This window comes from Quercus suber, unplaced genomic scaffold (assembly GCF_002906115.3).
Source record: "Quercus suber isolate HL8 unplaced genomic scaffold, Cork oak 2.0 scaffold_162, whole genome shotgun sequence".
NCBI lineage: Eukaryota > Viridiplantae > Streptophyta > Magnoliopsida > Fagales > Fagaceae > Quercus > Quercus suber.
The window spans coordinates 647,706-790,858 of NW_027069623.1; the positions used below are offsets into that span (position 1 = coordinate 647,706).

General features: G+C 36.5%; 8 protein-coding genes and 2 long non-coding RNA genes across 18 annotated transcripts; 2 read left to right on the forward strand and 8 right to left on the reverse strand.

Moving 5' to 3' along the window:
* Positions 1-14,707: 14,707 nt before the first annotated feature.
* Positions 14,708-16,247, reverse strand: LOC136069326 (uncharacterized). Of its 2 annotated transcripts, none has more exons than XR_010630552.1 (2): positions 15,977-16,247; positions 14,708-15,801 (listed from the first exon to the last, which is right to left on the reverse strand). It is a non-coding gene; the product is annotated as an uncharacterized LOC136069326 (long non-coding RNA). The 2 variants fall into 2 exon arrangements; XR_010630553.1 differs by having other exon boundaries at positions 14,708-15,858.
* A 2,014-nt stretch (positions 16,248-18,261) lies between these two features.
* On the reverse strand, positions 18,262-26,157 carry LOC112013933 (protein PHLOEM UNLOADING MODULATOR). The gene is made up of 4 exons (XM_024046313.2): positions 25,776-26,157; positions 20,060-20,454; positions 18,933-19,126; positions 18,262-18,816 (listed from the first exon to the last, which is right to left on the reverse strand). Exons 1-4 carry the CDS (start codon positions 26,060-26,062, stop codon positions 18,418-18,420), a joined length of 1,275 nt encoding a protein of 424 aa, XP_023902081.2. The 5' UTR covers positions 26,063-26,157; the 3' UTR covers positions 18,262-18,417.
* A 17,486-nt stretch (positions 26,158-43,643) lies between these two features.
* On the reverse strand, positions 43,644-47,288 carry LOC136069321 (uncharacterized). The gene is made up of 4 exons (XR_010630546.1): positions 45,719-47,288; positions 45,070-45,139; positions 44,744-44,957; positions 43,644-44,416 (listed from the first exon to the last, which is right to left on the reverse strand). It is a non-coding gene; the product is annotated as an uncharacterized LOC136069321 (long non-coding RNA).
* A 13,148-nt stretch (positions 47,289-60,436) lies between these two features.
* LOC112008601 (uncharacterized) lies at positions 60,437-60,754 on the reverse strand. The gene has a single exon (XM_024040939.1). It carries the CDS (start codon positions 60,752-60,754, stop codon positions 60,437-60,439), a length of 318 nt encoding a protein of 105 aa, XP_023896707.1.
* A 559-nt stretch (positions 60,755-61,313) lies between these two features.
* Positions 61,314-61,964, reverse strand: LOC112008602 (uncharacterized). The gene has a single exon (XM_024040940.1). The coding sequence runs from the start codon at positions 61,962-61,964 to the stop codon at positions 61,314-61,316; it is 651 nt and encodes a 216-aa protein (XP_023896708.1).
* Positions 61,965-62,040: 76 nt separating this feature from the next.
* On the reverse strand, positions 62,041-62,478 carry LOC112008604 (uncharacterized). The gene has a single exon (XM_024040941.1). The coding sequence runs from the start codon at positions 62,476-62,478 to the stop codon at positions 62,041-62,043; it is 438 nt and encodes a 145-aa protein (XP_023896709.1).
* Positions 62,479-64,684: 2,206 nt separating this feature from the next.
* On the reverse strand, positions 64,685-76,338 carry LOC112013919 (uncharacterized). Of its 2 annotated transcripts, none has more exons than XM_024046300.2 (5): positions 76,075-76,338; positions 71,584-71,672; positions 71,050-71,227; positions 66,406-66,476; positions 64,685-64,933 (listed from the first exon to the last, which is right to left on the reverse strand). In XM_024046300.2, the coding sequence occupies exons 1-4, from the start codon at positions 76,276-76,278 to the stop codon at positions 66,411-66,413; spliced, it is 537 nt and encodes a 178-aa protein (XP_023902068.2). In that variant the 5' UTR covers positions 76,279-76,338; the 3' UTR covers positions 64,685-64,933; positions 66,406-66,410. The 2 variants fall into 2 exon arrangements, with proteins under 2 accessions (XP_023902068.2, XP_023902067.2); XM_024046299.2 differs by lacking the exon at positions 64,685-64,933 and adding an exon at positions 65,657-65,881 and having other exon boundaries at positions 76,075-76,337.
* A 5,293-nt stretch (positions 76,339-81,631) lies between these two features.
* On the forward strand, positions 81,632-84,332 carry LOC112013918 (large ribosomal subunit protein uL3z). 2 transcript variants are annotated; one of them, XM_065777729.1, is made up of 7 exons: positions 81,632-81,743; positions 81,943-82,042; positions 82,174-82,283; position 82,463; positions 82,622-82,926; positions 83,227-83,636; positions 83,863-84,332. In XM_065777729.1, the coding sequence occupies exons 2-7, from the start codon at positions 81,958-81,960 to the stop codon at positions 84,119-84,121; spliced, it is 1,170 nt and encodes a 389-aa protein (XP_065633801.1). In that variant the 5' UTR covers positions 81,632-81,743; positions 81,943-81,957; the 3' UTR covers positions 84,122-84,332. The 2 variants fall into 2 exon arrangements, with proteins under 2 accessions (XP_065633801.1, XP_065633800.1); XM_065777728.1 differs by lacking the exons at positions 81,632-81,743; positions 81,943-82,042; position 82,463 and having other exon boundaries at positions 82,176-82,283.
* A 10,814-nt stretch (positions 84,333-95,146) lies between these two features.
* On the reverse strand, positions 95,147-104,664 carry LOC112013929 (uncharacterized). 6 transcript variants are annotated; one of them, XR_010630554.1, is made up of 11 exons: positions 104,378-104,664; positions 104,189-104,311; positions 104,013-104,093; positions 103,841-103,929; positions 103,647-103,721; positions 102,099-102,160; positions 101,961-102,020; positions 100,518-100,730; positions 98,205-98,296; positions 95,852-95,913; positions 95,171-95,196 (listed from the first exon to the last, which is right to left on the reverse strand). XR_010630554.1 is itself a non-coding variant. In XM_065777731.1 (10 exons), exons 2-9 carry the CDS (start codon positions 104,309-104,311, stop codon positions 98,217-98,219), a joined length of 783 nt encoding a protein of 260 aa, XP_065633803.1. In that variant the 5' UTR covers positions 104,378-104,664; the 3' UTR covers positions 95,147-95,196; positions 98,205-98,216. The 6 variants fall into 6 exon arrangements, 4 of the variants coding, with proteins under 4 accessions (XP_065633803.1, XP_023902076.1, XP_065633802.1 ...); XR_010630555.1 differs by lacking the exon at positions 95,171-95,196 and adding an exon at positions 96,476-96,532 and having other exon boundaries at positions 95,708-95,913; XM_065777731.1 differs by lacking the exon at positions 95,852-95,913 and having other exon boundaries at positions 95,147-95,196.
* A 24,652-nt stretch (positions 104,665-129,316) lies between these two features.
* On the forward strand, positions 129,317-140,374 carry LOC112005048 (polypyrimidine tract-binding protein homolog 3; the record flags this gene model as incomplete). The annotated part of the gene is given in 14 exon segments (XM_065777732.1): positions 129,317-129,464; positions 129,997-130,101; positions 134,921-134,992; positions 135,097-135,173; positions 135,454-135,535; positions 136,258-136,381; positions 136,705-136,769; positions 136,863-136,912; positions 137,109-137,150; positions 137,252-137,303; positions 137,404-137,458; positions 137,557-137,570; positions 140,039-140,146; positions 140,231-140,374. Coding segments are annotated over 13 exon segments (942 nt in total), but the record flags the coding sequence as incomplete, so codon positions are not given.
* Between the last annotated feature and the right edge of the window lie 2,779 nt (positions 140,375-143,153).

The following is a 143,153-nucleotide window of genomic DNA, read 5'->3' on the forward strand; positions in this document are numbered from 1 at the left end:
ACTATGGTTTCGTATATAATATAATACGTTATTGCAATTTTGCAATAACTATGGAGGTTCAAACTAACGTTTTTAGGGCTAAAATTTCTTTAAATAAATGTTAAGTGACATCTATTCCACATAAGTTTATTATATTATTTTTTATCAAATTAGATTTTTCCATCCATTATTTAAAAAAGCAAATTTTTGACATACGAACAAAGGTTAAAGACAAAATTGAAACATTTTTTAGTAGTTAATAATCATTTTGAAACATTAGTACAAAGATTTAGGATATCAAAGTGGTAGTTAACTCTAATAATAATAATAACCAACTTTTTTTTTTCTTTTTTTCTTCATTTTTTTTTTTTTTAAACTAAAAACAATTTTTACAAAGGCAGAACAATCAGCCCGAAAGACGTAGTTGTTTAGGTGATTTTATATCGTGGACATAGATCGCTAAGTCTGAAAATGAACCACTTTAATCCTCTAAGTTCCCTCTGTTCTTTGTTTTTTCTTAACCTTTTTATATGTTTTGATGGGAGCAAATATTCCTATATTGGAGTAATTTATAATTTGCTCTGTTTGTTTCAATAAAAAATTTTGTGTAAAGATGGTTTTATGTGTTTTTCAGTATTTGGTAGTAATTAAAAAAATAAGTTAAAGGAAAACTATTTTTTATCAACAAAAAAAATAAGACTTATTTTTAGAGATTTTTTTTCACTAATTTTTTTGGGAAAATAACTCTATCTCATAGCAATTTAAATAAGAGATTTTTCTTTTTTCTTTTTTTAAAGGAACAAATACACACGCAAGGGAGATGAAAATGTGTTATAAGTTATAATACAAAAGCACACTACAAACTTCACTCAAAAGTAATAATAAAAGATTATTTTTCAACTCATTTAAGGGTTTTACCAAGTATAAGAAAAAAATACTTTAAAAAAAAACTTTTTAAAAAATGACTCATTTTTTAAAAAGTATTATCGCTTAAAAAAAATTGAAAAAAAAATCTTTGTTTTATTAGTATAGGGTGGATTTTTTTTTTGGGTGAAAATATAGGGTGGATGTGTAATTGTCATTATTTCCTATTCCTCATGTGCATTTATGATAATAACCCCTGTACCCCATGCCACATGGTGGATCTTCCCACTCATTACTGGGTCAAATGGGGAGCTCGTTTTATAAGGGAAGAGACCCTTTCCCAGATTGACGCTGAGACTCATGAGTAACAATAAAACTCTCGGCACTAATCAATGTGATTTTTTTTTTTTTTAAAGAAAAATCAATGTGATTTAATTTTAATTTAACCCAAGTATTTTTTTTGGCATTAAGAATGGTGGTTGTCCTAGCTAGTTTATTATACCTTACCAGATACTCATAAGTAAGAAAGCTAAAAATATATTTATCAACTCAAAACACTATTTTATTTATTTTAATATCTCATTTTACAATACACTCAACATCAAAGTTTTTATTTTAACATTCAACACATTAAAATAATATATCTAATACAATAAATAACAATTATAACCATCAACACATTAACTGTGTGATTGGCTCTGGCTTAGTGTCCGTTTGGAATTTGCTTATTTTACTAAAACTAAACATTTTTTGCTAAAAATACTGTAAATAAAAGTAAAAATTAGCTAAAATAATATAATAAGACTCATGAATAATATCAAAAATTTCAATAAAACCCATAAATAATAAAAAATAAGCTGAATAATAAAATAAATTGACAAAAATAAGTAGATTATACGCACAAAATATTATACTAATAAACAATCAATTCATATTTTTCTTTTTCTTTTTTTCTTTCGCATTCAATTCATTGAAAAAAAAAAAAAGTAGGGACGCCTAGCCCGCACAGGAAAAACGGGCACTTGGCTCCATTTATAACTCTTCGATGACCTTTTCTCGCAATAATTGAATATGTAGGGACAATTGAACTTGAACTTGATCAGGCTAGGGATTTCAACGAATAAATTTATTTAATGGGAAAAAGGGCGACCACACATTAAGGCTGAAATTTCTCCTTACTCATGAGCAATAGACAATGGCCGGTGGGAGGGGCCCATTGGAGTTATCGCCTGTGTCGGCAAAAAGGGTATATTCACCCCCAGATAAAAAAAAAAAAGTAGGGACGCCTAGCCCGCACAGGAAAAACGGGCACTTGGCTCCATTTATAACTCTTCGATGACCTTTTCTCGCAATAATTGAATATGTAGGGACAATTGAACTTGAACTTGATCAGGCTAGGGATTTCAACGAATAAATTTATTTAATGGGAAAAAGGGCGACCACACATTAAGGCTGAAATTTCTCCTTACTCATGAGCAATAGACAATGGCCGGTGGGAGGGGCCCATTGGAGTTATCGCCTGTGTCGGCAAAAAGGGTATATTCACCCCCAGATGCTCACTTCTTCTGCTGCTATTTCTCTTTCTCAATCTATTTTCATAAAATCATCAATTATGACTATCACATGTCCACTCCTCCCCCCACATTTCAGGTAATTGCTAGTGGACCAACTCCTTTCTTTTATATATTTAATTATGTAGTTGTCTTGTATCTTTCATATCCTATAATAAAAGTAGTTTTTTTTTTTTTTTTACTTGAATCACAGAATAGTTAAAGAAAATAGAAGATTAATTATGATTATCTCCCAAGTTCCAACTCCTATAAGAAAAGATGGCGTGGTTATTCTTGGACTAGCTTTTAACCATTTAAGTTTTTCATTTTCCTCGTTAAATATTGGAATTGATACATCATATTAAATATACTAGTATAGATGGAAAAGTGAAAGCATAAAATATAGAACACAATAACACACTAGAGTTACGTGATTCAGCCTAATGACCTATATCCATAAATGAAACTCTAAAGGGTTATATCAATAATATATTAGAGTGTAGTACAAATCCTGTATTACAATGAACCATAACATGTGTATATATAGTAGACTAAACCCTAGACTAATAGACTTTTAGTACAAGTAGGGGACGACTTGGCTTGCACATAAAATAGAATTATGTTTGGGCCTATGCTAATGAGCTAATATATCTCTAACACCTTCTCTCAAACTCAAGATGAAAGTTTGATGAAACCTTAAGATTTGATAAAGTTGAGAAAATCCCTTGAATGGAGTTTAGCTCTATGATGGTGGTTTGAGGAAGCCAATGGTTTTGCAATGTTGATGCGACTTCTAACAGTGACATGACTATATCAGAGAGTTTTGACGACAGCAATGGGAAGCCAAAGTAGATGGACACATTGAAGAAACATCAAGGAAGACAAATATTGCTCTTAAATACACCGTAAAGACAGAAAACCAAAGCCATAGGAAGGTGGCTCTGATACCGTGTTAAATATTAGCATTGATACACCATGTTGAATATACTAATATGGATATGGAAGCAAAAACATAAAGTATAGAACACAATAACACGAGGGTTACGTATAAGAGTTACGTGGTTTGGCCTAATGGCCTATATCCACGAAAGAAACTCTTTACATCAATAATATATTAGAGTGTAGTACAAATCTTTTGTTACAATGAACAATAACATGTGTATATATAGTAAACTAAATCCTAGACTAATAGACTTCTAGTACAAGTAAGAAACTTTACTTACACATAAAATAAAATTAGGCTTAGATCTATACTAATAGGCTAATATATCTCTAAAAGCCCTCTCACAATTTGTTAGAATTGAAAAACATACTTTATGTCCAATTCTATTCTACTCTTCATCTTCTTCCATTCAAATTGGTTCTTAGTGTCGACCAACCAAATTCGAGGTTATGGATAATAGTCTCTATTGAAATTTACAATACGCGTTTCTTTTGTATCTTGGACGTGTTTATTCCCCCGTGGTCCCCAAACAAAAAATAATGGCATGTAGAAAATAGAAAAAGTGGTCCCATTAAAATAAAATTAAAAAATCAAAAGCACATAGAAAATATGTAAAGTTAAAGTTTAGTTTCAACTTTCAAACTCCTTTAGTCATCTGCTCTAACTCATCAGGTGATTTATAATACTATTTATCCGTATTTTTAATACAAGTTATATGACTTATTAGAAAAGTTATATAATTAAAAATACATGATTTTTTCAATGTTAATGTAGAAGGTTGGAGGAAGAAAGTTTTAAACCAAGTTTAGAAGTAAATTTTTCATCATTAAGGTAGCAAGCAAAAAGCACCTAGAAATCATATTTTGCATCTTCATTTTGTTTATTTTGATTGTTGTGATAAGATCTATTGTAGCACTTTGGTTTAGGTCTTTACAGGATTGCTGTAGATATGAGATAGCGGGTAAATAGTAAATACTAAAGATCTGTCTAAATACCATTTATTGCTGAAAACTAAAAAATAAAAATACTATAGAAATATAATTTTTAAATGTGTAAATAGTGCCGTAAGACCTAGTTTTTTAAAAAAAGTTGCTAACCCACAAGAAAAAACTCTTCCGTTGGAAAACGCGCTTCCCAAACAGAGGCTAAATACTATTGGCAACTGTCTCTCTCTTTCCTATGACCCAATGATACTTTTTTTTTAATAATATATAATATTATTGCCAATGATCCTCTTAACCTACCAAGAAGAAAATTCTATTATATATTATTTGTTTAAATACATAAAATATGTTTATTATTGATTATCAAATATATATATATATATATATATTTAGGGTAAATTTTAGCTACAAAATTGATTATAGCCTAAACCTACAACTTTACTTAATAAAATAAATATTATTACATATTTTGAAAATCTAACCATTAAATTGCATATTCTTTATGCTCATAATATAAATGTCAAATTTTGTATCAATCAGATATTTTTTACTATATGATCATATAAGTTTATATTTTATGCATAATTTTAAATTACAAAAACTTGCAATTTAAAATATATATATATATATATATTTAGGGTAAATTTTAGCTACAAAATTGATTATAGCCTAAACATACAACTTTACTTAATAAAATAAATATTATTACATATTTTGAAAATCTAACCATTAAATTGCATGTTCTTTATGCTCATAATATACATGTCAAATTTTGTATCAATCAGATATTTTTTACTATATGATCATATAAGTTTATATTTTATGCATAATTTTAAATTACAAAAACTTGCAATTTAAATAATTTATTGCTGACACAGCTATTAATCTTTAATTTTCTAGAAATTTTGCAAGTATGGAGGTGTGGGGCCTGTGGGCCTGGTAACCTCGGCCCACTTTACATCTGGCCCAGGCCCCATGCCGAGAAAGAAGTATTATACAAAGACGATGTATGAAGGCCTAAGCTCTTAGAATCCTCGTCGAGGATATCCCTGTCCTCAGCAGACCGAGACTAACCCCAAGTGGTGGAGGGGACGAGCCCAGGACAGGTTATCACCTCTACAATAAATGCACTCACCTAATCCCCTAGCCACACTAATGGAGATGTGACTCCTGGACTGGATAACCTTGGACACTGTAAATCACTTGAGTACTGATAGTACAGCTGATGGGACAGACAGTCAGAAGGAAAGCGCACGGATGATCAACAAATGGAAGAAAGAGAAGAAAGGAAGAGGGCTATATAAGAAGAACCAATAGAACGCCAAAAGGAGGAGGGGGAGGGGGAAAAAAGGAGGATCCTCGGACGAATGCCGAGGAGGAGCCTTGATGAATAATCTTAATGTGCCAACCTTCAATGGGTGAAGATCCGACTTTCGGGCGTTGTCCGTTTGTTAGGGAGTAGTCCTTGAACCAACACTCTAAAAATTTATTGTTTGGACTTGTTGGGCTAGAAATCCATCTTTTTTCTGAGTCCAATTCAAATTGAGTCCTTACAGGAGGATATAAGAAAAATATGTAATCCAACAGTAGATTTGTCAAAATTGACTCCCAATAAAATAAAAAATAAATAAATAAAATTGAGTAATGTTGTAGTTTTAGGCTACAACCAATTTTGTAGCGAAACTTTGTCCATAATTTATTATTGATTTAAATACATAAATTTCATTTCGATGGTGCACCATCAAATTAGGGTCAATGATTGAAAAATATTAATGTTTCTTTGGGACAAGATAATCCAACAACAAGCGCCCAACTAATATTTCTTGAAAAATCAATGGAAATATTTGGAGTTTAAATCCTCCCTCCCTCGTTATTGCAACTATCTAAACATTTATTTTGTTTTTTTAAAATCCAATGACTGTCAAAAAAAAAAAAAACTGAAGTTGAAGGTATTAAGTGACGGTAAATAAAGAATCAGGGCACAAAGTAACCTTAATTTGGTTGATATAGTAATAATCTGCCATATAGCAAGTAGCAACAAATTAATAGTCTACCGTATTTTTTTTTTAAATTTTTTTTATTTTAATAGTCGGCCGTATTGGCATAAGGTTTTGAGCACCTTCAATTGGATTTTGATTCTTTTATATATCTTTTGACGTAGGGAATGAAGACGAGGAACGATGTTTATGTCTACTTATTGGGCAGAGCTATTAGTATTAGCAGTACTAGTGCTTCATTTTTAGCATCTCGTGTTTATTCTATGACAACTGATTAATTGTTTAGTATGTATGCGTTTGGATTTAATGTTTTCACGTTTGCATTTTGCGTTTTCACGTTTCCTTCTTTCTTTCTTTCTTTTCTTTTTTCTTTTTTACTAGAAGTTGGTTTCACGTGAGACACAAACCTGCCAATGGGTACTGTATACAATTTATAAGACCTATAAATCTCATTTTTTTAACAATTTTTTTTAATAAAAATGTGTTTCACGACATTATTTACATATTTAAAAATTATTCTACTACAATATTTTCAATTTTTAATTTTTAATTTTCAACAAAATAAACAATATTAAAGATACTATAAGATTTGAATCATTGTTATTCTATGGTAATTTCATTTTATCCTCTAGTCAAGATATACCAGTCAAAACATTCTTATCATCTATGAACTTAAACGAGAGGAGTTGAACGAGGTAGGTGGGTCTCGGATTTGGAGCATGTACGAACCTTGATGACTTGGATCTGGGCAAAGACAACCTAGATCTAGGCCGTTGTTCTTCACTTCCTAGTCCACCTATTTGGCCTCATTTGTTTTAACTTTTAACCTAATTCCGCCTGAGAAAGAGAGAGAAACTACACGGACTTGAGAGAGAGAGAGATAGAAGGCATAGCAATTTTTTTTTTTTTTTTATCATTGTTATTCTATGGTAATTTCATTTTATCCTCTAGTCAAGATATACCAGTCAAAACATTCTTATCATCTATGAACTTAAACGAGAGGAGTTGAACGAGGTAGGTGGGTCTCGGATTTGGAGCATGTACGAACCTTGATGACTTGGATCTGGGCAAAGACAACCTAGATCTAGGCCGTTGTTCTTCACTTCCTAGTCCACCTATTTGGCCTCATTTGTTTTAACTTTTAACCTAATTCCGCCTGAGAAAGAGAGAGAAACTACACGGACTTGAGAGAGAGAGAGATAGAAGGCATAGCAATTTTTTTTTTTTTTTTTTAAAAGAAGAAGTATGAGATTTTAATTGTGTATAGAACATTTTGGTTGAATTTGTAAATTGTGAATGAAGTTTGATGTTTTTAGAATTGTTTTTTTTTTTTTAAATAATACAAATCCAAATACTTTTCAAGCTAAATAAAATAAAATAGATTCAATAAAAATTTAGAACGGAAAATCTTTGAAATTTTAGAGCTTTTTTTTTTTTTTTTCCAAAATTTTCATTTCTTTTTAATTTGTTCTTTCCAATTCAAATATATATGTGTGTGTGTGGGAGAACAGAGTTCGGCCCATAAAAAAACCTGGGTTGAGCACTATCAATCATAGGCCCATCCCATGAATGAAAGTCCTAAGCTGATCTGCTTAGGCCATTGTTCTTTGCAGTGCCTAAGCAGACATCCTATATCCCCATGGAAGAGAAGTAGTGCCTTAAGGAAGTCCGCCAACCAAGCACAAGATTTGGCATTAGGTTCAAGTAGCGAGGAAAATTTGGGCTGTAAACGAGCCAAGTTTTGTCGAGTAGTGCATATTTGAGCTTGGCTTGTCAATAAAAATCAAATGCTCAAACTTGGCTTAAGCTTGAGACAAACCTAAAAATAATGTTTGAACTCGATCTTGTGAGAATGCCAAAAAGCTTGAGCTCGGCTTGGCTTGGCTTGATTAATTAGTCAAGCCAAACTCAAGCTCAAGTCAAGCTTTTTAGCTTGGGATCCAAAAAAATTGCATCATCAAATGCTTATATCACCAAAAATCAAGTAAACAAAAAACAATAATATACTCATTTTATCATGCTTCTAATGCCACTCATGATTAGAAATTGTTCAAATTACAATTTTACATAGTTAAATACATCCATTCATCACTCATTGTCTATAGCTTGAGTAATTGTTCAAAATACAATTTTTACATTCACATTTGTCATCCATGCAACTATAATCTTCACAAATCTAAATAAATTAACATTGCAAAGCATATATAAATAAACAAGCTATAAATTAACATTCTAAAACATATGTATAATGTCATAATAATGAGCTTATTTAGTAAACATATATCAAACTATAAATAAGCCTAAGCTCAGCATATTTTTATTGAACCCTATTGTTCACGAGCTTATTCATAAACAATTTTTTTTGTTTGGGCTCAGCTTGTTTATCAAACAAGCCTAAAACTAAGACTCAAGTTTAGCTTATTTATAAACAAATGAACATGAATGAGCTTTTTATCAAGCCAAACCCGAGTTGTTCATGAACAGCTTGGTTTGTTTATAGTCCTAGAGGAAATCATGCTAGCAACTGAACAATGGGCCACACCTTTAACATAGGATTAAACACGTTGAAATAGTAGTCTAGACTCAAAAGACCACCTAATCACCGCGGGTGAAGGGACCCACATGCCAACAAGATATTCTCTCATCATTTCGGTCCACTAACGAAAAGGTATAAAAAGGGAAGAAGGGGCCAGGCTCATGTGTGGAACATTTTTTAGAGGAGAGAAACATGAGAGAAAAGAGAGAAACTATAAACCAATATTTAGGGAAGGTGATCCAACTCGGGACACCTAAGGGTCACCTCAACCGCCTATGAACATCCTTGGGTAGCCATATTTTTAGCTATCAACCATCTCACAACGAGTTTTATTCACCAATCATTCAACAAACTTCTCTTGGGATCTCTCATTGTGGGCTATACCTAAAGTAACACACAAATTAATTAGGGGGTCAAGCCCAATAATCCTTATATTGAGCCGAACCATCACAATATATATATATATGTGTGTGTGTGTGTGTGTGTGTGTGTGTATGTATATGTGTGTGTGTGTGTGTATATGTATATGTGTATGTGTGTATATATATATATATTTTCTTAACTTAAGAAATTCAAAAATACCAAAATTATGTAGTTTTGGGATATTTAATGACAAACCCTTTGACGGAAGTGGACATAAGCATTACATTGAAAACAAATGAAAGTTAAAATATTAAAATGAGTAAATTAGAAATAGGACTAAATTGAATTTTAATCAAAGTTAGTGAGTGCAATTTATAATTTAACTATTATTTTTAGGACAAAATTTAGCTACAAAATTGGTTGTAGTGCTACAACCTTACTCAATATCATTAACATTACTACATATTTCAAAAATCTAATTGTTAGATTGCTTGTTCTTTACGTTCTTAATACACATGTCAAATTTTGTATCAATCAAATATTATTTACTATATGATCTATAAGATTATATTTTATGCATAATTTAGAATATAAGAAAAAAATATAATCCAATGATGGATTTGTCATTCAATTCCAATAAAAAGATATTGAGTATGGTTGTAGCCTTAAGTTACAACTAATTTTGTAGCTCAACTTTGTCCTTGTTTTTATATATTATTAGACAATATTTAAAATACTTATTCATTGCTCTATAATAAAATATTATTTTTATGGATTAATTAAATATATAATAAACAATAGAGTTTAATTAATTTTTTTTTTTAGGTTAAAAGTTATGAGTTCTATGCAAGCAAATGTTCACAATAGAACTTTGAAAGTGTTACAATGGAACATCACATGAGTTTGTACTAATAATAATAATAATAAAAAAGTATACGTAAATTGTACTTAGGGTCTATGTAATCCTTAAAAATCATTTCAAATAAATCTTTAAGTGGAATTTTGACTATGGAATATAATGAATCTTTAAGCGACTGGTTCATATGAGATAAGGGTAATCAAATAGCCCACGACCCACAACCCAACCCATAAACCTAACAGCCCACCGAGCTAATAGGCGGCCCGGCCCATTGTTATTGAGGCCCATGGGTAGCCCAGTGGGTCAGGCCATGGGCTAGTTTTTATGCCCATGGGTACCCGGTAGGCTAACCCAGTAGCCCAATTCGTTGCCCAGCCCGTTGGTCTAACCTATTGGCCCAGCCTAATAACTCATAATTCATAACAAAAATATATAGGAAGTGTATGAAGGATCGATATTGAGATATTATAGAAGAATTTCTTAAGAGAACTTTCTCAACCACTAGGATACCCAAAGTAATTGTATTAAACTTAGTTTACTAAATATATATTTTTCTAGTAGTCTATCAAATTTGAATTAACCATTTGACATTTTTTTTTTATTAAAGATTAAAAAAAAAACTATTTAAAGCCTTAATAAATAAAAAATTAAATAGGTTTCCATCAACAAAACAAAAAATTAAATAGATTTGACTGTAAAAAAATTTGTAATTAAGTATTAAATTCTTTAATTCTTTCCTTTAAAAAAAATAGATTGATTATTCCCTTATAAAAAATTGATTTTTTCCTTATAAAAATAGTAAAATAATATGCTAACACAAACTCATGGGTAACCCATTAGGCCCAACCCGATAGCCAAGATCGTTAAAGACAAAATGAGCATTGCCCATGGACAGGGTTATGGGCTAAGATTTCCTTTTTCAGCCTAACCTGACTCGGCCCATTAACTAGTTAATAGTCCATTATGCCCAGCCCATTGTGCCCATGGGCCAAGTAAAAATGAGCCGGGCAGGCCCAACCCGGCCCATTGACGACCCTTAATATGAGAAACCTTTAACAAATAAATGAAATATAATGAACATATATATATATATATATATATATATTGGTTTTTTGCATTAAACAATATATATATATATATGCGCGTGTGTGTATGTATGTATAAATTTCATCGTTAATTTATCTTTTTAACTCAAATCTTGATTACGTCACTCTTTATGATTCTTGAAAAAATGTCTAGAATAAGTTTAAGTTTACTCAAAAAGTTTGTGGCAATTCCATGAATTTTGAATCTCTACTTGGTACAATTGCATCGGGGATTAGAGCCTTTATGTTCATGGCATGAACCTAGCTGCAATTTTCGGTAATATTTTCGAAGATAAATAAGATTAAAAAGAAAAGAAAAGAAAAAAAGAGAGAGTTTGAGAATCTAAGGCCATCTCAAAAGGCGTTAACTCTAAGGGTTTAGGGAAGGGAATCACATTTACTTCTTTCTCTTTTTACTTTATTTTTGAGGAATTGGAATCACGTTTACTTATTGTGTACTTCTATTGATGGAGAGCTGTTTAAATTAATTGAAACATAGAAGTGACATATTAAAAAAATTATATATATTTGTGTGTATTGTATATAACCATGAATCATACTTACGTAAAAAGTTGGGAGAATAGAAACCCTCATCATTCAAATAATATTACTGTACAAGCAAGGAGAGTTTTGAGAGTAAACAAAAAGAGATTTTGAGATTACCAAAACTTAAAGTAGCGCCAAACAAGTGAACAACTACTTGGACGACAACAATCGACCGCAGCAACAGTAAACAACAACCTAAAAAAACAAAAGAGAAAAAAGTTAAAACCAAAAAAAGTCTAAAGAACCAAACATAACCTTTCCCCACCACCACTCTAATTTTTATATTTTATATTATATAATGTTTCCCTCTAAAATCAAATGTGCTGCCTATTCAATAATAATAACAATAACCTTTCAAAAAATAATAATGCTGCTGCGTAGCGTAGGTCCAATCATGCCCGGCAAATTAATTGAAAAGAAGGTCGAAGTTGATGGGATTTGATTTTGATTTGATGCATTGAACTGACACGTAATATGATTGCATAACAAAGATATAGATATGATTGGTAGAGATAAAAGAATTCAGGTTTAGTTGACAGCATTATTAACGGATTGAATTATAAAAAAATAAAAAAAATAAAAAAACTTGTTAGAGACTGGAGTGGCCACGTTTGGCCACGTTTATGTCTGATCGTGTGGCCACGTTTACTTCAATGGAGAGGAGAGAGACTGAGTGAGTGATGGGGGCTTTTTTATTTTTGGGTGATTAGAGACAGACCGGTACTGGTTAAGCTTCATTGGAGAGTATATGATGTAAGTTGTAACCTGCTGGGCAAACTGTCAAAGTCTTTTTTCTTTTTCTTTTTTTGGTAATCAACTGGTCTTTTTTTCTTTTTCTTTTTCTTTTTCTCTTGTCAGTTGTCTGAATGCAACCTGCTGGTCCGACTCAGACAATGAAGTTTCTCCATTTCAAAAACGTGGACTTTTTTTTTTCTCTTTTAAATTGTAAATTGTTTTTTTGATTCAGTTGGATACTGTACTTTCTGAGAAAAAGGGTGATTTAAAAAATTACAATATAAAATTGAGTTTTTAAAAAAAAGTAGAGCATTTGGTAAAAGTTGATAAAAAAATTTTTTTTTTAAAAAATTGAATGTATTGCTAGCACTTATAAAAGTAGCAGTTTGAATTATAAATTACTAAAAATGACAAAATGTATATATAAGGGAGTTTATTTCATACCTAGTATCAACTTCTTAATAATAATAATAATAATAATAATAATTACTTTATGTTAATAATAAAAAATTCTCTTAATAAAACATTTTGTAAAAAATATTTGACTTTAGCATTTCATAACATTTTGTAAAAAAATGTTACATCTACAATATTTTGTAATATTTTTACAACGATATGGTAAGTTGTTATTAGTTTTAATTTGAACCTATTACTTAAATTGTTTTTTACTTATCAATAACAACTAATAACAATCTATCACTTATATTTATTATGAAATCATTATAAAAATGTTGTGAAATAATTTGAATTTATGCTTCTTATATTTTCTTCCGAATTGCTTTACCCAAACCCAAAACATCTTCTTTTTTTTTTTTTTTTTTTTTTTGTCTTTTGTCTTTTTTGTCTTTCTAAGTTGTCCAGTTCTTTACTTTCCTCCACACATTTCATTTCATCCCAATTTTATCTTCTCTCACCGGCCACCCTCTTCTCTCTAATTTGTTTTTTTTTTTTCTCTATTTTCCTTCACAGACATACCCTTAATCTTCAGAGGCCAAACAGATGGATATTCTTCTCTACCCAGAATTAACAAGCTTATTTGGGGGTGAGGGCATTCAAGAGAGAGAGCGAGGTGTTAGGCTTGGCAAGTCCGGCAAAGAGTTTGGTCAATAGCAAGTAGCAACATTTGATTTTCTAATGGTAATATGTGTTCAATTATTTGGGTTTTCCTTCTCAAAAAAAAAAAAAAAAAATTGGGCTTTTGTGCTTTTTGTCTTTATAGAGGGGTAAAGTTAGGTTTTAAGAAAAAATTATGAAAAATTTAAGAAAAGGGTGTATCCAACGATAATATTTATGTTTGAACTAAAGCGCGTTTTGCAATTGCAGCTCAAAGGCAGCCACACGAAAACACAAAAAAGAAAAAAAAAACCCCACTATTTGGGGGACAAAACGTGCTTTTAAATTTTTTTTTACCAAACACGCTTTTTCACTTTTTGGGTTGATAAACGCGCGTTTTAGGCCCAAATTTTCAAACCAATCAGACACTTAAGCCTTGCCAACAAAAGTAAATTGAAGTGGGTCCTGATTATTTGAAGCCGAATGAAGAACCCAAAAATTTGCAATTTCATGAAAATTAGGCCCCAACACATCATTAAACAAAACGGCCTCACAAAGTCCATTATCTCTTTTCGAATTGCATTCACCACACGAATTTGGTTTCAACGCTCAAAGTTGTTCCCTACACAAATCAAACTTCCACAGGTTGAGTCAAAACGTTTTGGGCTCAACCCACGATAGACCCCACCTAATCAAGTGGAGCAAAAATAGACCTATTACCAACTGTCACTAACCACAGGTTGAGTCGGTTTTGACTAAGGTGGATGACAATTGGATTCCAAAATCTGAGCCTAACATCACTTTCTTAATATAGAGACCTAAATTAATTGAGAATAACATTGAGAGATGCCGGGGCTGGGTTAGAGATCGAGAACAATGGCACCAATGCTTGCTTCTTTTCCTCTATATTTTTCTTGATTTATTCCCTCAATATGAATTGTTATCTAAATAAGAGTTAATTGAAGAATTAGCTTAAACATATTTTTAAAATTAAAAAAAAAAACAAAAAAACAAAAAAGAGCATCAAACACACCAAATTGTAATCAACCCATCATCCTTTTTCTTTTCTTTCTCAACTAAAAGTCATAACAACAACTAAGTTTGCTTCCATAACATCCAATGCATTCTTAATTAATTTTATTTGTCGGTATTGATCAGAAAAGTAAACTTTAGAAATAAGAATCACAGAACAAACCTACTAAATGGTTGATTTGCAATAGGGCAAAAAAAAATTCAAGTTTTTAAGAAGTAGCTCACACAATAACAATTTTATCAATAAAAAAATCACAACTTTACTTAACAAAACAAAAAAGTCACATGAACCTAAATAAACATTCATAAAATTAGGCAATAACAAAAAAGTGTATGTAATTTGTAAAACCTAACAAAATTCACATGACTATTGTTTCTGTAGGGGGACGAAGACCTTGAGATAGTTGATAGAGGGGGTGAGGGCATTTCTGAGGAGGTAGACATCGAGGAATATTGGTGGGATGTCCTTGGAAAGTACTTCCCTAATTCGTATAGAGGTTGAACAACCACAGTTTGCCAAGGCACCGAGGATGCCCACCTAACCTTGGAAAGTAGAGGGGTAGAGTTAAAAGGGACATGACACAACCCGAATGGAGTCCAAATCTTCTGTTTCATCAATTGTGCTCTACTTCATGCTTCACCAATAAAACTTAGACAACTAGCCTCTCTTATTAAATGAGATAACTCTGACTTTAATGAGAGAGGCTAGTTGTCTCATTTAATGAGAAAGGCTAGCTGTTCAAATTTTATTGATAGAGCATGAAGTGGAGCACAATTGATGAGACAGAGGATTTGGACTCACCCGAAAGTAGAAAATGGTAACTTGGCATTGAACAAGAAAGAGAAGAAAAAGGAAGGACAAAACAACCATCCCCTCCGCATTAAATGCACTGCAACTATTTAGCTGGCTGCATTAATGAGGAAATGACCATGAACAGTACCCATACAGCTCACATCTTAGTGTAAGACCTTCTAGCAAGGTCTTGATGGGATAAGCATCAGGGAGATCTAATCCTAACCCTAAAAATGTAGAGTCCAGATGCATTCTGGCTAATTATATAAAGCCAAGAAGCACCTAGATCAAAGGGGGGATTTTTTTTTTTTTGGGGAGAAAAAGAGAGAGAGAACGGAGAGAAATTATAAAAACCATAATCTCATTGTATTTTGTGACATTTTCTTCTTACTAAGGCATATTCAGAAACAATGAAAACTAAAAAAGGGAGAAGGCAATGAAAATTTAGAGTTCATACAAATCTGACCATGGTTGCGAGGGATATCAGAGGCGTAGGAAGATTGCTGACCTTCTAACCTGCAGCTGGAGAAAATGGGGGATTGGAGTGGAGACAGAGAAGAGAGAAGCAGATGAGAGGATCTGCATTTGAGTAAATAACTAAATATCGAAAGTTGGCTTGTTAAAGTTGGCTTGTTAATAAAAAAAAAAAAACCATTAAATTTTGGCTTTAAAAATATTTTTAGGCTTATATACTGACCATTATAATGGTGCATTCTTATGCTTCCTTCTACTTCTCCACTTCCATCAATAGACTCCATTTCATGCAATTCAGCCTCAACATTGCAAGTGAAGGTTGTGGCCCACCCTTAGAAGATATTTCTGCAGGAGTAAGGGAATCAATTAAGATACACAGTTTAGATGCACACAACCGCACACTATTGTCTCTGCATATTTGTAAATGTGATATGTAGACATATTCAACTTCTAGTATATTTATAACTATTCTACCTATTAAACTTTCTCAACGAAACAACAAAATAAAAGCAAGTGATGGTTCAATATTAATGGTCTGAAAGTAAATTTACGTTCTTTTTTTATTTTATTTTATTTTATTTTTTGAGAAAGTTCTTGGTGGGCTAACAATAAAAGTAGATTTACGTTTTTGGTGGGCTAACAATAAAAAATTAGATAAAGGAAACCACATGTCAATGTAAAATGAAGATACCAAATTTTGTGACCGAATTTTAACCCATGTTGATGGCGAAAAAGATTATAATAAGACCTTTTAATTGGGGTGGACAGAGACTTCGAAAAAATTGCCTAGGTTCTGTTCTAGAGGAGAGGACCAGGTAGATTGGATAATTGAGGGGTATAGAATTTTGAGCAATAATTTTCAGTTTTTAAACAATATTACACATATTTTCATACACTTTTTCATCCACACATATTTTCAAAAAATGCAAACAACGTTACTAGAATAACATTATCAAACGGGCCCTGAATTTTGAACAAATTGGGTCAAGCTCTTGGACAAAACTTGAGGAAGTGCAATTTTCAAAAAAAACTAGAATTTGATGGTTCAGATCAAGTCCTTACACAAAACTCAATAAAAATCTTGGATTTTAATCAATTGAATCAACACTTTTGACAAAACTTGATCAAATTCAATTTTTTTATTATTTATTATTATTATTATTTTTTATATAAGATAGAAATTTTACTCTAGTCTAATTTAGGTGTATATATGTGTAAAACTTTCTTCTAAAAACTTGAACCCCGACCCTTACCCTCCACATCCCATAAGCACTTATACTTATGGAGTGACTATCGCACCAAGGGTGTGCGGTGGTCAAATTCAATTTTTTAAAATACAATAATTTTAATGGATTGGACCAAGCCCTTAGACAAAACTTGATCAAATCCGATTTTTTTATAAACTGGAATTTTGTCGGATTAGATCATGTCCTTTGACAAAATTTGATCAAATCTTACTTTTTGAAAATATGGAAGATGGATTGGATCAAGCCCTTGGACAAAACTTTGATCAAATTCGAATTCTTTTAAAATTTGGAATTTTGATGGATTGGATCAAGGACAAAACAAACTTGATCAAATCCTTCTTCTTTTTTTATTTTATTATTTTTTTTTTTTGGGAAAAAGTGGCATTTTGATGGATTAGATCAAGCCCTTGGTCAAGTCCAATTTTTTGAAAATCTAGAATTTCGATGTATTGGATCAAATCTGATGTTTACATTTGAGACATTTTAAATGTGGTTAGTCACTTCATCTTTAAAAGCCATGTGCATGGCACATGGCTTTTAAAGTTAACAGCCCATTAAAGAGCGGGGTGCAATGACCGCAATCTGATATTTGTGTCCAAATTAGGGTGTTAACTGCAACTTTTCATAGTTTGGGGTAGAAAGTGCAAGCATCACCATTACGGTCTAGCATGGATTTGTGCAATCAACCTTATTCTAATACTTGGTGTTAGCTGCAACTTTTCATAGTTTGGGGTAGAAAGTGCAAGCATCACCATTACGGTCTAGCATGGATTTGTGCAATCAACCTTATTCTAATACTTGGATTTGTGCTGTCATGGAGGCTGAGGTAAGAGATGTATCTCTTTTCGTACTTGAATGAAATATTCACATTTATCAAAATAATAATAATAATAAATATAAAATAAAACTTTTGCAGAAGTTGTAATGGTCATGACTCTAAGGTTCACTTGCATTAGGCCAAGACCATATTGTCACTCAATGCTAAACCTTTGTTGAGGCAAATCTAAATTGTGTGCGCCTCAAGCTTAATGATTTGATGCAAGTTCACTTAGTATGTGTTTGGATACACGTCTGCAGCAAACGTTTGCGTTTTTTTTTTTTTTTTTTTTTTTTTGTTGGAAAAGTGCATTTCTATAGCTGTTTTCGGTTTTTAGTGGGTCCCATATACCATTTATTATTCATACATTTAAAAATTATTTTGCTGCAATGTTTTTAGTTTTCAGTAAAATAAACGGTATTCAAATGGACGCTTAAGCAACCATTTTTATGAAAGGAAAGTTCACAAAATCATCTCATTTAGTAAACGGAAAAGCCTCAAGACATATCCTACACAAACAACTTTCACAAAAGAAGAAAAATGTAAAATTACATAGAATTAAAATGACATCGTGGTAGAAAATCTTAAAATAAAAATAAATCATCCATCACTGGTCCATGTGAAGGCCAAAAGAACAATGGTAAGTGCAGAAAAAATGGTTGCACAAGCAAACACCCACATAGCCCTGTTGGGGCCTTTGTTTTGGCTCTCTTGACTGCCTATCTCAACCTCTTCGAGAAGCTCCCTCACTTTATCCATGTCTGAGTCCTTCGCAGCTTGGATTAGTCTACCCTGAATTTTTTCAAGCTTAGTAAGCCTTCTACCACGGGATGCATCCTTGACTGGCCAGATATAACCTGTCATCTTCCAGAGGAGGATGCCTACATAGATGGCAACAACACAGTCAACAGTGTAATGGTGGCGCTCTCGTATCTCTCTCTGGGCGCTGTGCATTACAAAAAGCCATATAAGAGCTGAGCTAAAACCTCCATAAGCTTCCTGAAATCATTTTTGAAAAAGAGGCCAACAATACTCAGTAACTTCCCCTATTAACCTTAGGTGGCAAGGGCTACAAGTGACAAGAAAATATGGTTTCACAATATATTTTGAATTACCGTCCAAGCCATGGCTGTCAATACTGCAACGAGCATGTGGCCACTGTATAGGAGGTCATTGCAGCCACCTCCAGCTTTCTTTAGCAGACTGTACCATGAGGATCCTTCTGAGGCAGTGGGTCGCAGGTAATCTATTAGGAAGCTCATTGAACCCCAGTCTGGCTGATAGTCACCAAGGTATTTCCCAGTATCAGCTGGAATAAAAGAGAGATGTTAACATGCACCACTTATGGTAAAAGGAAACATATTCATGGTACAAATGAAGGAATATAAGGAAACACACGTTCATGGTCACATTTTATGAGATCTGAACACTTACCTCTATAGCTACAAATACAATATTGTTAACCTCTATAGCTAGAAAAACAATAAAGTCAACAATGCCTACTGTCGTTCATAGGCTAAATATAGGGCTATTGTTTGATGGAACCCTAGGACAAGGAGGGTGGAGGAGGCAACATTTTTCTCTCTTAACACTTTCATGTCTAGAATAAGATGCTTAAAACCCTGGAGTTAAGGGTTTTACTGATGATTCCCCCACATGGGCACCAATTAGGCCAAACCGCATGGCCCAATGCCAACAATAAACAAGAACTTCATTACTAAAGATAATCTACACAATCATGAAGAAGGAATCCAAAATGAGTATACACTACACTAACTCGCAAAAAACCTTACTTTTAGAAAAACTTCAAGAAATTTGTATAAATATAAATCTTCAATTGGAATATCAAAGAGAACTGAATTATCAAGGATGGCCAATCAAAAAATCTTGAATGACTTTACGCCTTCCCTCCACCCAACTCCAAAGAATAAAACTTCATTAACTTGTGGATTGCAAAGTAATAGCTAGAACCCATAAAAAATTGGTAAGGAAAATTTTGTGGCAAATATTAAGATGGTATTTTAAATATGTATAATCTATGCAATGCAGTATAGTGATTTACTAAAACTAATGGCACAGAAGATGTCAAATATTCATAAATTTCCTACAAAAATCAGTAGAGAAATCAAATCAGAACATAGCACATTCCAATTCCAAGCCAAAGGATCAGGCAAATATCATTCCAAACACGCATAATGCATTGGGCCAAAAGAAGAATATGAACTTAATACACAGAACATACCATAGGCTATATCCCATTGGATTAATTGGCGAATAGAATTAGCATCTGAAGCATAAGGTACATAATATTTTTGAGCCCAATGATGAGGATATGCAGGGACTCTGAAGCGAGCAGTAGCACACCAAGGCCTGGCTGATGGCAAAATAGTAGATACAAATGATATGGCCCGAAGAAGACGTCCAATTGCCATGGTGAACATGTATCTTGCACCTAGGCCAAGGCCAGGAGCTTCTACAGAGTCAAATAGTACAGAGAATGCCAGCATCATAAACAGCATTAGGAAATGGTGCAGTCCAATAATACGAGCTCTCAGTATCTCAACTATGACATGGGGAAGTTTCTCATTAAGTGCCAGTAGTAACCACTGGCCAGTGTCAGGAAGGGGAGGTGTATCACTGTCAAACATAAAGGAGTGAATAATTCCATTGTTAAAACACTCAAGCCAATTATTAATGCAGAAATAGCATGATAAATTTGAAGGTATTATCATTAGAATTCCTTGATAATACCATAAATGTTCATTGTTTTCATTAAAAAATCAGCACTTTTATCTCTCTTAGGTTGTTGAGATGATTCTTCAAAGATGTACATATAGCCCCACTTACTAAACTGTATAAAACATGATACCCTTATTAATGTCCTCGACACCTTGTTACAAGGTCTATAAGATGTTTGCATCAATCAATGGAACAGATAAATATCATGCAGCATAGACAAATCCATGGGCGTATGCCAGTTTCAAGTCAAGGCCACTTTGGTGCTTCCCACTCCATGCATGCCCAAAACAATTACACTCTTCTTTCTATTATGATTGTGGTAGCTTATGATATGAATTTCCTGAGAAAACACGCAAAACAATAAAAGGCAAAGCAATACAAGACAAGAAATTTAACATGGTTCAACAAACTCTATGCCTTATCCACGGAGAATGCAAATAAATAAATAAAAAATCCACTATTAACAAGAGTTATAGCCACATAAAATCTCTCACAAACCTCACAAACATAAATTATCTCAACTTCCCAATACACCCACAAGTGCTCACACACTAACTCTCTCTCTCTCTCTCACAAGACAAAATTTTATCTTCTAAATCTCTCTCACACACACCAAAGCTCCACACCAAACCCCTTGTAGTGCTACCTATATCTAAGACTTTAAACTTATTCTTAGTGAGCAAGGAATATAACATTACTTCTTTGATATAGAATAAACTTTTCTTATATACCAAGAAAATTCAAATAACTAACCAAGTCAATCTAGTAAACCTCTAAATTATTTCCCTCATAGGCTGAACTAAACAAATCTCCATATCTAACCTATGAGGTGTCTTCACTAGAGTACCTCTTTAGGCATCATTTTCACCCCTTTTGTGGGTAGGGATGCTCCAACATGTCCTCAACAAGAGATGCGATCAATTGAGTTCAAACAATGCTTGAAATTTTAACTCAAACTAGCTTTCACATCTATGTCTGTTACACTAATTGGGCAACTTGTGGGTCATATTCTTAATTAGTCAGGTTTGGAACTCTCGCTAATTGGGCTTTCCCTTCACCAACTATCAGTGCACCCCTTGACCCATAAGCCCAAGGCCCAATTACACAATCTTTGCACCAAAAGAAAAAGGAGATGTTAGTAAAGACAGCTTTGAAGTATTTTAGGAAACGGGTACCTAGTAAAAATTTTACGAAAAGCAGCTTGCCAAGCTCAGACGAACTTAATGCTGTGAAAAGAAACATTTGAATCAACAAGGTTAGAAACTTATTTTTGTACAAAAATATTTAAATCTATCAGGTTCTGATTTGGTTAATGGAAGCTTGATGAAAACTCAAGAGGAAATTGATTTGGTAAGGAGAGAATGTTTTCTAAGTTACACGTGCTTTTAGGTTGAAAGGCTGTTTTTGTGATGAAGGCAAAATGATATGGAAGGGGCGTCAACACACCTTTCCTAGGTGGGTAATAGGTGGGCTACTCTCTTTTAGCTAAAACTAGATGCTGCTTTCTCCCCACTAATGTTAGGGATATTACACAAAGTAATAATGGAAGAATAAGGTTAACACAAAAGACAAACATAAAATAGATAACTTGGAGGCATTATATCGTTTTCCTTAGACAATATTTGCCCCCCGCACTTTTGTTGCTAAAGGGTTATTGCAAATTTGACCCCAAGATACAAGCAAGATGTTGGGGTTCTACAGATAGCAATTCTGGAGAATGACTACAGGATTTCTTGTGTTTCTTGTGTTATTTTTCAAGTAAACATAAGCCTCTATTTATACGCATAGGGTTATGTTTCATGAAAAGGCATGTATGGAGAGTTAGTTATTTTTTTCATAAAACGGTTAACAAAGATTGAAACCTCTTCAACCTTTCTGAACAGTCACCAGAAAATTCTAGAAAATTTCAAAAAATTCAAATTTTCAAATTTTCACTTAGAAAATTTCATAACTTGAATTTTCACTTTATGAGACCAAATTCTCCAAACTCAAACATCATTATTACAACTTATCCTTGTATATACCTATATATACAACAACTAATTACCACATCCAGTAATAAAGCTTCCGCCATCATTAGACATAGTAGCAAACTGCTTCAACTTCCCATACAACCTTTAATCAGTCGTTACTGCACTAGGATGTATTTGACAGAAGTTTGCTAAAAACTAAAAATATTTTTCCCATCAAAGGTGAAACTTTGTGCTTGCCATCTCTTGGAACCCAAATCTGGTACTAATTTTTTATGACCGTAGTCATATACTAATTGTTATGACAAAGACACAAATAATAAAAAGTGATTAGCACAAGATACAAAATTTAATGTCATTCAACGAACTCTATATGTACATCTAAAAGCAATACTAACCAAAAATCCACTATAGGAATTAGAACCGCACACAAACCCACATGTTTATAAACTTAGCAGACTTTTCTTTTTCTTTTTCTTTTTTTTTTTTTTTTATGTATAACAAATTACAAAAAGAACCTTTCATTTTTTTTTTAGAAATATACAAACCCAAATCCCTCATACATCCATAGTTCTCTCACCCTAACAAAATCTCTCAATAGACAAAGCTTCATCTTCTCACACCAAAACCATACCACCAAACCCTATGCAGTGTTGCCAATACATACAGATTTATACATATCCTCGGTGCACAAAGATTATTTTTCTTGGTTGATAACGGCCATAACATTACTTCTTTGACAAGGAAAAAATTTTTCTTCTACACCAAGAAAGCTCAAATAAGTATCCAAATCAACTAGGAAACCTCCAAACTACCTATTCCCTGTCCCCTCATGAGCTGGATGTTAGCACCTTATGAGAACTCAAGCTGAATCAAGAAAAAGGGGAGGAAACTTGAGAGTTGGAGTTTCTCTCCTAAAGTGTCAATTGATGGTAAGGTTAGACGGGTAACCTCTGATTGGAAGTCAGAGCAGAAGAATCAGCACTTACCTTCCCTCAGCAAGTGTCAATCAACAGTATTTTCTTGGATTGATTTGGTTTGGTGTAGCGGCTCCCTCTTATTCCCATGCACATCAATCAAACTTGATTGGACAACTAAAGGCTCAGATGGACATGGAAGCAAGAGTTTGCACATGATTAGAATAGTTAGTTGTTAGTTAGTTGGTAATAGACAAGATAGAGCTTAGTTAGAAGTCTAGCATACTAATCACATTTATCAAATGTGTAATTCTCATAAACACCTGCGATATTAATAAGAGCGCGTGAGGAGATTAGCAAACCAATAATCTTGAGCCATATGGGCCAATTAGATTAGGGCTAGTCATCTATAAATAGATGCTTGTAACTCCCATTACATTCATCAACTAGAATAATAGATTTTTTGTTACCTAGACAATTGTAGTCTTGCTGAGAGATAGAGATTCCCTAGAAATAATCTCATATGGAGAAGGTGATTCTCTTGAAGAAGTTACAACCATTCTCATCACCATCACTCATACAATTCCATTCATTAATCCATCATTCATCCAATTCCTACACAATCTGAAAACCACTTTGCCATCATCCATAGCATTCTCTAACAGCAAGGTTCATCTCTATATCATCAACAACCATTAGAAACCATAATGCATGAATTCCTAAGCCCCTAAACACAAACATACAGCAACCCATCCATCAACAACCAAATTCCTACATCAAGGAACACAAACCCTAAGTGTGTTCCACACACTGGACGTAAAAATTTCAAATAGATAAGTTTTGTGAATTAATAGCTTGGCATACATCATAGATGGAGCTTAAAGATTATACACCATCCCTCGTGCTTCAAGTGGAATGAATGAACATGTGCAGAACAAAGAAGCTTTAACAATTAGAATGTGTGAATACTACCTCAGCCATCTGTCAAATCATTTTATTCTCAATTTGTAAATTATTACATCAAACTCATTAACAATATCAACTGAAAGATTCAAGAGAATATGAATATATTTGAGAAAAAATCATTTTCACCTTAATTACCAACTCATATTTAAATTTACAGTTAAAGGCAATACCATCCATTGAAGGATTTTTTTTTCAGAATTTTTTTTTTTTAAAAATGAACATCCACTACAGATATACTACCTAAATGACAAAAACTTTGATAATTTTTTGGGAGAATGCATAGCCCTATTCTCTAAACATATTTTCCATTCTACTATTATTATTATTATTATATTTCCATTCTATTATTCTTGAAATGTAATAGTATACGTAAGCATACTAACTTTTTCCAAAAATTACATGCCATTATACTTTATTGAAGTCTTCCTTTAAGCACAGATGCATGCAATACAATCGTCTCTTCTTCAGGGGTCAGCAATATACCCCTCAAAATAAGCAGAATACTACCTATTTTATAATATGTCAATTCTGATGTTCTCAAATAAGCTCATGGGTGACTGAAAATGGACATAACATTAATTAAGCAGTTGAAGCAAATATGATCTTTGCACCTTACATTTAAATCCCAGAAGAGATGGATGTGCATTCATAACAGGCAAAAGTAACAATGAAATTGTCATAAATAGGCACATGAATATAGAGTAAGTCCAGCTAAGATTCTAACCTATTTAAATTAAAGTAATCAAAACCATTGAAGAGTTATAAACTAATGCAGCTGAAGCCCATGCATACTGATATGATACTCTGCCATCAAACTTTTGAGGCCATAGACGGACTAAATATAAAAGGAAAGACTCAAAATATCCCAGAGCTGAAGCATTTGTTGTATACCAAATCTGTTACCCTTGGAGACACAATTCCTATAAAGTAACTAGTAACCAACATTTACATCCGGGAACAATTTAGTCAACTCCTTCAATGATGGTTTACTCTAAATTTAGCAGTTTTGAATTGATCCCAACCACTTCCAAAATCTATCAGATCAGATCAGACAAATCCAACAAAAGCTAAAACTATTCCTCATACCTAACAGTGACAAAGTTAAACTAGAAATCAAATCTGAAACTGAAACCCATGTTGATGTTTCATAGAACCTAAGATTCCAAAGAAGTGAAACTAAACGAAAACGATTCAAGCTTGACCCATTTAATATAAAACAAAAAGTAAGGCAAAATGAACTTGACCCACATGAGAAAAACTCAAAAGAAATAAAAGAGTCTCTTACGAGCTCAAAAAACAAAAATTTTCATATTGCATCAAAGCAGAGACACAGAAACAGAGAGAGGAAAGCAATGCAATGAGTTACCGGTGCCAGTCTAGGCCGAGCACGGCGGTGACGAAGCGTACAGAGAGAGCTTCAAAGAGAAGAGCTGAGAGCATGAAGAGCATGGAAGCTACAAATGGTATGGCCGCACGAAACTCAGAGAACCAGTGCTTGTAGAAGGGGACACGAATCACCGCCGCTAGAGCGAGAATAGACCAGAGTGCTGGCTGAAGACGCGCGTGCCACGTCGGCGATATGTGGCGGAGGTAGTCGATAGCCACGTAGGACATGGCGGCGACGCCAAGGCCTGGAGGCGCCCGCCACCTCATGGTGGTCAGAGGAGTGAGGAAGAAGAGAGATTAGAAATGTGAATTATGTGAGTGTGATTTTAAAATAGGAACAGTGTTTGTACATAGAGTTCATTTATTATGAGTAACCCAACTTTTTTTTTTTTTTTTTTTTTTTTTTTTTTTTAAGTTCGTTGGTAAGTAAGAAAGGGTCAAAATACTATTTTATATATATGTATATATATATATATATTTTTAAATACTATTATAGGTAAGGAACAAAGCTCTAATTTCACTACCAATTGTGAAATCTAATATGACTTTTGTTTTCTTTATATCTCCTTTGTTGTTCAAACTTCAAAATTATACATATATTGTTGTGCCTCTCTCTCTCCATGTTTCATGGTTTTTCCTTTGAGGTAGTAAAAAGAGGAAAAGTTTCTAAGGATTTCTAGTTCAAAGTGACTGGGAGATAGGGAAATTGGAGGGTTTGTTTTACATTCATGTTTTAATCCCTTGATCTTTAAATGTGAAATACATTTGCTAGTTTAGTTGTTAGGAATTTTTTTCTCTTTCATTCTTTTTATTATTAATGGTTCCTTTCCTTTTCCTGCCATAAGATTATGATTGGGAGACTACAACATCCAGATTTATTATGTGGATAAATGGTCTCAATTGGCTGACTGGTTTAAAATGTGCATGATATTTATAGTCATGCCATTCAATTGCTTTGTTTTGGTGGGTTAATTTTGAAACTATACTAACTAACTGAAGACTTCGTCAAAATCAATCCTAAACAGAGGAGGCAACATTTTACTCTTTACACATTTATGTCTAGAATAAGATGCTTAAATAAGATCTTGGAGTTGAGGGTTTTTTAATGAGCTGCCCACGTAGGCACTGATTGGGAGTTGGGACCAACTATACGGCCCAGTGCTAATAATAAACAAAAACAACATAGATAATCTACACAATCATGAGCCAGTAGAGATCACAGTATTGGCTGAAGACGCGCGCGCCATGCCACATCGGCGATATGAGGCGGAGGTAGTTGATCGCCACGTAGGACATGGTAACGACGTCAAGGCTCTGCAGTGCTTGCCACCTCATGTTAGTCAAAGGAGTGAGTGAGTAAGGAAGAAGAAAATCTAAGAATGTAAGTGCAATTTTTTTTTTTTTAAGGAATCATGTGAGTGCAATTTATAGAAGGAAAACATAGTATGTTCATTTATGATGGATATTTCTTTCTTTCCTGTGTCATTCAATAGTACCCCAATTTATTGGTATGAAATTAAAAAATTAAATAAATAAATTTTCTTTTTATTTTTTAAAGGTCAAAATATTGTTAAATGTAAGGAACAAAACTCTAATTTTACCACCAATTGTTGAATGGGATACGATTTTGTTTTCTTTCACTTTCTCTTTGTTGTTCAAATCAACCAATTTGAAAAATTATAATGATATGGATAAATCCCAATGCAAACGGATCCAATCAACAAAGTTAGTCAAAAGCGACGATGTTGCCAAAAGAGATGATCTAGATAGCCTAATAGTCAAAGAACTGGTAGAGGGAATCGTGTCTTGGACAAAAGGGCAGAGAGACGGACGGACTCTTTGAAGTGGACGGACTCAAGTAAGATGGACGGATTCTTTGTAGTGGATGAACTCCAATGAGACGGACGGACGCAAGGGAGATGGGTGGCAAAGCCACATGGCACCTACATGGCCTAAGTGGTCTCCAAGAAACCTAATATGGAAATGTCTTGCATTCTACGCTCAACCATAATCAAAGGAATCCTTACAAGGAAAAAAATCCCACAATATATAAGCACTGAAGAGGATCTTCTTTACAAGGAAATACCTTCTCCATCAAGAAATAGAGGTCAGCTTTATGCTACTATAAAAACCTCAAATCCCTCACAAACCAAGGTACGCGCAATTTTTCTCAGTTTTGGCACTCTAGAGCTGTAGAAATTCTCTCTAACTTAACTTTCGGAAGGTATTTGGCTGGCACTACACTAGTGTTCTCTGTAGGGTATTCTTTGTTTCTGTTTCGCAAGTTTTTTCTAGAACACGTGAGGACTACGCAACTCACTAACAATTTTTGGCATCATCAGTTGGCGCCGTCTGTGGGAAAGAGTAAATAATAGCAACCATACGACCATTTCCCATACAAAGAGTTGTATGGTACTCACTCGCTCGATGGCAACCAACAACAACCAAGGAGATGAACCATACACTACTGCCTTCGAAAGACAGGCATAGACTCTCGCTACAGCCGTAGAACGTCTTACTAAGCAAAACCACGACCTGGAAGAACAATTGCGCCAAAGGAACACGAGACCCAACAATCACGGAGATGAGTAAGAGGGTACCAGTGCTGAAAGGAAGGACCAAGAAGGACCAAAGGGCAGCAACGCCCCCAGCAGACAAAAGCGACAAGACACTAACCATCCATTCGTCACAGATATGGCACCACCGTACATGGTTGCAAAGATGCAGATAATGAAGGAGATGATGGACTTCATGATGAATGCTCTCAGGGGACGGGTGACCTCGACAAACTGGTCCGCCGGACGAACTCGCCCTTTACTACACCCATCACTTCATTCCCCCATCCACCAAAGTTTCGTATGCCGCAGATAGAAGCCTATGATGGGTCTAAGGATCCCTTGGATCACCTTAAGTCATTCAAAACCCTCATGCACTGACAAGGTGTTGCGGATGAGATAATGTGCCGAACTTTTCCAACTACGCTGAAGGGTCCCGCAAGGGTATGGTTCAGCAGGTTGATGCCCAACTCCATTAGTACCTTCAAAGAGCTAAGTGCGCAGTTTGCATCGCACTTTATCAGGGGGCATAGGTGTAAGAAGTCCACAGCATGCCTGATAAGTATCAAGCAACAAGAGAACGAGACACGAAGGTCTTACATAACATGCCTCAACAAAGAAGCCCTGTCAATAGACGAAGCTGATGACAAGATACTTGTTGTTGAGTTCACCAATGGATTACAGAAGGAGAAGTTTTTGTTCTCTTTATACAAAAACGACCCAAAGACCATGTCAAATGTGCTTTATTAAGCCATTAAGTACATGAACGCAGAGGACGTGCTACTGGCCTGAGAGGAAAAACCCCAAGAAGAGGAAAAGGCAAGAAGATGCACAGCAAGACAAAGGACGGAAGATGACTAGAACCGGAGACCGACGGGAGGTAGGCGCTCCAAACCCCCAACTTGAAGGTTCGCAATCTTCACCTTGATGACTATCCCGATTGATCAAGTCCTGATGCAGATCAAGGACAAAACGGCCTTGACGTGGCCTGGCAAGTTAAAGGGAGATCCCAGTAAGAGATCCAGAGACAAGTATTGCCACCTTTCATCGGGATCACGGTCACGACACATCTGAATGCTATGACTTGAAACTACAAATTGAGGCCCTTATTAGACAGGGGAAACTACAACGATTCGTCAATAAAGAAATGATGGACGCACCGTAGGAATAGGTGGCTAGAAGGGAGGGCGAGCACCCCAAGCCACCTTTAAGGGACATAAGGATGATTATAGGGGGCACCACAGCATCTAGTTTGTCCAGGAAGGCACGTAATACTTACCTTAGGATGGTTCAGAATGTCCAGTTGACGGGTTTCATTCCAAAGATGGCACTAGTTGACAACCCCATAATTGGGTTCTCAGAGGAAGATGCTCAACTTCTCCACCACCCCCACGACGATGCATTCGTTGTTGGCATACAGGTAGGAGACTACAACGCTTACCAAGTCCTAGTTGATAATGGAAGTTCTGCTGATATCCTCTATTACCTAGCATTCCAACAGATGAGAATCGAGAGAAAACGGCTCGTATCGACCAATGCACCACTCGTTGGGTTTGGAGGAACGAAAGTATACCCTGTCGGTGAAGTTACATTACTCGCAACAGTCGGTGATCACCCTCAACAAAGTACTAAAGATGTTACATTTGTTGCCGTCGATTGTTCATCTGCTTACAATGCCATACTGGGTCGGCCTACCCTTAACTTATGGAAGGCCATGGAGACCAAGTGGCAGCACGCGAGTGCTACATAGTGAAGTTAGAGATGGACGACCACTTACAAACCATGAGCATAGAAGAGTAAAGGACGGTTGTAGAGCCCGTTGAAAGGTTGGAGGAGATACTTCTTGATAACTCCAAACTTAAGCGAACAACCAGGATCGACACCCTCGCCAGTCCACCAGTTCGTTAAGCACTCACAACGTTCCTAAGAGAGAACCAGGATGTCTTTGCCTGGAGCCATGAAGACATGCCTGGGATCGACCCCTCAGTTATGGTTCACAGGTTGAACGTATCACCCTTATTCCCCCCTATCTGACAAAAGAAGAGAGTATTTGCCCAAAAGCGACATAAGGCTATAGCGGAAGAAATTCGCAATTTGCAGGAGGCAGAATTTATAAGAGAACTATACTATCCCGACTGGCTGGCCAATGTAGTGATGGTTAAAAAAGCCAACAAAAAAAGGAGGATGTGTGTAGACTTCACGGACTTAAATAAGGCGTGCCCTAAAGATAGCTACCCACTCCTGCGGATCGACGTCTTGATAGACTCAACAACAAGACATCAGTTGCTGAGTTTCATTGATGCTTCTTCAAGTTACAACCAAATCAAGTTGGATGAGGTTGATCAGGAGAAAACTTTGTTCGTCACCAGCCAAGGCCTTTTCTGCTACAAAGTGATGTCGTTCGATCTCAAGAACATGGGTGTAACGTATCAAGGGCTCATAAACAAAATGTTTGCACATCAGATTGAGAGGAATGTTCAATTCTACGTGGACGACATGCTAGTAAAAAATCAACAGGAAGACAGCCATTTGGATGACCTCAAAGAGACCTTCAATACCCTCCACTCTTATAACATGAAGCTCAATCCAAGCAAATGTGCATTTAGGGCAATGGTTGGAAAATTCCTGGGGTTTATGGTGTATTAGAGAGGCATTAAAGTCAACCTAGACAAGATCTGGACAATAATGGAGATGGCACCATCTAGGAACATAAAAGAAGTGCAAAGCCTCAACGGTAAGGTAGCGACACTGAACAAGTTTGTGTCAAGGGCAACGGATAAATGCTTGTCTTTCTTTCGCACGTTGAAGAAGTCCTCCGAGGGGACGGCCGAGTGTCAACAAGCATTCGAGGACCTAAAAGCATACCTCTCTTCCCCACCGTTGCTAAGTCCTTCCAAACTTGGGGAGGAGCTATTTCTTTACCTGGTCGTTTCCCCAGCTACTGTCAGTGCAGCCTTAATTAGAGAAGAAGACAGGGTGCAAAAACTTGTATACTACACTAGCCGGGCACTCCGAGGCGCAGAGGAGAAGTATCCTCCAATGGAGAAGCTAGTTCGCCTTTGTGACAGCAACTCGCAAGCTCAAACCATATTTCCAAGCCCACACTGTGGTTGTTCTGACAGACAAACCTCTATAAAGAGTAATATGTAATCTTGAAGCCGCTGGATGGATGGTGTTATAGGTAATTGAGATGAGCGAATTTGACGTTCAATACCGCCCACGCACTGCCATGAAGGAACAGGTGGTCGCTAACTTCATTGCAGAATCACAAAAATGGAAGTCCAGGGAGCAGAAGAGCATCCTCAGTGGATTATCCACACGGACGGATCATCCAACAGGCAAGCTGGTAGTACCCCACTCTCCAGAGGGGATGAGATCAAATGCATGGTTCGTCTCGACTTCCCTACGACTAACAATGAGGCAAAGTACGAAGCTTTAGTGGCAAGACTGGATCTTGCCAAAGTAACAGGGGCCACAAGTATGGTTGTTTATTGTGACTCTCTGGTGGTCACAAGTCAGGTGAATGGTGACTACAAATGCAAAGGTGAACGGATGAAGAAATACCTGGAGCAAGTAAGAAAACGGGTGGGCGACCTTCAGGCCAAGTTTGTTCAAATCCCAAGGGAAAAGAACGAGCAAGCCGACCGTCTTGCCAAAGCCGCATCAGTAGAACACATACTCATCCCCAGTAAGGTACTTTCTTTTGTTCAGCTTTCACCTTTAATAGATGGCGTCGGCGTGTAGGAAATAAGCTCGAATAGCAACTGGACCACATCGATAGTTTCATACTTGAAAGACGACACACTACCTGACGGTAAGGAGGCCGCAAGGAGGTTGAAGGTTCAGGCGACACGATTCGTCCTAATAAAGGATGCCTTGTACAAAAGAGGCTTCTCTAAACCGTACCTTAAATGCTTAAGCCTCGAGGAAGCAGATTATGTCATAAGGGAAGTTCACGAAGGGATCTACGGGAACTATTTGGGGTCACAGTCACTAGTGCATAAGCTGATTCGGGTATGGTACTATTGGCTTACCATGCAGAAGGATGTCCAAGCCTAAGTTAAAGCTTGTGACAAGTGTTAGAGGTTCAGTAGCATCATCAGATAGCCAACAGAAGAGCTCACTTCGATAACAGCTCCATGGCCTTTTGCTTAATGGGGGTTAGACATCTTGGGCCCATTCTCGACGACGGCAAGATAGCTGAAGTTCCTAGTGGTCAGTATAGATTACTTTACCAAATGGGTAGAAGCTAAAGCACTAGCCACCATCATAGAGAAAAACGTACGAAGCTTTGTCTGGAGAAACATCATTTGAAAGTACGAGATTCCTAGAGTCTTGGTCTCTGACAACGGAAAGCAATTCGACAACAAGTCTTTTAGGGATTTTTGCTCACAATTGGGGATCAAGAATCACTACTCCTCACCCACCCACCCTTAGGCCAATGGGCAAGTTAAAGTCACAAACCGATCCTTGCTCAAAATCATCAAGACGGCTCGAGGGAGCAAAGGGTATATGGCCAAACGAGCTGCCAAATGTACTATAGGCATACAGAACGATAGCCAGAACATTTACAGGAGAGCACTATTTCGACTAGCATATGGGAGCGAAGCCGTTATCCCAACTAAGGTCGGACTCACAAGCTACAAGGTGGAGAATCATGATGAGAGTAGGAACAACGATGCCATGCACCTACAGTTTGACCTAGTGGACGAGGTCAGAGTAACAACTGAACAAAGGTTAGCACGATACCAGAACCTCATGGCCAAGCACTACAACTCCAGAATCAAACACAGGGATTTTTAAGTTGGAGACCTTGTCCTAAGGAAGGTGACGGACGCCATAAAAAATCCTTTTGGGAAGGACCCTATAGAATCACTTCGTGGCAGAGGAAGGACACCTATCACCTAGAGACACTTGACAGACAGAAGTTGCATCATCCGTGGAACACCGAGCACCTAAAGAAATACTACCAGTAGACGATGGCATACAGACCACCACTCCTCATTTCCAGCTTATTTCTTTCTAGTTTTTTATTATCTACAATACTTTTTAAGCCCAAAGGGCAGCTTTTCATTTTTTCAAGAACAGTTTTTGACTTATGCACGTATTTATCATAATAAGAGGAGTTATTCAGATATACCGTACGCGTATATACATTTCTACAAAACCGCATCTACAACTAAGTCCTTAAGTGGATGGATGCATCCCAAGGGGTGCCTTGCAATTTATTTAAGTCCTTAAGTAGACGGATGTATCCCAAGGGGTGCCTTGACATTTAGTTAAGTCCTTAAGTGGACAAACACATCCCAAGGGGTGCCTTGCAATTTATTTAAGTCCTTAAGTGGACGGACACATCTCAAGGGATATTTTGAAATTTGTTTAAGTCCTTAAGTGGACAGACGCATCCCAAGGGATACCTTGAAATTTATTAAAGTCCTTAAGTGGACGGACGCATCCCAAGGGATGCCTTAAAATTTGTTAGTCCTTAAGTGGACGAATACATCCCAAGGGATGCCTTGAAACTTTTTAGCCCATATAACGAACAGGTACAACTGGTATCCAAAAATTTACTAAGTCCATAGGGTGAATAGACCTCGACTCATGTGATAAGTCCCCCCAATGGACGGATATGAACCAACATCCAAAAGTTGCTAGGTTTATAGACGAATAGAAGATACAAAGGGTCTGAACCCAACATCCCTAAGTCTATAGAATGGACGAGTAAAAATTGTGCTACGCATGTCAAATCCCAAAAGGGAATAGACAGGTGTGTTTGATCCCACCTGACGTTAACATGGACGGAAAAGTGCATTGAAATATAATGGCAAATGCATGTTCAAACAAGTAAGTAAAAATGTAAGCGACGGATATTAAAAAAAAAAAAGATAATAGATAAAAGCCCATTGAAGGCAAAATGTTTACATCCAAGAACAGTGGGCAACATTAAAAAATTTCACAAATATTGTTCTCACAAGGATTTCTACAAATAGAAGTAACAAAAAAGAAGGAAAAAGAAAAAAAACATGTTTTAAAAGCTAAGGCTGGTCAACGGGGGCCTCCTCGTCCATACCTTCTCATTATCAGCTGTCTTGGCCTCCTTAAGAGGACAGTTCTCATCATCGATGGATTTAACCTATTCATCCTATAGAGCAACTTCTCCGTCACCCTCAAATAGCTTGTCGGTACCTTCAAGCTTGAAGGATTTAACCTATTCATCTTGTCAAGAGTGGGGTCAGCCTCAAATAGCTTGTCGATACCTTTAGGCTCGACAGATCTGGCTGGTGTCTGGGCCACGGCGTTCAAGGAGATCTGAGACACGTCCAGGTTGGGGAAGAGAGCCTTGACCTGACGGAGGCACTCATTAAAACCATCAACATAGTAGTCACCGAGCTTATAAAGGAAGCAGTCGGAGTTACGAAACTCCGTTTTCCCATCTTCCTTAGCCCGAAAGACTTGCTTCCTTAACGAAGAGATCTCTCCTTCCTTGTCTTGAAGCACCTTTTTTAGCGCCTTGTCATGACCCTCCAACTCCTCTAAGGCCTTCTTCGTCATGTTGAGCTTCTTAATCTGCACCTCCCTCCAAGCCTAAAGCTCATGCAGCACCATCTCTGCAGCCTTAGCCTTTTCCTTCAAACGATCAACTAACTTCTCTCGAGCCATGCAATGGTCCATCAAGCCCTTCATCATTAGCACCTTCTGCAAGAATCAAACCAAGGTTAGAGATAAGAGTAATTGAGAGACGGAAGATAAAGAGGACAGTTACACACCTAAGCCAAGCTGAAAAGGCCCGTCTCCCCCATGGCCTCAGTTGCATGGTTGCCCAAGTCTTCATAATCATCGTCCTTGATGATGGACGAAAGTTGCCCGAAGGCATATCGCGAGTCCTCGCGGAGGAAGGGGGAGTTACTCAACGATGGGACCTTTGGCTATCATTATACCTTTCCCAGTCCTATAACGAGGCGGAGAAGGTAGCTTGGTAGTCGGAGGTGTCTCCCTAACGGTTGGACCAATCACTACCTTTGGCTTCTTTGCAGGACGATCAACCTTGTCAGTTGTCTTCCTTCTAATGAATCGCTTAAGTGGACCCATCCCTCCAGTAGGGGGCACACCCTCCTCCTGTCGTTTTTTCACATGCGCGGTGGCTTGTAGACGAATGAAAGCCTTCCTCTTACCGTCTTCCATTTCTGTGCTAAAGGGGACGGGACGGGAAGAAAGAGTTAGGCATAAATCACTGAGGAACCAAAAAATTAAGGAATAAACGACGGACTAACGTTGGTGCACTTGTGCATCGTAACGACAGGTAGCGTCTGTAGGCTCCAGACCCTCATAGTACCAATGTAGGGTGTCCAAGGTGACGAGCTTCTTCCACATCCTCTATTGTAGTGAAATTTTGAAGATCTTCTCTAAAAAGCTCCACTATTCAAGGTCAACCTCTGGATAGTCTTGAGCTGCAACAAGAGACAGTTAGACAAACAAGCATAATGGACAAAATGAATAAACGAGCAAATTTAAGCAAACGGACGCCTACCAAATGGGGGCATTATACCCCAAGTTCTATCAACAAAGGGCATGTCCTCTCATTCGTCAGGGTGGCACATCCAATTGTCTCCTTGGATGAAGAAATACCTGTTCTTCCAGTTCTGGTTAGAGTCAAGGGTCTCGTACACTAGCCTGAGTGACGATTTCCTTAGCAAGAAGCTATAAATGCCCCTAGACTTGACAATCTCAGAAGGGCGGTAACAATGGAAGAACTCTTCCACGGTTAGTTGATGTCTCCCTTTACTTAGAACCTCGTATAACACCTCCGCACCAAGGAAGATTCTCCAAGCATTCGAAGCAATCTGGGTGACGACTAGTCCTAGGTATTGGAGTAAGCGACGGTGGAGAGCACTTAAAGGCAGTCTAAATCCTGCCTTGAACATTTGCTCATACACCTCAACATCATCAGCACCACCGTAGTAGCGCTTTTCAAACTTAAAAGGCAGACGGATGGGGATGTTGATAGGAATCTGATATCTCTCTCGTAAGGTGTCAAAGTGTTTTCTTTTAATGGTCGAGTTAAAATCGTTGACTGTCCACATAAGGGGAAAAACGAAATTCCTAAGGCCATCAGGGCCAATAACGGTTCTAATAGAAGATTTAAAGTTCTCCTCACCATCTGAGTCTCCATCTGTATCACTCTCTGACCCGTCCACACCTGAATCCTCATCCTTCTCCTCGGAAGGTGAATTGGCAGACAGAACCCTTTTAGGATAAGAGGCGCTGAGGTCATCTTGACCTGACGGGTACACCTCATCGTAGCCCGCTCCTTTGTGGACACACGATTGTTCACTTAATGCTTCACTAGACATCTATTACACCTATAAGTGACAGATAAACTCCTAAGACTCTACAGGTCTGTATATGCAACGGACATACAATACTTAAAGGATATAAGAAAATGAAAAATATATGTACAGGACGGAGAGCACTTACAGGTGTACAATGTAGACAAGGGATGGAAACGGTGTGGTGAACGAACGCATTGAGGTGACGGAGTGACAGATTCTTGCAAATGATGGTGGCGCTCTGACACTGGAAAATGGTTGCAAAAACTAGAAATGGAGGGGAGAAGCAACATATATATAGAGGAAATAGCGCAGAAGACGAAGAGATGCTTCGATCAGAGTAGCCAACCACTTAAATTGTGACACATGTCCCCTCAGCATTTATGGCTCTCAACTACCTTGTCAATCAAAACACGACTCCCTAGAACTAGGTAAAACCATCACTCCACGTGTCTATTTGGGATACCAGGCGACAAACCCATAGAGTGAGGGGGTAATAGGGATAAATCCCGCAAACAGATCCAATTAACAGAGTTAGTTAGAAGCGACGGTGTTGCCAAAAGAGACGGTCTAGATAGCCTAACAGTCAAAGAATTGGTAAAGGGAATTGTGTCTTGGACAGAAGGGCAGAGAGATAGACGGACCCTTTGAAGTGGATGGACTCAAGTAAGATGGACGGATTCTTTGTAGTGGACGGACTCCAATGAGACAGACGGATGCAAGGGAGACGGGTGGCAAAGTCATGTGGCACCTACGTGGCCTAAGTGGTCTCCAAGAAACCTAATATAGAAATGTCTTGCATTCTATGCTCAACCGTAATTAGAGGAATCCCTACAAGGACAGAATCCCACAATACATAAGCACTAAAGAGGATCTTCTCTACAAGGAAATACCTTCTCCATCAAGAAACAAAGGTCAGCTCTGTGCTACTATAAAAACCTCAAATCCTTCACAAACCAAGGTAGGCATAATTTTTCCCAACTCTGGCATTCTAGAGTTGTAGAAATTCTCTCTAACTTAACATTCGAAGGATATTTGGCCGGCACCACACCGATGTTCTCTGTAGGGTCTTCTTTGTTTATGTTTCGCAGGTTTTGTCTAGAGCACATAAAGATTGCACAACTCACTGACGATTTTTGGCATCATCATATGTATTAACTTTTTAAGGATTTCCGGTGCAGGGCTTTTTGAGATATCTTGTATTACATTCCTGTTTTAAGCAATTGATCTTTGCTTGTTAAATTCATTTGCTAGTTTAGTTGTCAAAGTTTTTCTCCATTTTTTTTTTAATATCATTGGTTCCTTTCCTTTCCTTTCCTTTCCTTGCTATAAAATTACGATATGTTTATTTCCTGCCTAAATGATGGGAGACTGGAACATCTAATTTATGTGGATAAATGATTTCTGTTGGTTGACTGATTTAAAGTGTGCATGATATTTGTATCCATGCCATTCAAAACAAACTTTGATGGTTGTCTTTGAAGAATCTGAAGAAGCTAGAATTGGGGTGATAATTTGAAACTCAAGAGGTGAAGTCATGGCTTCTCTCTAAGAAAAAATTCCCTATCCCTCTTCGATAGAAGTTCTAGAGTTACTAGCAGCTAGAAGAGATGTTTTGTTTGTGTAGGAAGTTCTTCTGTTTGTGTAGGAAGTAGGTCTTGGTAATTCTATTTTCTAAGGGTATTCTTAAGTTGTCATCAATTCTCTTCAAAAAGATGATATGTTTAATTCTGCTTAGGGTTATTTAGTTTAAGACATTTTTTCTTTTGTAAACTCTCTTCAAAGTTGGTCCTTCTCTCACACTTGAAGGCAAGGTAATATTGTAACATATATCTCAGCTAGGAGAACAAGGTTTTCTTTTCTACTTTAGTCTAGGTGGAGTTTGTTTCTCTTGACATTAATAATCTTGTAACAGTTGATTTACTAGCTTTTGAATAATATTTCGATCAGTTGATGTAGTTACCATCCTATTTGATGTTATTACTTATCTCAACATGATGTTGGTCTAGGATATTTAAAAAAAAAAAAAAAGATAATAGATAAAAGCCCATGGAAGGCAAAATGTTTACATCCAAGAACAGTGGGCAACATTAAAAAATTTCACAAATATTGTTCTCACAAGGATTTCTACAAATAGAAGTAACAAAAAAGAAGGGAAAAGAAAAAACATGTTTTAAAAGCTAAGGCTGGTCAACGGGGGCCTCATCGTCCATACCTTCTCATTATCAGCTGTCTTGGCCTCCTTAAGAGGACAGTTCTCATCATCGATGAATTTAACCTATTCATCCTATAGAGCAACTTCTCCGTCACCCTCAAATAGCTTGTCGGTACCTTCAAGCTTGAAGGATTTAACCTATTCATCCTGTCAAGAGTGGGGTCAGCCTCAAATAGCTTGTCGGTACCTTCAGGCTTGACGGATCTAGCTGGTGTCTGGGCCACGGCGTTTAAGGAGATCTGAGACACGTCCAGGTTGGGGAAGAGAGCCTTGACCTGACGAAGGCACTCATTAAAACCATCAACATAGTAGTCACCGAGCTTATAAAGGAAGCAGTCGGAGTTACGAAACTCCGTTTTCCCATCTTCCTTAGCCCGAAAGACTTGCTTCCTTAAAGAAGAGATCTCTCCTTCCTTGTCTTGAAGCACCTTTTTCAGCGCCTTGTCATGACCCTCCAACTCCTCTAAGGCCTTCTTCGTCATGTTGACCTTCTTAATCTGCACCTCCCTCCAAGCCTAAAGCTCATGCAACACCATCTCCGCAGCCTTAGCCTTTTCCTTCAAACGATCAACTAACTTCTCTCGAGCCATGCAACTGTGCATCAAGCCCTTCATTATTAGCACCTTCTGCAAGAATCAAACCAAGGTTAGAGATAAGAGTAACTGAGAGACGGAAGATAAAGAGGATGGTTACACACCTAAGCCAAGCTGAAAAGGCCCGTCTCCCCCATGGCCTCAGTTGCATGGTTGCCCAAGTCTTCATAATCATCGTCCTTGATGATGGACGAAAGTTGCCCGAAGGCATATCGCGAGTCCTCGCGGAGGAGGGGGGAGTTACTCAACGATGGGACCTTTGGCTATCATTATACCTTTCCCAGTCCTATAACGAGGCGGAGGAGGTAGCTTGGTAGTCGGAGGTGTCTCCCTAACGGTTGGACCAATCACTACCTTTGGCTTCTTCGCAGGACGATCAACCTTGTCAGTCGTCTTCCTTCTAATGAACCGCTTAAGTGGACCCATCCCTCCAGTAGGGGGCACTTAAGTGGACCCATCCCTCCAGTAGGGGGCACACCCTCCTCCTGCCGTTTTTTTACATGCGCAGTGGCTTGTAGACAAATGAAAGCCTTCCTCTTACCGTCTTCCATTTCTGTGCTAAAGGGGACGGGAGGGGAAGAAAGAGTTAGGCATAAATCACTGAGGAACCAAAAAATTAAGGAATAAACGACGGACTAACGTTGGTGCACTTGTGCATCGTAACGACAGGTAGCGTCTGTAGGCTCCAAACCCTCATAGTACCAATGTAGGGTGTCCAAGGTGACGAGCTTCTTCCACGTCCTCTATTGTAGTGAAATTTTAAAGATCTTCTCTAAAAAGCTCCACTATTCAAGGTCAACCTCTGGATAGTCTTGAGCTGCAACGAGAGACAGTTAGACAAACAAGCATAATGGACAAAATGAATAAACGAGCAAATTTAAGCAAACAGACGCCTACCAAATAGGGGCATTATACCCCAAGTTCTATCAACAAAGGACATGTCCTCTCATTTGTCAGGGTGGCACATCCAGTTGTCTCCTTGGATGAAGAAATACCTGTTCTTCCAGTTCTGGTTAGAGTTAAGGGTCTCGTATACTAGCCTGAGCGACGATTTCCTTGGCAAGAAGCTATAAATGCCCCTAGACTTGACAATCTCAGAAGGGCGGTAACAATGGAAGAACTCTTCCACGGTTAGTTGATGTCTCCCTTTACTTAAAACCTCGTATAACACCTCCGCACCAAGGAAGATTCTCCAAGCATTCGAAGCAATCTGGGTGACAACTAGTCCTAGGTATTGGAGTAAGTGACGGTGGAGAGCACTTAAAGGCAATCTAAATCCTGCCTTGAACATTTGCTCATACACCTCAACATCATCAGCACCACAGTAGTAGCGCTTTTCAAACTTAAAAGGCAGACGGATGGGGATGTTGACAGGAATTTGATATCTCTCTCGTAAGGTGTCAAAGTGTTTTCTTTTAATGGTCGAGTTAAAATCGTTCACTGTCCACATAAGGGGAAAAACGAAATTCCTAAGGCCATCAGGGCCAATAACGGTTCTAATAGAAGATTTAGAGTTCTCCTCACCATCTGAGTCTCCATCTGTATCACTCTCTGACCCGTCCACACCTGAATCCTCATCCTTCTCCTCAGAAGGTGAATTGGCAGACAGAACCCTTTTAGGATAAGAGGCGCTGAGGTCATCTTGACCTGACGGGTACACCTCATCGTAGCCCGCTCCTTCGTGGACACACGATTGTTCACTTAATGCTTCACTAGACATCTATTACACTTATAAGTGACAGATAAACTCCTAAGACTCTACAGGTCTGTATATGCAACGGACATACAATACTTAAAGGATATAAGAAAATAAAAAATATACGTACAAGACGGAGAGCACTTACAGGTGTACAATGCAGAAAAGGGATGGAAACGGTGTGGTGAACGAATGCATTGAGGTGACGGAGTGACAGATTCTTGCAAATGATGGTGGTGCTCTGACACTGGAAAATGGTTGCAAAAACTAGAAATGGAGGGGAGAAACAACATATATATAGAGGAAATAGCGCAGAAGACGAAGAGATGCTTCGATCCGAGTAGCAAACCACTTAAATTGTGACACATGTCCCCTCAGCATTTATGGCTCTCAACTACCTTGTCAATCAAAACACGACTCCCTAGAACTAGGTAAAACCATCACTCCACGTGTCTGTTTGGGATACCAGGCGACAGACCCATAGAGTGAGGGGGTAATAGGGATAAATCCCGCAGACAGATCCAATTAACAAAGTTAGTTAGAAGCGACGGTGTTGCCAAAAGAGACGGTCTAGATAGCCTAACAGTCAAAGAATTGGTAAAGGGAATTGTGTCTTGGACAGAAGGGCAGAGAGACAGACGGACCCTTTGAAGTGGATGGACTCAAGTAAGATGGACGGATTCTTTGTAGTGGACGGACTCCAATGAGACAGACGGATGCAAAGGAGACGGATGGCAAAGTCATGTGGCACCTACGTGGCCTAAGTGGTCTCCAAGAAACCTAATATAGAAATGTCTTGCATTCTATGCTCAACCGTAATTAGAGGAATCCCTACAAGGACAGAATCCCACGATATATAAGCACTAAAGAGGATCTTCTCTACAAGGAAATACCTTCTCCATTAAGAAACAAAGGTCAACTCTGTGCTACTATAAAAACCTCAAATCCTTCACAAACCAAGGTAGGCATAATTTTTCCCAACTCTGGCATTCTAGAGTTGTAGAAATTCTCTCTAACTTAACATTCGAAGGGTATTTGGCCGGCATCACACTGATGTTCTCTGTAGGGTCTTCTTTGTTTATGTTTCGTAGGTTTTGTCTAGAGCACATGAAGATTGCACAACTCACTGACGATTTTTGGCATCATCATATGTATTAACTTTTTAAGGATTTCCGGTGCAGGGCTTTTTGAGATATCTTGTATTACATTCCTGTTTTAAGCAATTGATCTTTGCTTGTTAAATTCATTTGCTAGTTTAGTTGTCAGAGTTTTTCTCCATTTTTTTTAATATCATTGGTTCCTTTCCTTTCCTTTCCTGGCTATAAAATTACGATATGTTTATTTCCTGCCTAAATGATGGGAGACTAGAACATCTAATTTATGTGGATAAATGATTTCTGTTGGTTGACTGATTTAAAGTGTGCATGATATTTGTATCCATGCCATTCAAAACAAACTTTGATTGGTTGTCTTTAAAGAATCTGAAGAAGCTAGAATTGGGGTGATAATTTGAAACTCAAGAGGTGAAGTCATGGCTTCTCTCTAAGAAAAAATTCCCTATCCCTCTTCGATAGAAGTTCTAGAGTTACTAGCAGCTAGAAGAGATGTTTTGTTTGTGTAGGAAGTTCTTCTGTTTGTGTAGGAAGTAGTTCTTGGTAATTCTATTTTCTAAGGGTATTCTTAAGTTGTCATCAATTCTCTTCAAAAAGATGATATGTTTAATTCTGCTTAGGGTTATTTAGTTTAAGACATTTTTTCCTTTGTAAACTCTCTTCAAAGTTGGTCCTTCTCTCACACTTGAAGGCAAGGTAATATTGTAACATATATCTCAGCTAGGAGAAAAAGGTTTTCTTTTCTACTTTAGTCTAGGTGGAGTTTGTTTCTCTTGACATTAATAATCTTGTAACAGTTGATTTACTAGCTTTTGAATAATATTTCGATCAGTTGATGTAGTTACCATCCTATTTGATGTTATTACTTATCTCAACATGATGTTGGTCTGATATGAAAACCAAGTTAAAAACTTTGAAAGAAACTTCAAACCATCCCTTGAAGAATTCTTTAGAGAAGAGTTTTAAGGCTCAAAAAAAAATTTCCCAAAGTGGGTGGCTAGAAATTTTTCTCAAGACTCATTAAAACTTATTTTCTCTAAATGCCATCTTTATAAAATTTATGTGAACAACACAAATCAAAAAAATTAAGGACAAAAACACCGATGTGCTACTAACTGAAAGACTTTCTTAAAGCGCAAACAATTTTCTTTTTCTTTTTTTTTGATAGATAAGATAAATTTTCAAGTCTCTGGAACCTACTACGAATAAATTCTTTAGAGAAACTCTAATTGTAGGTTTTTTATGCATCCAAAGTTCAAAAAAAATAAAAGGAAGAAATGGCCTGGCTGGCCACTAGGTTTTTGTCAGAACAATATGAAAGTCTTCCTTTCTAAATCTAAAGGCCCGCATTTTTATTTTTGGTATTGTGATAAAGTATGGTAATAAAGGAAAAAATAGGGCTTCATGCTTTAATTTAATGGTCCAAATAATTCCTAGATGCTTTGGATGGTTGAGATCAATTTACAAAGAATTCAAAAAGCTTCAGGTAGGAGCCAAATTCATGAGAGTTCTTTTTTGCCTGTAATTTGACTTGGGCATCAGTTAATTAAGTTCCCCGCCAACAATCCCTGGCGTAGCTTCTGGTGTTCTTTTTGCAAGTGTTTGTGGGTCCAAGTCCGTCCACGCAATCAACTGCATCAGCAGGCATATTTATATACGCGTACAATCACATTGCTACGTTTGCACTTTGCAGACTGTAGAAACTCTTACGAAATCTTCCATGGCAATGCATACACCTTTCAACGAAAGACTTAGATAAAAGGGCAAACAAAGATCAAACAAAACTAGCTCAAGTTAATCAGTAACTTCCTGGACAAAGTATAAAACTCCTTTTAATTCATAACTCAATCTGTTTCAGGCGAATCATTTATCAAACACTCTTCACAGTATAGAATATTTTGAACCTGACTCGTCAAATGGGAATGTCGACCGTAACATATGCTTGCTAAATAAATACCCTCCATACTGTAAGCAATGGACACCAAGCTGGAAGATATGCATTCTTCCTTGGAGGGTGTAACCATGTCCTTCAGCAGTGCTGCAAAGATGAGGTTGAACATCCCTTAAGCTGGAAAATTTTTGAAGTTCCAAGCCAGCTAAAGTCAATGGGATCTTTAAATGCTCTGAAATAATAGCAACCATGATTAAGAAAACTCCAAACCTTTTGTGTAATGATAGTGACACAATCAAGGAACTCACTAGATATATCCTCAAAATCTGCATTTTGAGCTTCCCTATGAAATAGAATGGCTTTTAATTTATCCATTAGTGAGCATTTAGGGCATATGCATTTCAAGAGAGGAGGGTTCGCTAAGGCAGATCCCATTTTGCAAACTCACTCCATACAGAACTTTAAAAAAGAGTTAATAAGGAGTCCCCAGTACTTATCCAGAAATTTGCAACTTTTGCAATTATAGAAGATTCAAAGCAAAACAAATGGTGAGTAGCACCTGCAAGCAATAATGAGTATGCTGCACTGGTCCTGCTCAAGTCCAGAGCTTCCAACAGATGCTCATCCATTTCAGAATATAGACCCAACAAGTCACTTGCGCGGATTTTATATGCTGAAGCCAGTGTAGTATAGGCATTTAGACAGAGGTAGTGCAGGGGATGCAACTTGATGGTTGGTTGTGATTTTACTTCCCTGCCTTGAGTGTCTTCTAACTGTTTATAAAGGAGACCTTGTGTCAGCAAGTTCTCAAGCTTCTCACAACACAATTTGGGATCACCAAATGAAAGATACTGAGTTATAGCATCATCAATGTAATCAGTCAACCTTCTTATTGCATAGTGACAATTTGATCAGAACTCAAACTGGAAGCATCAAGACTTGCTGAAGAAATTTCCTGGAGAGGAAAATAGCACAAAGTTACATTAGTTGAAGATACCCTTTCATTGAGAGTTCAAGCATCTCCATTCCTTTAAACCAGAAAAGCATGAATCTTTTTTTTGGGATCAGAAACAGCATGAACTAAAGTTAGAAAATTAGTTAGGAAGCAATCAGAGTATTTCGGTAAAGAATTTGAAAACATTACATATATTTTCCTAGAACTAAACTTCATGAAGTCCAGTTAAATGAGACAATTTATACATGCAAATGAATTTAAATTATTGTCCATATTTTTCCTGTTTGGGGTTAAAATCTTAATTAAGTCATGTTAAGAAGAATGTTTCAAGTTTGATATAATAATGTTAAAAGGTGTGTTTGCCCTTTCTCCAAACTCTCCTCTCGCCCAAACAAATTAATAGATCGAGCCAGAGGTTTGGAAAATATAAATATAAACTCGAAACAAAGTCCATCAAAAAGCAAAGTAAGAAAAAAGAAAAAAAAGAAAAATCATTGAATTACAACTATATGGTATCCAAAGACATGAAAAAATTCGGACAAACAGATGTTATGCCTTTATTTTCCCCCCAACTCTTACCTGCAGAGTATGATCCACATTGGTTGTTGGGGGGCGAAGCACTACATCGCTTACAACAGCACGGCAGAAAAACCGATACCTTTCCTTTGACCATAACTCTGATTACCTCATTTGCTGGGGAAAAGAGTTGCATGTAAAAATATGAGTACTGATAAGGATAATATTTTCACCCCCTTAAGCAAACTTCCTGCCACTCTACAATAAACTTGTCCAACATGTCTACCAAGCCGGCCTTCCATCACCACCACCTGAAGTAAGTCGTCCAACCGCATGGATGATCATGGTACCTTCTACTTGAAAAGGGAAACTCTCTCAAATGACCTTATCTAACAAATGTTAGCTCTTCCAGATGAGACTCTTCCAGAGTGGACTCTTCATTTGCTCATCCATATAGGGAATGACCTATCGACGATCATACTTGATGAATCCTTGGAAATCAGTAGGCTGAAAATCTAGGGCGTTGATGATCTTGAAGGCTGAGTCCTGAAAAAGCAAATACAAAATCAGAGAGGACCAGTGGAGGCCAGTCAAGAATCCTCCAGTGGTAAAGTCAGTGGGTTTGTAATTCCAAATAAAAAGAAGTGTTTCTTTTTAGGGAAAAAATGTCTCTCTCTTACCTTCTCGTGGATTTATGCTTATATAGCATATGTTTTGGGGACAGTTACTCGTTTAGTAACTGTCCCTATCATTGAGAAACTCGGAAGATTTGGAGGTAACTTCCATAACTGCCTTGGAAGTTACCTTATTTGGTATATTCTCTATAACTGTCATGGGAAACTGCTTATAGTAACAAATTTGCTAGTTGTGAGAGACAAAAGAGGAGTCCGTCCTAAGCGAAGACAAGGAGAAGTGTCAAGAATGCAGGGAGGTCGTCCTTCTCATGGACGACCTCATAAAGGGACAAGCATATCATTGCAATCTATGCTGTTTGTCCTTCTTCCCTTTGGACGACCTCAACGGACGAATTTGGAGTCGGGATTTTATAATGCACCATCAATACTTATTCGTCCAAAGAGCGATGACTCAACACTAGAGATAAATGCCTCACTCGTCTAGGGAGACCATTCGTCTTAGGAGACCGTCCGTCCAGACATATTCGTCTTTTGGTTCAATCAGAATAGGAAAATATTGTCTATTTCGCCCATAAGACCATAATCAACCATCCATGGCATTATGGTTGTCCATACATGGAACTCGTCCACGTAGACAGCTATCCTAAGGAATAAAATAACAGTCTTGTAAGGTGTCATCCAACACATTTACGTCCGTCCATACAAAGGACCACCTAATTACACAGGTGGATTATAAACAATCGTCTATACCTTGAAGCAAAAATAGGTTGGCAGTAACCCAACCCTTTTTTTTTGCCAGTCCTCCCAACCAGACCCATGACTTAAACCATTTTTTAAAACTTTTTTTTGGGTAAAAAAATAATAAAATTAAGACAATATTAGTTTAATTGTTTGTTGTGAGCTTAAGGAAATAATTAAGACTTTACATAACTGCATGCAAATGAATTAAAAGATAAAGCTTTTTCAATATTCTTTGATTAGTGAAGCTTCATAGGGTCTTTCTGATTCACCGAGTCTCTCTCCAACATAGTGCCCAGATCATTACGCCTTTCGTGCGGGGCGGAACTTACCGGACAAAGAATTTTGCTACCTTAGGACCATTATAGTTGAGGCATTTTGTAATGAGTAAAGATTTTTAGATATCAAATAACAAAGTACGTGCCAAGATAATCTTGTTACAATAGAGTTAAAAACATATATTTAAAATTATAGACATGTATGAAAAACATTCATAAGTGTGAAAAGAGTGAAGCCAAAGTATCAATGAAATTAGCATAAATTATGAGTGCTTAGGCTTATTTTTTAACAATTCATATTCAAAATTAATGATTTTTCAAAATAAATTATGATATTTCCTAAAGTGTGTGTTACTTAACAATGACATGATATTCATAAAAGAGATCATGTATAAATAAATAAACAATCAAACTTTAATATAGATTCTCAAATTGAAAGAGAGTGCCAACCACAATTGATAATTAATTATAAAATTAGTTTTCAAGATTATAAATTTCTTATATGTTTTTATTCTATGTCAAATTAGTTATCCAAAAGGCATTTGTAATTTTGTTTTATGTTTTGGGATGTTGATATTGTGTAAAAATGAAATTTGTGTATTTTTCTTACTTATTTTTTGTGCAATTTTGTTTTGGTTAGTAAAGTTTGGATTTGTATAATTTTAAAATTATTGAACAAGTATTGATTTATTTATTTGAGCCCATTTTTTATATGAGTGGGGAATTTAAAGTGGTGCATTTACATTAAGTAATTTGCTGCATGACTTTCCAAATGGCAAATACATATTATTTCTTAAAAAAAAAAAAAAAATCATGTAAAAAAATAGGTCAACCCGATGCAACCCCCAACACAACCCGTTTTTTAACCTGCTTAAAATGACCCATTTTGACCCACAACCTGTTTGACCCGACCTGACCTGACCCACTCGTTTGCCACGTCTATGAGATAGTAGTGTCCCAAATTTTAGCCAAACTATTCTGATAGTAGTGTCCCTGTTTGACCCACAATCTCTATGTTTGATTAAAAAACTATACCATTGCAAGATTTGCTCTTGTATGATTTTAATTTATGTTACAATTTGATGAAGAAGCCATTGTTTGAACGTGCAATGACTTACAAAAAATTTGTAAAATAACATAGAGATTTTAATATATTGCATGGATTTACATTAATTACTCAGGAATACCGTATAAAAATGCACATTTAAACATTAAGAGAAAACAATATCCTATATTTTATTCACATAAAGTAAATTCGTATTCAGGAATGCTATTCTAATTTATAAATTTTTAATATTTATATAACATTAACTTTTATCTTTAACTAAAGGTGACACGACTTTGAGGTGTTGAACACTTGCACTAGCTCTCTCCTCTCTTCGTAGGAGCATTCTCTCTCGTTCCAAACGAGGTTCTCCCTCCCTTGGCTAGGCCTAAGGGCTTTTGACTCTTACCATTTCTTTACTGTTTTCTTTGACCATTCTCACAATAATATAGCTGTTGGGAGGTAATGGTGGAGGAAGTGATTAACTGTTTGGAGAATATGAAGCTGACTGCTGATGAAGAAGAGACGATAACCATTTCAGATGAAGGCCGTAGAATTGAGATTGAGAGTTGCACCATGAGCTTGATTGGCAAGCTTCTCACGTGCAAACCATTTAATAAGAAAGCGGCGAAAAACACTCTACGGAGAGCCTGGGGTTTGGAAGACAAGGTGCAGATAGTTGAAGTGGGTGCTAATCTATTTCAGTTTAAGTTTGATACAGAGTTTGACATTGAGCGTATACTGAAGGGTGGGCCATGGTCTTTTGATAACCAACTGTTGCTGCTCACACGGTGGAAAAAAGGGATGAAAGCAGAAAATGTCCAACTCCAACATGCTGTCCTTTGGGTCCAGATATGGGGAGCTCCCTTCGATATGGTCTCAACCCGAGTAGCCAAGGAAGTGGGAGGCAGACTAGGAGAGGTTGTGGAGGTTGAAAATAGGAGAAAGCAGGATGACCCGAACTATTTTATGAGAGTAAAGGTGGCATTGCCGATCTCCAAGCCACTCCGTAGAGGTGGTTTCATAGCAGGGTCCGACGGAGAACGCTCATGGGTCAATTTTAAGTACGAGCGACTTCCTATATTTTGCCATTACTGTGGACTAATGGGGCACGATTTGCGGCACTGTGCTAACCACTTTACTGCAACAAAGAGTGGTTCAGAATTGAGCTATCAATACGGTGACTGGCTTAAAGCGATAGGGGGACGAAGTACATCACCGACGAAGCGATATGCAGAAAAGAAATCCGGTAATGGAGAGGGCCAGGGAGTCAGGCAGCCAGGCCATTCCAGTGGCTCGGCGGTGGAGACAAGCCCTACCAAGAAGCCCGAGGTGTCAGGGAAACGCATTGATGAGAATACCGGGATTTCTGGAAGCGTTATTGAGAGTGCGTTACGTATCTCAGAAATAAATGCTGGTGTGGAAGCTGATAAGGAAATCATTGGAGGAGTTAATAGGGAATTGATGACTGATAGGAAGTTAACAACGGGAATCTTGAAGGAGTGCGAAACGGATGGAGTGAATGGGAGTAATGGGTGCGCAATAATATCGGAGGGACAAGCTGATATGGAGCACGTGGAGACCATCATGCATGATGGGCCTGAAGTGACCAAGCCCAAATCAACTTGGGTAAGGTTACAACGTAAGGTTCATGGGCCAAGTGAGAATGTAAGTAAAAAACCTCTGTTGGTGGTAGGGAAAAGAAAGGCTACGGAACCAGAAAACAGAGACAGCCACACGGGTTATGAAACACAGATTGGGAAGAAAGGTAAGACGGCAGCAGATGACAAAGAAGATGACCAGATATCGGCGAGGGTGGCGGGTCACCCTTGCCGGAAGCAATGAAACTATTAAGTTGGAACTGCCAAGGGCTTGGGAACCCTTGGACAGTTCGAAGCCTTCGCAAAATAGTGAAGGATCAAGCTCCCACGGTGTGTTTTTTGATGGAAACAAGATTGGATAAGGAGGGTTTTGATGAACTTTGTGGTGATTTACCATTCCCTAACCGGCTTATTGTGAAGTATCCTAACACAGGGGGTGGACTTGCATTAATATGGAAGAAGGAAATTCAGCTGGATGTTGTGAATTACACGGCTAACCATATTCTGGCCAAGGTGGTTGAGGAGGATGGATTTGTGTGGTTCCTTTCGGGTTTTTACGGTTGGCCAGAAGTAGGAGAGAAAGTTAAGTCTTGGGCACTCCTAAGGCAGCTTAAGCAGATTGTTGGAGGGCCGTGGGTGTGTATAGGCGATTTTAATGCAATTCTTAATTCCACAGAGAAGCTAAGCAAGAGACCACCGAACCACCACCAATTGGATGCGTTTCGAGAGGCATTGGATAACTGTCAATTAGAAGACTTGGGGTTTCGAGGTTACCAATATACATGGAATAATAAAAGGCCTGGAGATGCTAACACTAGAGAGAGATTGGATCGGGCCACGGCAACTACAGATTGGAGAATAAAGTTTCCAAGAAGCACTGTGACCCATCTATCTTCTCACGCATCAGACCACCTTCCCATTATTTTGCAGGTTCTTGGTTCAAAGAAGGTACGGCATAAAGGAAGTAGAAGGTTTCAATTTGAAGAAGCTTGGCTCTTGCATGAAGATTGTGAAGATGTGATAAAGCAGGCATGGGAAAGTGGTGGGGCCGGTTCATCACTATTGGAGTTGGTGAAGCAAAAAGTGGCTAGTTGTGCAACAGAACTCCATGCATGGGGATCTTCTAAAACTAATCCACAATCTGAGGAAATAAAGAGGCTTCAAAGGCAGATTGAAAAGCTAAATGAGGCAGAGCTAACGGAGGAGAGTAAAGCAGAATTCTTGGTGGCTAGTAAAAAGCTTGATGATTTATTGCTTAAGCAAGAGATTTATTGGGCACAGAGGTCCAGAATTTCTTGGCTAAAACATGGAGACAAGAATACGAAGTTTTTCCATTCAAAAGCATCACAAAGAAGATGGAGAAATCATATTCAAAGCATTAAAAATGTAGAGGATGTGTGGGTTGAAGAGGAAGATGGTATAGCGGAGGTGGCGGTGGAGTATTTTAAGAATTTGTTCAAGGCAGGCTCATGTGAGAGAGTGGAGGAGTGTTTGAACACTGTCTCCCCAAAAATCACTCCAGACATGCAGTATATTTTATCTAGCACATTCAGTGAAGACGAGGTCAAAACAGCATTGTTCCAGATGGGACCAACAAAAGCTCCAGGACCCGATGGTATGAATGCTCTATTTTATCAGAAATTTTGGCATGTTGTTGGTGATATGGTGGTTAACGCAGTGTTAGATTTTTTAAACTCTGGTCACATGGTGTCTGAGATAAATTCTACTTATATTGTTCTTATACCCAAAGTGAAATCCCCAGAAAAAATGTCTGATTTTCGACCCATTAGCCTTTGTAATGTCATTTATAAAATAATATCCAAAGTCCTTGCCAATAGATTGAAACAAATTCTACCCCAGATTATATCTCCAACACAAAGTGCCTTTGTCCCTGGTCGTCTGATAACTGATAATGTGTTGGTTGCATATGAGACATTACATACTATGCATGGTAGGAAAACAGGAAAAAAAGGGTCTCTTGCTCTTAAACTGGATGTTAGTAAGGCTTATGATCGGGTTGAGTGGAGCTTTCTAAAAGGTATTATGGTTAAACTGGGATTTCCTGATGTTTGGGTGGATAGAGTCATGTGTTGTGTTACTACACCATCTTATTCTGTCATAATAAATGGGAAAACATATGGCCATATTACTCCTTCTAGGGGTCTTCGACAAGGAGACCCTCTTTCACCATATCTATTTCTCTTATGTACAGAAGGATTCACATCCTTGCTTCATAAAGCAGAAATGTAGGGACGAATCCGAGGTGTGTCCATTTGTAGGAGTGCCCCAAGAATTACTAATCTTTTGTTTGCAGATGACTCATTGATATTCTGTCAAGCTACTCAAAATGAAGTCCAGGCGATTTCACAGATACTGCAAGTATATGCTGATGCATCGGGCCAATGTATTAATTTGGAGAAATCTTTTGTCTACTTTAGTGGTAACACACCATTAGAGCAGAAGAGTTGGATCAAAGACTCTTTGAGAGTAAAGGAGGTTGACCGGTTTGAGACGTATTTGGGCTTGCCCACATTGGTGGGGCGAGCAAAATACCAATCATTTGCTTACCTGAAAGATAGAGTATGGAAGAAGCTCCAAGGGTGGAAGGGGAAAATGCTATCTAGGGGCGGTAAAGAGGTACTAATAAAGGCTGTGGCTCAATCTATCCCCACGTATTCCATGGGGGTATTCCAATTACCCAAGAAACTATGTGATGAACTCGACGCCATGTGCGCCAAGTTTTGGTGGGGGCAAGAAGGAGAGGAGAGGAAAATTCACTGGAAGAGCTGGAACAAATTGACCGAAGCTAAGAAGGTGGGAGGTTTGGGATTTAGAGACCTAACTTCCTTTAATCTTGCCATGTTAGCAAAACAAGGCTGGAGACTAATGCAGCAGCACGAATCTCTGATGGTCAAGTGCTTCAAAGCTAGGTATTTCCCACGGACTCATTTTTTGGATGCTTCTGCTTCTCCTAATTGCTCTTATGTGTGGAAGAGTATAATGGCAGCTAGTCCAATCCTAAAATCTGGATGTTGCTGGAGGGTGGGAGATGGTTCTAATATTAGAGTGTTCACAGATAAGTGGATCCCGAATCATCCAACGAATGGAGTCTTGCATCCACCAAGCATGGAGGAGAGTGGGTGGTTTGTTGCGGAACTTATTAACCAGGAGCAGAAAGTATGGTGCAATGAAATGATACGGGCAAATTTCCATGAGGAACATGCTGATGCTATTCTCAGAATTCCCCTGAGCCACAGACGAACCTCAGATGTAGTTATGTGGTTACATACAAAAAAAGGAGTTTATTCGGTCAAATCGGGCTACTATGTGGCAAGACAACTTCAGAAAATGGAATTGTGGGCAGAAACATCAACTGGTCCGATTGGTGTTCAGGTGTGGACAAAACTATGGAACCTTAATGTGCCTAAGAAAGTTAAGGTGTTTGGATGGCGTGCTTGTCAGAATATCCTGCCAACCCGCGCTAATCTCAGGCGTCGGAGGGTAATTGATGATGATACGTGTACCCTCTGTTTAAGAGAGGCAGAAACAGGGGTTCATGCACTGTGGGATTGCGCCGTTGCAAGGGATGTTTGGTCGGGTAGCTTGACTCAGTTGCAGAAATGGAGCTCGGGGCAACACGATGTCCTTCAGTTATTTCATGAACTGTTGATCCGATTAACCACTGATGAGTTCGAGCTTTTCCTGGTTCAGGCTTGGTTGATCTGGAACCAACGAAATACTGTAGTTCATGGGGGAAAGATGAGGGATCCGAGATGGCTGAACAAGAGGGCGCGGGAGTTCCTTAGTGAGTTCCAACAATCACAAGACCAGTTGAATATTCAGCTGCCAAGATTGAATGCAAACATCTGGGTTGCACCTACGGATCCAGTCTACAAGCTGAACTTTGACGCTGCAAGTTTTAAGGAGTTGAACTGCTCGGGTATCGGAGCAATAATACGGAATGGGAAAGGCGAGGTCATGGCAGCTATGTCTGCAAAAGGGCCACTGGTGGAGGACAGTGAGGAGGCGGAAACGTTGGCTTGTAGAAAGGCAGTAGAATTTGCAATTGATGCAGGATTTTCTGAGCTGGTTATTGAGGGAGACAACGCAGCAGTTATGGCCTCACTCTCACATGGTGGGCCTGACTTGTCTCGGCTTGGTCACGTTGTGCAGGATGTCCAGTGGCTAGCAACAGGTCTTAGATGGGTTTCTTTTAGTCACGTGAAGCGAAGTGCTAATACAGTGGCACACGGACTTGCAAGGCATGCGAAAAATGTAATGGAAGATATGATTTGGTTGGAGGAAACCCCTCCACCAGTTGTTGATGCACTGTCTAATGATTTGTTGTATTTATCTGAATGAATGAAGAGACCGTTTTCAAAAAAAAAAAACTTTTATCTTAATGTTTGCATGGATTTTGTTATTTTCAATGATGAAATTTTAGATATTAAAAATTCTGAAAGATCAAAAAATATTTAAAAATCATATGATTCATGGCTTAGAAATCATTGAAACAAAACAATATATATATATATATATATATGACTAAACAATAGAGAAATATAAAAGAAAAATGGGTTACATTCAAAAAAATAATCCATGGCTATAACTATTGAAAGAAATCAAAAGCTTTAGAACCTACAAATTAGATTGTGTGTGTGTGTGTAATTACACAACTAAGAAATTCAATAGAAAGATGTATTACCATAAATATATATATAAAAGAAAAAATAGATGTTAAAACTTTTGAAAGGCCAAAAAATATTAAAGAATCATAAGATTTACTTCCTATAAATTTTTGAAACAAAACAAAATGTATTTCCCGCGAACGTGAACGTTCCCTTCGCCGACGAGATTCCTGTGAATGGGATCGTTCGCGGCGACGACCGGATCTAGATTGATTGGGCCCTATCCCTTGATGATTATCCCGAAATCAGACCTTCTCTCCGGTTATCCCGGTCCCTTCTACAGTGCATATTCTCTACTTCCAGTTCCAAATCTCTCACCAACCTACGCAACCGTTCAAGCTCTTCGTCTCTGTCATCGTGCTGTCTGTGCCCTGACGCTACTAATGCAGTTCGCTGCGTTTGGAAAGATCCCTCACCGAGACCGGACCTCTCTTCATCCCGTTCGTGATTCCTATCTTCGAGCCGCTTTTGCCTCCGTTCTCGCCAAGAAGAACCCCGAGAAGATCTCGTCGAACCACTTTCTGCACCACTTACGGAATGTCTCTCGGCCATCCTCTTACGCGAGTCTCGTCGGAACCACGGCTTTGTAGGAGTTTCCCACAGACGGCGCCAATTGTGCGCACCGAAAGCGAGACCATTAGGCTGGGTTGGGACTCACTTTGGCTGACAACTTATTTGTGTGGTGGGCTTGGGCTTCCTACACTAGGTTGTTCTCAACACTGAGACCCAATGAGGTCACTTTTCTCTCTTATCCTGCCTGAAATGCTCCCCCTTTTTACTGTCTGTTTCTCACCCTCTTTCTCTCTACTTGGCTTCTTTTCTCAACCTTCAACAACCTCTCCTCTTCCTTGCGTTCCTCCTATTTATAGCTCAAACTTTGTGGAGTGGCTGTGATTATTTTCAGGTTTAGTGCCCCAAGTGGTCTAATGCTATCACTCATAAGTGGGTGGTTAGGTGGTAGTGGGAGGCGGTGCAAGTGGCCTGAGAACTTGTTTTTCCCATTCTGCGGGTATCCTCGGCGGAGGTACTGTTTGAGGAGCCGCCGAACATGCAACGGACGGAGCACCTGTTGGTTGTTCATATATACTCGAGGAACGGGACAGACAATTCGTTGAGAAACTCTGAAGTGGTCCATTATAGGTCTGCGGGCCATTCACCCATACTGGGTCCTCAGGCCCAGATGGGCTCTGGCGTAGAGTGCCGTACAATATACAATCACAGATGTAGAGTTTGGTGGTTCATGTACGAAAATCATTATTTACAAAAAAATACATAAAAAACCATAAAATAAAATTTTTTTCTATCAAAATAAAGGAGAAAAAAAATATAAGAGTGACAAAGAAGGGGATAACAAATTATTCATTCATAAAAAAATAATAATAAATTAAAGATTTGCTAGAAAGTAGACAAATCTCAATATATGAAAAATCTAATCAAATAATCAATTACCATAAAAAAATGATCAATTGTTTTGCCTAGCCCAAAAAATCATGTTGTGTTTCTATTTATGTATATATATATATATATTATATGTTGTATAATAGTTTAATAATAGTTATATATATAAAATGTTATGTAGTATAATATATATTATTTTAATAAGAATTAAAGAAGAAAGAGGAGTCATACCGAGCCACCACTTCAATTAATGAAAACATCAAATTTGAACCACACACATGGTGCACGTTCTATTGGAAATTGGGGCAATGCAGACCAGTTGTCTGCTTCATAAACATCTAATGAGTAAAGAAGGAAAAAGAATAGTAAATCAAACTTAACTTTAACATAGTGATTAGTGAATTTGAAGTTGGAACGCAGAGAGAGGAAGAAACTGAGAATAGAGTCATAGATGGGCAGAGTTAATTACAGATGCGTGATATTGTAATTTTTTGAGGATAAAAAGAAAAATTACGTTACTTTGAAGATTGCTGCACATAGTCCCCTTCTTCAGTTCGGTCCAAAGTAAGTCATAGAAGTTTTGTAAGGATGAAGGAGGAAAAATTAGAGAAAAGAGAGGAAGGGGAGAAATATACATACATATATAAATATATATATATTTGTGATTTTGCGTTGATTTTTAGAGTTGGGTTAAAAAAAAATATTAGGATTTTCCGTGGGTCTGAGAAAGGAGATCCCTGTTTTGAGGAAGGAGATCTCTGTTGATTTATGGGTATGGTGGGTTTTGATTGAGGAATCTATGGGTATGGTGGGTATGGTGTCTTTAGATGCTTTGCCATGGGTCTGAGGAATCTTTATTAGTTTACCGTGGGTCCAAGCGTTGGGGGAGTTGGTAGAGAAGGAGCGTTAGGTTGGGAGAGCTAGTAGAAGGAGAGAAGTCAGAGCATGCATTTTGGAGAAAAAGAAGGCAGAATGTTAGCATGACCTTTGGGTTTTAGAAAAGTTTTATTTATTATTATTATTATTATTGTCGTACTAATGTGAAAAATTGTAAAATTGTATGAGTTTCAGAAGATTCAGTTTTATATATATATATATATATATATTAGTGATTGCAACTGAGTTTAAATCGTTACTTTTTTAACTTAATAGCTTAAAATTTTAATTCTTCTATCTATTTGTCTTATTAATTTATTGAGTTGAGTAATTCACTCCTTTCTTTTCTTTTCTTCTTACTAAATAAAATTCCTCACATGGTTTTTTTTTTTTTTTTTTCCTTGTTAAAGTAATTAGTCTTTTATCTAAGAAGCTAATTGGAAATCATGTATCCATCATCCTTGGACGCTGCTCCAATTCGGGACCACATACACCACCTGTAATGTATTAAGGTACAAATTGTTGCAATGTGATGTAGTTGGTCCAATAAAAACTCATCACCTCAATTAAAAATCCCACTCATCGCCGTCTCATTTAATTGCTAACAAAACCTACCAACCTAAGATAAGAATCAGAGTCTTCCTCCCACTCCATTAACCCTCCCTCTCTCTCTCTCTGTTCCGTAAACCACTGTTGAAGTTCTCACATCTTTTGGTGTCTCCTCTCCTGTCAAAGAAAAGGGCCCAGTATTAACATTGCTACTTTCCTGTATCACACAAACGTCCATCTCCTATTCCCCTGATCCGATAAATANCTTGTTACTATATTCTTCCATACGAATTTCTTCACATCAACGTCCCGTATATTGGCTAAAGCTTCTGCCTCCGCCCATTTGGTGAAATAGTCGACGGCCACAAGCACGAATCTTCGATTTCCCGTCGCACAGGGGAATGGGCCGATGATATCCAGGCCCCACTGCGCAAAAGGCCAAGGACTGCTGATCAGGTTCAAATGACCGGCAGGTTTATGGATCAAAGGGGCATGCTTCTGACACTGTTCGCATCTAAGTACATACTCGGCGGCGTCCTTCTGCATTTGAGGCCACCAAAACCCTTGAGTCATTGCCCGGTGTGCCAATGAACGTCCCCCCACGTGGCCGCCGCACACCCCATCATGTAGTTCTGCCAAAAGCTTGCCCACCTTCTCTGGGTGTAAGCACAACAGGTACGGTCCTCCGTACGATCTTCGTGTACAAAGTCCGGTCTTCAGACAGCCAATACCGGGGAGCCATTCTACGTAACTTGCTGCCCTCCTTTTCATCACCTGGGAGTCGGTCTTTTGCCAGAAAGTCAATGATGGGGTCCATCCAGCTCGGCCCAAGGGTTCTGACACTGCAACTTCAATCCCCACATTTTCCGAACCATTCGACACCTTGACGCTTGGCTCCGAAACCAACTCGACTTTAATTAGCCGGGGTGTCTATTCGGCTACCGACGATGCCAGCGTGGCCAGGGAGTCGACGTGTCTGTTTTGGGTCCGAGCTACTTGGAATATCTTGATCATGCTGAAGCTAGACATAGCCTGTTTCACTCGTCCTAGGTATGCTTTCATCCGGGGATCTCGGGCTTCGAAACTGCCTTGCACCTGATTAACCACTAGACACAAATTTGAGTATACCTCCACCTCTCGAGCACCCAAGCTAGAAACCGTCCTTAGTCCAACCAAAAAAAACTTCGTATTCTGCCTCATTGTTGGACGCCTTGAAACACAACCTAAATGAGTGTTCCAACCGTATTCCTTCTGGGGTGATTATGACGACCCCCGCACCGGCCCCCGTGCAACTTGACGCCCTGTCCACGAACACCTTCCACGGGCGAACCTCTAGTCGGCAAACTATCTCCACATTCCCTTTTGGCGAAAACTCGGTGATGAAATCTGCAAGGACCTGCCCTTTCACCGAGCTTCGTGGTCTGTACCGTATGTCAAACGAACCAAGTCTAGTTCCCCATTTTGATATTCGGCCCGTGAAGTTTGACCTTTTCAGTAATGACTGTAAGGGATACTCGGTCAAGACGTATACTGTACGAGCCTGAAAGTAGTGCGACAGCTTCCTAGTGACGTGTATTAGGGCCAATACAAGTTTTTCCAGGGGTAAGTATCTTGTCTCGGCATCAACCAGAGTCTTGCTGATGTAGTAGACGGGTTGCTGGATTCCTTTGTCCCTTAGCAGCACAGCGCTCACGACATGTTCGGATACTGCCAGATACATGAACAAATCCTTACCCGGTTCTGGCGCCGTAAGCATAGGTGCCCACGCCAAATAATCCTTAAGATCCATAAAGGCTTTGTCGCACTCTTCACTCCATCGAAATCTAGTCCACTTCTTCAACAGCTGGTAAAACGGTCGGCAGCGATCCGCGAATTTGGAGATGAATCGGTTAAGGGTGGCTAGCATCCCGGTCAACACTTGTACTTCCTTTGGGCTGCTCGGTGGCTTCAATCTCCTTACAGCTTCAATCCGGTCCGGGTCGACCTCAATTCCCCGGCTAGTGATTAGATAACCCAGGAATTTTTCCACCCCTATACCGAATGCACACTTCTCGGCATTGAGACGCAACTTGTGCCGCCGAAGGACCCTAAATACTTCCTGAAGATCCTCCATATGCCGGGCTACCTGCTTGCTCTTCACCACTATGTCGTCAACGTATACTTCAACCGTACACTCTATCATGTCTCGGAACATCCTTGTCATCATTTGTTGGTATGTAGGCCCGGCGTTCTTTAGTCCGAAGGGCATCCTCGTATAATGGTAATTGGCCTTCGGGGAGATGAATGCCATTTTCTCTTTGATCCTCGGACGCTAAGGCGATCTGGTGATACCCTTGAAAAGCGTCTAGGAAGCTCATCCTCGGGTGCCCATACGTGGCGTCCACCAGCTGATTAATTTTTGGCACGGGGAAGGGATCTTTTGGGCACGCCTGGTTCAGGTCGGTGAAGTCCACGCAAACCCTCCATTTGCCGTTCTTCTTTTTCACTACTACGGTGTTAGCCAGCCAATCCGGGAAGAATATTTCCCTTATTACCCCAACATCCTTCAGTCTCCGGACTTCCTCATTCACAGCTTATACGTGCTCTCAAGACAATCTCCTCGGCCTCTGCTTCTTAGGAGTGGACAGGGGGTCGACCCCAAGTTTATGGACTATGAACTCGGGATCTACCCCCGGCACTTCATACGGGCACCAAGCAAACACATCCACATTCTGTATTAGGACCAGTAACATTTCTACCCTTTCCTGATCATCTATGCTTTCTCCAATATGGAAGTACTTGTCTGCGTCTGGCAATACCTTCACCTTGACCATCTTCTCGGCACATGCGTCACCCTTCTCGTGAATTCTGTAATTGCTATAAGGGGATTCCCGACGAAGGGCAACTACGCTCGGCCTGCTCCTTCTGGTCGGTCTGCTTTTTCTTGCAATTGACTACGGCGACCAAGCATTGCCTAGCTGCCCACTGGCTCCTTCACACCACAGTGATACCATGGTCGGTAGGAAATTTCATCTTCATGTGCAGAGTGGACGGGACAACCCCCATCGCGTGGATCCACGACCTTCCTAGTATAGCCGTGTATAGAGAGAACAAGGCAACCACTATAAACTTCACCACCATCTCCTTGCCTTTCATATTGACGAGTAGAAATATCTGCCCCTCAAGAACCACCACTTTACCGTCGAACCCAACCAACGACGTGCTATACTTTGAAAGATCCTCATTCTTTAACCCGAGCCCCCTGAATAGGTCCGGGTACATAACCTCAGCGCCACTTCCTTGGTTTATCATTATTCTCTTCACAACGAAACCTCCTACGCGGGCCGTGACTACCAATGCGTCGTCGTGTGGTTGAATCGTCCCTTCCAAATCGCTGTCGTCAAAAGCGATCGGCTCTTAGGTCGGTTTTATCTTCTTCATGGGGTGCGGCATGATTGAGCTTCCTCCTGTTGAGGCCACGGTCAACATCTCCTTTACTCCAGCTACAGTAAGGCCCCTAGGGGCAACGTGGATGACCTCGATTATCCCAAGAGGAGGTGGAAGGAGGTTCCTTCTCTATGGGGCGCCCTGCCCTATCCCTCGGTCTCCTGCGTCTGTCACAAATTCCTTTAAGTGTCTGGCCTTAACCAGCTGCCAGAGATGGTCCCTCAACACTCGACATTGCTCGGTTGTGTGACCCCTATCCTTATGGTAAGTGTAATACAAATTCTGGTTCCTTCTGGACGGGTCTCCTCCCATCTTGTTTGGCCACCTGAAGTACGGTTCGTGCTTAATCTTGTCAATGATCCTATGCACTGGCTCTTTAAACATTAAATTCACCTCCCCACATGTGCTTCTGGTTCCTGTATCCTCAAGTTTCCCCGAACTCTGGGAGATAGATGTTCTGACGAGGGCAATTTACCGCGGGCGCCTTTCCCTTGCTTTGGAGCTGGTCATCCTCCAGCTGTTTGTATTCTTCGATGCACCTCATCAGTTGTCTCATGTCTTCGGGGGGTTTCTTGGTCAACGATTCCCGAAGTCTGGAGTCCTCGGGCAGGCCCATCCTGAAAGTGCTTGCAGCAATCTTTTCGTTCCCCCCGCCGATCTCGTTGTAGAGCTCCCAATATCGGGCAACGTAGCTACGAAGTGTCTCCCCCACCCTCATCTTCATAGACAATAACGCATCCACTGGTTGTGGAACTCGACTACAGGTCACAAACCGTATTCTGAACTCCTGTATCAACTCGGTGAAGTTATGAATAGATCCTTTCCGTAACCCGTTAAACCATCTCAGTGCGGTGGGGCCGAGACTTGAGGGAAAAACCTTACACATCAGCGCGTCATTGTGCGTATGCAAGGACATCATCTGGATATAGTGGCTGACGTGCTCTACGGGGTCAGTTTTACCGTCATAAGAGTTGAACGGGGGTCGCACGAACCTGTCCGGCATTGGTGCCCACTCGATGCCAGCCGAAAACGGTGACCTCGCAGCTTTCCGTAGTGCACGGCTTATCATATCCATGGCTGCATTACGGGGCCGTCGCTCTTCTAGAGAATCTGAGCCTCAGTCTGCATAACCCCCGTGACCGCGAACGATCTCAGCGGGCTTGGGATTCCCGCGAACGTGAACGTTCCCTTCGCCGACGAGATTCCTGTGAATGGGATCGTTCGCGGCGACGACCGGATCTAGATTGATTGGGCCCTATCCCTTGATGATTATCCCCGAAATCAGACCTTCTCTCCCGGTTATCCCGGTCCCTTCTACAGTGCATATTCTCTACTTCCAGTTCCAAATCTCTCACCAACCTACGCAACCGTTCAAGCTCTTCGTCTCTGTCATCGTGCTGTCTGTGCCCTGACGCTACTAATGCAGTTCGCTGCGTTTGGAAAGATCCCTCACCGAGACCGGACCTCTCTTCATCCCGTTCGTGATTCCTATCTTCGAGCCGCTTTTGCCTCCGTTCTCGCCAAGAAGAACCCCGAGAAGATCTCGTCGAACCACTTTCTGCACCACTTACGGAATGTCTCTCGGCCATCCTCTTACGCGAGTCTCGTCGGAACCACGGCTTTGTAGGAGTTTCCCACAGACGGCGCCAATTGTGCGCACCGAAAGCGAGACCATTAGGCTGGGTTGGGACTCACTTTGGCTGACAACTTATTTGTGTGGTGGGCTTGGGCTTCCTACACTAGGTTGTTCTCAACACTGAGACCCAATGAGGTCACTTTTCTCTCTTATCCTGCCTGAAATGCTCCCCCCTTTTTACTGTCTGTTTCTCACCCTCTTTCTCTCTACTTGGCTTCTTTTTCTCAACCTTCAACAACCTCTCCTCTTCCTTGCGTTCCTCCTATTTATAGCTCAAACTTTGTGGAGTGGCTGTGATTATTTTCAGGTTTAGTGCCCCAAGTGGTCTAATGCTATCACTCATAAGTGGGTGGTTAGGTGGTAGTGGGAGGCGGTGCAAGTGGCCTGAGAACTTGTTTTTCCCATTCTGCGGGTATCCTCGGCGGAGGTACTGTTTGAGGAGCCGCCGAACATGCAACGGACGGAGCACCTGTTGGTTGTTCATATATACTCGAGGAACGGGACAGACAATTCGTTGAGAAACTCTGAAGTGGTCCATTATAGGTCTGCGGGCCATTCACCCATACTGGGTCCTCAGGCCCAGATGGGCTCTGGCGTAGAGTGCCGTACAATATACAATCACAGATGTAGAGTTTGGTGGTTCATGTACGAAAATCATTATTTACAAAAAAATACATAAAAAACCATAAAATAAAATTTTTTTTCTATCAAAATAAAGGAGAAAAAAAATATAAGAGTGACAAAGAAGGGGATAACAAATTATTCATTCATAAAAAAATAATAATAAATTAAAGATTTGCTAGAAAGTAGACAAATCTCAATATATGAAAAATCTAATCAAATAATCAATTACCATAAAAAAATGATCAATTGTTTTGCCTAGCCCAAAAAATCATGTTGTGTTTCTATTTATGTATATATATATATATATTATATGTTGTATAATAGTTTAATAATAGTTATATATATAAAATGTTATGTAGTATAATATATATTATTTTAATAAGAATTAAAGAAGAAAGAGGAGTCATACCGAGCCACCACTTCAATTAATGAAAACATCAAATTTGAACCACACACATGGTGCACGTTCTATTGGAAATTGGGGCAATGTAGACCAGTTCTCTGCTTCATAAACATCTAATGAGTAAAGAAAAAAGGAAAAAGAATAGTAAATCAAACTTAACTTTAACATAGTGATTAGTGAATTTGAAGTTGGAACGCAGAGAGAGGAAGAAACTGAGAATAGAGTCATAGATGGGCAGAGTTAATTACAGATGCGTGATATTGTAATTTTTTGAGGATAAAAAGAAAAATTACGTTACTTTGAAGATTGCTGCACATAGTCCCCTTCTTCAGTTCGGTCCAAAGTAAGTCATAGAAGTTTTGTAAGGATGAAGGAGGAAAAATTAGAGAAAAGAGAGGAAGGGGAGAAATATACATACATATATAAATATATATATATTTGTGATTTTGCGTTGATTTTTAGAGTTGGGTTAAAAAAAAATATTAGGATTTTCCGTGGGTCTGAGAAAGGAGATCCCTGTTTTGAGGAAGGAGATCTCTGTTGATTTATGGGTATGGTGGGTTTTGATTGAGGAATCTATGGGTATGGTGGGTATGGTGTCTTTAGATGCTTTGCCATGGGTCTGAGGAATCTTTATTAGTTTACCGTGGGTCCAAGCGTTGGGGGAGTTGGTAGAGAAGGAGCGTTAGGTTGGGAGAGCTAGTAGAAGGAGAGAAGTCAGAGCATGCATTTTGGAGAAAAAGAAGGCAGAATGTTAGCATGACCTTTGGGTTTTAGAAAAGTTTTATTTATTATTATTATTATTATTGTCGTACTAATGTGAAAAATTGTAAAATTGTATGAGTTTCAGAAGATTCAGTTTTATATATATATATATATATATATTAGTGATTGCAACTGAGTTTAAATCGTTACTTTTTTAACTTAATAGCTTAAAATTTTAATTCTTCTATCTATTTGTCTTATTAATTTATTGAGTTGAGTAATTCACTCCTTTCTTTTCTTTTCTTCTTACTAAATAAAATTCCTCACATGGTTTTTTTTTTTTTTTTTTCCTTGTTAAAGTAATTAGTCTTTTATCTAAGAAGCTAATTGGAAATCATGTATCCATCATCCTTGGACGCTGCTCCAATTCGGGACCACATACACCACCTGTAATGTATTAAGGTACAAATTGTTGCAATGTGATGTAGTTGGTCCAATAAAAACTCATCACCTCAATTAAAAATCCCACTCATCGCCGTCTCATTTAATTGCTAACAAAACCTACCAACCTAAGATAAGAATCAGAGTCTTCCTCCCACTCCATTAACCCTCCCTCTCTCTCTCTCTGTTCCGTAAACCACTGTTGAAGTTCTCACATCTTTTGGTGTCTCCTCTCCTGTCAAAGAAAAGGGCCCAGTATTAACATTGCTACTTTCCTGTATCACACAAACGTCCATCTCCTATTCCCCTGATCCGATAAATAGTTTTCCCAAAACAAAATACAAAAAATAGAACTACACATTGCCAGGAGTTTTGCCAAAGTATCAACATCAATATTGATTGCCCAAAACCCAATATAAAATTTAAATTTTAAAAAAAAAAAAAAAAAAAAACGTTTACAAACCAAATTTGATTAAAGAAAGAAAAAAAAAAATATATATATATATATATAGGTGGGATAAAAAATAATTTTAATTCTAAAGACACCAATACGGCGTCATTAATTGACTTAACGGAGCACCCCTAATGGAAATGGATGGGAAAACTGATTGATTTAAGTGGATTAGCCAAGTTAGTAGTCTAAAATGACAAATTCAAACTCAAAGACTAAAATAAGAATTAGACAAAGTTAACTGATGTAAATTGCATTTTTGCCTAGGTAATTAGATCTTGCACCAATGCTAAAAGAAGCTTTCAGACAGCCCAACTAGTAAACTATGTTTGGGGGAGTACTCATTAAATAACAAGCGCCAAAACTACAACTAGCCGAAATTATCAAAGCCACCCGTGATCATTGATCACACTAGGTTAATATGTAAATTTCCCGTGTCATCCAAAATAGAATATTAGATTTTTCTCATCAAAGTTCTACTTAAGTTTCAAATTCTGGTCAGATCCCTTAAGTTCCAAAATAATAATAATAATAATTTGTCATCAAAGTGTGTTTGACTTGGCTTAATTAATATGATCCAGAGTATCATGGTCGAAACTCATCATATTTTTCATTACATACCACTTAACAAAAAAATTGGGAAGGAAGTGCTAAAAGAAGGCTAGAGCAATCTTGCGTGCATTTCTTCATCAAATCCAGTACTCCAATCTAAGAGCTTCAATTTGTTGCTGACTGAACAAAAATGGAATAAAAAAGAAGAGAGTGGGAATGAAAAAGAAGAAAGAGCACAAAGTAGAAAAGCCCAAAGACAAAAACAACATAAGTGAAGTGAAGCTGTTACTGGTCCCTAAAGTTTCAAAAATAAGTGCTATTAATCTTTGAAATTTCAAAAATGGGTACTAATACTATTGCTTCGTTAGACACATAAACGAAGAAACTAATGGAAGTTGATGGAGAGACCAATAGCGCTCATTTTTAAACTTTAGAAACCAATAGCACTTAGCAGGTACATTGTAGGGACTAACAATGTATTTAAGTCCAAAAAAAAAGTGTCACTAAGTGTCCGTTTGGCACAAGCTGAAAATTTCAACTTATTTTTGCTACTATTCATGGGTCTCACTATACTATTCAGCTAACTTTTACCTTTATCTACAGTATTTTCAGCAAAAAGTTTTCAGTTTCAGCTAAATAAGTTGTTTCCTAATGGACACTAAGCTTTAGAAGCTTGATAAAAGAGGAAAAATAAAAGGTTTTACCTTAACTATTGCTTAACTTTTAGAGAGTTCTCAATCCGTTGGATGAGTTGATCTGCACTTAAAGCACCCTCCTGAAAATAATTAAACCAATACTTTTTAGAAGTTCAAAATCAACAATATAGATTTCACTAGTAGGCCATGAGAGAGAGAGATCAGTATCAAAGTTATATGGGGCTAATTATTTTATCAGTGGCTTAAATTGAACATAGGACTAGTAACCCAATATTCTCGGTAACTTTACATCCTACATAAAGGAAAGAAATCAATCCTAAGCGACAGACCTTCATTTGTCCAGACCATACTATTAAAAGAAATTACACAGTATGTCTTTCTTTTCCATAATTTTTTTTTTAAATGAAAGCTGAGATTACCAAATAAAAGAAAAAAATATTAAACTCTCTCCCAAAAAAGAAAAAAGGTTTAGTGTACATTTCACAGCTTTAAGAATGAAAGGAATTAGAACAATCACATTGACGTAACCAAGAAGTCATACAATTTCAGCAATGTCTAATATGTGGGACTGTACAACTATAAGGGCATGCATTGTGTTAGGCAGGTCTACGAAGAGCTTTAAGGCAAATAGGGCTCTCTGTGTGGTTTTTTAGGCCATTTGACAAAAAAATTTAAGACCTTTAAGGCTGGCTTTGAAAAAGCTCAAGTTTTAAAGCTTTTGTCATTTCTCACATAAAAAACTTTGGCAAAAATTCAATTTAGTCTCTTCACTTTTACTCCAGCCGTCAAATTAGTCCCTGAGGTTAAATTTTTGTCAATTTAATCCCTCACTTTGTCAAAAAGCATCAATTCCTTTCGTTAAAATCCAAAGGCTCTGTTTTAAGCTAATTTTTCACATTAAAAAAAATCACAAAATAAACATTTTCCCCTAAAACAAAAACCTGGCTTTCTCCTAGATTTTGGAACCAAAAACTAATCAGAAACCCATGGCCAAAAACACAAGTACTGACATTTGCCATCCTCCTCCCTCAACATTGCCATCGCCCATGTCTGCTTCCACTTTCCCCGGCTGCTGTTTACTCCTTGGCCAGTGTCACAGTTGCAGGTCTCAACCATGGATTATGACAATATTTGAGAGCATCTTGGGAATTATTACAGTACTTCATAAAAGCTAGCACTCTTGAACCGCAATGGTCTAGACATTTAAAGGATGAACACCCCCCCCCCCCACTCACAGAGAGATGGGAGAAAGGAGCAACTATACAAGATTCAATAATATTGATAGAAAACAAGGTGTAAGAAGATCTAATTTAACTAGTATTTTTCAAGGACAAGTCGAGTTTGTTTTGATATTATAGAATTAAATCCACCATTGTCACTTTTATAGAGTTGACGCCATGGATTAGTTTCTATAACTTTGACAGAGAAAATGAAGAAAACAAAATCCTGGAATAACATCTAAGAACAGAGCAGCAGAAAATGGAAAATTATAAATATTTAAGAAAACAGACCAGTTGCTGGAAGAATCAACCATACGGAACCTGAAAAATCTAACCATACCCAACCCAAGTCGAAAGGTCAACCACACCCAACTTCAATACCAAACTCCCATCAAACATCAAAGCAGATTTCAGGAAGAAAAAAAACGTAGAAGAATTATTTTTTGATAAGTAATGAAAATATTACTTAACTATCAAAAAAAAGTGTCACCCAACTATACAAGAAGTATACACTAGGGACAAGAACAATCAAACACACAAATTACAAGCATCCATCAAAGAATGAACAGAAAAAAAAATTGAATGACTGCCTACTACAGAAAACCAATCCAATAAAGTTTTGAAGAAGAAAGGTTTTAGGTCAAACATTGTCCTTTCAGAATCCTCAAAGCTCTGGTTATTTCTTTCCCGCCAAATGCACCACATCAAACAATGAGGAACAGCCTTCCAAATAACTCCATTACGATGTTGCCCAAACTTCCCTTCCAAACTGGCTAAAATTTCAACCACTGTCTTCAACATTACCCAATGAACACCATAAACCACAATTCCGTAGTAATAGGACAATGGATATGGAGGTGATTTACCGCTTCCCCATTGCTTTTACACATTAAACATCAATCTAAAATCCAAATTCTCCACTTCTATAAATTATCAATTGTCAAAATCTTCCCCAAACCTGCAGTCCAAACAAAAAAGCAACTCTAGACAGATCCTTAGGCTTCCAGATAGACTTCCAAGGGAAGGATTGATCACTTCTTTCGGTCAAACCCCGGTAATACAAACCAACTTCAAAACTTATTTTCTTAGCAGGCATCCAGCAAATTTATCCTTCCCAACTCCCCTCAATGAGACTCCATAAATACTTTCCATGAAATTGGATAAAGAATCCAATTCCCAATCTTGAATAGCTCTAATGAAACCCAAATCCCAATGTAGAACTCCATTGGAGAACTTCATAAGATCAGCCACATAAGCCTCCTCATTTCTATTTATAGAAAATAATTCTAAAAACACATTTTCAAAAGGGTGTCCCCACACCAAACATACTTTCAAAATTTTACCATAGACCCAACCCCCACCTCAAACTGAATTTATTGAGAGAATGTAGGCCAGCCACGACTAATGGACTTCCACAAACTCACTCCATAAGGAGCGGTGACAGGAATAGAACACTAATCTCGCCCGCCATGACCATATTTAATCCTTATCACTCTCCTCCACAATGCCTCTCACTCATTACTAAATCTCCATAGAAATTTTCCCAACAAAGCTTCATTAAAACGTCTTAAATTTCTAATAGCCAAATTCCCAGACTGAAGAGGAGCACAAACTGTAGTCCATTTCACCAAGTGATTTTGATTCATCCCCAAACCACTTCAAAGAAGATTCTGTTGAAGTTGTTCAATGTGGTTTGCAACATCCACTAGAATAGGAAAAAGAGAGACAAATAGGTTGGTGGATTAGATAACATACTCTTTACTAAAGTAACTTCTCCCCTAGAGAGAGATACAACCATTTCCATCTTCTAATCTCCTTTCCACCATCTCAATAATTGGATTCCAAATTGACTCCTCTTTGGATTTAGCACCCAAAGGAAGGCCTAAATATTTCATCAGGAGTGAACCTTGCTTGCACCCTAACACATCAACCAACTCCACTATATTTGGAACCACACCCACGGGGACTAATTATGACTTAACCACACTAACTCCAACATGAGACTCACTGCCTTATCCAACATTTTACTAAAAGCATCCATGACAATGACAAAAAACAATGGAGATAAAGGATCACCTCGTCTTATGCCCCTAGAGCTCTCAAAGAACCCACAAGGAGCTCCATTGATTAGGATAGAGAATTTGACTATCAAGATGAAAAACATAACCCATCTTTTCCATTTATTTGGAAACCACAATGCTCTAACGTATAAATAAGAAAGCCCCAGTTCACATGATTATATGCTTTCTCCACATCCAACTTACAAAAAAACCCTAGGAACTCCTAATTTTAGTCTACTATCCAAGAATTCGTTAGCAATAAGAACAGAGTTTAAAATCTACTTTTCCTAAAAAAAGGCATTTTGAGATTCAAAAATAATGTCCCCAACACCATTTCAACCTGTACACCCCCAATCAATCTAATAGGCTAAAAATCTCTCAATTCCACTGCATCTGATTTTTTAGGAATCAAAGAAATAAAAGTGGTATTCAAACTTTTATCAAACTAAGCATTATCGAAAAAGTACTGAAAGACTTCTAGAAGATATGCTTTAGTAATGTTCCAGCAAATTTGAAAGAAGGCCATGAAAAAACCATCGGGTCCAAGAGCTTTGTCGCCATTAAAATCCTTTAACATCCCAAAAATCTCTCCTTCGTCAAACAACTGTTCCAACCAGCCAGCCTTATCCCTAGCAATCTTGGAAAAATTCAGCAATTCAGCACGCCCAGATGGGGGAGATGGGTCTTATCTTCGGTGTATAAATTTTTATAAAACCGAAGAATCCCATCTTCAATAACTTCCTGATTTGATGTCAACACCCCATCAATTTTTAGATGGCCAATAGTGTTGTTTCTTCTATTTGAGATAGCCATACAGTGAATGTAGACACTGGTACTAACATGTTTTTCAGTTGTGGGTTTCTGATTATTTTTGGGTCCCGATTTGGGAGAAAGCCAGGTTTCTTGTTTTAGGAAAAAAAATGTTTGTTTTGCAACTTCAAGTGAAAAATCAGTTTAAAAAGGCACCATTCATGGTACCAATCAACCGGATTTTAACGGAAGGACGACATTGACTTCCTTGACAAAATGAGAGACTGAATTGACAAAAACTAAATCTATTGAACTAATTTGACAATTGAAGTACTTATTAAAAAAAAAAAAAATTTGACAATTGAAGTAAAAGTGAAGCAACTAAATAGAATTTTAGCTAAAAAATGTTTTATCAGTTTGGTTACCAACTGGGTGTGACAGATTTGAATCACTTTATGATTGTAGTTAGCCAAATGCTAACAGTTTTTCAATTGAAGCTCTTAATTGCTAAAGTTCTATAACTAAAATTCTACTTCCTATAGTAATCCCAATTGGTCACTAAGACGAGACTTCTATGCATTTTCACAAGCTAAAGCACTGATAACCTCAAGATATACAAAGTACTTCCACATGAGAGCAAGAGAGATGCAAATTCAACTCACAAAGCGATCATACGGTTCTCCGTCCTTAAATATGATGAATGTAGGCAATGCTTCTATTTTGTATTTATTAGCAATGCTAGGGTACTTCTCAGTGTCAATCTTCACCACCTGGATCGTATCTTTCAGCTGAGTACTGACTTCATTGAGGATGGGAGCCATGAATTGACAAGGACCACACCTGCAAACCAGAGAGTCATTAATTTTTCAGTTTTAAATTTATATTGTCCTGCTCAATATTTTCAAACCTAGAGGTCACTCAGAACAAGCAATTCCTGAACTACCTCACCATAATGAATAGCATATAGGGTGAAATTTTACCATCTCCATTACAAATAAAGTTCTACTCACAGACAAACGCAGTTTTACAAACTTTAGAATGCAAAAGCTTATACAGCTTTCCAAAGAAGTGATTTGCACATTATCATTTCATGTGATAGAATAGATTCAGACCTCAACTCAGCCTCTGATCCTTCTTAGGCAAAATATGAAAAAAAATAAGAAAATAAAAGTACAGATAAGTTGGGAAGAACATACCAGGTCGCATAGAAGTCAACCAATACAGGTTTGTCAGAATTGGTCAGCAAATCATCAAAGGTGGAAAATGTTTGCTTCTTGGCTTTGACCTACAAGAAAAATTTGTGGGACAAAAACTATTTACTTTATGGCAAACAAGTATTAAAAAAAAAAAATTTATTAATAAAAGTTTTTCGTTATCTATCAAAAAAAATTGAACATACAAAAAGAGACTTTTATAAGACTGCACACTTTCCAGCAGTGGCCTTCAAGGCCACCACCGCTTCCAAGGCCATGGCCACCTCTACCAAGAAGCTGATGCCGTGGGTCATGGCTTCAAAAATTTCAGGCCAAAGGGTTCATTTATGCTGGACCCAACTGGGTTTATGGCCTACGCGGCCTAGCTTGTGGTAAGGGTAGTGGAGAGAATTGAGGAGGCAGTCAGCTCTACCATGACCAGGAAATGGAGACTTAAGGGAGATAATGTGTAATTCGTGTTTGTGATTATCAAAAAAAATAAAAACCTACTTTGTATGTGGTAACAGAGAGTTATTAAGAAAGAGAAGGTCAGTAATTTCAAGATAAGTGACAATTTTGGAAATTAAGCAAATGACAACATGGTCACTAGCCTATTTTTAACCGTTAGATTTAGTTGAAATCAATTGTCTAAAATAGGGGTAACTCTTGTGAAGTTACACCAAGTGTAACTTGAAATCATCTCATATATATATATATATATATTCTTTGAAAGAGAAAACAAAAAGACTGAATTCTTACAACTTTCAAAAATAGGAAAATTTATAAAGATAAAAAAGAAGAAGAAGAATGGATAGACCAGAAGGGCAGCATCCTCAAAAGAACCTTCACTTATAGCATATTTGAGGGCATGCCAAATCGATGAACACAGGATGCTTACAAGAAGTTAGCCTAAAAAACTACATTACTCAATAATTACATCAAAAAGAAAGATAATCAATGAAATCTACACTATATCATGCATCCATGATGCCATGGGTCTGCAACCACTCAAACAATGACCTCAAAAACAACGAATTAACAAATGGTCAACGTTTTCACAATTACTTTTACATATACAACACAAATCCACTAAGATTATATCTCATTTAATAATATTCTCAATGGTAAATAATTTTTTTGCCTAAAGCTATTTTAATTTATTTTTTTGATAAGTAAGTATAAGTATTATTAAAAATGGACCACTTTTTACAAAAAAACATAAAGCAGCCAAAAGATACAAAAGAAGCAGAAATTATATACAAGAAATAAGCGAGTCTACAAACAACAAGAGAGAATCACTAGATGTGAGTCCCCAAACCCGAAACCAATTAAATAAGGTGCCAACAAAGCAGGCTAGCAACTAATTAACTGAAATCTCCACATCCTCAAAAGTGCGATTGTTAAGCTCTCTCCAAATACACCACATCAAACAAAACAAAATCAAATTCCAAATTCCGGATGAGTGTTTCCCCCACAAATTCTGCCAACCAAAAAGAAGATCAATTACCTTTTCTAGGGAAAACCCAAGCGATCCCAAAGGTTTTAGGACAAAACACCACATCTGATATGCCTTCTCACAATGACAATAAATGATCCACAAATTCTTTGCTACCCCTACACATACAACACCAATCTACAATAGTGAAACCTCTCCTCCTCAAATTATCACTAGTGAGAATCCTCCCCCAAGCTGCAGTCCAAACAAAGAAAGAAACCTGTCCAACTACCTTGGCCTCCCAGCTACCCTTCCAAGGAAAAATGACTGAAGATGAACCTCTTAGTGCATTTTAAAACGAGCAAATATCAAATACCCCTTTCTTCTTTGGCACCCACCACATAAGATCCCCATCCTCACTAACAGGAGAATTAGACTCCAAAATAAGAAGAAAGTCCACCTCTCCAAAAGAATCTAACATCCCATATCCTCCTCTCCCCCACCCCTTGCCTAATTAAATAAGATTCAACCAAAGCCTTCTTATCAATAACAATATCATATAAAAACAGGTAGGCCTCTTTCAAAGGTTGATCACCGCAACAATAATCATGCCAAAACTTCACCTAATTCCCCACCCCAACCTTGAACCAGGTAAAGTGACTAAAAACTTCCCAACCCTTCTAAATACTCCTCCCCAATTTTGAATGTCATCCCCCCCACTCCTTCCCATATTTTCTTGCTACCAAGTGCCTCCAAAGCCATGACTCCTCATTCCCAAACTCCACAACCATTTCCCTAATAAGGCTTTGTTAAAGGTGGTAATCTTCCTTATCCCTAAGCCACCAATAGGCATGGGGTACAAGCCTGAAGCTATTTCCCACAAAGAAAGCAACTTTCTTGGGCACCTTACATTTCCAAAAACTCTTCCAGGGGAAATTTTTAACCATTATATCCTCTTAGCGCTTCATAAAAAGAACTAACTAGTAATCCTCCACCTCAAACAATCCTTCACCCCAATTGACTGTACAAACCTGATGTTCTATGAACGATTGCCCCCTTCATCCATTGTGATACAAGGAAATAAATTCCCATGCAATTTCTAGAGAAAGAGAGAGAGAAAGAGAGGAAAAATCACCTCAATCTTTAACTCAAAAAGTAATCTGAATTTTATCATCAACAAGAATGGCATGCTGGAATTTTTTAAAGCATGACTTTTAACAAGTTCCTAAAATCTAGCACATGATGTGCCATGTAACCAACTTTCCCTCCAAAATTTGAAATGTTGCAATTAACACTACATCACAAAACATAGGGGCCAATTGGACTCCAAGTGACACTTGGCCATGCCATGTCACTCCATATTCTCACATGGCACATGCTGCCTGTCACCCCCATGCCACGTCATCATTCACTATACATGCATTAGACTACATTACATTTTCCCCACCTAAGAATGTACAAAAGCATCCTTTTCCAAAGCAATATAATGCAAAAGCATCTAAGACTAAAACTAACAAGACCCATTAGGTTGTTTTGTTTAGCCCGTTGCTATAGTACTTTATTTCTCTATGTTATGTTTTATCTATTATCATGTTTTTAGCATTTTAAAAGATTGTATGCCTAGCTTGTAACTTCTGATGAATTTAATCAATTATCCCAAAAACCTAAGTTGTTAGGAAAAGAATGAATTTAATCACTTAACCATTATTCTAACACTACCCCTCATGTGTGGGTCCAAACTCCCCCTTAATAAGTGGGGCCAAACACATGAGATTTATAACTTTTTAAATGGGAGGTAGACCAGAGACAAGGTTCAAACTCAAGCACTACTCTGATACGATGATAAATTATCAATTATCGTAAAAGTTTAACCTGTTAAGAAATAGTGAATTTAAACCACTTAATCATTATTCTAAAAGGATAGTCAGGGTTTAATTGTTCTATGTAAGATCAAGGGCTAGGATTCTAAGGTTTCAATACGCCATTATAAATAGCCTCTCTTGAGTTATCATAAGTTGCCTTTTATTATCTATTATATAAAATTCCATATCTAAATATTTCTTGGGCTTTTTCAACCTTTGTTCCAATTTCAGTTCTATTACTTTTTCTTTGCAATTATCTTGTTTGTTATTAGAATTTCTTCTTAAATCATTTGAAAACAACAATTTGCTTCAAATGTGGCATCTTTTGGTTGGTTAATATTAGATCTACACTACATCTAAATTTACCGCATCACAATAGAAACAACTTTCAATCACAAACCCTTGGATAAATGTGAATTATTGGGCCGTTCAATTGATGGTTCCAAAAAGCAATCCATGGCTCTATTTTGTGCAACTGAAATAGAAGGAAGAAATTAGTAGAGTTTGGCAGTACCACGTATAGTTATTTCAGCTCTTAAAGGAATCAGGGCATCCTTTAATTTTTTTTTTTTTTTTTTTTTTTTTTAAATTGAAAAGGTGGAATAAGCGGGAATTTGGGGTGTGTGGGAAATTTTGAAAAAGGGGAAAGGCTAGCTGTAGGAAGAAATTTCTTAAGGACAAAAATTGATTATCTTTATGGCTAAAGAAAGAGGGGCAGATAATAACACCAAGGAACAGGAACAGCATGGCTTGGCTAATCACATCAGATGTGTGGATGTGGATAGGACAATTTATAATGACTCTTCAAGGTGCCATAAACCCAAAAATCCTAGGTTTGATCCATCCCCACTAAGACTAATACACGGTTATGGCAGAGAGGTCTATACTCTATACTATTACCAAGAGTGGGTTGTCCTTATAATATTATCTATTTAGACAACTTTCTCTCAAGCCCATAACGTTCAATCTTGGTAATTTGAGCTTACACTATGATCAAAAACCGTAGCCTGTGTGAATTATAACTGGAGCTGCCTATAATTAAAATAAATAATAATAAAAAAAATGGGAAAGCATTTGGGAAAAAGAACATTCAAGATTATTATTGGTAAAAGAAGCACTGACATATGTTGAAATCTAAGAAAAGAAATCATAGAAATGAAATAAATAAGATTAAAGAAGCATGAGAAGAAGGGTTACCAGAGGAAGGAGTCGAGGGCGTGAGGGAGAGGGAGAGGGAGAGGGAGAGCAGACCCAAGTGATTGGAAGTCGCTGTAAAGGAAATTTCAGAGAAGACGAATTCGAAAAAGAAGAAGAAGATGAAGCTGCTGCTGCTGCAAACAAATTATTATATTTTGAAGAAGGAATCGTAGATGATGATGATGCCCAAACGGAGACCGCCATTGCCTTCTCTCTACTATCCTCTGTTTGGGCTTTGGACAGGAAATAAAAAATATGTATCTATCTTTTTATTTTATTTTTTTTTATTTTTTTTTAGTGTGCGGCTGAAGTAGTACGTGTTACTAACCAACGGTCCAACACTATCCATCTTGATTTTGCCCACTTGCCACTGGAAAAAATTGCAAATTAACTCCAACTCCCAAACAATTTTGTTAGTTGACGTCGTTTTCAAAATATTTAGAAAACTAATATCTCGAGAGTGTAAGACTCAATTCTGGTGTGCTAAATCGAGTATAATGAACTCGATTTCAAGTTTTCAATGACCTTAAAATCGAGCCTATAGAGCTCGAGTTCAGTATTGCAAAAAGAAGAATCTGACTAAGTGAAGAAAAAGAAGAAGAAGTGAAGAAAAAGAAGAGGAAGAATCTAACGGGATGGAGGATTTGACCGAAGAAGAGGAACCCCACGATCAAAAAAATTAAATTAAAAAAAAATACCTAGAAGAATTTGACTAAGTGAAGAAGAAGAAGAATCTGACGAACCGAAGAAGAACAAAGAACCCCACGATAAAAAATAAATAAATAAAACCCAAATCCAAACCAAACCCACAGTAGCTTGATTTCTGGGTTGGGTTTGATTTTGTTTCTGGGTTTGTCTCCAATTTCTCTCTACTTGATTTTTGGGTTGGGGCTTGATTTCTAAGCTTTAGAGAATTCGAGTCTTTAAGACTCGATTTCCACTAGAAATTGAGTCCTTTATACTGATTTAGCACACCAAAATCGATTCTTACACACTCGAGCTATTAGTTTCTTAAGTAGTTTGGAAACAATGCTAACTAACGAAATTGTTAAGGGATTGGTGTTAGTTTGCAATTTTTTCCCTTCCACTTAACTACTTTCCTTGTCTCTGTCTAATCTAATGTTGAGGGTTTTTTTTCCCCCCTAAAGCCATGTGGTATAATTTGGTGAATAAGGTCTTTTACCCAAAAAAAAAAAATGTGAATAAGTTAGGTCATATCTATAATAGTGTTCGCATCAATCCATCTAAAATTTTCTGTCTATTTTAGTATAAGAACTTACTTTTTCTTTTTTTTCTTTTTTTTTTTTTTTTTTGATAGAAGAATTTACTTTTTCTATCCTACATCATCGCTTTTTAAAAACACGCATATCAATTTATCTATTATACACTCCAATTTATTTAAATAATAATTTTTATTCTTTTCTCTCTACTTGATTTTTGGGTTAGGGCTTGATTTCTAAGCTTTAGAGAATTCGAGTCCTTTATACTGATTTAGCACACCAAAATCGATTCTTACACACTTGAGCTATTAGTTTCTTAAATAGTTTGGAAACAGTGCTAACTAACGAAATTGTTAAGGGATTGGTGTTAGTTTGCAATTTTTTCCCTTCCACTTAACTACTTTCCTTGTCTCTATCTAATCTAATGTTGAGGGTTTTTTTTCCCCCTAAAGCCATGTGGTATAATTTGGTGAATAAGGTCTTTTACCAAAAAAAAAAAAAAGTGAATAAGTTAGGTCATATCTATAATAGTGTTCACATCAATCCATCTAAAATTTTCCGTCTATTTTAGTATAATAACTTACTTTTTTTTTTTTTATAGAAGAATTTACTTTTTCTATCCTACATGATCGCTTTTTAAAAACACGCATATCAGTTTATCTATTATACACTCCAATTTATTTAAATAATAATTTTTATTCTTTTATTAATATCTCTCTCACTTTTATTAATATATCATGGGGATTCTAGCATTTTGCCCTTATTTTTTAAAAAATTTAGCAATATGTCCCTGTTTTGAAACTATTTAGGTTCATGCCCCTGTTTTGATACTCGATTTTCTCAAAATCGAGTTTCAATGTAAAACTCGATCTTTAGAAAATCAAGCATGGGGCGATCAAACTTTAAAAATATTAAAAAAAAAAAAAAATTGCATGGAACTCGAGTTCCATTTAAAACACCACTATAGGACTAACTAAACGTAGCTATAGGTATGGGGCAATCAAACTTAAAAAAAAATAAAAAATAAAAAAATTAAATTAAATTAAAATTAAATAAAAAATAAAAACTTGCATGGAACTCGAGTTTATGGAGCTCGAGTTCCAGTTAAAACGTCATGAACTCGAGTTCCATTTAAAACGTCACTATAGGACTCCCTGAACACATCTATAGGTATGGAACTCAAGCTCTATGAACTCGAGTTCTACAAATTTTTTTTTTTTTTATAAGTTTCATTTAGCATAACTCGATTTTAAACCAATTGAGTTTTTTTTTATTGAAACTCGATTTTATCATCTTATCTCAATATGTCATCTTATCTCAATATATCATCTTATCTCACGGTCTTTCTCTCAACTCCAACTCTGTCTCTCCCCCCTCAACTCTCTGCTTCTCTCATTCCCAAACCCAAACACTCACACACGAAGGCAATAGCAGCAAATCAAGTTGTAGCGGTGATAGATCCGGAGATTTTTCCTTTGGGTTTTCGTATGGATTTTTCGTTGAGTTTGGTTTGGTTTTGATTTGATTTTGGTTTAAGATGGATTTTTCGGTGGTGATTGGGTGGTACTCTCCTTCTTCTTATTCTTCTTCTTCTTTTGGTGGGCTGCTTTGAAAGTAGTTGGGTGGTTTCCTTCTTCTTCTTTTGGTTGGTTGCTGTGAAATGGGTTATGGTGGAGTTGGGGTTGCGGTGATGGTAGCGATGGTGGTTGGGTGGTGTTGGGTTGGTGTTTTTCTTTTTCTTCTAGGTTGTTGTAGAGGTTAGGAAGAGGGAGTCTCTATCAAGAACAATGGCGACAGAAAATAAAATAAAACCTAATGTTATAAACAACTACAATGACTATGTAAATATACACAGTTATTGTAGCAAATATGTATATTTACATATTTATACACCCATTGATGTGGATAGTTTTAGGGCAAAATTGTGTAAATTTCACTACTTTTTCTATTTTGGAAGCACTAATGTGAATGCTCTAATTGCTTGTGTAAATCTTGTTACACAGCCAAAAAAGGGTATTTGTAATAAGGTGTGTATAATAAATACCACCCTCATTGCTATGTGGAGTAGTTTATCAGTTGTGCTCAAATAATAGTCATCCCCTCTTGTTAAGGTTAGCTTTGTCTTCCTTATAGTTTTTGCTCCTCCCCTTCAGTAGGATTGATCTTTTCGGCTTCACTTTACACACCTACCTCACTTCTTACAATTAAAAGATATCATCAATTATCAATCTTCACCCTTGTCCTATCCTTAACACTCTTAGTTGATTTCTTTTTACCTCATTTGTCATTCTCATCTTTTTTCTCCCTACCTTTTTGGCACTTAATTACTCCCCAATTTAGGTGATGGGGAAACACCTTAGGGATTGCTTTCATGCAAAAACATACTTGGCTTATTTTGTGAGAAAATATATTTGTGCAAGAGGTTGGAGTTTTGGTGAAACAATGGGCATGGTGCAAGTTTAGGTGCCAAAAATACATTCGAGATAGCTATCATGCAAAACAAGTCAGACTTATTTCATGCAAAAATACCTCCAAGTCAATCTTTTCACACGAAATAAGAGGTTGGACAAGCTTGCTGCAAGTTTAGGTACCAAAAGCACCTTAGCCCTTGGGAATAGCTTTCGAGCTTAAGCAAGTATGGCTTATTTGATGTGAAATACCAACGAGTCAAGATTTTCACACTAAATATGAAATCAAAGTTTTTGTGAGAAAGGAACCTGGTGCATGTTTAGGTGTTGAAAACACCCTAGGGATAGCCTTCGTGGGAAAAAAATTGGGTTTATTTTGTATGAAAATATCTTCCAGTCAAGCTTTATGTACAAAAGAAGCGGTCAAAGTTTTGGTGTGAAATAATGCATAGTCAACACTCATATTTACTCATCATCAATAAAATAATAAGAATCAAATCAAACCAACACAGTTTTAGTTTTTTTTTTTTAAATGAGCAAATTGAAATTACCGGAATGAGCAAGAATCACTAATCGGAATGGGCTGAAATTACTTCAAATTTAGCCCCGTGGACGCTCCAAAAAATTAAATAAATCCCTCTATTTCTTCCCAAGTTTCCACATTGGGTGCTTTGGCAACGTGTTCATGTGTGCATGTGTTTTTGGGGTGAGTGAGTCTCTTTTCATAATTTTTCTAAAGAGTCGCCACCAATCACTAGTTTTGTATTATGTGTGATTCGTCTCCTATTTGTCTAATTTGTTTTAGTTACCTAGTTAACTAAAATCCAATTTGAGGGTCATTAGTTAATTAAGGTAAACCAGTGTCTCGAACCAAAGATTCTTGGATACAGAAACTCGGTCATGGGTGGGTAAGGTGTTAGGCACCCCACACCACATACCCAAAGGATAGTACCTCATTTTAAACTAATCTCAACATTTATGTTTTAGAAAACAAATTAAACACTTGACATTTTGATTTTGAAAATGTTTTGTACAAACAATATACGTACATATCATGTGAGTATTTTATTTATGTATAATGTGAATGTTTATTGCAAGGAGTATATACAAACAAAACATGTAAATAATATATATGTATATCATGTGAAAACTATATTACAAAATTGAAAGAATTTCAATGTATATATAATTAACATGTGAATATTATTATACTTTCTACATATTTACCATGTGAGGAAAGATTTCACCTTATGCATTTAAGCCCATTTTATTCTCCAATTTTTTATTCTCATGCATAAACACAATGAACCAAAAGTTATTACTGAAAAGGGGAGGGGGGATATGTTAGCTTGATGGGAGTCTAATGATTCAATGGAAGTGTATCATAGATACATAACAAACCTCTTTAAGAAAATGTCATTTGGAAGGAAAGATTCAAAAGCAATTCTATGTAAAAAAAAATTATTCACATTTGAAAAGATAAATGTTTTCTTTGGAAAACCTTATGACATTTTTTTGGGGAAAAGGTTTGTTTTAAAATAAGGGTTATACTTTGGGAAAAGAGTTTTCTGAAAAGAGGCTTCTCTTGAATTTTTTTTTTAATTTTTATATATAAAAAAAGGGGATTTGATGAGAATGTTCAAAGAGACAACAATTTTAAAAGAAAAGGGTTTTGATTAAATGGAAGTGTAAATTTAGACAATAGCAAGTTTGCAAATTTACAAATTTACACATTTTTAACTTGACTGATATAAGTGATTTTAGAGTAAAATTGATACTTTTAAAATATATATATATATATATATATATATATATTGCATTGTAAGATACAAAGGGTTTAAGCTGTTCCCCTAAAAAAAAAACTAAAGAAAAAGAAAAAAAAGAAGAGAGGAGGTAATTAGTGGGTAGCTAAATAGAATATGAAAAAAGCAGAGGGATTTCGTGTAATTAGAGAAAAGGCATATACTACTATAAAGACGAGAGGTAGGGTTTAAGTGCAAAGTCTGGAGCCCGGTGCAGTCGCCGCAAGCGGGAAGCTCAGGTAATCTCTCTCTCTTTCTCTCGCTCTTTTCCATTTCCTAAGCGACCAAACGTAACAACATATATGATATAATGTTTGAGTTTATAGCTTATTATTATTTTGCTTTTCAACTAATAAATAACATAACATGGTACTATTTTCAAAGCAAGCTGGCTAAAAAAGATGAAATGGGTTTTTGCTGTTTGTGGGTGTGTGCTAGGAGGAGGAGGAGAGAATGTCTCACAGGAAGTTTGAGCACCCAAGACATGGGTCCCTTGGATTTCTTCCAAGGAAGCGAGCTGCTCGTCACAGGGGAAAGGGTATTCAATCTAATTCTTCATATTCCTTTTCTTCTTCTTCTTCATTTTTTTTTTCGGTGATTTAGTAGCAGTATTGCTTTCTTTTTCTACTATTTATTTATTTATTTATGCTTTTTCTATTTGTTGGTCAGTGAAGGCTTTTCCTAAAGATGACCCAAGCAAGCCTTGCAGGCTTACTGCCTTTTTGGGCTACAAGGCTGGGATGACTCACATTGTCAGGGAGGTCGAAAACCCGGATCAAGTGAGCTATTTCTTATTCTTTAACCTGTCACTTTTATATTATATGATAATGTAATGAAGCTTTCTCAGTTTGTTTTTTTAGTAGATTGATTTTTTAATAGTGGGGTCGTATATATTCATTAAAAAAAATGGTGGAAGATCTACCTAACTATCACTGATGGTTACTCTAAAATGTTGCAGAGTGTTTGGATAGATACTGTGATGAATTTTCATTTGTCTATATTTTGTTCTGTTTGTGTTTTTATTTATAACATTTATATTTGAATTTCCCATATGGTTATTTTTCCATCATGCAGTTTTTATTATTTTATCTGATCCTTGTGCGTTAATTATTTTTAGAACTTCACAAGAAGGAGACTTGTGAAGCTGTTACTGTTGTTGAGACTCCTCCAATGGTGGTTGTTGGAGTTGTGGGCTATGTGAAGACTCCGCGTGGCCTTCGCTCACTGAACACTGTGTGGGCTCAGCATCTGAGCGAGGAGCTGAAGCGGAGGTTCTACAAGAATTGGTGCAAGTCTAAGAAGAAGGCTTTCACAAAATACTCAAAGCAATATGAATCTGAAGAAGGGAAGAAGAGTATTCAAGCACAGCTGGAGAAAATGAAAAAATACGCAACTGTTATTCGCGTTTTGGCGCACACTCAGGTACCAACTTCTCGCTTATCAAATTGGTACATATATATTAGTGAAACCATGTCAAGAAATGCTATACAATATCATTAGAAAACATATTGGGTTTCCATCGGATGCTACAAAAAATCCAAATATGAAGTTCAGGAACCTTGGCAAAGAACATATATATATGGAAACCCAATCTGCTGTATGATAATATTTTATTACATTTCTTCATTTGACGTTGTTTCATTAATTGCTTGTTTTGTTGTTTCATTGACCTTCATATGGTCCTAGACTAACAAATGAGTGCTTATGGATGATCTGTCACAGATTAGGAAAATGAAGGGATTGAAGCAGAAGAAAGCACACCTGATGGAAATCCAGGTCAATGGTGGAACTATTGCTCAAAAAGTGGACTATGCATACGGCTTCTTTGAAAAGCAAATCCCTGTGGATGCTGTTTTCCAGAAGGATGAAATGATTGACATCATTGGGGTGACAAAGGGTAAAGGTTATGAAGGTGTTGTCACACGTTGGGGTGTCACCCGCCTTCCACGCAAGACACACAGGGGTCTGAGGAAGGTGGCATGTATTGGTGCCTGGCATCCAGCTAGAGTCTCATTCACAGTTGCCAGGGCTGGTCAGAATGGGTACCACCACCGTACTGAAATGAACAAGAAGATCTACAAGCTCGGCAAGACTGGGGTGGAGTCACACACTGCTTTAACTGAATTTGACAGGTTAGTTACTTGTTTCCGTGAACGAATTTTTAATATCAGAAAACAACAAATTGGTGCCACTGTTTTTTTGTCAAAAACTTCTTGGCCTTAATTTCCAATGGTGATATTTGATCTTCTATTTGGAGGTATTTAAGTTGTAGGAATTCAATTTGAATTATGTCTTACTGGCTGCTGTTTGTAACACTTGATAACGTTGACTCATTTATTGGGTTGGGTAATGAATCAGGACTGACAAAGACATTACTCCTATGGGTGGCTTCCCTCATTATGGTATAGTGAAGGATGATTATATTATGATCAAGGGATGCTGTGTTGGACCTAAGAAGAGGGTTGTTACACTTCGCCAGTCTCTGCTCAAGCAAACATCTCGTCTTGCACTTGAGGAGATCAAACTCAAGTTCATTGACACTTCCTCAAAGTTTGGCCATGGCCGTTTCCAGACAACTCAAGAGAAACAGAAATTCTATGGACGGGTCAAGGCTTAATGATACAAACTTGTCAGGGATTTTTGATCATCAGGTTAATTTTGGCTATCTGTTTATGTGTATGCAATTATTCTTCAGAACAAATGTCTGGTATTGTTATTTTTTCCTTTTGTTTGACATGAGGATTTGGAAGTCTTTTGTCAAGTTTTGTTTTATTGAGATACCTTAGATTTCAAATAATTAATGCTGCTTCAGAATTTTGGTTTTAGTATTACCTGGGTTTTTATTCATCACGTTCTTTTCAAGTTGGTGCATACTAATAGGTGCACACTTTGTATCTGCTGTGGTTGGATATTGACATTTAGTTTTTGAGACCCTATTTTCTTCATTTAGCACTTCATTTTGCCTAATCAGAAACACACAGTTTTTCAGCAAGTAACACCCGAAAATGTCTGGTTGACTTGGAAGTATGGTTTGATTATTCGGTGTTTGCTTTAAAATTGTATCTGGACTTATCAGAACCTCATTTTCAAACTGTACCCCAAAGTTTTGCATGAGTTGGAAACTTGCATTGAGTTGTTTCTTTTATTGTCACTCGTTCTTTCAAATAAAAATTTGGAAAAATTATACTTTTCACCATAAATTATTCCCTAGTTTATACTTTGCCCTCTGAATTGTAGAAATGCATGATTGACCAAAATTTATGACTTTGTTACACTTTTTTATGCTGTTTGTTTTGGGGGTAAAGTCTAACGAAATTTAAAATCAAAATGCTAATTGGCCCCTCCCTCCAAAACAAATGATAGAGGCGCCTTCATTACACCCCTTGGCCGCTTTGTCTATCATTGTCCATTTGGAAGAGTGAAAGAGGAAAAAATGTCCAAAACAAAGCAATGCAGGTAAAGAAGTAAACGAGATATTGGCTATTTCTTCCTAGAAACTTAATTGATCAAATAGAAGAGGCAACGACAATACAATCCTTAGAGCGCTCACATTAGTCCATGTAAAATAAAAATGTCAAACAGGTGAATTTAGAATGGACATAATTAGGTTGGGTATATAAAACTCACTTATCCATTAAAACTCATTTAACTAATTGCTTCTAACCCAAACCCAATCCAACCCAACTCAATTATTGTGAATAAACTCCAACCCACCCAATTATCAAAATGACCAAAATGCCCCTAAAGTAAAAAACTCAAATCTCACGACTCCACCCACCCTTATCCTTCTCTGGTTCAAAAAGTGAGGTTGGAAAATTGCAACAAATCTCAAAAAAAAAAAAAAAAAAAAAAAAAAAAAAAAAAAAAGTGAGGTTGGAAAATTGCAACAAATCTCAAAAAAAAAAAAAAAAAAAAAAATCACAGTAATCCCAAACTCTAATTTTCGTAGCAACCAAACACTCTCCAAGAAATAGAAGTGGAAGTGAAAGTAAACTCCCAGACTCAGCCTCCCACCAAAAGCTCTCTACACTCCTCTCCCCATTCTACACCAAAACCCTTCTCATAGTAATCCACGCGCCGGTGCATGTCAGAGATCTCAATGATTCGCTCCTCGTCCCTGGGGATTAGCTCGTGCACATTGATCCACCCACCAGTGTGCTGTCGAATTGACTTAATGATGCTCTCGGACTTCCCGATCACCCCTCCGACCTTCATGTCGTGGCACAGAATCCGGTACGACATCGTCATGGTCAGTGACGGGTCCAACTGGGGCTTCGCAGCTCGACCCGACCTGCCTCTGTGGCGGTGGTGAGGCAGGCCTGGCAGAGCCGTAGCCGCCACGTAGTGGTGGTTGTACTGGTTTTTTTGCTTTGCTTTGTCCCTTTGTTCTCTGTTTGTTTCTTAGGAAAATGGGATTTTCTTTCAAACTTGGAAACCCTAGAAAATGGAAGAAGAGAAGAGAGGCTGAAAGGGGGGTAGGGCTGAGTTTTTTATTTTTATTTTGGATACGAAGGATTGGGTTGAATTTGGGTTAATTGTTTTTGGGTTAAACGAGCCTCAATGGGTTTTTAGTTAAAATCCAATAATTATTGGGTCTAATTAGATTGATGTCTATTTAACCTAAATAATAATTTGGTAAATTTGGGTTCAATTAGAGTAGGTGAATTTGATCTTATTTTGTCACCCCTAATGTAAAATAATATAAGAGGTTAATTTTGCATATCTAAACCAAAAATCACCTACATCACTTAAGTTGTGTAAATATACAAAGTTAGAGTATTCACATCATTTTAGCATAAGAACATATTTTTCTATTTTACACAACTATTTTTAAAAACACGCATATTAAATTATTTATTTTACACTTATATCATTAAAATATTATCTTTTAATCAATTTTTTTATTTCTCTCTCAAATCACCCATCTCTTTATGTATATGAGTAAAACAAGTATTAAAAATAGATTTGCATGTGAACAGTAACCGTGTATATTATACATAGTTTGTAACAACAATCTAAATGTACATAAGTTCACATGGATTGATAGTGATGATTTTTGGAGCTAGATGTGCAAAATTTACGCTATTATACATAAACTAATGTGAGTGCTCAGTTATTAAGAACAAAGTTTTGTTACAAAATTAGTTATAGCTTAAAACTACAACCGTACTCAATATCTTTTTATTGGAGGTGAATTTTGACAAATCCACAATGGGATTACATTTTCTTCTTATATATTCTTTACTTACAAAATTTATAGAAAATTTAAGATTCAATAGTTATGTCATCAATAAATTATTTAAATTATAAGTTTTTATAGTTTATAAGTATGCATAGAATATAATCTTATAGATCATATAGTAAATAAAATTTGATTAGTACAAAGTTTGACATGTGTATTAAGAGTGTAAAGAACATACAATCTAAAGGTTAAATTTTCGAAATATATAATAATGTTAATGATATTAAGTAGTGCTGGCTCTAATGTGAAGCAACTAATGTGGCCACCTAAGGCCCAAAGTAGAAAAAAGGCCCCCAAATTTTCACCAATAAAGTTTAATTTTTTTAATATTATAATAGTATTAATTAAGTCCATATATTAGCCAATAAATAAAATAATAATTATAATTTTTTATCAAATGAAAAACAAGAAAAAAATGTTACGTTTACAACATTTTTCACAACACTTCCGAAATAAATTTTAAGTGGTAGGTTGTTACAGGGTATTATTGATAATAAAAAATTAATTTCAGTGATGAGTTCAAATTAAAACCAGTAACAAATTAACACCTAAGATTTGTTGTGAAAATATTGTGAACACTAAGGTGTCTGTTTCTAGTGAACCAAAGAAGCTAGTTTTCCATAGTCACCTTGTGAACCAGTTGGTACCGTTGTCCTGTTAGGTTTGTGAAAAGCAATTCTTTCTATTGAAAACCACTACGGCTAGTTTATCTTCTACAGAGATTAATATATCTAAATTCCCTTTTGATCACTCCCTTCGTAGATCTACAACAAATAGACTAGACTACTAATATGAAATCTCCCATGTACCTGAAGACAGTAAAATCTCTATTACTGACTTCCCTATTGTAAATCCTTACACTATATTTAATAAACCCCAACCTTCCCTCAAAAAAATCATATATATATATATATATATTGGCCATTCTCAACCTCTACTGTAAAAGAATATGTCCAAGCCTCTAAGTTTGACCAGTTCAATATTCCCGCAAATAATGGTGAAAACTTCACTACCCTTTCTCTCCTTAGAGAATTTGTCAACCTATGGCAAAAACAAGGATACACTCATCTCCACTTTGGTGCTGTAAGGTTGGCATTAACTTTCCAGGGAAGAAAGGGACTCCCTGTAGTCTCTAAAATGGCACTCCTTAACTCCAGATTTTTGGAGTATCAACATGTAGTTATAGGAACTGTCCAGACAACTTTGAATGCTGGAATTGTTTTTGTCACTCTCTTCCCAAATTTCAATATACCTTTAAAGGATCCCTATCTCTATGATGCTCTCAAAGTTCAAGTTTAAATTACTGGAGCTTCTCTAGTACAAGATACTTATGCAGCCACACTCCATTACCAGCTTGCTTATAGGCTCCAAAATCATGCATTTGATATGGCAGTGCTAGAAATGGCCCAAACCGATGATGCATTGCTTATCCAAGTTGACTCAGGATTAACTCCGATGTGTAAATTTGTCCCTAGACAACTTACAAGGGACCAGATGATTTCCCTTTTCCCAGAATCATGGATTACAAAGTACGAGGCACTTTAACAAGCAGTCTAGCCAATCGAGTCTAACAATCCTTTCTTTATCAAGAAAGAAAATGGGGAAGTGGAAACAAGATTCTTGAAGGCCTCACCAGAAAAGAAAGATGTAACAGTCTTTCCAACCCAGATGGCAATGCTGCAGCCCGTATCATATGTTGGTGAAAAAGGCCTAGTTATTAAAGCATTCTGTAAAGATGAAAAACCTTGTTTTGAAAGAAAATTACCCTCTGGTCATATATGGTGGGATATTTGTGATTGTGATGAATGCAAAGAAGAATCAATTGATGATGATGATCAACCAAGAGAAGAAAAAAGAAAAAATTACCCCAGCAAAGCTTGAAAGAGAGATATGAGAGAAATGAAGATTCCTAAAAAAAAAAGCAGTTCAGAGGAAAGACTTCCAAGGTCTACTTTGTATGCAAGAAACCAGGACATTTTGCAAAAAATTGCCTGAAGAGAGAAAAAGCAGCAAAGCTCCTTGAGTAAGCACGGATTCATGCAAAAAACACTCCCTTCTCTAATATAGAATCACTTTATTCATTAGATGATGAATAGTCTCCCCAAGCACTAGTAGTCATGGGATATTCTACAATAGAAGAAGACTCAAATTCTAAATCAGTGGCCTCAAACCTAGAACTTCAAGCATTTATACCTCTCAGCCTACTTTAGGGTGTGTTTGTTTAGAGGTGAAATAGGGTGGATGGAAAACTTTGGAGAGAAAATAGGAAGGAAAACTTTTTTGGAGTGTATTTGGTTGGGTGGGGAGGAAGGAAAATAAATGGTAGAGCCCAGGTTTTTTCTCTCTGAGCCCACCAAAATTTTTTTTCTCCAAAATGGAGAAAAAACTAAGAGAGGAAAGCTCATGAAATGAGTTTCCGAAAATACCCTTAGAATTCATCTCCAAGTCTCCAATGTGTTGGCTTTTTTTTTTTTTCCTTCTTCTTTTGATTTTTTCTTCTATTACTAACATGAGTTGGCTTCCTCTTTTCTTTTCTTTTTTTCTTTTTTTTTTTCTTCCTTTGATTTTTTCTTTCTGTTACTAACGTGTGTTGGCTTCCTCTTCTTTTTTTCTTTTTCCTTTTTTTTTCTTTCTCTGGTACTAATGTGTTTTTTTTTTTTTTTTGAAATGTTCCTCTTCCATCATTTTCTTTAAAAAGGCTACTACCCAGTATTCATCACTTGCATCTGTCTGTAGTATTCGTTTGCCTGATCTTAGAATTTGCAATGGAGGAAGCTTTTCTACTAATTTTTTCAATTGCTGGACTGCTTTCGTGTGAGTGAATTCCATTCTAGAGGGTTCTTTTTCAAAGTTGAGTAAACAGTTTCTGTACTTGGAAATCTTTGGTATAAAATCAGACATATAATAAACAATTCCAAGGAACTATTGAATCTGTTTGGCACCAGAAAGCTTGTCTGGAAACTCTTTGAGAGAGAAAGCAATATGTGGCTGTAAAGTATACTTCCATCTGAGATAGTCATTCCCCAAAATTTATTGATGTTTGCCCATGACCATTTTTTTTTTTCTCTGAAGCATAATCCTAGAGATTTCACTAAATTGTAAAATTCAATGAGCAATTTTTCATGGGAATCTGCATCTTTTGAGAGTAGGAGGATATCATCTACATAGATCAATGCATTTGCCAAGAGAAGTTGAAACAAGGTTACCATTGTCTTTTGGAACTGGGATGGAACATTTTTTAGTCCAAAGGGCATAACCGTCCACTGGTAATGATGATCTGGGATATAAAATGCTGTTTTGTATCTGTCTTCTGGATGAATTCTTAGTTGTCAAAATCCTGCTTTAAGATCAAACTTTGAGAACACTTTTTGCACTTGAAAGATTCTAGAAGAGAGCACTTTTGTTTGGCAAAGGAAACCTGTCATCTGCTAGAAAATGATTGAGATCTTGGTAATTGATTACCAATCTAAGTTTTCCTCGGATTTTCTCAGCATGCTTGTTAACATAAAAAGCTTCACAAGCCCATGGGGAAGAAGTGGGTTCAATAAGATCTTTAGTGAGGAGTGTGGAAATNAATGTTCTGGATTCATTCCTCTTGTGGCTAGCTTTTGTAGGATTGATATCTATATTTTTTTTTTTTAAAGGAAGGTGTATGAAAAGTCTGGGTTCATCCATAAGGGATTTGGATTTTCATGAGGAAATTAGAATGGCTATTTGCACAACAATTATTGATGATCTAGAATCTTAGGGAGTCATAGGGGTCAACAACAAACAAGTGAGGGACTTGGGTTCAGGTAAGGAGGTGTTGTTTGTGTGAAAGTCCTTTTGATGACCATCTAAGGCTGGTATCTGGTGAAGGATATCAAAACCTATAAGAAGGTCTCTACCAATGAGAGGGGATCCAAGGACTTGATGTTTTATAGTGAGGGTTGGGAAAATTTTGATAAGTATGGATTTTTTTTTTTTTTTTTTTTTGTTATTGAGAATGTTTCTCCATTTGCTGCACAGAACATCTAGTAATGAGGTAACCAGAATTCTTCAGGTAATATTTTGGGATGGATGATTGTTGTTGCTGCTTCCATGTCAAAAAGAGCAATGACAAGGTAGGTCTAGAATAGGAGTCAAGGAGAATGTGGACTTGGGCAATAGGAATGGGGCTTGCCAAAGAGACTAAGGTCCATTTGGTTAGGAGAATGGAAAAGTGGGAGGATAGAAAAGATTTTAGGTTCCCTCATTTGTGTTTGGTTGGGAGGGTTAAAAAGTGGAGGATGAAAAACTTTTTTGTTTGGTTGAAAATAAAGTTTGTATAAATTCACCATCATGTTCCTATTAAATAAAACAAAAAGTAACACATTATATTTTAAAAAAAATTGTGTATAGATGGACACTTTAAAAAAAAAAAACAAAGCATAAGAAATTAACCCAAATTGTTTTTTTTTTTTTTTTAAAGAACAAAAACAAAAACCAACCAAAATTAATGAGAAAATAAACATATGAGCACCCAAAAAAAAAGAAAAAAAAAAGAAGAAAGCTACACGTCTTGAAAAAAAAATCAAAGAAAAAAGGAAGAAGAAAAGAATCCAACAAGTCCAAAAAAAGCAAGGTGGATATAAAAGTGGCGCATTCAAGACCTCAGAACTTCATTACCATTCCACATTCAAAGAAATACTTGCGGTAAAGCATGCAATTGAAAAGTTCCAATTTCATCTCCTTGGGCATAATTTTCTAGTAGAAATGGACATGTCCTCCTTTCCAAAAATGCTTCAGTTCAAAAGGAATATGCGGCCTCATCCCCAATTGCTCAGATCATCAAATTGGTTTTCACAGTGATCCTTCTAAGTCGAGCATATCAAAGGAAGAGATAATTTGATCACCAACTATCTTTCTAGAAAATCTCCCACTATTAATACCACAGTCATTTCTTCACCCTTTTGTGTATACCCTATCACAGACCCATCCTCATCCTCACATTCATATTCCATAACTGATATGATAGAAAGACTCCCCTCAGATATAAAAGACCACATAAAAAACTTGACCCTTGAAGCCAGATCCAAAAGAATTATCAGAGTCCTCCATGATTACCTTAAATAACATTACAACCATTTTCTTGCCATTTACCCTAACCCTGACCAGCCATGGAAAACACCTTTTGCCTTTTGGATATCTAATTGGACTGTGTTCCATTACCTTTACATGTGGTATCTGCTCAATGAGTATTATCTATGCCTTCGTTTTGAACCAGGATTTTACAAGCTCCTTTTCCCTCACAATAATAAATATTTTGAAAAATTCTGGTTTGAAATCCTAAAAAATGATGCTTATAATGGAGATTGGAAACAATATACCACCGCAGTTCATCCAAGATTTGGACACAAAATTATTGTAGGATCTATGATTATCAAGCTTAATTCAAAAAATGATGTTCAAGCAGAAAAAATCTTCCACCCGCCAGAAGCCCATTGGCTCACTAGTCTAAATAACTTTCTCTGTGTGCATATGGACCTCTCCTAGTCATGTTGCTAGAAAGCACTCAAGTTGACAGAAACTCTCAACACAGGAATTGAAAATCTGAATGAACCAGGTCCAAGAACTCCGAAAGTCTATCATTAACAATTGCTACATGTTGACTCTTGGGAGCTACCCAATCCTCTTCAAGCAGGCCACTATTTTGCAATCAATAACCTTTATTATGACAACTATGACCCAGACATGGATCTTGATGATGATTGGTACCAAGAAAGAGATGGATGGGACTAATAGTGTTCAACACCCGAGAGCGAAGGCAGTGAAGTGGAATGTTTAGCTAGCCTAACAACACTATCTTGTTAAAGTAGCTTTTTTTGGAAGTGGTCTCCAACACCTTTTCCACAAATGCATGGAGGATCTCAAACATATATGGGCCTGTTTGGTAATTGAATCCAACTTTTAGGGGAACCAACCAGTTGGTTTGGGTCTAGTTTATGCTACAACTTTGGGTGCTAGAAGGGGAAAATTGCCGCCGACTGCCAATTTGGTCAAAAGTGACTGCTAGATGCCATAAAACGTCTTCGCACGAGTCTGTCAAAGTTGTTTTTTGGTGGAACGTACTTGCTCACGGCAAAGGGAGGAGGGTAACAATGGACTCAACTGTCGGATCAAGTTTCTTGGGTCTCAAATAGCAAAATCTGCCACTCGACCTGCCTCCCTTAGGTGTTGAAGACGTAAGCTCGCCATCAATTGCCTCAAGGCTTAAATTGAATTCGTTCAGGTTTGGGTGGCTCTGAGTTGGATGGATTCTTTGAATGCCAGTTCAAATTGGACGCCCCTACCAACTTTTAGTCTTCAATTTTCAATATTTTAAGGTGATTACAAGATTGTTCTCAAAATGTGTTTTCTCAAACCCCAAACACATTTGATCTATTTGGTATGAGCTTTTCACTTAAAATTTGTTTTGAATTTTTCTCCAATGAAAAATTATCACAAACCTAAAAAACCCACCGTGAAAGAGAAGAGACAAACCTAAATCTAATGCTCAGGGTGGTGCTTCGCCACTTAGATCCATCACAGAGGGTGTTTTCTATATCTGACATCGTTGTGGTGCTCCGTCGTCCAGATGCAATGCATGGGGTAATCTTTATTTAGATTCAATGCCCCCTTGGTGCTCTGCTGCCCAGATCGAACACTCAGGGTGGGGCTTCGCCACCTAGATCGAATGCTTAAGGTGGTGCTTAGCCACCACCGTCGTTGAGAGAGAGAGAGAGAGAGAGAATATATTAATGACTAGTAATCTTGAGTTATGTTTTTTAAAACTGAAAATACCCCCCCGAAGGTGTTCTCTAAATACATGATTTAAATACTACTAGCCTCTGTGCATGCACGTGAGCGCATGCTCAGAGGTTCTTCTATTTTTTGAGTAAGGGTTAATTTAGAGTATTTATTATAATTTGGGATTACTACATTTTTCAAAAAAATTTTTTTCTTCTTCTCTTTTCTTTTTTGTTTTTTTTGTTTTTTCTAATCTCTTCCATATTTTGGAAAAAAAAAAAAAAAAGACTTCTACAATAAACCACTACTACAACTTCTCCATCCATATCCTTATATTTAGGCACTAACACATCTAATTTTGAAAGAAAATAAAAGGCTAAATTTTAGGGAAATTTAAAAGGTTAAAGTGGGAATTTGTGTGACCTTATCCTTATTTAAAAGTTTATCTAAAAAAAGAAAAACTACATGTTTAAAAAAAATCTCATGTTCTATCCTTGTACTATTTTAAAAAAAAAAAAAAAATCTCACTTTCTATCCACATTTAAAAACTACCCAACCACCTTTTTTTTTTAAACCCAAATTCATGTTTTCCTCCTTTTTTTTTTTCTTTTTTTTTTAATCTCTTCCATATTTTGGAAAGAAAAAAAAAGACTCCTACTATAAAACCAATACTATAATTTCACCATCTATGTCCTTATATTTAGGCACTAACATATCTGATTTTGAAAGAAAATAACAGGCTAAATTTTAGGGAAATTTAAAATATTAAGATGGGGAATTGGTGTGACCCTATCCTTATTTAAAAGTTTTTCAAAAAAGGAAAAACTACATGTTTAAAAAAAATCTCATATTCTATCCATGTACTATTTTTAAAAAATCTCATTTTCTATCCCACATTTAAAAATTACCCAACCACCTGATACATGCTTGCATTTTTGGATTGGGATTTTGATGCTTCTACTAATTTTGACAATAGCTAGTATCCAATGAATTTAAAATTGACAAACTATGATTATCAATACTTATATTGCATTTTTATAATTTACATAAGTAAATTAATAAGCTTTTTGTTAAAGGAAATGCTCCTAGAAAGATCCTAAAATTTAGTAACTACACATCCAAGTTTGTTTGTTGTTTTTTCTTTTTTCTTTTTTTTTTTTTTTTTGTTTTGTTTTTTTTTTTTTTTTTCAACTTTTTATGTATAGAGTTATCATTTTTTGTGTAATCCTAATATGTAGTTTTTTATTCCTAAAATTTAGCCATTTACTACACATCCATAACATAAGTAAATAAAAGCTTAAATTTCAAATTTTATGGTAGGAGATACAGTTTCTTTTGGTGGTGTTGTTCTTTTTAAAAAATTTAGTAACATTTATCAATTTTTGTTTAATCCAAAAATTTAGTTTTTTTAGTCTTAAAAGTTAGCCACTTACTACACATCCATAACAAAAGTTAAAAATAGTTTAAATTTCAAATATATCAACAACCTTTAAAACTGAGAAAAGGTACGTAACATTTTTATTAAGTAATAAATATAGTTTCTATTACAAAGAAATTTGTTTACAACAATTTCTTAGATAACACACACTTTATGTGAGGTTTAATACATATAATAATTCTTGTAAAGTCTCTTACCTCAAACTTATCTAATATTATTCCAATGACTCCTCAATGCAATCCAAAAAATTTGTGCGTACGTTAACCTGAGAGAGATAAAAGAATTAGGGTTAAACCAAGTATTTAAAAAAAAAAAAAAAAAAAAAAAACTTTAATAAACAAACCAAAGTTAGCGTGCGTGTTATTGAAGATAATAGCATAAGTTTGTTAGAGTTTGTGTTTGATTTAAATTTTGATGAGATCATTTTTCCTAAAAATCCTATTAAAGTTGTTCAAAATAAAGATAAAGATTTTTTAGAATTTAACTCTATCATGGACTCTTTAAAATCTTATCACCACATTATTAACTATTTAAATAAATAACTAATGGAGATCTAACCATGTGATTGGTGGCTCTACTTCTCAGATCCGTAATGAATTGTCAATGAAAATCAGAATTAAGAGGTTGGCGTTTGTGAGGTTGTTACATACCTAAAAAAAAAACTAAAAAAATTTAACGCCAAAAACATATACAATGATGGTAAAAAAAAAAAAAACTTTCTTAAAAAGAAAAAAAATAATACGAATAAGGAAAAAAAAAATTAAGAAGTAAGGAAGGAGAAGGAAATAGTAATTGATCATTTATATTTGGATCATTAATCAGGAAGTATTGTGGTAACTATTTTTATTTCAATTCAAAATTTTTAAATAAAATGTAATCAAAGGCTACTAAAGGAGGTAAGGGAAGCCATATTGTTTAACTATTCATGATTTTGAATGCTTCTTTTGTAGCATAAGGCAGCCTTGTCTTTGGATCACAATACCTACAACATGAAATGACAATTCATTAAGAAGTACAGTGGTAGAGTATATGAAGGAACCATTCATTTCAAAATTACATTTTAAAAAAGAAAAAAAAAAAAGAGTAGAACTCAAAAAAAGTCAATCATAAACAAAAGAAAACAAAACAAATAGGAACTTGCAAAAAATAGAACCTGAAAATTTGTTGGAGCCTTTAACAGTAAATGTCTTTAATTTGAAGAAAAAGAAAGGAGGATATAGAGCTAAACTAAATGTCTTCAATTTGAAGAAGAATGAGAGATAGAAACTGCAAAGCGTACGTGAGTTTGTGGGTTTTAAAGTGTAGAAGTTTTAATTTACATATTTATCCCTGTTAGTTGAAAACTTATAAGTGAGTATGATGAGGGTATTTTAGGCATAAAAAAATGAGAAATCCAAACAGGAAAAGCTCTTTTAATAGTAGTATAGATGAATTGAAAATTGTATTCTAAAAATTGTATTTAGGGTTCTCTTGCTAAAAATAGATTTTAAAGTGGGGTCCACATGTTTGACGATTTAAATCACACAAAACTGTTGTCAAATTACCTTAGCAAGCCATTACCAATCAAATGTCTTGTCTATCCTTTTGTTTGGTTCGCAGTTCTGCAAATTGAGCAGCCCATGAGTTGGCTTGTGCAATTCTTCCTTCTTCTTCTTCTTTTTATTTAAATCTCAGTTGTGTTCTGCTAAGATCTGTAACTTTGGTTCTGGGGGCTACTTCTTTCCCATTGGTATAATAATAATAATTTTTCCTTCAAGCAAAAAAGAGAAACCCCTTGATTCATGCATGAATTGAGATCTAGAGAAATACCTATAAAGGGACGAAAGTGATTATTTATTTTTTTTTATTTTTTTTTTGGGGTGAAAGTGAAAAGTAAACATTCATTCTCATTTCTTGGATCTGGTGTGTTTAAAGTTAATTTTGAAGAATTTTCCACCCATGGCACCAGATCTGTATCCGTACATTAGCATGCCACGGGTTTATGGCAGTAACTACTAGATGTGACCAAAGCTATTTTTTATTGCATTGTAAGGGGGTCCAACATAGAGGTGAAGTAGCAGTGGTATCTTCTTCCTTTCCATTTAGAAAGACAAGCTTCGCAGGGATTTTTTGGGTGTTCCAGTGCCAATCATTTCTGGCACTTGCCCAGATTGGTTTATCTACTAGCTTATGTTATGAAGTTGAGATCAATAAAATAGGTGAATGAGTTCCAATCTCACATGGCTAAGCCTAAGAATAGCTCACTAGGGTGAAAATTGTGCTTCCTAACCCTTCCGGGTGCATGAAATTTACCCAAGTATACAACTTTAGATTATATAGAAAGGCTGTTGTGCTCTGTTCACCAGAAATTTTTTAGTGCCACGCCACTGTATTTTTGCAAGGCCGCAATGATGTATTTGCATTACCTTCTCTTATGTTTTAAAACTTAATTTTTCCCATTATTTTCTCCCATAAATAACAAGTTATCTTACATTAACAGAAAATCAAATTCTTTGAAAAAGTGCAGTACCATGCAGGCATGCACTTCACTTGATGATACCTAGCTTTACATTTCTAAAAGGGAACGTTTTGACTGGGCATGGCTATTATTGGTAATGGTCTGTGAATACATTTCGCCTGAACCATTTATATCCCCCTGTTTAGATTCAGCCTATGTTTCCAAACTTGGTTTATGTAAGTGTTGAACATACCAGCAGCAGCTCAGGAGTACATCAATTCATTTGGCTAAAGTGCAACACAATCCTTGCAAAGAGGATATCTGTTATGTTCAAAGAAATGTTGAATGCGCTTTTTTTTTTCTTTTTCTTTTAACTTTAAACCTTACGTCTGGTCTACTTACAGATGCACCAAACTCAAGCCTACAACCTATAGGACTGTGCTATGCTGTCATACTCATAAAATCTAAAGTAGGCATACAGTTTTCTATCTCATAAAACCAAGATCCAAAGAAGAGCTCATGACACAAAACACCAAACCCTAACAATATAGTAAAAACTTCTGCTCCTTTGCGAAAGAAATGAAAGAATGTGCTGCCCTATTATTACCTAAAAGAGAAAGGTGTAAAACTTTGAAGTGTTGTCAGCAATCAAATAAGAATCAGCCTACCTTCAAACTACAAAAACAAGGCCACCACACAATGTGCAGTAGCTCACTATAATTAATATGCCTAGAAATTCATTAGTGAAATCCAATACTTCTTCCTTTTTCTTTCTTTTCCCTAGAATAAGAGAGCAGGCATTCAGAACTTTCAGCAACCCAAACAAGATTTTATACCTTGTCTAGCACTCAGGCAGGAGCCTGCACAGGACCATCTGATCTGAAACCCCGACCACGTCCACGGCCCCTTCCCCTGCCTCTTCCACGCCCTGCAAGAGTCAAAAATGGTTTGATTTAGACAAAAAAAAAGTACCTAAAAAGAGTATAACATAATTTGACATACAAACAGCAAGAAAAAATAATGACAAAACCATAGTGCACATACACAGAAAATTTTGGCAAATTCAATCAACACATACATTGATAAGTAACACATTATTATATTGTTATTAGGTCCACTGGAGGCCAAACGATTCTATGAGCTATATAACAGAAAGTAGGCTTCTCCCGAGTCGTTAAAAGCGCAGCACTGAAATGCACTTAAAGCTCAGAGGCCCAAGTGCTTTGCTTGGTCAAAGCGAAGCTCATTTACTGAATCATTAAAATTTATTACTATTCAGACTTCAAGGAAATAATATGGATTGATTTATTATAAATACACTATTCGTAGGTGTTGTATTACACACACAAAAAAAAAAAAAAAAAAAAATATTATTCTTGTGATTTTCTGGTCACTTCAAGGAAATAATATGGATTGATTTATTATAAATACACTATTCGTAGGTGTTGTATTACACACAAAAAAAAAAAAAAAAAAAAAATTATTATTCTTGTGATTTTCTGGTCTTATTGATTATATTTTGATCCAACAGATACTTCATTTAATCATAAATATCATAGTTATGTATCTTTATAGGCATTTTTTTTCAGAGTAGTGCTAAAGCAATAAACTTTTTTACAAACTATTAATGTGGCAAATTCTTACTGATTCTCATCTAGTCCCACCACTGACATCACTTTTCCACTTATCAATAACCACTCACTACATTAGCAGTTTGTAAAAAATTTTGTAAAAAAGTTTGCAACTTCAACATTTTCCTTTTTTCCATCAGTAAATAGTGGGGGAGATGGGATTCAAACAATAGACATTGGGGCCACAACAACCATCATCACCACTAGGCTATCACTTGAACCCCATAGGCACAAGAGGATCACATAAAATGTCATGTTTAAATTTTATATTACTATATTATTATCATATTATCCATTGGTAATTATTTTCAGATTTACTATATAAATTTTAAGAAATTGAAATAACTCAAATAATATTTGAACCAACACATTTTTTGAAATATTGCACAATATATTTTAACTAATAGACAATATTTTACTATTTTGGTTTATCAACTTCTTTTATTTTTTTATCACAAGCTATAAATCTTTTAATAAAGATTATTATATAATATATTTGAAAAATGTGTGCTTTAATTCAATCAGACATGTGCTTACGCTTTGTGCCTAGGCTTCAAAAGGTCTATGCACATAAAGCTTTTACCAACACTAGGCTTCTCCCTTCCCTTAAACCTTTGCACATTCATTGCCACATCTTTTTGTGAAAATACAAATGGGAAGATAGACGCATAAATCCCTATTTCTCTATACTTCGAAATTTTATAATTTGTAAACCATGCATCTAATGTGAGATTTACAAGGGCCAAGAGCCTTGTAGCTCAATTATCGTCTAACGGAAATGTCTAGGGTTTAAATCCCTCCTCCCCCATAGTAAACAATGCATTTATCATAAAAATGTATACAAGGTTTACAATGAATATTGTAATTTTACTTGGCAAAAAAAAAAAAAAAAAAAGGTCAAAATAACATCATTATCATTTTGCAAAAAATGTATACAAGGTTTACAATGAATATTGTAATTTTACTTGGCAAAAAAAAAAAAAAAAAAAGGTCAAAATAACATCATTATCATTTTGCTAATATTATAAAAGTTAATTTTTTGATAAGTATTTTGCTAATATTATAAAAGTTAACTATGCCAAACCTAGACAACTTGTGGCTACAACTCACAAATATTATACATTAATACCATCCGTATCAAGCTTAAAGCCAAAAAAATGAAAAGAATGAAATGAGTACTGAATACGCTTTTCCATGCGCGGGTGTTCACTTGTGAGATGATTAAGCTTTAAAACCTTGCTATTTCTTCCCTATTTAATGGGATTTTATATATTAAATTAAAAATTTTAAAAATCACAAATATTATGCACCAATACCATCTGTATCAAGCTTAAAACCAAAAACAAGGAAAAGAATCAAATAAGTGCTGATTAGGCTTTTTCACGCATGGGTGGTCACTTGTGACTTGTGAGATGATTAAGATTTAAAACTTTGTTATTTCTTCCCTGTTTAATGGGATTATATATTAAATTAACAATTAAAAAAAAAATCTATTACGTAACATTAGATGAAGCTTACCACGGCCTTGTGCAGGGGCTGGCCCACCTCCATAGTTATTCCCATAGTTATTATAACCACCAAAATCCTGTTGAATAATCCCACCGCCATAGCCCCTCCCACGCCCACGATAGCCACGACTTCTTCCATAGCCTCGACCTCTACCTCCATACCCTCGCCCACCATCAAAGCCACCATCTCCATTATACTCCACAACTCCATTGTTAAAATTCCCTGTACATAAAATAAATCACAGTCGATATCATTTCATCAGAAAATTGAGTTAATAGCTAATTCATAAGTCAACTATTTATTTTTGTGTGTGCATGTATGCGCACGTGAGATATACTGATGTGTTATTGATAACTAAAAACTGTTCCAGGCTGCCAAAGAGTAAATGGCAGTTCTCTAGGAAGAAAGTTTTCTTGACAAAATATAAACATGAATGAGAACTTTATTACTCCATTGTAGACGAAAAATAAACCACCGAATCTCAATGTAAAACCATTGATTGCTTCATAGACTATCAGCCTCAGCCATTTCAATTTTCGAGACTTCAAAGGCAAAAGGAAGAAATGAACACAGAGAAGTTCCTCAAGAAAATTTTTCACTTTTAACATATTAGGACAGGAAAAAAAACCTATTATATTTTAGGCAATTATAGGCAGACAATGATTGACAAGATTTGCAGACATCTGCCATAGACCCAACAGAACAAACTGGTTTTGCATGCAGAAAACATCAGAATAATACATTGACAATCTATTTCTAAAAGGATGCACACCATATTCATTTTACAAGCCCTCAACGTACGAGGCCAAAAACGAAAACCAATTAACAGTAATGAAACACTCATATTATCTGCTCAACATTTGGCCATTTATTTTTTGATGATGAGGAACCCAGAGATCATGTAGAGCTTCCCGTCGTTTTACCCAGTTAAACCCCAGACCCATGTAACATGCCCACATCACATGGATTAGGTAAGTCATTCAAACCTTAGACTTGGAGGGAGCATACCACCAAACCTTAGTACATATTTCATTAAAACATGGAGAGGTGCAACCCATGTACACAGTATGTATACAAGAGGTGGTAAAGTGGTAAATAACTTAATTATCAATATGGCACTAGTGGGACTAAGTCAAGCAGAATGGTGAAAAGTAGTTACAACCTCAGTTAAAATAATTCGACAAAACTAGCCAGAAAAAAATTGTTTGAAACCATGCACACCCTATTAAAATAACATATACCCAAACATTTGCAATCAGCAACAAGTCAAAATCCATTCACTTCTGTGCTAGGTCTAATATAACATGCTTCAAAGGATTCATAACTCAAACCAGAAATTCCACAACTAGTTAAAATTTAAGTCCAAAAAATTAGAGAATCAAACAAAGAAAAAAAAAGCAGGAAAAAGTAGAATATCATTATCAAGCATCATTGCAGAGTAATATATCTTACCTCTTCCTCTGCCCCTTCCTCGACCACCACGTCCTCTACCACGCATGCTAGGAGAGCCCTCTAATTCCTCAAGAACAAGTAACATTAATTAATATGCTTTAAAAGGATTAAAATCATATAAAAATGTTAATGCTTTACCTCCTTCATACTCATATTCAGTCCAGGGCCTAACTTGATCAGCCGGAATAGGTGGTTGGTACCTGGAGCATTATACATAAGTAATCCAATGATAACCAAGAGGGCACAGAGATTAAAAAAATAAAAAATAAATAATACATTGACAATAGTTACTTTCCTAAAGAACACAATGTCAAGTATGACAATCAATCGTTCAGATGTATATAGCGGGAACAGGGTTTCACCAGGAACTATAGTAGCTCACAATACACTACTTTCACATCATCAATATTCTTTTAAAGTCCCATACGCTCTTCAAAGCCCAAGAAAGTCAAAGCAATGGTCACCTGACTTATCTGAAATGTGTCCATAATTTTCTATTATTGCTAAGTTATCTTGTGTCATTGACTCTATAGATCCATTTACAATTCTAAAGTTTCAAACACTTGTATTGAACTTAAAATATATATATATATATATATACCAAGTCCTACAATCAGCATATAATCAAAAACAGAACAAGAAGAACAGTATTTTTTTTTTTTTAAATAAGGTCAAGTCAATATCCACCATAACAAATATAATGTAATTACTCTACAATTCAAAACTATAACAAGCCTGAAAGTGAGTTTACACTTCACTCCAGAAGCTGAAAATATTAATCATTAAAGTTTTTAAGGATCTAGGGAATTTGGCTAGATCTTAGGGTGGTGATGGGTGAAGGGTTAGATATGAGATCTGGATGAGAAAAGATGCTAGGGTTTCAAGGGAATGAGATCAGGATTTGGTTAGCATGAGAATGGTGGGATGATTGTATGAATATGGTGAGTGATGGAATGGGTTGTGACTTCTTCAGGAGAGTCGCATTCTTCAAAGTGACACTACTTGGAGAGAGTCTCAAATCTCCAAGCAAGACCTGCAATAGTCTTAGAAATAAGTTTATTAGTCCACGTATCTCAAATGAGTGATTAAATGGATCTATTTAAACAACTCATGCTCCAATTATGATGGCCACACATGGCTCACTCCTTTTAGTTGGCCTTTCTAACACATGCTAAAGATGAATAATTGCATAGGCTCCTAACTGATCCTAACAAACATGCATGTGCTTAATCAATTCATGCGTGGGCTAGAATTAATCAACTCTAACTAACTTTTAAAATTGAACTCAATTAATCACAATCACTTGTATTAAACCTAATATGAGCTCTAAAACTCAAGCCAACCAGTTGGAACAAGTCTCTAGTCCCAAGGAAACTGTTGTATTTGGAAGCCTTCTGAGCTTCAAGGGCCGCTCAGCACTTAAAGTGAGTCCTCAAGTGTCAATTTGAGTGTTCTGAATGCCAGACAGAACTTGCAGTCTTCTTTTTTGAGTCGGCTTGAGTTCTAACAGGGTCCTAGCATATGCAAAAGGTAATTTTGTGCGTGTGTGTGTGTGTGTGAGAGAGAGAGAGAGAGAGAGGAGACATAATTTATGGCATGAATGAGGTTTGCTCATTACAAGTAAAAGATTAAAATAAGAAAAGTAATTAACCAAAAAGCTTTAGATACAATTTAATACTAACATACCCTGTGGAGGATGTATCTAGCTCCTTCTTGGACAAAGTAATTGTTATAATTGATACATGGCGAGTAGTTTCCAGGCTGCATTGTTCAGGTTCAACAGCCATCAAAATAATTAATAATTTTATTATCAAGCAGAAGAGGAATTAAAAAAAAAAAAACTAATGATGGATAGGAGGAGAGCCTAATATGATTCTTACGGAAGAAGTCCCTCTTCTAGCGGCTCCCACACATCAGTTATATCAGTAGAACCAACTGCAGTATCCTGATGAAGACCAGCGATTCTTCGCTGGAAAAAGAAAAAGTAAAATAAAATAAAAACACACACATTTGCAAGCAGGCACTTCATACTAGAGGGAAAAGGAAGCCTACCTTAATCAATTCAGCAATCATCACAGTTTTGTTGATAGCTCTGCCCATGGCTTTCAGAGAAATTTCATTAGATCCTTTTTCCTGTTTAAAGAAAGAGACATCAAATGAAAAATAGTAAGATAAAAACATTGAATTATTTATTATTATTTCTCCAGCAATGGCTAACATTTCTAGACCTGGAGCAGAGTGGTGGCATAGGTAATGTAGTTCCTCATCCTGCCCTGAGTGGTGATGCGAATCTCGTTCTCGTTCATCGGCGTCTCCGCTTTCGGCTTCTCCACTCTCTGATACCGATCCATCTACACAGATCGCATGAAACGTAAAACCTCAAGAAAGGTTTAGGGTTAGGGTTTGAGATTAATTACCGTGAAAGAAGAAAGAGTCTCTGAGAGAATGAATGATATTCCTTTCTTTTTTCTTTTTTTTTCTTTATACGAGTAACTGAACTAACTAGAGAGAGAGAATGATTTTAAAGGAGAGAGATTGATAGGTAGGGCTTACGAGGGCGGTCGTTTCGGCAATGAGACCGCCTTATTAAACTCACTCGCAGGGGCAGTGCAGATGATTTTCCCTTTCTTTCACTGCAACGGGGACATACCTGTATTTTCCTACTTTTTCTTTTTCTTTTTTCACACGCAATTTTTTGAATCCCTTCCCTTCCCTGCCCCTCTTTTTTTTATTTTTTTTAAATAGTAGTTAGGAAATTGATTTTTTTTTTTTTTTTTTTTTGAGAATCCGGACCGGAAGACCAAGCAAATTTCATTAAACTCAAACAGATTACAATACGTCCGAGTTACTAGAGAAGCTATATCATCAGGAGAGGATTCAATTCAGTTTGGGAAATAGATTAGATTGAATCATTTGATTTGACCATGTTCTCGGATGAAGTTATCATTTATTGGGGAATGTTTACTAGCACAACAATATATCATTACATTTTAATCATCTTTGTTTTGTGGTTTCAATTGAGGTCACTCTTTGCCCATCAATCAATTAAGATATACTATTTCAACTCACTAATCACCTATTTTTATTTTATTTTGACTTTTGATGAGCTAACATATCATATTGAATGAGAGATATGGGATTCTGCACCAAAAATCAATTGGTGTCTTGGTCTGATGATAAAGAACTATCATTAAGAGTGAATGTCATAAATTGAAACTATATATATATATAAATAGTAAGATTTTGTTGTGGCCTAAAATACTCTACCTAATATGCTTTTGATGAAACTCTACCTAATATTCTTACTCTCTGCAAATGTTGAATAACATATATAACCTTAGTCCCCTAGCAAGCAACGTTGTTTAGCTTCTTCATCACATGTTCCTTTGTTTTTGGTCTTTCTCATCTTATTAGTTGCAGAGTCACAATTTTAATTTATGGGGGCAAAGATTAAAAGTAAAATTTATCTAAAAAAAATATTGATCAATATTATAAATAAACAATTATATACTAATATAATTTCAAATAGAATATAATATAAATGTAAACTTTAATTTATTTTTATGAGGCCTAGTTTAATTTAGGGTAAATTGCAAATTACACCCCTAAAGTTTGAGGGTATTTAGATTTTACACCCAGAAATTTCGGAATTTGGATTTTACCTCTGAAATTTGGAGTGTTTAAATTTTACACCATGGCATTTCAGAATTTGAATTTTACCCCATAAAGTTTGGAAGTGTTTAGATTTTACACCCCTAAATTCTGAAACTTTAGAGTGTAAAATCCAAATACTCTCAAACTTTAGAGAGTAAAACTAAACACCACTAAATTTTAAGGGGTAAAATCTAAATTCTAAAATGTCAGGATGTAAAATCCAAATTCTAAAACTGTAGATGTAAAATTCAAACACCCCTAAACTTTAGGGGTGTAATTTGCAATTTACCCTGTGCTTTTTTAGTACATAAAATGGGATTTAGAGCTTCTCTTGTTTTTAGGGTTATTTTTTTAAATCTTATTTTTAATATTTATTATGTGCTTTGAAATTGCACATGGTTACACTGAATAATACCAATTTTGATTTGTTTTCAATTTTCAGGTAATGTTTGCTTATTATTTTTTCGTGGTTAATAATACCCTTTATGCTTCATTTGATACGAAGACATGAATTGCTCCTTTTAAAGGAAATCAATAGGTTTTTTGTTTCATGAATTAGATTCTTTGTTCTCAGAGTCTTTCCTACTCTTTAAGGCTTTTCTATTGAGTTAGTTATGTTTTTAGGACAATTGAGACTTAATTATAGCTTAACTAGTGTGTAAACTTGTGCATATGCATAGGTACATTTAAAAACAATCACAATTATATATATATATATAACTTAGAATCTAATTGGATCTAGATTATTCGGTTTTTGCACCCAATAATTCACTTGCCACAAAAATTTAAAAATTAGATGGGACACATGGCGCAAAATTGAACTCCAATTAAAATTCAATTTAGAATCTGATTAAATTTAGACTCTTTGATTTTTATACCTAATAATTCACTTGACACACAAATTTAAAAATTAGATAAGACACATGGCGCAAAATTAAAATTTAATTTAGAATTTAATTGAATTTTCTCTTAGTTTTGGCTATTAATTATAACTTAATGTCTCTCTAAAATGCTTCTCCTATTTTATAGTCTCGTTTCAAGTTTTGATAAAAGCAAATATGGTGAAGGCAGGTTGCAAAGGTGTCATCAATATACAAAGTTTATGGGGGTAATTACGTAGGTAATATGTTCATATTTTCATTTCCATTTAGATGAAAATTAATTGAGGAAGTCTACACACGAGCAAGTGCTTCTGATTGTTATCGTAAATAGGGCAAACAGATATTGGTACTTACAGTGAACTGCAAATGGTACTCTTATCATAAAACTGCACACCGCACCATATAGTGCATGTGGTTACTCCATTTTGCGGGTAGTTTTGATCGGTTTGGGTGCGGCCATGCGGTTTGAACAATTTAGTGAATACCCCTAATTAATATTGTAAGTAGTTATACTCAGGGACGGACGCAGGATTTCAAGCTAGAGGGGGCCGGAGATAAGTGAAAAAAAAAAAAAATTCAAACGCACATCCATATAGTCACTGGCAAAGCCAGGAAATTTTCTTAGGAGGAGCAAGTTAGTTATGCCTACATTGTGTTAATAGGTTAAGCCTACATTGGCTCAAAATGCAAAAAACTCAAGTTAATTTGGCCCAAATTATGGCCAAAATTAAATTACTTTATTTCACAAACTAACTTTAAGTAAACTTGTGCCTACATTTTTTTCACTGTACTAAATTATTTGTGCCTAAGTTAATAGGTTTGAACTTACCTTTTTACATTTTAGAGCTTTTCTAAGAAGTTACATCTAATGTTTCAGCATTTAGGATAAAAAATTGATTAATAGGTATGAAATTTTGAAGATTTATACAATAATTTTTGTTAAAAAAAAGTGTGAACAATGAGGTGCAAATTACTATTTAAGTGCAATTAGATCAAATCAAACAATTAAAAAATTATTTGTCCTCCTACTATTATCAGATATAAATAGATAATCTAATATTCTAATATAAACCACATTATTATATATTATATTATTATTATTATAAATAGATTTATACAATATTTTTTTTTTTTAAGGTTTTCATGGGCTTTTGAAAACTCTTGGGCTGGCTGGCTGGCTGGGGGCCTGAGTTAAAAACCAAGGGGGGCCCAAGCTAAAAACCAAGGGCCCAAACCTTTTATTTTTTTAATTTTACATACTAAAATTTTTTTTTTGGACCCAGGGGGGCCCGGGCCCCCTTTGCCTTGCACCTGGGTCCGTCCCTGGTTATACTAGGATTTGGTATATTATTGTACTGTAATAACTTCTATTCTATATAGTGAATTCTTCAAATTGGTGGTAAGTTTCAAATTACTTGTAAGGTTTTTTCCCGCAAGGATTTCACATTGTGACCATATTGCTGTATCAAAATTTACTTTCTACTGCATTTTAGTTTTGGTGACAAGGTTGTACCCACAATGATTTGAATAAGACCACTGTATAATTTGACTAATTACTCAACTTGGGTAGTTGGTTAATTTCATTGGGCTCTACATTTCCCTTTCAAGCGTAAATTTGGGGACAAAATTGGCTTTTGCCCCTTTTTATCAAAATATCCAACATTTTGCCCATCTTTTGAAACTAATTAAGGAAATGACCATCTTTTGAAACTCGATTTTCTTAAAATCAAGTTAAGCCCTATAGTGGCGTTTTAAGGAGCCTATAGTGACATTTTAAAGATCTATAATGGTGTTTTGTAACTCAAGCTCCATGAACTCAAGTTATAGGTAAAAAAAAAAAAAAAAATTTACCTATAACTCGAGTTTATGGAGCTCGAGTTACAAAACGCTACTATAGGTGCGTTTTAAGGAGGCTATAGTGACATTTTAAGGATCTATAATGGCGTTTTGTAACTCGAGCTCCATGAACTCAAGTTATAAGTAAAAAAAAAATTACCTATAACTCAAGTTTATGGAGCTCAAGTTACAAAACGCTACTATAGGTCCTTAAAACATCACTATAGGCACCCTAAAATGTCACTATAGGGCTCTAGAAATTTTTTTTTTTAAATTCAATTTTGAGAAAATCGAGTTTAAAAAAAAGAACATTCCCTAATTAGTTTCAAAAGAGAGGCAAAATGTTGGATATTTTGATAGAAAGGGGCAAAGGCCAATTTTGTTTGTAAATTTGGTATGGCTTCCCTTGAGCCGTTACATGAGCTTTATATACTCTAATATGAATCTATTTATTAATATTTTAAAACCAATATTTTTTCCAATACCTTAAAACAGGTAGTTTGATATAATAGATTGTTACTATTGAATCATATCTGTCACGACCCAAATCCATGAAACATGAATTTAGATGCATGACTAACGTGCTAATCTTGCACAACTAAAAGTAAAATTAATCCAAAATAATTTAAAACTCCAAAGAAACAATGCTCTTAAAAATAACCTCTTACAAAAATCTAAACTCCACAAATTGGCAATAATCTCCAAAATATAAATCATGAATTACAAAATAAGGATAACTAAAATTCTATAAGTCTTCAAGTAATATAGAATTTGCCTACAACTTCCACACTCAACCTTGCACCTTACAAAGTGATCAGAAGGTCCTATATTCCCAACTACACTTCAATCTGAAAAAATAATAATTGATGGGGTGAGCCACATCTAGTAAGTAATTATACAGAATACACAACAGAACAGAGTCAAGCAACGCACGAGTATTTTGATTTTTCACAAACTCATTTAATGATATCAAAAATAATTATTCCAAAACATATAATGAATCACTTAATACATATGTAATCACATCTTAAAATCATTAGAAATCACATACATAAAATTGATCAGAGCACAGTGTCACATATACACATCACATATTCTCACATACAATCCTGTGAGCGGATACCAACATCTAATCCCTGCTGGTGAGCGATCAACACATATTCTCACATACAATCCTGTGAGCGGATTTACACATAAATCTGATATATCTGATCAATTCTAAAAACTTTCATTCTGAGTCACATATCACAAAACGAAATATATACAAGATAGAATAATTTTCTTAATATTAACAATTATTCCAAATATACAAGCATAGGGAATATCACAATATCGAATTGAACATAAATCAAAGGATGCTTGACTCTCATGGGGAACTAATAGAAACTGAGAAGTTTATATAAATATATTACAATTCTTGAGTAAATCTGAAAATTTGATTTGCTAAAAGAAACTTTTTAAATACCATTTGAAGAATAGGAACATGACTTTGAAATCACTTGGTTTTAACAAATTTAGAGAACAATAACCTTTTTAGAAAACTTACTTTGAAACTCAATTATTTTCGATAAACAATTTAGTATATAAATAATCATTTAAATGAGATTTGGACATTCAAAACGTTATTTAAAATTCGAAGTTTCTCTTTAAAACATTGTCTAAAAGTCGGAGTTTTTCTTTCAATGATGTAAAAATAATGCTTTCGATAAACTTTCGAAATATAAGTTTGAAATACAAAACTTTTGAAAACTTTTAACTTCTAAGAACCTAATAGACAAAACCTGTGCATATAATACATAATTACTTACAGCACTTGAATCACTTTGAAAGTTCAGCTGTAACACCCTCCAAAAAGCCTCAAAACCACTCTTAAATAGAACCTATAATCAATCATAGAATTTACTTAATATCCTCCACAAAATATACAACTTATTGAATTATACAAACTGACTCACTATGAAAAGTACTTTGCTGAATTGATAACACCTTAACACTAAATTAAAGTTTCTCAAACCAATGATACTCCCAAGCATTAATTGAAACTCAGATTGCTACGAGGAAGGCAGTAGCCAAAATATCATTAACCTAGGATTTAATATAAAACCCCAAAGAAAACGTTAATTCATCCTAACATATATAATCAAAGAAACGTGGCAAAACTAAAAGGACCTAATATTAGACAAATCTGAAAGAAGACCTCACGGCAACATTCACTTGTTCTAGGGACCCACAGAGGACAACGTGAGAGCCATACTCATAGAAGCCAATTCCAAGATAAAATATATCACCTCAATGGGTTTAATAGCATAACCTCAATGAAACTCTGGCAAAAAATCATTGACTTACTATATATTATATATGTACATATCCGAAGAAAGACGTAAGCCATAATCATGGATTCTTGAAATTCCGTGGCTCAAATCTAGGATTATATATATATATATATATATACCAATGAAACGTAACAGGCACACGAGTTAAGATTTGATATTCCATGACTTAGTTCACGGATACACACAGTGGGCAAATCTAATCGTAGAAGTATAAGTAGAATTTTAGGACCGTATCTAATTTGTTGAACAATCTAACATCACAAACTGATTCCAAATAAAATTATAACCTTTTTAATTCTTTGTTTCTAATGGTGGGAAATCATACCTTGAACAATCTGATTGTCTCTTCAATTGTATGTGCTCCAAACTCCAACGAAAAACACCTCTTAGCCTCTTTGATAAAACCCTTTCTATGAAAACCCTAGCCTCCTTAGTGATGAAACCCTTCTTAACCCAAACCCTAATTATCTTTTCCTCCAACTTATGTTTTAACACATCAGAAATGTGGGCTTGGTGGGGTAGTGGGCTGGAGTTTAAATCCACTTAGGCTTATCTCTTTAGTCTCCAAGAGCCCATAGAACATCTTTCTCTTTTTTTTTTTTTTTTTTTTTTAATTGCCTCACTAAATTGTATGCACTAAAACTTTAATTTTCTCACCTATTTGTAGCACCACAAAATTGTCTACTCCCATCTTACTATGCACACACATACAATACCTCAACTCTATATTAAAATTGACAAGGTACAGTGATAATCATAAAATCAAAATTGGGGTATTACAATATCTTCTCACATGTTCACTTGCAACTAATTATTATTAGTATACTTGACTTTTGTGACAAATCACCGCTAACATAGAGGTCATTATGAAATCTTGTGACCCTATCCAAAAGACATTACTTAAACTTGAAGTCACCTAAAATGTTCACAATTCCAAAAAGTATAATTCTTAAGCAACAGTTCTTTAAACAAGAATATTTTTAAAATTAGTTTAATTTATAGATTAATTTGTCCTTATTTCAAAGGTGTCAAACCATTCCATTGTATATAAGTTGTTATGTGTTAATCATTAATTATTATTTAAGTTTAAAAAAAAAAAAATCTAAAGTGAGCGAACATAGATAGCTATGAATTTTATGAGAAAACTTACTGTTGCAACGATGGAGTTGATTATCTTTGTTCTCATTGAATTCCATGACGATCACATTGTCTATGCCTCTTTCCATTCTCATTTAGTTTCAATTCTACTTCCACATCCCTCAAAAGAGTCAAAACTTAGATGAAGTTCAAATACCACTTTTTAATTGTCTCACAGGAAAAATTGGAAGGTGTGCAACATTTCGACAAAAAGGGGAATTTCCAAAGCATTTGATTTGTGTTTATGAGGCTTTCGAGGATTGCGGAAAGCCAAGTGCCTTTGATGACAAATCAACTCTAAAACTCCTTAAGTGCATATTGTCATGTGATAAATTTTTAAAAATTGATTTCCCATCTTATGCAGATTGTTTGTTTCAATTTTACTTAAAGCATGTAAAGATGCACTGAAATATCATTTCTAGTTTCTACACCAAATCCAAGGGCTGCATCAAATTTTAGATTTGGTAGATAATTCTCTCTCTATAGAATTGCATGAAGAACTTATTTTTGACCAAATACTATGGCATAATTTAGGGGTGAGCATAATTAGGTTGGGTATATAAAACACATTTACCCATTAAAACTCATATAACTAATTACTTTTAACCCAAATCCAACTCAACCCAATTATTATGAATAAACCCCAACCCACCAAATTACCAAAATACCTCTAAAGTAAAAATTACCAAAGCACTCTAAAAATATTAAACAAATTTCTTGTACTTTCCCACACTTTCTCACCTACCAAACAAGAAGTTCACAAATTGACAATAGCAAATATCGGATCCACACAACCTAGATACATTACACAATTACCATAACAATTCAAACGATTTGGTTTCCCGGTAACTCATAGTTCTTTTTTTTTTCTTCAATTTTTCTAATAAAAGTTAAAAGCAAATAAATCGACCAAAAAAAAAATTTTTATTACGTTAGAACCAAAACAAGCACAACTTTGTTACACTTTCTCAGGATCCAAACAAAGCCAAAAGAATAATTTTTCAAAAAAAAAAAGTGAAGAAAAATGACCAGATCGCTGCCAATGAGGCGAGAAATTCGATCGGAAATCTCGAAGGCGTGGCGAGAGCCAACCCAAATGATCTTCATCTCATCCACATCAAACTGAGCTTTGCTCCACTCGCTCGCTAGCTGATCAACACTCGCCATTTCCTACAAACACTCAACAAAAGCCTTAACCGAAGCGACTGCCTCAGGTGAACTCTGAACATTCGAATCATCGTGAACATTCGCCTTTGCCTTTGTCCCTCATCGCTACTGCTAAGTCCTCCACCATCGCGGCCGTTGATGTTGATGACGACGACGATGGTTGTGATGGCTCTGATGATTGGACGGGTGCAGAGGATGACGATGAGACCGCCTTAGGTGAACTCTAAAGCTTTGAAGCTATTGGGTTTCGATTAAAATGTGATTGGAGGCTAAGAAAATGAAGGAAAATGAAACGTCTGAGGGATGGGTTTATATTTTTTATTTTATTTTTTTTTTTATGGAAAGGGTTGGGTTGAATTTGGGAATATTGTTTTTGGGTTAAATGGGGCTCAATGGGTTTTTAGTTAAAACCCAATAATGATTGGGTTTAATTGGGTTGATGCTCATTTAACCCAATTAATAATTGGGTGGGTTTGGGTTTAATTAAAATGGGTGAGTTTGGGTGGGCAAATGGGTTTGGACATATTTTGCCACCCCTAGGCATATATGACCATCTGGCTAGCACATATGTGCTAAAACCAACTATTTGCCTTTATTCACGATAGCATAGTGTCGTGGGCCTTTTTGTACTTCTGGACTGGACTACTTTCTGTTGCATTGTAGCCTAATAGTTTTGGGGTAGGAGAGTCAGGATTGGCTTTATTGAAACTCATCTCAAGCTAGCTTGTGCACAAGCTAGAGCCCTTTTGCTAAGATCTTGGTCACGTGCCTATGGCAAAAGACATTGTCACAAAAATGTTATAGCAAGAGAGCATAATATAATAAGATAAGAAGAATATATTTGCTACCAACCAAAGACAATAATTAAACCACTTTCTTAGTAAGGAAAACACAACGATATGAGTATGGCAGAAATAGGTTAGTGACAATAATAAAGAAAAGAAGGAATACTGCCAATGCTTGATCAATTAGTAAAAAGAAAAAGGGGGATAGGGGGATTAGTCTGCTGTGCTTGGTTCCTTAGCAAGTTTAAGTCCAAGAAGGGAATCACTCTCCAATGTGGGCAATCTCATAGGGAAATCCTACCATGGAAATTGCCTACTTTGAAAGAATGGGTCTAAATAGCTTATCCTCAAACCCTTTAATCTTGCTAGAGAGTTGGCTATTAAGAGAGAGAGAAAGGAGTAGCCTATTGGTGCATGCCCTATCACACTCTTGTTTCCTCACTTCCCTTTTTATCCACTCTATTTTCCTCTACTCTCCATTTCCTTTCTTATTCCTATATTCCCTCTATTCTTCTTTATTTTTCTTTCTTGCTATTTTCCTTACTTGTTTTTCCTTACTCTTTATTTGCCTCTCGTTGTTCTTGTTTTTTTTCACTGTACACAGCTAAGGCTTTTTTATACTGCTTGCCGTGAAGAGTTTTACTGTTTTATCCCTTAACTACTTTTGGTTTGGTGTGGGTGTCCTTCTCAAACCACCTACTAATCTTTCGGCTGCTCAGCCATCATCACTACCTTATGCTAACCGTGCCATGTTCCATTTCCAGACAAAAAAGTTTTGTTTTGTTTTCTTACTTTCTATAGCATCCTCATCCGAATAAGGGTTGGATATTCTCTCTTACTAACTTCTATGGCGTGCATCTAGTGATTCTAGCTCATCTTTCTCTCTTTTGGGTGGTATGTCATCCCAACAGGACATTTTCCCTAAAAGAGCTTGAGCGGGAATCTCAAAATAGATTTCTCACTTCTCCCCACCACCAAATCATACCCTCTCTTACCTCTGGTCCATGGCTCATCACGCCTGTATTGATTGGGTATTAGTGGGTAGTGACTGAGCCTTGTGCGTGCTCCACTCCTATGTGAGTCCACGGTTTGTCTACCGTTTATGCATTTGCCATTGCTTGTGAGCTTGTCTAGTCTCACTGCACGTTTTTGCTACTTATTTTTAACCTTTTGTGGCATGGGTGAGTTTGGGTCTTTATTCTTTGCATTTTGTTTCCTTCCTAGGCTTGATCTTGCTTGGACAAAGGCCCTTTCTTCTTCAATTCAGCCCATGTTTCTCTTTATTGCTGGATTGTGGGCCGACTAGTATTCCTGCCACACTACTCCATTGCTTCTACCATGTTACCACTTGACTTGTACTTGTTGGGCCTCATTTGGGCCTGCCATGTACTTTTCCTTTATTCAATTCACGTTGCCCAGTATTTCTGCTGGGTTAATTCTCATGCCATCTCGGGCTCCTTTGGCCCATATCATTCTTTTGGGCATCCTCAGCCCGCTTCATTCCTTTGGGTATCCTTGACCCATTCCATTCTTACATTCTCATGGGCCTTTGCTACATCTTTTGGGTTTCCCCGGCCCAATTACCATATCCTTTGCTTTCAGGGGTTTGTTGGCCTTTGCACCAATCCCATTTACTAATTCCTTTCTTTAGGCTCCTTTGACCCATTTTGCTTGCTTTTCATTTCTTATAATTTCCATGGGTTTACTACTTCCTTCTCTAGGCTCCTTTGCTTTCTTTGGGGTCTTTTTTTATTATTTTATAGGCCTGTGGACCATTATTCCTACCACTCGGGCTTAATGGTTTTTTTTTCTCACTTTGCTAATTCTTCTTTCTTCACTCTTTGTTAGGGATGGCAATTTTGCCTTACCCCGCTTAACCTGCCCCTCCCCGCTTCACCCAGCACAGATTTTCTCTGCCCTGCAAAGGTGGTGGGGCGAGGATGGGGCAAGATTTTAGCCTCACACCATGGGGCGGGGCAGGGATGAGTTTAGACTTTTTAACCCACCCCGGCCTGCCTTTCCCTAGCCCCGCCTCACCTCGTATTGCTAAGGATTATAATTGTAAATTTTTCATACCCTAAAACCCTACTATTTAAACAAACATATTAACATTAGCTTATTTTATTCTACGCAATATGGTTCTCTACTTTTATTTTGTTATGTGTTATACTATGAGATTTTTTTTTTCTTTTTGGTGATTATCTTGTTGAACACTTGGATATATTATTCAATTTTTTCTAAAAATTGATTTGACTTGATGAGATAAATTTAGTTGTAATTTCAAGTATATTTTTATTAATGAAATATTTTTCATTAAAAAAATTGTACTAGTTGTAGGAAAAATTAACAGAAAGTAGAGTTTTATGGGGTGGGGGGGCTTCGCGAAACCCCAAGGGGCAGGTATGGGGTAAGAAAGTTTTTCCCGTTATGCGAGGCGGGATGGGGATGGGGTAAGACAAAATCATGTGAGGTGAGGATGAAAACCCCATCCTTCGACCCTGCCCCGCCCTATTGTCATCCCTACTCTTTGTTATATTGTTAGGTTTTTTTCTTGCCATTGGCCCTTTTCTTCTTTCTTTGCTAAAATGGGCATCAACACATAGTTACACTCACTTTTAACAACCATACTTCACATGTTCAATTTTTTTTTTTAATGGAAAATTTTTTTATAGCTTTGAAAATTTATTCTCCAGTTAATTTTATAATCATGGCTTGTATCAAATTCTTGTAATGAAGCTTGCCCAAAATTTTTAGTTAAAACATGTTTTGGTCAACATTAGGAGTAGAGAACTTTATGAATAGACTTGAAAAATATAGGTAATTATGGGGTGTGGGGGGCAAGGGACAGGGTTTAAGTTTTCAGGAAGGAGCTTCACACACATATACACTTTAGATTAGACTAAAGTAGAATTTCTATCTTGTAAAAAAAAAAAAAAAATTGTTCTTATCAACTTCTTTGGATAATATAACAATTAGTGCCTTAACAAAAAATGCAGCCTACTTTTTGTTTATATTAACTTCTTTGTCTAAATAATTTAGATTTTAGATTTTACATCTTTCTAAAAAAGGCTTTAGTTTATATGTTCATCTAACACAAACTAATAAGAGTACAAAATTTTCACTTTGCAAATTATATCCAAAATCCTAAGTCTCAAGTCACTTAATAATTTTTTTTTATATACAAATTAGTCCCAATTAGTCCCAAAAGCCCTATAAATTTGCATAATCAAAAAGCCAATTTAAAAGCAGTGCATTAATTCACATATTAAAAAAAAAATGTTTTTCACTAGCTGCAAGAATCATTTAAAAAAAAAATTTAACTATCAAATTTGTCTACGTAAATAATTTTAGACACAATTTAAAGAATCATTTAAAATTAAAAAAGAAGAAGCAATTAACCACATATTTAAGATAGAACAACAAAAGTCAAATATTTGGTCATGTAAGCTTGATTGCAAATTTTAATCATTAAAAATACAAAAACCAAAAAAGAAGCGAAAAAATTAAAAAAAAAAAGTTTATGTAATTTGTGCATTTTGTTTATTTATTTATTAAATATTTAAATGTGACGATGTTATAAGATAAATTTTTAAAGATTATGAAGATTAAAGTAAATTTGGGATTTTCAATTTAACTAAAATACTACCATTCTAAAGATTCATCCTAGGTTGGACTCTTACCTCTATTTTAGTGATATAAAAAGAGAGTTTCAAAGTTAGTTTTTGTGGCAGCACACCAATTGGGAGCAATACAAGTTCACATGATTCAACAAGTGTGGTTGATCAATCCTAATGATGATGTGGGAGAATACGACGAGGGAGAGGAATGTTTGAACAATAGTATCAAAGGTCTTAGAGCATTCACAATAAAAGGTGCTAAAATAATTCAAAAGTTATTTTAGCACCTCAGTCGATAAAAATCAAGCCACATCAAAGTTATTATATTTAAAATTTTTTAAGTTTCAACTACAGTAAGCTGCCATCTATGGTAGCTTACTCGTTACATTTTTTTCTTTTAGATATAACCTTTTTATCAACTGCAAACTCATCTTCCTCTCAAAAAAAAAAAAAATTACAAACTCGTCTACTTAATTGCTTTCATTTATTTCATAATAATTTTTTTTCCAAATACAAATTCACCTACAAGGTTGCAAAGATGTGATATTATCAGTACCAAGAGAAAAAAGAAAAACTATTTACCTTGTAATTCTTAGAAAGATTTTATTAGCAGTAAATGGATGAAAATAATGAATATAGTCTTATGTTTATTTCATATCCGTAAAATGACAAAAAGAGTCACTTACGAAAAAAAGTAGTTACTAAAAAGAGTCACGCTCAACACAAATTTCCTCATATTCTTCTAAAAAGAAAACAAATTTCCTCATATTTTTTTCCTCTATTTATTTATTAGCTTATTTTACTTTACCATTTTATGTGTCAAACCTTCTCTACTCTTTCTCAAGGAAAATTGATTCCGGAATAAATATTAGAACCAAAAAAATAAAAAAGGGAATTTTAGACCATTTAAAAAAACAAGACACATTGCCTACAAAAACTACTTAAATTGAATAGCTAAAGAAAATAATTTTTATACAGGATACTTTTTATATAAGAGACTATAAAGCAATACATTTCTCAAATTTTTTTTTTTAATTTATAAAAAGCAATATAATATACTTGATACATTGTTTAATACTTTTTTTTTTTTGTTTTGTTTTGCATATCTAACAATGTATTAATGAAGCTGCACTTAACACTAATCACATAAATAATACAACAAGAAGTAAGAATCAAACACAATTTCTTGACCAAAAAACACATGTACTCCTTTAAATTATATTTTTACTATTTAGCTTATTTGATCTAATCAATTATTTTCTTTAATTGTCCTAATTACCTTTTGTTTATATATATATATATATATAAATGAGAGAGAGAGAGAGAGAGAAGTAAATCATAAATTCAATTTATAAATTTGCTTATGGACACAAACATATGAATAAAAGTACTAAGGCTTTGGATCTTAAAGGGATTTAATTTTGATGGAAATATGCATGTACGCAGCGAAAAATGAACGGATTTACTTCATTCACAATTGATAACATGTGCTATGTAAGTTTCAGAATATAAGAACAAGAGAGTGTATCTTGATACAGTGAAATTCAAAACCAAAGATTATAAACACTTGGGAACACTTTTAATTTTCACTCCAATTCTACTTGATGCTCAAGAAATGTGGTCTCTTAATCAGTTATATGTGTATGTTCAAGAGAGAATGAAAGAGTGTCTAACACTCACATACATACTGTGGGGCCTGTAGGCCTGGTAGCCTGGGCCCATCTTGCATTTGGCTCAAGGCCCATGCCGAGGAAGGATGATCGTTCGAGGCTAGTGTATGAAGACCTATGCTTTTTTGGACCCCGCCGAGGACATCCCTGTCCTCGGCGTATCGAGGCTAATTTCAGGTGGGGGACAAGCCCAGAACAGGTTGTCACCTCCACACTAAATGTGCTCATCTAACCCCCCTGACCGCATTAATGGGGATGTAACCCCTTGACAGGGTAACATTGATCATGGTGAACCACTCGAGTACTGATAAGGCCTCTGATGGGACGGACGGTCAGAGAGAAGGCAAATGGATGATCAACAGAAGGAAGAATTGGATAGGAGGAGGAGAACTATATAAGAGGGGCGAGCAAAGCAGTTAGGGGGGGAGGAACCTCCTTGGATAAGTGCCGAGGAGCTACCCTCAGTTGTAAATTGGGTTCACTCCCCTGCAATGGTGAAAAGTGGCTTGTGTTCCGTTGCTAGTCTGTTAGGGTCTAACCCTTCGTCCCACTCTCTAGAAATGTATTGTTAGGGAACCTTTCTAAACTGAGTCCCTACAATTGGCACCGTCTGTGGGAAGGATTAGTGCACTGGCAGGCGCAACGTGCGATCGTTCCTAAGTAGTTATTTTACGGAAGGTTGGTAGCGACGCATCAAAAAAAAAAAAATTTATTGTAGAAAAGTAGAAGATTTAACAGAAAAGAAAACTAACGTCTTATTATTTTATTAAGCGGAAAGTACAAGATACAAACAGAGGCTCAGGTAGGCTTGTTTTAAAGCTAATTTTACAAGCTAATTCTACAAACAGAGGCCCAGGTGGACTTGTTCTAAAACTAGCTAGAGGGAATGTGGCTGAGGCTAGCATGCTTTAAGGCTACTAACAACTCTTTGTCCGGTGAGGCGGAGCTGGAACAAAGAGAGGAGCCGACACAGGGGCACCGGGAAGCCCTCCCCTATGATGTTCCCTTGATTCTCTCCAATCTTCACGAGCGTTGGCCGTTGGAGACAGCAACACTCGGGCACCAGCCATGACGTGATTTTGCGTGTCTACTCTGGCAGGGGTGCGCCACGGGGAGGAGCGTTAGGTACTTCAGGGACATCCCTCTTGGCCACCATGCATGGCACTATCAGGGTTACGCCTAGGCTCTGCCGCGCTGGAAATTTGGTGGGGGTTGCGGTCACAACGGCTCTTGGCCGGGGCGGTAGGGCCTTTGGCCTGTATGTCCTCACACCCACCCAGGGCCGCCCCATATCTCCCAACTCTGGTCACAATCCTGGCAGGGTTATTGAAGGGGCTCGGGGAGCTGAAAGGGCGTGTTGCTAGTTGTGTTGGAAAGTTCATGGAGTGTGGAGAAACATTTCCCCCAGAAAGCCTTATATAGAGGATGAAGACTGGTGAGAATTAATCCACACAAAGTTCAAAAAGAAACTTATCAGCGGTACTAATCCAAACCAAATCCCAAGGAGACCGTAGACTGCTGGATTTGTATCAATTCATGAGGATATTAATGAAGGCGTGTCTCGCGCAAAGAAACATCAAGCGCAGAGCGCGAACGGCCAATGGACGCCTCGTAAGTGAAGAAGATGGGAATTTGAATTGAAGGCGAGGTCAATGCCACATGTAAGATCAGAGTTTGAACCACCTCTGCCCAAAGCACCACAGAGTTAATAGTCCGACCCGAGGAGGAACTGATTCCAGTAAAGCGGTCCGAGGACAAACCCCTTTATACAGAAGAATGGAAGTGTTAAACAGAACCAAGTCATTGCATGGTCCTCGCACTCAAGTCTATGGGGAAACTAACTACTCGGCTATACCTGGGTACTAGACAGAACCAAGGTATTGCATGGTCCAAAGACTCAAACCTATGGGGAAACTAGATACTTACAGAAGAATGGAAGTGTCAGACAGCACAAAGGTATTGCATGGTCCTCGGACTCAAGCCTATGGGGAAACTAACTACTCGACTATACTTGGGTACTAGACAGAACCAAGGTATTGCATGGTCCAAGGACTCAAACCTATGGGGAAATTAGATACTTATAAAAGAATGGAAGTGTTAGATAGAATAAAGGTATTGCATGGTCCTCGAACTCAAGCCTATGGGGAAACTAACTACTCGGCTATACCTGAGTACTAGACAGAACCAAGGTATTGCATGGTCCAAAGACTCAAACCTATGGGGAAACTAGATACTTACAGAAGAATGGAAGTGTTAGATAGAACCAAGGCATTGCATGGTCCTCGGACTCAAGCCTATGGGGAAACTAACTACTCGGCTATACCTGGGTACTAGACAGAACCAAGGTATTGCATGGTCCAAAGACTCAAACCTATGGGGAAACTAGATACTTACAGAAGAATGGAAGTGTTAGACAGAACCAAGGCATTGCATGGTCCTCGGACTCAAGCCTATGGGGAAACTAACCACTCAGCTATACCTGGGTACTAGACAGAACCAAGGTATTGCATGGTCCTCGGACTCAAACCTATGGGGAAACTAGATACTTACAGAAAAATGGAAGTGTTAGACAGAACCAAGGCATTGCATGGTCCTCGGACTCAAGCCTATGGGGAAACTAACCACTCAGCTATACCTGGGTACTAGACAGAACCAAGGTATTGCATGGTCCTCGGACTCAAACCTATGGGGAAACTAGATACTTACAGAAGAATGGAAGTGTTAGACAGAACCAAGGCATTGCATGGTCCTCGGACTCAAGCCTATGGGGAAACTAACCACTCAGCTATACCTGGGTACTAGACAGAACCAAGGTATTGCATGGTCCTCGGACTCAAACCTATGGGGAAACTAGATACTTACAGAAAAATGGAAGTGTTAGACAGAACCAAGGCATTGCATGGTCCTCGGACTCAAGCCTATGGGGAAACTAACCACTCAGCTATACCTGGGTACTAGACAGAACCAAGGTATTGCATGGTCCTCGGACTCAAACCTATGGGGAAACTAGATACTTACAGAAAAATGGAAGTGTTAGACAGAACCAAGGCATTGCATGGTCCTCGGACTCAAGCCTATGGGGAAACTAACCACTCAGCTATACCTGGGTACTAGACAGAACCAAGGTATTGCATGGTCCTCGGACTCAAACCTATGGGGAAACTAGATACTTACAGAAAAATGGAAGTGTTAGACAGAACCAAGGCATTGCATGGTCCTCGGACTCAAGCCTATGGGGAAACTAACCACTCAGCTATACCTGGGTACTAGACAGAACCAAGGTATTGCATGGTCCTCGGACTCAAACCTATGGGGAAACTAGATACTTACAGAAAAATGGAAGTGTTAGACAGAACCAAGGCATTGCATGGTCCTCGGACTCAAGCCTATGGGGAAACTAACCACTCAGCTATACCTGGGTACTAGACAGAACCAAGGTATTGCATGGTCCTCGGACTCAAACCTATGGGGAAACTAGATACTTACAGAAAAATGGAAGTGTTAGACAGAACCAAGGCATTGCATGGTCCTCGGACTCAAGCCTATGGGGAAACTAACCACTCAGCTATACCTGGGTACTAGACAGAACCAAGGTATTGCATGGTCCTCGGACTCAAACCTATGGGGAAACTAGATACTTACAGAAAAATGGAAGTGTTAGACAGAACCAAGGCATTGCATGGTCCTCGGACTCAAGCCTATGGGGAAACTAACCACTCAGCTATACCTGGGTACTAGACAGAACCAAGGTATTGCATGGTCCTCGGACTCAAACCTATGGGGAAACTAGATACTTACAGAAGAATGGAAGTGTTAGACAGAACCAAGGCATTGCATGGTCCTCGGACTCAAGCCTATGGGGAAACTAACCACTCAGCTATACCTGGGTACTAGACAGAACCAAGGTATTGCATGGTCCTCGGACTCAAACCTATGGGGAAACTAGATACTTACAGAAAAATGGAAGTGTTAGACAGAACCAAGGCATTGCATGGTCCTCGGACTCAAGCCTATGGGGAAACTAACCACTCAGCTATACCTGGGTACTAGACAGAACCAAGGTATTGCATGGTCCTCGGACTCAAACCTATGGGGAAACTAGATACTTACAGAAAAATGGAAGTGTTAGACAGAACCAAGGCATTGCATGGTCCTCGGACTCAAGCCTATGGGGAAACTAACTACTCGGCTATACCTGGGTACTAGACAGAACCAAGGTATTGCATGGTCCAAGGACTCAAACTTATGGGAAAATTAGATATTTACAGAAGAATGGAAGTGTTAGACAAAACCAAGGCATTGCATGGTTCTCGGACTCAAGCCTATGGGGAAACTAACTACTCGGCTATACCTGGGTACTAGACAGAACCAAGGTATTGTATGGTCCAAGGACTCAAATCTATGGGGAAACTAGATACTTACAGAAAAATGGTAGTGTTAGACAGAACCAAGGCATTGCATGGTCCTCAGACTCAAGCCTATGGGGAAACTAACTACTCGGCTATACCTGGGTACTAGACAGAACCAAGGTATTACATGGTCCAAGGACTCAAACTCATGGGGAAACTAGCTACTTACAGAAGAACCGAAGGGTTAAACTAACTATTTACAGAGGAACCAAAGCGTTAGCTAGAACCGAATTGTGATGCGATCCTCGGATCCATGCCTAAAGGATAGTTGATGGTCTCATGAGACCAAATCCAGAACGGAACCAAGGTATTGAGCAAAATATTAAAGTACAGCAAGAAAAAGGAAGCATCAATAATTAGAAGCAAAATAGTGAATATTCATTTCAAATAGAAAGTATATAGTTTCGTTACAATGCCCTTGAGGCAAGAAGCAAAATGGAATGAAAAAGAAAGCAAATAACAGTGTCCTATGCCATATGCCATTTCCCTCCAACGCTCTATGGGGCTCGGCCCCCTCAAAAGTTCTGTCAGCTGCAGATGTGTCCTTTGCGGCTCCGTTATGACTTTCACTTGCCGCTGGTAATGCAGACCCCTCCTCGGAAGCAACAGGAACAACCTCGCAAATTGCGGAAGGGTAAAATATTCTCTTCGCCCTCCTAAGGTCAGACGAGACATCAACCCCCGCTTGGTTGAGGGTTTCATGCCAGGTCTCATAACAGAAGCGCCCGCACATTACAGGAATTTGAGCTTTGAGGGTGGCTTCAGTCTTGGCCACCCCCTCGGCAAAAGCCTCATCTTCCGCCTGTCCTGCGGAGCGCCCAACATCTATTCTCGCAAACACCGCCTCGTCTTTAGCCCTCACAGCCTCGTCCCTGGCATACTCGGCAATACCCCTTGCGCTGATTGCCTCGGCCAACTTTTTCTTCAGGTCGGCGATGTCCTCTTTGGCAGTTCATAGGTGGCCCTCGACATCCTGCCATCACTTGGTCTGATCCTCGGCCTGCTTCGTAGCCGTGGTTAGGTCAGGGGCCATATTATCTTTGGCCTTTGTCATCTCCTCCATATTTTTGATCGCCTCTTTTTTAGATCTGCCTCAGATATCTTAAGGGTTCTCGTAGCTTTCAAGAACTTGTCACGCTCCTGCGCTAAAGCATTACCTCGGCAAAAGTCTCCTTGTCCAGCCTAAAAAGGGCCTAGACGGCCTGCCAACAAAAACAGGTGCGCCGTAAAGAGAAGGGAGGTGCTAAGCAACAAAGTTCAAGTAAGATAAACAGGTATCAGGGGACCCACCATGCCTAGATATCTCTTAAGGTTAAGGGCAACCTCTGGCCCATTCTTGCTCCCAAGTTCAGCCATGTCGGCGGGAAGGAGAAGAGACTTCTCCAAGGCGTCGGCCACGAGGACCCGTAGGTATCAAAACCCTCCTCCTTGTCCGAGGGAACGAGCAGTAGGATTTTGAGGGGCTATTGTGGGGCTCGTAGGCCTAGTAGCCTGGGCCCATTTTGCATTTGGCCCAAGGCCCATGCCGAGGAAGGATGATCGTCCGAGGTTGGTGTATGAAGACCTATGCTTTTTTGGACCCCGCCGAGGACATCCTTGTCCTCGGCGTACCGAGACTAATTTCAGGTGGGGGACAGGCCCAGAACAGGTTGTTACCTCCACACTAAATGCGCTCATCTAACCCCCCTGGCCGCATTAATGGGGATGTAACCCCTTGACAGGGTAACATTGATCATGGTGAACCACTCGAGTACTGATAAGGCATCTGATGGGAAGAACGGTTAGAGGGAAGACAAATGGATGATCAACAGAATGAAAAATTGGATAGGAGGAGGAGAACTATATAAGAGGGGCGAGCAAAGCAGTTAGGGGGAGGAGGAACCTCCTCGGACAAATGCTGAGGAGTTACCCTCAATTGTAAATTGGGTTCACTCCCCTGCAATGGTGAAAAGTGGTTTGTGTTCCGTTGCTAGTTTGTTAGGGCCTAACCCTTCGTCTCACTCTCTAGAAATGTATTGTTAGGGAACCTTTCTAAACTGAGTCCCTACACATACCATTTCATGTTCTTACATAATTCTGTATGTTTCTCTCCTGATAACTGATTATTTAATTGGGTTAACATTTTGGCCATTTTCAATTGGGCTTTAGTATGTGGCTTAGAGTGTGACCAAAAAGTGAACAAATAAGATTTTAGCTCCAATAGACCTTGGGCTTTTCCGTTAACTCTTGACAAGTCCAAAGTTACTATTAATTATATTTAATATCACTCTATAAATATAATTGTACTCTAGGCTTTATTAATAAATTATATCTCAAGACTTTATTGTACATATAACCCCTTCATAAAATATTCGTAGTAATACAAAGTCATGAATGAAGACTGTCACTTTGTAAATTACATCTTAATTCTTGAGTACCCAGTTTAATCATTTTAAGTTATTCATCATATATTTTATGAAATCCAATTTCATAAATATATACTTTAATAATTTTTTACTAAAGTGGTTAGGCCTAACTCTCTGAATAACTGAATCCATTAAACTTATCTCAAAAGAATATTTTATATCTTCGTTAAGAGACTATGAATTCCATCTTGAGAATATATTTTTCATCAACATTAAATATGGCTGCCCAACATACCAAGGTTTTAACCGTTACTTTAGATCTCACTCTTGATATATCAAAGTAACCTACATTTCATGATCAAGTCCATTATTCTCTCAGAATTAAGAGTTCATGTAAATAAAAGTCATGAGATTTATTATCCATTTGACAGTCATTAGAAGAGTAAGAAATCTCACAGCATTCCAGTTCAATATGTTTTAACTCTTAAAACATATAAACACATCAATTAGAAGCCTCCACTTTCTTAATCAAGACAAATCATCTTAGTTGATATGTTATAGTTTTCGCAGATGAAATGTCTAATTTCATCACTGACTATGAACTAAAATTCTGAGTTTATAAAGAACTTGTGACTTATATCTTCTGTGACTAAATCACATAAATCACATACTATGCATCTCATGGACTATATAATAATGTTCGAATATTCATATTACTATTATTTCAGATAATAATAAAACAAATTTATTAATTACAACAATAAGTCATACATAATGTCATGCATAGCATCATATAATAGGATTTAATGACACTAATCCTAACAAATTTATAAATGGGAAGCTAACAACTATTTATTATCAGATGATAACACTTTGTGTCTGTTTGGGAATAACTTATCTAATTTTTGGGGGTAATTACAGTAAACCCACTTGTAGTTTGGCCCAAATTCACGTTGCCTATCTGTAATTTGAAAAGTGTCACTTTACCCACTTGAGGTTTGTACTGTTAGGTTTTCATAACTCACCTCTATTACAAATGAGGATAAAAATGTATTTTTACTCACTTTTTATGTCTCTCTCCTCTCCAAATAAAAAAACCTAAAAAGACAAGAGCAACTAAGATCAAAGTGAGGGTTTTGTTAAATTTAAACGTAACACTACTCACCCACCACCATAACTCCATTTTAAAAGAGAAAAACAAATTAAATGTTTGTTTGAATACCGCTTATTGTTGAAAACTGAAAACACGATAACAAAATAATTTTTAAATATATGAATAGTGTCGTAGGACCCAGTTTTAAAGATTTTTTTTTAAAAAAAGTACTTGTGGGTCCCATGAATAGTGCACAGAACCCACTATTTAAACGCCAGACACACCAAACGCTAGATGCTAGACGCAATCCAAACAATCACGTAGTGTAATTAAAAGAAGAACAAAAGCAAAAACAGAATAACCAAACCAACAAATAATTTAATATATAAAAACTTTTATATTTTGTGTTATACTACTGGTTATTATTGGAGCTTGTACTTGACCAGCCGCTCGTGATCTGTGAGTTTGTTCATAGAGGCAATTTCTCAATTCTTTTATTGGGTATTTGTTCATTTGGAGTGAATGGTGACAAGCTGATAGTGATGGCATGGCAGTGCTTGTTTGTGTCTTTTTTTCTTTTCTATTTTTAGAAAAAATGTTTGTGACTAGTTAAACGCATGCATGGGGGTTTGGTTTGTTGGCTTAAGGGTGCTGTGGGAGTGGTGGTGTTGGATTTGGTGCTGTTGGGTCTCGGGAAAAGACATGACCCCCCTACCGCTTTGAAGAATCCAGTGAAGTTGCGACTATGGTTGAGATTGGTCTTTATTCTAATGAAATTGTTAACCTCTAGTGGAAATTTTTAGCTCAAATTGGTAGATGTAACCATTAGGTGAGGCCTTTTTTTTTTATTGTTGGGTATTGTGTTTCATTAGAACTACAATGAAATACCACAAGTTACATCATATTCCATTTCAGCTAGGACATTATCCAACCAAACCAGATGTCAACATTCTTGGCTTTCTTAGTCATGAGCAACATAGTTTCAATTCTGGTTGAAACAAAAATGGCTAAAGCTTTGCAATCTTAATTTAATGGTATTATCGAAGTGAGAAGTGCAAAAATCCTCCCCTTGCACCAAATTGATGATGACTAGAGCATCTCCCTCAAAAATAAATTTTTGAAAGTTGAAAGTTGAAACTTTTCTACTTATGTATAATTTTGTTTTATAGGAAGAAGGCAAAGTGCTTATTTGTAATGGTTTGAAATTTCATTTTCAATGTTCGTCCATTTTTGAAAAATTTTCAAACCCTATCCTTTTTGATTGAAAGTTATATTTATTTTTGTCTAAAAATGTGTTTTTAATGACAAATTGAGAGGTGGGTTATAGAAGGTTAACGGTGCAAACCTTAGGTGAGCAAAGTGACATTTTTCAAATCACAAGTAGGCAACGTGAATTTAGGCCAAACCACAGGTTAGCTTACTGTAATTACCCTTTTTTTTTTGGTTGAAAGTGTGTTAAAATATACATATATCTTGAAAACCCCATGTCTACAAAATTCAATTTTTATATGGAAATACACACATAACAGATTACCAACGCATTCCTTTATTGCTCACCACCAACATGGTATTGGTTCTGAGTGTCTTCGATGTCTAAATCTTGAAAGTACTTTACATGTCATTTAAGACTACCCTTGGGCAAAGGAATTTTGGATTGCTTTCCCGAGGCAACGAGAAATATCTTCTTTTTCATAAATTGTTGGTAGAGTGGTTACACAAAAATTTAACTAATACATCTCTCAACTCTTTTCAAATGACGCCTTGGAATATTTTATTTGCTTATGGAATTTGGCAACTTTGCCATCTAGGTATAGGATATTCAATCCTCCTTTTGAAACACTAAACTACCTTATGTACAAAACTTCACATTTAGCTATAGAATTTTATCATCTTGCATATAATAGAAAAACAAAAGGAACACAAGTCACTAAAATAATATATTAGCATCCTCCACAACCCCCTTTTGTTACTTTAAATACAAATCGTAATTCTAAAAATAACCTTAGTAAAGCAGGAGGTGGAGGTGTATTAAAAGACAGTCAAGAGATATAGATAAAAAGTTCTTAATTCACACTGGCACTACCACAAATAAATATGGTTTAAAAAAGATTTGGGAATTAGAATATAAACATATAAATCTAGAAATTGACTCTCAAATTCTCCTCAATTGACTAACAACCTATGGTGCACTGGCACCAAAACTTTTTATTTTAATTTTGGATTGCAAGATGCTATTTGGTCAAGAATGAATCGTCCTTCTATGTTACGTCTTTCATATGAGTGCCCAAGGACAATATTAGCAAAAATCTCCTTAAATAATAAATAAATCCTATGTTTTATGAAAAAAAAAAAAATAGTATTAGTTTATTATAAAAGGCCGTGTATATAAATTTATTAAAAAAAGAAAAGAAAAGAAAAGAAAAGGCCGCGTCTATATAAAGAGAGAGCAGTAATTAGTGCGAGTGAGATTGAGATTTGAGAAACAGAGAACAGACAATAAACACAATACGCGTTGCAGTAGCGCAGTTCCCCTCTCAATCCCTCACTCGTCAATCATCATCACTTTCTCTGTCTCAGGCAAGCCAAGCCAAGCTGATTTTCTTTTTCTTTTCTTTTCTTTTCTTTTTTCATATTTTATTTTACTTCGAATGTACGGTCCGTTTGGTTGGTGAGAAAGAAAAAGAAAGAAAGTTGTGAACTTCGAATTTGGAATCTATCCACCTGTTTGTTTGTAGATTCTTTTCGATTCAGAACTTTCTCCTTTTCTGATTTCTTTTATGACCTAGGGTTTTGACCTGCACTGCACACACCCTCTTTTGTTATTGTTGTATAAAAATAATTAAATGTTCTTTTAATCTTCTTGAAATTATGATTTCCTTTATATTGTTTTGATTTAGGGATTTCGATACTATATTTGTGTTCATTTCAAGCAAGCAGTTGAGTGTTTAATTTAGTAGTGCTGTCTGTAATTCAGCTTCGCAAAAGAAAGTCCGTTTGTTTGCATTTTGAATTTAAAGAAATAAACTTTGTTGTGTGTGATATATATTAATTTGATTGCTTCTAAATTCAAAGCAATGCTAAACTGATTTTACGGTTGGGTTTGTTACAGCCAGGGTCAGGGTCAGGGTCAGGGTGAGCGTGGTTCAGCTTCAGCACAATGACAGAACCTTCTAAGGTCATTCACGTTCGCAATGTGGGCCCCGAAATATCTGAAGTATATTCTCACTCTATTTTCTTTTAAATTCTACTATCCAAATTTAATAAGACTGCCTATCACTTTCGCAAGAACTGATCACTTTTTCTCCACTACTCACAATTCAAGTGTCCCACAGAAGGAAAACCATTTTTATACATACATATTTCAAAGGTGTTTATGGATGGTAATAATCTCTTGTGAGACTCTATACTATAGTTAGTAAGTTTCTTAAACTAAATAGTTTTGAAATCCATGTTTTTTTTAGTAAGTTCACCAATACACTCTGTGAGGTTGGAAGATGCTTGTGTTGGAACAAACGCATAGATTATTTTTGGAACCTAGAAGATTCCTGGTAGTGTTTTTTGGTTAGAAGGTAGCTGTGTTTTTTGGTGAGTTGAGATTTGAGAGCTTATTGATTTTCTTAATATAAGAGCACTGTTGGGTACATTAGGGTTTTGGGCTTGTGAGGGTGTTGAGTTTGTGAGTGGTATTGAGAGTTAGATATTTAGGTAAGTTTGTGTTTGTGAGGCTTGATTAAGTTTAGTTGTAATCTATATTGTTGATGGTAGATTTTGGTTGGTGTCGTTTTCTTGATGTTCTTGCCTCTTTCGTACATTTCCTATGTACAGGGCTGTGTTTTTTCAATAAACTTTTAAGTTACTTATCAAAAAAAAAAAAAAAGATTTTGGTTGGTGTTGGCCATGGAGGTAAGCACGAATTGGTTGAACCACGTTAAATTTTATGATTTGTGTGGATGTTTTTAAGTTCTTTTGGTGTGAATGTGCTTCCGTAGTCCCAAATTCCAAATTTCCAACATACCCATTTATATTGAAGAAATAGAAAGAAGTTGGGGCCTTACTTGGATGGCTACCATTGTTTAACTCATAGGAACACAATCGGGTAGGATATATCGTAAAAAAAGAAGTAAAAATTGCAACAACTATGTTTAAAATTACTAAAGAAATTACGTAGCAGTAGATAAAAGATTAAGATAATTGCTGAAAGAAAAATTTCACCATAATTTTTACTTATCAGCTACTCTTCTTTATTCAGCATATGTTCAATGTGTATTTGCACACAGAAAATAGGAAGATTGAAAGAGTTGATCATTGAAGTGGAGGATATGAAACTGAAAAGAGAAATCAAATTTACAATAATCTCTTCTTGTACTATGAACTTTGATTTACTTTCCTTTTAAGCTTCTTGCAGTCTAAATATATCGTTTGTATTACATATATGCATGCTCTTGCAACATGGATTGGGAGTAAAAAGTATAAAGTGCTAAGATGAGTTGATTCAAACATCTCATATTGAAAGTTAATGTTGTATATAAATTTGATTATTTTATAACTGATATGGGTCATAAGGTTTTCATTTCATTAGGGGTCATTGATGTGTTTCCTAATATTGGTAACATCACTTTGTAGTTTTAATCATAACTAGAGCCGTAAATTCAGTGGGAACCACTAATTATAGGGGGCATTAATTTAATTTTTAATGCTCAATCAAGTGCCAAGCACAACTAACCAACAAAATAATTGTCATATATTTTGGTAAGAATTAAGAATTTTGGAAGTCACCTTTTGTGATGCCCCATATTTGATTGGATATTGATTAAGTGTGTGATGTGTGGGTGTGTGACATCGAGCATGTACTAGGTGATCTAGGTTTTATTAACAAGGTGGAATCGATGAATTTAAGAGATTAGCTCCTCCAGTTTTTGAGGGAGCCACTGAACCTATGGAAGCGGAAATGGATAATTGAAATGAAGAAGGTGTTTAGAGTGCTAAAATTCTTAGGGTAAAAATGTGGGTTATGCCACCTACATGTTGTGAGGAGATGCTTATAATTGGTGGAAATTGGAGAGGACAAGTGTGGCCACGAGTCAGAATCATGTACTTGGAAGGTGTTTAAGGCTGCATTTTATGAGAAATACTTTCCCAAGAGTGATCGCTTCCAATGTTATCGATTTCGTGCCATTCCGGCCCGAACAGCTGGAATATTTCGTACTGGTATGCAAACCGGTATGAGAATACCTCACGTTCCACCTTGGATCAGATTTCGGCCTATTTATTCCGTCTATTTCGGCCAATTTCGGCCAATACAAGATTTTGACTGAAAAAAAAAAAAAAAAAATTTCCTACCTCCTCCTTTTGGGTTTAGTGTTTTTCTTCCTCCTCTTCTTCTTCTGGTTTCGGTCAACTACCTAACTACCTCTTCTTCTTTATTTGTGTGTCCTTAGCTGTCCTCCACTTGTTTTTAGACTTTAGAGTCTTTAAGCTTTAGATATTTTCTTTGTTTTGTGGTGTTTATGAGCCCCACCTAATACTCATTCCTTCTAGGCTCTTTTGTTTTGTCCGTTTGAATTTAATTAACATTTTTTTCTTTGTTTTGTTTTTGTGAACCTCACGTGACTCATAATAAAATGGAAACTTTCAACCTTTTAATTCTACAGTCACTAAAATTAGAAAAAGCGCATAGGACTATAAAATTTTTTACAACTTTTTGTCACAATTGTGATGTGATAGAGTGTGATTGGTGAAAAAAAAATTATGAGTCTATATTTGAGTGATGGTTAACCACTCACAGTTTGCCACGTCAGAATTGTGACAAAAAAATTGTGAAATAATTATGATCCTAGAACTAATCTTAAAATTAACATTTAGGGTTGTCTTTTTTTTTTTTTCCCTTTCATATTATTACTCTCATTATATTCTATATATAATTGAACTAATAGCTGCTGCTGTTGTTGTTGTTGTTGTTATTATTATTATTGAACTGATATTTGAGATTAAAGATAACCTATTAGTTGAAATATATACTTATAACTTTAAAACCTTCAATAATTGATTATATGGATTTTTTTTAATCAATAATATATATATATATATATATTTATAAAATAGTGGTAAGCCCGAAACAGTACGCAACGGTACGTCAAAATAGGCAAGTACCAAAACATTTTGTTTCAATGGACAAACTGAAATGGGGTCCAAAATGGTATTCATAACATTGATCACTTCTAGAAAGAAAATGAGCTCATTCAGCTAGAACAAGGAAACATGATGCCTAGTATGCAGCAGAATTTGGTAAGATGGTCAACTCAAATGGCAACACGCCCTGATAGATTTGGGACCTTGCTCTCTTCATTTGCCACTAATGCAAGAGCAAATTTGGCTAAGTAGCAGATTCTGCTTTTGGCAATTGTCGAGTTTCTTTATTTCATCTTAATGAACTCATTTTCTTTCTAGAAGCAAACACTCTAGGGAAAGTATTTATCATAAAATTCAGCCTGAAAAACCTCCCAAGCTCATGGTTCCGACTTGGCCACGCTTGTCCTCTTCTAGCTACTACCAATCCTAATTTCCTTGCAACATGTAGGTGGCATAATATAACTTTAAAACCTTCAATAATTGATTATATGGATTTTTTTTAATCAATAATATATATATATATATATTTATTTATTTATAAAATAGTGGTAAGCTGGAAACAGTACGCAACGGTACGTCAAAATAGGCCAGTACCAAAACATTTTGTTTCAATGGACAAACTGAAACGGGGTCCAAAATGGTATTCATAACATTGATCACTTCTAGAAAGAAAATGAGCTCATTCAGCTAGAACAAGGAAACATGATGCCTAGTATGCAGCAGAATTTGGTAAAATGGTCAACTCAAATGGCAACACTCCCTGATAGATTTGGGACCTTGCTCTCTTCATTTGCCACTAATGCAAGAGCAAATTTGGCTAAGTAGCAGATTCTGCTTTTGGCAATTGTCGAGTTTCCTTATTTCATCTTAATGAACTCATTTTCTTTCTAGAAGCAAACACTCTAGGGAAAGTATTTATCATAAAATTCAGCCTGAAAAACCTCCCAAGCTCATGGTTCCGACTTGGCCACGCTTGTCCTCTTCTAGCTACTACCAATCCTAATTTCCTTGCAACATGTAGGTGGCATAACCCACCTTTTCACCCTTAGAGCATTTTAGCACTCGAAAAACCTTTTCCTTTGCAATCATCCATTTCTCTACTTCCATAGGTTCAATGGCTCCCTCAAAAGTTGGAGGGGAATCTCTTAGATTCAGTCATTCCACCTTGTTGACCTTGGCGCTGCTCCATCATTCTAGTCAAGTTATCCCCAGTAGTGGCTTGCTGCTGAACCACCCCAATTAAGGTTTGCATCAATTGAAACATATCTAGTGGTTGGCCTTGATTAAGCCTAGGTTCTTGACATTTGCCTTGCTGATTCCCATCATTACGAGAGTTGTTGCTAATGTCCATGAGTCTCCTATTGCGTGGTGGCATCTTAACCTATGTCCAATATACACTAGCATGTTAAGAAAATTCTAATTCAATAAAAATTGTTAAGAAAATCAACTTTTAGGTACCATAGGACGTACCCCAAATTACCTAAATTCTACCCCACTCATAATATTTTTATTTTTTATTTTAATCTAGACAATCCTAAGGATGAAACCTAGAGCTTTGATACCATTTTGTAACACCCAAAGATAAGCATTGCCATATTTGCACTATACCCCAAAAGGACAAGTCTAGTCACAATTGAGACTTCTTGTAGTTTTTAATAAAGCTTAAATCAACCCAGTATATGTGATATGCTCGATGTGAAACTTAGCATACACTCAATCAACATCTAATTAATCTGGGGCATCACAACTTTATTAAAAAATACTAAAAATTTTAAATGTATTATATGCTATACTTTTGCCTGTTGTGTTCTACATTTATTTTCATGTACTCGTCTATATATATTTTACAGATTTTGTATCTTGGATAATTGCATCTTTGACCCAATTTAAATTATTCATACCAGAATGATTTGCTTCAGCTATTCCAGCCATTTGGAGTCATAACTAAGCTTGTGATGCTTCGAGCAAAAAATCAGGTTGTGACTTTGTGCAAAACGTGGTAGAGACAGGTTTTTTATTTTTTAAATTAAGCCAAACCATAGATCTGACACATTTTGTTTTGTCTCTGCCATGCATGCAGGCTCTTATCCAAATGCAAGATATTCCTTCAGCAGTTAATGCTCTGCAATTCTATGCAAACGTCCAGCCAAGCATAAGGTATAACAGATTGTTTACTTAAAAAAAAAAATATATTGGTAAGTTACGCATCCAATGGGTTTTGAACCCATGACCTCACTACCCATCCATTCTTATGAGAAGAGGAAGTACCATTTATGTTAGAGCTTATTGTTTACTTTGGTATTTGATTTCTTTGTGATAGGTTTTATTATTTTACTATCACCTTAGTCTGCAGAGCTATTAATGCACAATTTGTTTCCAAACTAGTCTAATTTCAAGATTTCATATATGATTTAACTCTCCTTTTGTTTTGCCCCAGGGGGAGGAATGTTTATGTCCAGTTCTCATCACATCAGGAACTAACAACGATGGATCAAAACACTCAAGGACGAGGAGATGAGGTTGGTACATTTTTAATTATTATTTGAGAAGTATAATTCATATACCTTGTTATGTTTATGGAGGAAAGTAATGTGTATAGAAACTTTTCTGTGGCCAAAATAATTTTTACTAATTTCCCGCATAAATAGTAGAAGTAATTTTTCTAATAAGAAAAAATTGTTGTCTGCTGATAACGCAGTAATAAGGTGGATACTTATCCCCAAAAAAGAAAAAAAAAAAAAGAAGAAAAAAGAAAAGAAAAGAAAAAGAAAAATTGCATGATAATGAGGATAACTGTTTCTTGTCTGTTGACTGCATATTATATTGCTTATTCAATTACTCTCACTGAGATACCTTTCTAAAGGTTATCTAAGGAACTTTATTCATGTGCTTTATGCACACAGTTACTGCTTTGCTTCTACTGTGCTTTTCATTGAACTTTGAACATGATAGTATATCAGAAGAGAAAGAGGAGTTTTTTTTTTTTGTGAGGATGAATGTTTGGCTTGAATCAAAACAACCATTTTCTTTTTTTCTTTCTGATTTTTTTTTAATATCTCACGTTTTATTTTCTCTTGTTTACCTTTTCATTTCATCTTGACCATTTTTTTGGCAATCTCTACTTTACATAGTAGATTATTATTTTCTCTGGATCTTTTTCTCTATCTATATTCCTCTATTTATTCTCTTCTCTCTCTTCTGTCTATCCTGTTTTGCTGCCGGGCACTATCTGGATGCTCAGCCAAATCGAATTCTCCTAGTTACAATTCACCACATGCTATATCCAATAACAGTGGACGTGCTGCATCAAGTGTTTTCTCCGCATGGATTTGTGGAGAAGATCGTCACTTTTCAGAAGTCAGCTGGTCAGCCTCCTCAAGTTTTCTCTCTTTCTTCCTTTGTCTCTCTTTATATTACATTTGTCTTACAGCTGGATGGGTCAATGTTGTTTTGTGGAAAAGAGCCATGTTAATTAATCTCATAATTGGCATCAAAATGGCCCCTATAAATTGCTTTTTAGATAAGAAACGCTTGTAGTTATAATTTTCAAAAATTTAGTGGGTGTACTGTTGTTTGCATGATCATATTCCTTGTAATCTAGAATGAGATAGGTCACTCTAATAGAAATATTCATGCTGTCTTACTTTGTTTCTAATAGCCTTTCATCTTTTGTGTGCAAACTATGTAGGTTTTCAAGCCCTCATTCAGTATCAATCACGTCAGAGTGCTGTCGTAGCTAGAACTGCACTTCAGGTATTGTTTTTTATGAACTGGAAGCTTTCTTGACGTCTAAATCCTGGCTTGATTTCCAAAATAGTTTTAATTGTTGTTGGTGTTATGTTATAGGGACGTAATATTTATGATGGTTGCTGTCAGCTGGACATTCAGTACTCGAAGTAGGTTTTAAACCTTTTAGCAGTTTGCATTTTGCATGTATTTGGGTTCCCAAAGCTTGTTGTCAGCTTGCCTGTGTCTTTGGGTGTATGCTTATTCTTTCATTATTGTTTATTCATCTGTTCTGGAGATTAATTCCACCCCCCCCCCCCCAATTCCCCCCCCCCCCCCCCCCCCCCTTTTTTTTCATGATCCAAGCCTTGACGAGTTACAAGTAAACTACAATAATGAGCGTTCAAGGTGGGTGGTAGCATGTGGATTATGAAACCAGTTACTCTATTTCTTTGACATTAATCCTTCATTGGTGCTAAATTAATTAATTTATGTCCATCATTGTGTAGGGATTTCACTAACCCAAATCTACCTACAGAACAGAAAGGCAGATCATCACAAGTATGTGCTTTTGTCCTTTGATGTTGATGTTATATGCATTTGTAAAAATGTTGTTCTTTGCCTATTATTCTAATTTTTTTTTTGTTCCATCATGTGATAGCCCGGGTATGGGGATGCAGGAGGCATGTATGCCCTTCAAGCTACTGGACGGGCAGGTGCTTAATTTGACAGTTGTAAATTGCTTTAACAAGTCAATTGTATTTTGTGTTCTTCAACCATTTACTGATGAGTTTTTCTTTTTAATGTCTTCCAGTTCCATTTCCACAGGTGGGTATTGATCAGGCCATGAAGAAGTCTTGAATGAGATAATTATCTGAGTTGGAGGATGCTATCTATTTATATCTTTGTGGTGGATAATATGGGATGTCTACAGAATGACTATTCTCCTTTTCTATCTAGTCTTTGTTTGAATTAAAATTTTTCTTATAAATGTACTATGATTTCCTTAAAACTTTTCTTTTTTAAAACACTATTGGATTGGATGTCTATCATAGGAGGTCGTTCTTTTTTTTCAGTTTATGATTTTGAGGGATGCTTGTAATTTTTGTATTTGATTGTTTTGGTCCCCTGCTGTATACTTCCTGTATGCTTGGGTGACTCCGTATGACTTTGAATAAAATTTTCTTTACTTAAAAAAAGAAAAGAAAAGAATTCAAGCTTGTCATATCCTAGCATACAATGGACTCATTCTTATAGACTCATCATAAAATCTACTTAAAAGTCTTGGCAATTGAGAAGACCTATTTATTTTGTTATATCTTTTTTGTTTGGTGCATGTGGGTGAGTTTGGAGGAGGGAGGTAGGGAGTTTTTTTTTTTTTTTTTTAATTTTTAATTTTAATTTTTATTCCCTTCGTGATAAGCCAACAGTTTATTTTTAAATGAAATGACTTGTATGTTAGAAAGATATGTTCGACAGGAAAAGAATGCTATGATTGTATTCTTCTAGAAAGATTCCATTGGTGAGGTATTCCTAGTGAGTTGTCCCTATTCTAGACACTTCTAGAAGATACTATTGGTGAGTTGTCTTTACAGCTGTCACTATCTGAATATTCTTTGTTATATTTTGTAATTTTTTCTTTATATATATGTAATGGATTGAGTGAGGGCTTTATGGCTCCATTTTTCACCCATATTTTCTCCTCATTAACATTGTACAATTCCAAACACTCAGAGCAAAGGATCCAAAGATACACTCAGAGCCTGACCCTTAAGTTAAGATACACCCAGATTCTACAATGATCTTTCACAGTTAAGCAGAATTATTTTGAATTACAGTGATGGAAATTCCCCAACTCAGTGCAAGACTATTTAGAATTGAACTGCAGCCAACTCCTTTGTATTCTATCCATGCTCTGGCATGATTTATGCTTCTAACTCTCTGCTCTTCAATTTTTATCTTCCTTGCATTGGTTCTGAATTTCCTTATGAAGCCGTAAATGATAAACAGCTTCCCACCTAGCCCCTAGCTAGCTTAAATGGAGAAGCTCATAAGCTTCTACCTTTCAGGTTTCTGATTCCCCAACCTATCAGCTCATCTCATGCTGACTGAGCATTAGAAACTAGACAAACTCCCATGCCCTCCAAATTCTCTTGGTGAAAGAGCATTAAAAAAAGAGATGGCTCTTGCATTCAATGCATATTCTGCAGAAGATACAGGCAGTGTCACCTGTATAACCCAATTGCAGCATCCTATCTCTTGTAGAAAGCCTGTTCTTGAGCGCCAAACAGCTGACAAATGCATGCTTAGGAATGTGCATTGAAACCAAATTAGTTTCCGCCATGGCACTTCTTCATACTTTGTTCTCAGCTCCTCCCAGGATGCTGCACATGTGAATATGCCTGATCTAGAAGCAGACTGGATAGCCCTGTCCCCTTCTTTCAGCTCCGCGCCTCCGCCAAGCATAATTTGCTTTGGATTGATATCAGATCCAATTCTAGTTATTAAGTACACTAATAACCTCAGCATCAAGTCTGCTCGCTGCATCATATATGACCCTATAAAAACACTTCAGGTATAGGGCCCTATCTCGATGCCATCTATCATGCCATAAGAATATCTCTTTTCCCATGTTTAACCTTAAAGCTCAGAAGGCTTCTGGCGACATCACTCAATTTCAGCATTTTTCTTTTCTCCATCCCCCAGTGTTGGAGTTTTAACTGCAATACTAGCTAGCTAGTTGAGCAAGTTAAACAGGCATAAATCTGCGGTGATTTGGGCTATGATCCCTCATTGTCTTATGTGGGGTATTTTGTGGGAGATGGAATGCTCGTACTTTTGAAGGAAGTGAGAGATCAATTCCTGACTTGAAGCTGTCTTTCTTTCAGACTTTGTTTGAGTGGACAAATGCTTTGGGTGTTTTTACTTTTAATTCTTTAGCCTACTTGCTTGATTGTTGTACTTTTCATGCACTGTAATTTTGCTGTATTTCTGGCTCCTTAGTACACTGATTGTGTGCTTTGGTTACTTGTTTAATTTTCATTTTCTTCAAGGAAGCATTATTTACTTACCATTAAAATTGCAATACCCTAATTTTGATTATAGGATCTTGCTAGGAGATATCGGTTTTGGTTGACCCTTGTTTTGACAATTATTCCAACTTCTTTAACTTCATGAGACTCCCCCATCTTTAACATACATTGCAGTTCTCCTTAATTATATGTATTTTAGTAGTTGCACTAATTTTTCCCTAAACATGCACCTGATTGAACATTTTGTTTCTTTTCAAAATCTAGATGGCCAATGCAGCAGCCATTGCGGCTGCTTTTGGAGGAGGTTTGCCTCCTGGAATAAGTGGGACAAATGACAGGTGTACAGTCCTTGTTTCCAATCTCAATCCTGATGTAAGAAATTTTTATTTTTATTTTTATTTAATTTAAAGATTTTGCTCAACTCTTGTCTTCATGTATTACAATCCTTTGTTTCAGAGAATAGATGAGGATAAGCTCTTCAACCTTTTCTCCTTATATGGAAACATTGTGAGAATTAAACTTCTCCGCAATAAACCAGATCATGCACTCATTCAGATGGGTGATGGCTTGCAGGCTGAACTGGCAGTTAACTTTTTGAAGGTGAGGTTTGTGTATATTTTCCAAATATGTATCTTAAAATTTATTTCATTAAACTGTGATTAATAAGATTCAATTGTCTTTTTGTCACTGATTCCCGTAGCATGTCAATTTATTAGATCTGATGAGGGAATCAAGTTATGTTCTTTGTATACAATACCTTGCAGGATTTGCGGACACATTTTCTTACAGTTGTGTATTGATATTTTGGTATAACTGTTTAAGTGGAACTTTATAGGATCTAGAATACCCTTTTTTCTTTCTCACTTTTTACTGACAGAACTTGATAATTACAGTACCTGTCGGAAAAAAATTCCCCATTTACATTGATTTATGGGGTCTCCAAATTCTGGAATAAAAATAGTGAGAAATATGGATGGTAGTTTGTGTTTCAACTTTTTGGTTTTCATATTGACTAATGCAATTTCAATTTTGATTTGCAAGAGCTAATCTTGTGAGTCCAAGTTGAAGACTTTCTTCACTTGAAAATTTGTGAAATGGATTGTTGATTTATTATGCTCATTAACTAGACCGATTGGCTCTCCTGATGCAAACAAAACAATAGGCAAGCAGGAATTGAAATGAAATTAAAGGCTAAGTTGTTTAGAAGCGCAAGAATGAGAATTCAACTCTTCAAGAGCACTCTATTGGAAACTAGAACTTAGGCTAAAATATGTATTCTAATCAAAACTGAGTTCCAAGTGCAGCAATGGGCTATTTATACAAGCTGGGCTCAAGTACTAGCTCTTGAGATCTCTAACTAACTCAGCACATGAACTTGCACCAGTTGGCACAAGGCCTAACTAATAGTTAACCAAATCTGTTTATGGACATGATCTATTCCACCTCTATGCGAGGTGATGGTTGTAATAAAATCTGTTGGAAGCCGGCTAAGAGTAAAGGTTTTGAGGTTCGTGGATATTATCATTCTGTATCCCCTTCTAATGTCATGTCATTCCCTTGGAAATTGGTGTGGCAAGCGAAGGTCCCTCCTAGTGTAGCCATTCTTTTCATGGTCTACTACTTTGGGTAAGATTTTATCTCTAGATATTCTTCAGAAGAGGAGAATTATGGTTATAGATTGGTGTTGTATCTTGTATGTGCATATGGTGTAGGGAATCGGGGAATCATCTTCTTCTTCATTGCCTATATAGTGTGTGAATTATGGACAGTGGTGTTTAGCTTGTTTGGAACCCAATATAGCTTTGTGGAGGTTTGTGCCACATTGCATAATGTGGTGTATTTGGAGGGAACTGAATGCTAGAAATTTTGAGGGATGTGAATGTTCTATTCTCGAGATTAAATCCTTTTTCTTTCATACTTTACTTGAGTGGAGTTTAGTTTTACAAACGTTTTATTGTTTTTCTATTTCTGATTTGTTGGATCATTTTAATTTGGGATCTTGATTGTATTGTACCCATAGTACATTTCAAGTGCACTTGGGTCTGTCTTGTTTTCAATAAAATTTTCGTTACTTAAAAAAAAAAAAGAACATGACACTGAAATACTTCATAAAGCTACTAACTATACTCTGGCTTCTGGCGTAGGGTTGCAATGCATGCTTTAGGCTGTGTTGCAACAAAGCTATTACTACTTAGCTAGCTGCTGCTTCTAGACTTGCAGCCATCTTGTTGATTATTCTAAGGCATAAAGTCGCAGCATCATTGCTAATTTGTTCTGGCTCAAATGCACATGTTCCTCCCACATGAATGAGTGGAGTGCAAGGTTGTGGGTTCTAAACCATTGGGTGTGTAAATTACCAATGAAAAAAGCTAGAAATTTGGCTCATGGGATAGGGAATTATAATGGGTTATGACAAACTTGAAGAGAAAATGTTTCTGTGTTCCTGTCATTAATCTTGCCTGGACTGCACATATATTTGGCCACATTTGGATTGGAAGAAACACTAGAATCCATGGAGGGGAGTGTCAAAGTGAGGAGTCTTTGTTTCGTTATCTGTGCTGTGTTAAGGATAAAATTTCTTCCAAGCCTATGAAAAGATCAAGGCAATGCCAACGTATGAACCAAAGATGGGAGTTCTTTATTTTCCAATGAAGTCCCTAGTAGTTGTTTTGTTTCTGGTTTCCATTGTTTGAGTTGTAGATCTAATTGTAAAGTCTCTGCAGTTTTTTACTGCTTGATTTTGGTTGTAAGTTCTGATTTACTTCTTTTGGGTTTAATGAATTTATTAATCTAAAATTAAAGTCGATTATGATTTTACTGATCTTTTTAGGGTTTTGATTTTCTTGTCATGAGTTGTCAACAGCTGTTTTTTTTACTATGGAATAGAATATGGAAACACTGTTCCATGATTCTGAAAATCCATGAATCAAAATCTTTGTTAACCATTCAGGTTCCAAAACATGAATGCCGCATTCAGTCATTTGAAACCACTGATAATGAATGAGTTGATCCCATATCATTAGTCTGTCCATATCTTTGACAAACTTCCTCTTCTTAAACGTCACTTTCAACTCTTATTGGTTACAATATTTCTGGTAGCATTCTTGGCTCTGGCTTGTACTGGTTCTGAAATCTACATTTTGAAACTACTGATATAATTGAATGAGTTGATCTTATATCACTGGTTCTGTCTGTATCATTTACAACATTCCTTTTATTTCATGTCACTTTCAATTCTTTTTGGCTCATAGTATTTCTGGTAGCATTCTTGGCTTTGGTTTGTACTGGTTGGGAAATCCACTTATTATTAGTGTATATGTTAACTTTTGTTCTTTACTTTTTTTTTTTGGGGGGTGGGGGGTGTGGAGTGGGGTTTGGG

What these genes read in the sequence shown, in the direction of transcription:
- LOC112013933 (XM_024046313.2), bottom strand. Translation starts at nt 26,062, where the DNA reads ATGAGGTGGCGGGCGCCTCCAGGCCTTGGCGTCGCCGCCATGTCCTAC. An exon ending in CTCGGCCTAGACTGGCACCG is followed by an intron (nt 20,455 to 25,775) that starts GTAACTCATTGC and finishes TATGTTTGACAG; the next exon opens with TGATACACCTCCCCTTCCTG. An exon ending in TGACAGCCATGGCTTGGACG is followed by an intron (nt 18,817 to 18,932) that starts GTAATTCAAAAT and finishes AAATGATTTCAG; the next exon opens with GAAGCTTATGGAGGTTTTAG.
- LOC112008601 (XM_024040939.1), bottom strand. Translation starts at nt 60,754, where the DNA reads ATGATAAACCAAGGAAGTGGCGCTGAGGTTATGTACCCGGACCTATTC.
- LOC112008602 (XM_024040940.1), bottom strand. Translation starts at nt 61,964, where the DNA reads ATGGATATGATAAGCCGTGCACTACGGAAAGCTGCGAGGTCACCGTTT.
- LOC112008604 (XM_024040941.1), bottom strand. Translation starts at nt 62,478, where the DNA reads ATGGCCGAGAGACATTCCGTAAGTGGTGCAGAAAGTGGTTCGACGAGA.
- LOC112013919 (XM_024046300.2), bottom strand. Translation starts at nt 76,278, where the DNA reads ATGGCGGTCTCCGTTTGGGCATCATCATCATCTACGATTCCTTCTTCA. An exon ending in GCCCTCGACTCCTTCCTCTG is followed by an intron (nt 71,673 to 76,074) that starts GTAACCCTTCTT and finishes TTTTTCTTGTAG; the next exon opens with GTCAAAGCCAAGAAGCAAAC. An exon ending in GTTGACTTCTATGCGACCTG is followed by an intron (nt 71,228 to 71,583) that starts GTATGTTCTTCC and finishes TCTGGTTTGCAG; the next exon opens with GTGTGGTCCTTGTCAATTCA.
- LOC112013918 (XM_065777729.1), top strand. Translation starts at nt 81,958, where the DNA reads ATGTCTCACAGGAAGTTTGAGCACCCAAGACATGGGTCCCTTGGATTT. An exon ending in TGCTCGTCACAGGGGAAAGG is followed by an intron (nt 82,043 to 82,173) that starts GTATTCAATCTA and finishes TTTGTTGGTCAG; the next exon opens with TGAAGGCTTTTCCTAAAGAT. An exon ending in GCGTTTTGGCGCACACTCAG is followed by an intron (nt 82,927 to 83,226) that starts GTACCAACTTCT and finishes GATCTGTCACAG; the next exon opens with ATTAGGAAAATGAAGGGATT.
- LOC112013929 (XM_065777731.1), bottom strand. Translation starts at nt 104,311, where the DNA reads ATGGATCGGTATCAGAGAGTGGAGAAGCCGAAAGCGGAGACGCCGATG. An exon ending in TGATTGCTGAATTGATTAAG is followed by an intron (nt 103,930 to 104,012) that starts GTAGGCTTCCTT and finishes TTCTTTTTCCAG; the next exon opens with CGAAGAATCGCTGGTCTTCA. An exon ending in TGAATATGAGTATGAAGGAG is followed by an intron (nt 102,021 to 102,098) that starts GTAAAGCATTAA and finishes TTGAGGAATTAG; the next exon opens with AGGGCTCTCCTAGCATGCGT.